Consider the following 144,179-nt stretch of genomic DNA (forward strand, 5'->3'; position numbering starts at 1 on the left):
TGTTTCCTATTATGATAATGTCGTCAATATATATTAGCAAAAATAAGGAAACATTAGATTGATGAAAGATGAACATGGAGTAGTCTACTTTGGACTCTTGAAAGCCAAGACCGAGTAGAGTGTTGGTGAGTTTGTTGAACCAGGCTCAAAGGGCCTGTTTAAGGCATAAATGTCCTTTTGAAGCTTACAAACATGGTTGGGATATATTGGATTGACAAAGCCAGAAAGTTGCTCCATGAAGACTTCTTCCTTAAGAGATCCATGGAGGAAGGCATTGGATACGTCCAATTGCCTTATGTGCCAATTTTAGTGAACTACAATAACTAAAATGGCATGGATGGTAGAGCATTTAACCATAGGACTGAAAGTTTCATTGTAATCTATCCCATTTTGTTGTTCAAAACTGTAAACCCAAGTTTTAAAGCGATCAAGAGAATCATATGCCTTTTGTGTAACTTTGAAGACCCATTTATTGGTTATAATGTTCTTATTATTGGGTCGTGGGTAGAGAAACCATGTCTGGTTAGACTTGAGAACATGAAAATCTTCTTACATGGCTTGGCGCCAATGAGGTGATGTGTTTGCTTGGGCAAATGTGTGTGGAGTGGCAGGAATAGTGGAGTGAAAGGCCATTGGATGCTTGGTGGAATGATAAAATTGATATTCAGGAAAGAATTTTACTTGTATGGTGCCAACTTGGGAGCATGTAGTCATGGGTGAGAAAAGGTTTGAGGCATGAGTGAGGTTTGTGGAGGATGGATGACTAGAGATGAGATCTGAGTTTTGAGTTATTGGATTGTTTTCGGGGGGGGGGAGATGAGATTTGAGGTGAGGTGGTGATGTTTGTGGTGGGAGGGGATTCTGTGGACAAAGCTATAGATTCAAAACTGTTATCAGCTAGAATAAAATATTATACCTGAGGTGAAGAATGAACAACTTGTGCACTTTGTGAGGGAGCAATTATAGGCAGAACAGACACTGGTGCAAGTGCATTTGGTAGAGATGAAGACCAATTCTTTGCTAGAAAGTTGGTTTCATCAAAGACCACATGTCTACTAATTATAACCCTTTTTGAGTGAGGTTCATAACATCTATAGCCACAGTGGTTAGAGTTGTAACCCAAAAAAACACATATTTTCGGCTGATACATCAGTTTGTGACTATTGTAAGGTCAATGCAAGGGATAACATGTACAACCAAATACACGTAATAAGGTGTAATTTAGTTATTTGTTAAGGATAGGGCTGAGAATAGGGTAGTTCGGACCCGAAAAATGGACCGGGCCTGCCAATTTGATCCTGACCGGACCAAACTGAGAGTGGTTTCGATCCGAATTTCGTAGGACCAAATGATTTCGGTCCGGTCCACGGTCCAGTGATTTTTTGGACCGGACCAAATCGAATTAAAATATATATATAATTTTTATATATTAAGTATATAATTTTTATTTGACCAATTAACCTAATCCTATCACTAACTCACCATTAAGTAATTAACTAATAGTAATATTTATAATTTTATACTGATAGTAATATTTATAATTTTATAGTAATACTAATATTTATACTAATACAAGTATTATATTAAATTATTAATAGTCTAGACTCTACTTTTAGCCTCTAATATGGTATTAAAAAAAATACTAATAGTCTAATATAGACTAAGACTATAGTTAATTGTTATAGTTATACTAATATAGTTATAACTTATACTAAATCACTATAACTAAGATTAGTATATTAATAACATATAACTATACTATATTACTAATGATCTAATACTAATACTATTAGTCTATTATATAGTTATAAGTTATATTAATCATAATTCATAATAACTAATCACTATAAGTTTATAGTATGAAATTATTAATATTAATGTATTAGTATGAATCATGAGTAATATTAATGTATAAGTCTATATTATTAAATTAGTATTATTAATATTAATGTATTAAATTATTAATGTATTAGTATCACTATTAAATTGGTATAATCTATAGTTATTAGTTATTTAGTATAAAGCAAATTAAGCGATTACAAATATTTGTAATCAAGCAATTATTAATATTAATGTATTAGTATGAATCATGAGTATTATTAATGTATTATTAATATTAATGTATTAAATTATTAATGTATTAGTATCACTATTAAATTGGTATAATCTATAGTTATTAGTTATTTAGTATAAAGCAAATTAAGCAATTACAAATATTTGTAATTAAGCAATTATTAATATTAATGTATTAGTATGAATCATAAGTATTATTAATGTATTACAAATATTTAGTATAAAGCAAATTTAGTATAAAATAATAAAACAATAATAAACACTAAAAACTAAGAAGCCAAGGTCCAAGAAGCCAAAACGGCGCCGTTTAGTATAAAACAGGACCTAAACAACGCCGTTTAAGTGCAGGAGGGAGAGAATTTTGAAACTGAGTTGCGTGAAACGGCGTCATTTCATGCAACTCAGTTTTTTTTTTAATAAACCGTCTGTTGAAACGGCATTGTTTAGGTCTAATTTGAATCCAAACGGTGCCATTTCAACATCAGTTTTGGACCTTTGGTCCCCCCTCACTTCCCCAGTTTGCGAAGTGGGAAACCCTAGCCCCTCTCCGTCGCATCCCCCACTCCTCCAGCCCATCGGACGCCTCCCTCCGTTGCATATCTTGGTACTCTCTCTCTCTCTCTCTGGTTTTTATTTTCAATTTTGATGGTGTAAATGTAATGTGTTGCTTGAGTGTTGATTGTCAGTGACTCAGTTTGTGGTTAGTGGTTACTAACCTACTCGTTTTGATGTATTTTGGAATTGGGATGTGGCCCAGTGTATTTTCGTTGTACAGTTACAGAGGAAAACATAGATTTTTTTATTTTGATGAAGATTTCTTGATCTTTTGTTTGAACATGGTAGTTGACGTTGACCATGGAGATTTCTTGATTTTTTGTTTGAACATGGTAGTGCACGTGTTACTATGACTGTGAGTGTGTATGTGCGCATGCTTTTACATGCACCAAGCTAATATTGTTTTCAACCAACAATGCTTTTAAAAGTAATATCCAGCATTATGGTTGGTTGAAGATGTTTTATGACTTGTTTTATGGTTGATATTGTGACTTTGTTGCATGGTTACTATTTTTGTTGGTTGAAGACTTGAACTAGTTGTATTTTATTCGAAGCACAATGGAAGTTTGCAATTTTCAATATGTCATTCATTCCATCTACAAATTTATTAATTAATTTTATAACTATGAAATCCTTTAAATTAATCTAGCTAGGATTTGTGTCCAAATGTTTAAATTAAATAAGTAATTATATATTGTAAATGATTCTATAGTTTATGGTGTAGTACTATACTCACGAATAACCCAAAAACTTAAAATTCGAGAGCCAGACTAATTTGAAAAAAAAAAAAAATCATTTCTCGGTTGAAAAAGTCTTGTAAATATATATATATATATATATATATGCACACATATATATAATAATAATGTAATATACTTATTTTATTTTACAAGGCTTTAACACTATATTTTAATGTTTGTTTTCTAATTCTTTTGTCTTTTTGTCCTATTTGTTCTGACTCCTTTCTATAGATGAAGTATTCTACAAATAATGTGCAAGAGTCAACACCAAACATGTCTCCACCCCCACCCCCATCCAATGTAAATGATCAATCAGTTGGTCGGTCACAAAGATGTAGAGTAAGGTCTTTTGTTTGGGATCACTTTACAAAAATTCTAAAGGTGATCCAAGTAAACCTAGGGCTGCATGTAATTATTATGGTGCTTCGTATGCATGTGATACGAAAACCAATGGTATGAAAAACATGAAGTATCACATTGAGCACCAATGTAAGAAATGTTCGTTTAAGAAGACGAAAAAATCTCAGACAACTCTAGGTTGGAAGGTGGAGGGAGGAAGTGGTAGTGGTAATGGGGGACTTGTGCCTATTGCATTTAGTGTTGAGGCTTGCCGACAAGCCTTAGCAGAGATGATTATTCTTTATGAGTTGCCCTTTAGGCATGCTGAAGTGGAGGGTTTCAGGAAGTTTATGCTTGTGGTTTGCCCTAAGTGGGTAGGGATTCCATCCCGTATGACGGTTGCCAATGATTACTTTAATTTGTTTTTAACAGAAAAATAAAAGTTGACAAATGCTCTTTGAGGGCAGCGAGTTTCTCTCACCATGGATACATGATTATCCGTGCAAAACTTAAATTATATGTGTCTCACAGCACATTTTATTGATGATGACTGGAAGTTACAAAAGAGGATTTTTTCCTTTTGTTTGATTGAAAATCACAAGGTTGATACCCTTGGTGAGAGCATAGAGATGTGTTTGCATGATTGGGGGCAACCAAAAATACTTGCACTCACACTTGATAATGTAAGTTCTAATAATGGAGCTGTTTCTTATTTGAAAAAAAAAACAAAGTATAGGAGAGACACGATCTTGGAACATGAATTCTTACATATTCGATGTTTTACCCACATTTTAAACTTAATCGTTCGTGAGGGGTTAAAAGAATATGATGAGTTTATTGCAAATGTGAGAGGTGTTGTGAAGTATGTTAAATCCTCCACTCAAAGGTGGAGTACATTTCATAAATGTGTGGGGTTGGAAGATATTCATTCTAAAAGTCAAGTTTGCCTAGATGTATCGACTAGGTGGAACTTCACCTATCTTATGTTGGAGAGGGCTTCAAAATTTAAAATGGCTTTTGATCAGTTGGAGGAAGAAGATCCGTGCTTCCTTAGTAGTATTAGAGATGATGATGATGACGATGTTGATGATGAAAATGTAGACCATGTGGTGAATACGAGAAAGTGAAAGAAGTTAAGGCCTCCCAATGCATCCAATTGGGCGAATGTATAGTTGTTTGTGAGGTTCCTTGCATTATTTTATGATGCAACTTTAAAATTCTCGGGGGGTGAATATGTAACTTCTAATGTTTTTTTCTCAGAGTTGGTTATTATTAAAGATGCCATTAACATGGAGTGTGAAGAATGAAACCCCGTGGTGGGATTAATGACCACAAATATGAAGATAAAGTTTGATAAGTATTGGGAGAATTTGAAAAATCATAATATGTTGCTCTATCTTGGTGTTATTCTTGATCCTCACTACAAAATGCAATACCTTGATTTTGGGTTGAGAAAAATATATGCACATGATCATGCAAAAAAAACTGATTTCAGTTGAAAGGTGCAAAATGCATTTATCCGCATATATAAGGCATACATGGAAAATGAAGAAGGGCATTCTCCTTAGTGCACAAGTTCCCAACATGAAGATGTAGCTCCTTCAGCTGACAAGGTGGCTAGTAGAAAGGCAAAAATGATAGATGAATTTAAGCAACAGTTGCAATCAGAAAATAATTTGGAAAGTAAGTTAGAACTTGATAGACATCTAACTGAAAGATGTGAGGATGAAGATGATAGTTTTGATCTTCTAATTTGGTGGAAGGTGAATTCAGTTAGATATCGCGTACTTTCAAAGGTTGCACGTGATGTACTTGCAATACCGGTATTTACTATGGCCTCTGAATTTACATTTAGCACTGTCCGTCGTGTACTTGACCCTTTCCGAAATAGTTTAAATCTAATGAGTATTGAGGGTCTTATATGTGCACAAAACTGGTTTCGTTCTTCTTCTACTCCAATAAGCCTTAGGACTTTAATGGATGAAGTGGAGGAATTTGAGAAGTAGCTGAATATGGGTATGTAATAATTTTACCTGTGATATCTTTTGTGGTTTATTTTGTTTTATCTTCTATTTTATGTAATTTTATTTAACTTATTTTATTTTAAATTTTTATTGATATAACTTGTTGGGGACTCAAACTTTGCTGAATCTGTGGAGGGGTCAAATTCAATGCCTACTAGCCCTACTCCCAATAATGATTAAAGACTGAAGAGATGGAAATATTGTTGGTAAGCTAGGCTCTGAAACTATGTCCTGATCTTCATGTGGTATTGCTGATTCTACATTAATGGATGTCTCAACTTCATGGCCTCTATCTTTTTGGGATCTACATCAAAGGTTATAAAATTAAAATTTATTTATAATGAAGTGACATGCAGCTTCCATATGTTGGCTGATTGTAAAATAGTCATAAGTGTATCATTAGTCTAGGTTCATATCATGATTCTAGCTAATTAATCATTTTGGTCCAAAAAATTAGTGAAGATAAATTACAAAAAATCTTATTATATATAAAAAAACACTTCTAGTTGTATGGTGGCTCTACTGCTTTTGGTTTCTCTCCTCACCTTCTCACCACAACAGTACTTGCATCCTTAGCCTTCCTTTTGCCGTTCTGCCTCTCTTTCTTGTGCTAGTTGCTTGGAAAGCAGCGAGTATCTGGATCCGTGTAGTCATGTTAGTGCTAATGTATTGGTTTTGGTGTATTGGATTCAGGTTTATGAAGGAATTAGTGAAGATAAATTACAAAAAATCTTATTATATATAAAAAAACACCCCTAGTTGTATGGTAAAAGAAATTAATTTACCTAAAATATAAGATCATATGTTTATGTATTGATTTTATAATTTCTAAATTCTACCAATGTTATTGATTATGCTAGTTAGTAGTTTGGATATAGCAGCCAGAATTTTGGTCCCTACTTAATACTTTTTTTTTTCCTTTTTTTGTCGCAGCCCTATTTGATATACTGCAGTGTCTTAATTTCATACATAAATATGGGCTAGTCCTGAGTTGAAGATTACTAGAAATTTCCATATTATGCAGTCAATCGGGATTAAAGCTCTGTAACCAGTTTTGTTGATGCGAACTTTCAAGCTTGTTCTAATATTTTGGTCATTCAAAACTCTGTAAATTACCCGTTATATGTTAAGTACTTAAGTTGTTAAGTTTTGGATTATAATTTGTAATTTGTAAGAACTTTTGTATTATTATTTTTTTTTTGGTTTTTTTTTTTGTTTTTTATATAGATTAGTTTTTTTTATCATTATATTTTTCAAGATCAAGTTTTTTTTAGTAGTTTTACCTAAAAAAATGTACAAAATTTGAAATGGGCCGAAAATAATTGAAATTGGAAAAAAAAAAAAACATCAGATTTTGATGGGCTGAATGACCCATCTTAAGTATGTCCAAACCGATTGGACCGACCCTAGATCAAAACGGACCGGTCCTATATGTGACTTGGTCCGGTCCAGGGTGGAGAATTCTTGGTCTGAATAGGTCCGGTCCAATCCACAAAATGGCCCAAGACCGGACCAGACCGGATTGAGATCACCCCTAGTTAAGGAGCTTAAAGAATGGTGACTGATTATGCAGAACTGTAGTAGGCATCCTATTAATTTGATAAATTGTTGTGTTAAAGGAGTCTACCCAAATTGAAAGAGGTAAGTGAGATTGTGCAAGCATGGCTAAACCTGTCTCGACTATGTGTCAATGTAATATATTCCATTTTGTTGAGGAGTGTGGGGATATGAGATTCTGTGAGTGATCCCATGGGAGATCAGAAATTGTTTGAAGCGATGAGAAGTGAATTCTCCACCTTTATCTGATTGAAAAGCTTTTATTTTGATGGGAAGAAGGTTCTCAGCTAGACATTTTAATTTTAGAAAGCAATCAAATGTATCAGATTTGGCATGTAGTGGAAATAACCAAGTTAAATCTCGAGAAATTAGTTATAAAATAACATAATACTTGCATCCACTGAGAGAAGGAACATGTGAGCTCTATAGATCTGAATGAATCAGTTCCAAGGCTGAGATGTTACATTATTTGACTTTGAAAAAAGTAAACATTTTGATTTGGCCAATTGGCAAGATTCACATAAGGAACTATGTTGATTAGATCTGGTGATAGGAAGATTCACAAGGTTCCTGACTTGGTTAAAGACTAGTGAAGTGGGATGTCCTAGTCTTTTATGCCAAGTAACCAATTTGCTGTGACCCCTATGAAGGTAGTGATTCTCCTTGATTTATTTATTGACCTTGACAGCATGATATGATAAAGTCCTTGCAAAAGTGTCTACCCCGTGTGAGTGTCCTTTAGAAAATAATGAGAGTCAGTCAAAATGAACCAATAGTGATTATCAACACAAAACCTTTGTATGGATAGTAAGTTTGCTGAAGTAGTGGGGAAGTGTAAAATATTTTTATTTGGAAAGAATTATTAGAATTGAAAAGAGTGTTGGAACTTGTATGGGCTATAGACAGACCATCACCATTATCTGCTGCCACTTCTTCATGACCTTTATAAGGGTCTTATATTGTCAGATTCTCAAGTATTAATGTAACATGGTTTGGCACCACTATCAGCATACCATGGTTGTTCATCTGATGAGTGTTGAGCAGCATTTGTTCTAACAGCCATTGATGCAAGTTATGTGGGTGGATGGCTCCCTTGATAGGCAAAGTTTATGTGATGGAAGCAATCAAGAGCTTGGTGTCCCATCTTTCCACAGATCTAACATGGTACTTAGGCAGCAGTTCTAGTAAAAGAGGTGTGGTTTTTGGAGTTGCCTTGGCCATCATTTCACCATTGATGTTCTTGATATGAGTTACTACTAGCTTTGTTGTTTTGCTGGTAGTTTTTGTTATGGCCAGAGTTCTTTCCCTTCTGATTATATTGCTTTGGCTTATGAGAATTTAAGGCAAAATTTCCTGATTCACCACTGCTTGCAGCAGAAGTATTTCCTAGCAAGATCTCATAATTAAGTAGTTCAGCCTGAAAATCTTCAAATGAAAAAGTTGCATCGTGAGATGCAAAGTTGAAGGAGGTGATAAATGCAGTGTATACTGGATTCAAACCTTCTAAGATGTATGATATGAGATCATCGTCTTCTACATTCTTTCCAATAGCTGTGAGTTGGTCATCCCAAGACTTGGGTTGACTGAGATACTCTGAGCAAGAGCGAGAGCCCTTCTAAAAGGATTGTAATTGACGTTTTAGATATGCAACTCGTGATTGAGATTGTGATGCAAATCTTGAAGTGAGTTCCACACTTGTCTTGATGTTCCAAGTCCATAAGGGAGGAAAGCACATTGTTAGACAATGTGGTTGTAAACCATCCAAGAAGGTATTGATCCTTCTTTTGCCATATAGAATAGCTAGGATTAATCACATCAGTGATATTTCCATTGTCATCAACTAGGAACTTGGGAGGGCATGACTCAGTGCTATCAACAATGCCCATAAGTTCATGACTTTTAAAGATAAGAATGAACTAAGAAACCCAGTTTAAATAATTTATACCATCTAATTTGGTAGAAATCTAGTGATTGATTGTTGGTAATACAAAGGAAGTTGTAGAGGAGGCCATAATGAATGGTAGGATTAAGGAGTTATCTGTTTGATGCTATGATACCATGACAGATTTAGAAATGAAATGGTTTTGATAAGAAATCAAGTCTGAGAACCTTTGCTATTCATACTTGAATGTATCATGTACACGTAAAATCGAATTAATACAAATTAGTATATAATCACAGCTGACCTTCCATCTATAATATGATACGCACTATGAGTTGCTGCTAGCTAGATTGCCTTTTATAGAATATTGGGCTTGTGACTCTTGTGGCATTGCTTGAATCTCAAGGAGGTGTGAATTTGATTCTTGAATCTCAGGAAGTTGTGCATCTGATATAAATCTAGTGGTTTGGTAAGTACTGTCTTGACATTGACTACAAAAGGTTGGCTACAAAAGGGCACTAGGAGGGTAAAATCTCATATGATCTTTTCTCTTGTGGGTAATAATGTCACTATTTTTTTTTTATCTTAAATTTTATAATCTTGAATTGCACAGGTTGACATAACACATTTTAATATATAATAACGGGTAATGTAAGGTACAAGTTCTAAATAGATAAGTTCTGTTCAAGTCTTTAATAAAAAAATAGATCCCACTAAAAAATAATTGTTTTTTTTATACTTTTTAAGGTGTGGTCTATTTTTTTAAAAAAGCATGCAGGAGATTTATATATTTGAGATTTATACAAATAATTTTTCTTAAAAAAAAATTCTGGGCTACTTCGATAATTCAATAGATGTCAAATCATACATATATATATATATATATATATATATATATATATATATATATATATATTGATCCCATAATTTGGAGTTGTAACAAGGAGTTTCCTTTTTCCCTGGCTTTGTCTGGCAAATCTTGTGCTGAACTTCGATTGGAAATTGCGTGGTGAAGCAGGAGGACAGGATCTGAACATGACTGAATCTATATATTAGCCTCACCATTCATTCATTGAAACTTTCCTCTTACAGCAGTTGCAACTCCACAATTTTGATTAATTAGTAAATATTCAATACGAATAGAAAAAAGAACACCAATTCTTGTTTGGATAGCAAGAATTAATGATCTACTACTTTCATGCAAGTAATTTCGTAGCTCCTTTTTTCAAGGTATACCTTCTAATGCTTTCTCTCGCTTCCAAGTATATGGAGAATAAAGGGCTTGTTTGGTTACTAATTTTTTTCGAAAATCTTAAAAGATTTCAAAAAATTCAAAAACTTTCAACAAAACATTTTCAAATCTAAAAAAAAAGAGAAAAAAATATCTCTCAAAATAGATCGACCCCTCCAAAATCTTGTTTGGCAGTTTAACTAAAATTTTTTCAAAATATTAATTTTTAAAATTAAACCAAACATCTTTAATTCCTTACAAAATTTCTATTTAACTTTTCATACAACTTTTCAACTATAATTATTCTCTTTTACAAACTCCAATTATTTTCAAAAAATAAATTTATTCAAAATATCTCTCTTTATAATTTCTAAAATCCATTATAAGAAAAACTCTCAAATATTCTCATAACCAAATATACGAGATTACGATTCACAAGTGTGTGGTTATTTATTCAATGACAAATGTTAGGTACTATAGAAAGAAAAATCATGAAAGTAAATTCACAAGTAGTGTATATATATATATATATATATATATATATATTTAATTTGTTATTGTTGAGTCATATGGTATACCTCATCCATTCATGTGTTAAATGATTATAAATCTCAAAAACATTACATCTCTTTTCATGTATAGCATCTTGTCGTCTTTCCTCTATCTATAGATTCTCATTGCAATTAGTGATCAAATAAAATGAAGTTCAGACAACTTCAAAGTAAACTTATAAACCAAATTAAAAGTAGAATAAAATTAAGAGAAATATAACATATATATATATAAAAAATTATATAAAAGTAAATTTATAACTTGATGCAGATTTATGAAATCTGTTAGATTTAATTTACATAAAAGTAACTTTACAATTGACATACTATATTAAATCATATCAATTTATAAGTTAATTTATATTTGTGTAATTTATTTATGATTAAAATATTTCTCTAAAATTAAATATTTATGTTTGTTTTGATTGCCATGCGATAAAGAGAGCTCCAACAGTTGAACAATGTACATTTGTTTGCCTGCCAATAGAGCATCGACTCATGCAGAGATACGTCCTTGCTATGAATCCCTTAGTTATCTATGGCGTTCCCTTTCTTCTATTTGTATTACTCTTTCTCCCCAAATGGCTCTCCATAACCCCTCCTAAAAACGTGCCGCCTTCACCGCCAAAGCTTCCACTCCTTGGGAACCTCCACCAACTAGGTTTGTATCCTCATCGCTCCCTTTCTGCACTGGCTCAACGCCATGGCCCGCTCATGCTGCTTCACATCGGCCGTCGGCGTGCGCTAATCGCGTCGTCTGCAGACACTGCTCGCGAGATCATGAAAACCCATGATTTCATCTTCTCCAACAGACCAAAACTAAGCATATCCGACAGACTTCTCTATGATGGTAAGGATGTGTCAACAGCTCCGTATGGGGAGTATTGGAGACAGCTGAGAAGCATTTGCGTGCTCCAGCTTTTAAGCAACAAGAGGGTTCAGTCTTTTCGAGCTGTAAGGGAAGAAGCAGTAGCCTTTTTCCTGGAGAAGATCAGAGATGATCAGTGCTGTTCGTTGTCATTGCCGGTAAATTTAGGCGAGATGTTTGCATCGCTAACCAATGATATCATTTGCAGAGTGGCTTTTGGGAAGAAGTATAATGCAGGTGATCAAGATGGGAAGAAGTTTGGAAAGTTGTTGGGAGAGCTTATGAAACTGTTGGGTACTTTCAATGTGGGGGACTACATTCCATGGCTTACATGGGTAAACCGCATCAATGGTATTGATGCTCGAGTGGAGAAAGTCTACAAAGAGTTTGATCAGTTTTTGGATGGCATACTTGAACAGCACAAAAGACAGAGCAGAAATGGGGACGGAAGTACTGTTCTAGGTGAAGATAGAAAAGATCTGGTGGACGTTTTGCTCGAGATTCAAAAGGACAACGCTGCTGGCCGTGCGCCCGCCTTGGACGAAGAAAGCATCAAAGCACTAATCTTGGTACTCTCTCTCTCTCTCTCTCTCTCTCTCTCTGAATTCAAAAAGAAGATTATTATATATGATTAATTTAACCCAAAAAGGGGGAAAAGATCCTCATTGCCGGTGTTGTCAAATTAACCAAAAATGATTTAAAAAGAGTAAAAAAAATGAAAAGATTATTATTGCAGTTGTGAAATGTTTCTTCCGGCGAACTAATTAATAAATTTATTATATAAAAAAAATATTTATTATAAAGTAGATCATTTAACATATTACATCAAATTACATTAATTTTTAAATTTATTTTTATAACGTTCACACGTGAATCTACCACTTCTCATTGTACTTATTTATTTATTTTTAAGGAAAAAGATGACCACACCTCTATTTATTAATAATAAAAACTCTCTTTCAAGCAGGAGGACGATGATGATTACAACAATAATCCCAACCAAAGTTTCAACCAAAACAAAAAAATATCACCTAACGTCTAACATAAAGAATATCCCATCTATATGTACGAATGAGACTCCTAAGTGTGTGTTTGGATATTGAAGTGAGTTAAGTTGAGTTAAGTTAAGATGATAAAATATTGTTAAAATATTATTTTTTAATATTATTATTATTTTAAAATTTAAAAAAGTAGAATTATTTATTATATTTTGTATTGAAATTTGAAAAAATTGTAATGATGAATTGAGATGAGTTTGGCAACCAAACTCACCCTAAGCCTCCCCGGACCAAACTACTCTCCAAAGAAATCCTAAGTTCCTCCATTAGTCCCATGTTTAGTTGAAAAATCCGCCTCCATGTTTGCTTCTCTAAACACATGCCTAAACTGAATATTAAGAGAAGAAATAATAGACTGAAGTTCTTTCTAAAAATCCCATAAATACCAATAATTACAAGTCCCGAGATAAACAACCCACCAAGACACTTCTCATTATGCTTAAAGTTCATTATTAGATAGATCTAATTGGATTAAAATCGTGGGTTGTGACGACATTTCCGTGAACATTTAATTAAGATAGATCATAAACTGTCCACAGTGCTACCTATATCCACCATGATTTTTCAGAATTCTCAATCTGCAAAGTGGTTCTGGTGTTGTGGTTGGTGTTATGAAAAGTCCGAGCTTGGGCTTCTACTGCATGTCGACAAAAAATAGGCAACCAGCTTTCTTAGTTCAGCCTGGCTTCAAAATGTGCGAGTATATAGGATTATTTTGACTTATGATAAATCATGCAAAAATAATGCTTCCTTCTCATATAAAATATATATATGGATTGATTTTGTTTCTCTGTGAATATCTGAATCGATTTCATGCCTAGCTTGGTGGCAATTTTTACATGTTTTCTGTTGCAAAAGTTTCCATCTTTTCCATATAAATTTAAGTCTAGTACCTTCGATTATTGCAGAATATGTTTGCTGCTGGAACTGATACTACTTACACAGTCCTAGAGTGGGCAATGTCAGAACTCTTAAGGCACCCTAGAGTCATGAAGAAACTGCAAGATGAGGTAAGGGGGATTTCCCAAGCAAAAACCAGCATAAACGAGAAAGACATAGAGAAAATGCAGTACTTGAAAGCAGTGACCAAAGAGACCCTTCGGTTATATCCTCCATTCCCATTATTAGTTCCCAGAGAATCAACCCAAGATGTTGAAGTAAAGGGCTATCACATTGCTGCTGGAACCATAGCTTTCATTAATGCATGGGCAATTGGAAGGGACCCTGCATTGTGGGAAGAACCTGAGGAGTTTCGACCCGAGAGGTTCTTGAATTCTTCTATAGATTTCAGAGGACATGATTTCCAACTGATCCCATTTGGAGCTGGAAGAAGGGGATGCCCAGGAATCACATTTGCCATGGCTACCAATGAGCTTGTGTTGGCCAATCTTGTGCACAAGTTTGATTGGGCATTGCCTGGTGATGCATGTGTGGAGGATTTGAACATGACCCAATGTATTGGTCTTACCGTCCATAGAAAAGTTCCCCTCCTTGCTGTTGCAAGTACTCCTACGTATAAGTCGGGGAAATAATTCTACTATTTATGGTGGTGGATAGCTATGTCAATGTGTTGCTTTGGAAATAATGAAATAATTTTACCATCTATAAGTCGGTTTAAAAACATATCATTTGTTGTAGAGAAGTGTTATTTATTATTCGTTTAATCATCATCCCCTGATATGGTATCAAATTAATGACCAATACCAAAGGTGTGTTCCGCCAACTCGATCTCCAATCGATTCAATCTCCAGCCCCTTAAGTTTCCACTTAAATGTATTATTCCTTCTGATCCGTTGCAGATGATTTGCAACAAAGAAATTCTGCTACGATACTAATGAGTAATCAAGCTTCAAGTTGATAAAGCTTGGATCGTCTATACAATGGAAAGCACCCTTCTTGAGCGATAAACCGCGTCTAGAAGACCACCGCTATTCAACCCATGCAATATTATTCTTTCAAACGCTAAGGTAATTACCATGACTCAAAGGCCACGATATTTTCATCCTTACGCTTATGACTTGTCTGATCTACAATGACAACTTCTTCCTTGAATAGCTCTCACTCAGCTTTATGAACACCATTGGGCTTTCTAGAATCAATCTCTCTTTCTGGGGGAGGAGGAGAGTGATGGAGGAGAAGCCAATTGCTAGGCTAGAGTCGGCGATGGCTCAACTGGAGGCACTATGTTATGATTTCAATTCAATTGTAATGAAATTTAATAGAAGGAATGGAGTGAAGATCGAATTATTTGGAAATTATGTAATATTATTGATAAGAGGGATTGTTCGAGGCAATCCTAGCCTCTAAGAACTTCAATGAGCATACATTTTTCAGATGATTTTTCCCTCATCCGGTTTCTTGCTCTAATACTGTTCCCAAGGCTAACAAAGTAAACAAATATATATACTCTTAACATGTGTAAAGCAAATAACGGAATTACAAAGAAATGCAAATGAAATAACATTAGTTTGAAGTGTGGAAATGACCCTAATAACTAAAAGGAAACACTATGTTTCAAGCTGGCAGTCTCTTGTGCTCCTTCTTCTCGCAAAATGTTGTATTCCATTGAATGCCAAAATGTTGTGTCCCACTTAGTGATACGATGCGTTTAAGTCCCCCTCCTTCTGCACGACAAAGACAACTCTAGTCTTGACTAAACTAACACTTATGCTACTCAATTCCAAGTTCCACTCTGTGAGGCTCATAACACTCTCTCCCACTTAATGAACCTTACCCACAAAGTGTGGGTAAAGTTCTTGAAGCTTCTAGAGGAGCTCCCAACTATTGTCTTCAGATGACGCCCCAACCCACTTGATTAATACTTTAGTGACAGAATGGTGGCCCTGGCGTTTGAGGAGTCTATCAAGAATGGCTTCAGGCTCGGGTTGTATCTCCCCACCTACGTTGATGGGGTGCAGGGAGGGAATGGATTGAATCTGGCTTCCAAGTTTCCATTTGAGGCAAGAAATGTGGAAAACATAGTTGATTCTTGAGGTGGCCAGTAGGTTGAGTCGATAGGCCACCTTCCCCAGTACTTGAATCACTTGGAAAGGCCCGTAGAATTTCGGTGACACTCAGGTTGTGTCGCACCATTAGAGAGTTTTGTCTGTAGGCTGCAATCAAAGGTAAACCTAGTCCCTTTTTCAAACTTCCTCTCAGTTCTCTTTTTATCCGCATAAAACTTCATTCAGTGCTGTGCAATTTCCATATTTTTCTTTCAATAGTCCCCTGATCTGTATCTTGGTGCCTAGTAGTTGGTCAATAGAGTCCTTAGATGCAGTCCCTAGTATGTAGGATGTGAGTTTAGGTGAAGGGTAGCCATACAAGGCCTCAAAATGGGAGATCTTGGTGCAGGTGTGTTATGAACTATCATACCACCATTTGCCCATAAGCGACCATTGAACCCAACCTTTCGGCTTAGATCCTGCATAACACCTTAAGTAACCCTCTAGGCACTAATTCAGGGCTTCAATTTGACCATTTATATCTGAATGGTAAGCTGAGCTATAGTTCAAGGACGAATCTTGCACGATAAACAAGCTCTTCCAAAAGCAACTTAAAACACTGGGTGTCTGTTTGAGATTGTGGTCTTCGGGAGGCCATGAAATTTAAAAACTTCATTTTGGAACATGGAGGCAACCCTAGAAGCTGTGTAGGGGTGGGATAGAGCTAGAAAGTGACCATACTTTGTTAACCAATCAACCACCACCAAAATGACACTAGCACCCTCTGATAAGGGCAATCCCTCAATAAACTCCAGGGAGATCTCCTCCCAGGCTTGCCCTGGAATGGAGAGAATTTGGAGGATACTCGTAGGGGAGATTGTTTGATGTTTGTTAATCTGGCTGACATCACACTCTCTAACCAATTTTCTTTATATCTTTCTCCATCCATTTCCAAAAAAGGCCCTTCTTTGCACTATGATAGATTTTAAGATATCCCGAATGCCCTGCCTATGGATTCACATGTATAAATTGAAGGACCTTCTCCTTAAAATGGGAATTAGGGTCTAGTACAAACCTCCCCTTTTTTAGTATGAGCCCTTGCTTGAAATGTAAAATCCTTGAGGGCTTCCTGATTATTCTGAAGTTTGGATAGAAGTTCCTTCAATTCAGGTGAGATAGAATAGCTAATTTTGAGCTCATCAATCTATTCATACTGGGGTCGGGAAGGAGATAATAGTCAACATCCCTTCTGATTTTTCTTCTTGCTCATGCTTTCTAAAAAGAGCATCCGCTATCTTATTCTCCATGCCCTTTTGTACTCAATTTGGAAGTTATAACTCATAAGCTTCGTAACTCATTTTTGTTGAACCACAATCCTCACCTTTTGCTCCAATAAAAATTTTAAAGCATGTTGATCTGTTTTTATAATGAAGGACTGGCCCAATAAGCAGGGCCGCCACTTTTGCAAAATTGTAACAAGGGCCAACATTTCATAGGTGGATAAAGCAATATTAGCCCTCCCTTCTAAAGCCTTGCTAAGATAGTCTATAGGCTGCCCCCTCTGCATTAGGGCAAACCCTATTCCACAACCACTTGGGTCACATTCTTTGGTGAAAGGATGAGAGAAATTAGGTAACTTTAGTACTAGGGGGTGTGTTACACTTGCCTTGAGCTCTTGAAAAGCCTTGGTAGTTAGTACTCTCATCCTATGTAAATGAATTCTTTCTTAAAATGATAGTCAAAGGGATAGCAATGAGGCCATAGTATTTGATAAACTTCCTGTAGTACCCCGTTAAACCCGAGAATCCCCTAAAGGATTTGGTGTTGGTTAGAATTGGCCAATCAAGCATAGAAGCCACCTTTTTGGGGTCAACTTTTACCCCTTTTGCCGATACCATATGCCCCAATGGTAGGGATTTTCATATATGAGAGATAAACCTTGAGAGATTTATATATGAGAGGGGTTCTACTTTTCATCACAATGGTAGCATAATTCCCTTTTCCTCTTTTCATCCATTTGTATTGAGGATATTTTCCCTGTAGTTGTGGAGTATTTATGCCCTTTATTATGTGTTTATGCTTGTGGAATCCACTGACTCAGGCTACTCCCTGACTAAGTGTTGCCATTATCTACCCAACCCTTTATTGATTTCTTGGCACTGGCGAAGTGTTCTTCCTAGATTTTAGCTAAACCAAATGTAGCACTGAGATTCACAGGATTGAGCATTCAGATTGGAAGCTAAATCTCATCCTTGAAGCCACTAAGGAAGCAGCTTAGCTTATGTGAGTCCAAGAGCCTCTTCAGCTGATTCGACATAGCTTCAAATTGGGCTTTGTAAGCAGCCACTTTTGAAATTTGTTCAAGTCTTGTAAGTGCCTCCATGGGCTTATCATAGGCAGTGGGTCCAAACCGGATTTGCAAGGCTCTAGTAAACATCTCCTAGGCACTGAATTGTCCACTCTCTATAGCATCTTGATGTGATATGAAGCCATAAGCAAATGATGAGCAGGTTGGGTTTGATGGAAGTTAAAGTAATATGTGGCCTTGAAAATCCAACTTGTTGGATTTTCTCCATAAAAATGGAGGAATTCCAGTCTCATAGCTCTATTAGAGCCTCTGCGATGATCCTGGATCTCAAGATCTTGTTCCAAGTGTGGATCTCAATCAACCATTTGAGTCTAGTTGGTGATAATGGCCTTCATCATTCGGTCAATTGAGCAAGTCTCTCCCTCATTTACTTACTCTCCTCTTGGGTTTCAACTTGCATTTGAAGTGCTTCCTGCTTTTGCTTAAATCAAGTGCCTTCTGCCATCAAGATCAGTGGCTTTAGATACCAATTGTAATGATTCCAATTCAATTCTAATAAAGTTTAATGGAAGGAATGTAATGAATATCGAATTCTCTGGAAATGATGTAATATTACTGATAAGAGGGATTGTTTGAGGCAACCCTAACCTCTAAGAACTTCAATGAGCATACATTTTTTAGATGATTTTTCCCTTATTTAGTCCCTCCCTCTTATACTGCCTCCATGGCTAACAAACTAAGTAAATAGACTCTTGACACATGTAAAAGCAAATAACAGAATTACAAAGAAATACAAATGAAATAACAACAGTCTAAAATGTGGAAATGACCGTAATAACTAAAAGGAAACACTGCATTTCAAGATGGCAGTCCCTCGTGCTCATTCTTCTCATTAAACGCCGAGTTCCACTAAATGTCAAAATGCTATGTCCCACCAAGTGATACTCTGCGTTTAAGTCCCCCTCCTTTCTGCACAACAAAGCCAATTCTAGTCTTGGTTGAACTAAACACTTCACCTATTCAATTCCTAATTCCACTCCGTGAGGCTGATAACACACTATCGATCAGGTTCGGTTTGGGAGGTGTACTTGGGATAAAAGGAGAAACGACATCAAATCCATTGATTGTGGCATTTGTTGATCTAATTGCGTAGTATTTAAGTAGGGTTTCCAGCGTCGCTAAGAAGATTGGGGGATTAGTATCGAAGGCCACTAAGACACTGCAAAAAGCCTTTAATGTTCGGAAGGATATTCTCATCAAGGCCAAACTAACTCAGGTTCGGTATTTTGTTAGTAAATAAGATAATTCTCGATGCATTTTAAGCTCTCTTGATATACAAAATTAGAAAAATTTCAATCTGTGTCGTCTGGCATTTGGTGCTTAAAACAATTTGAAACTGTGGATGCTCCTCCATAGATTAAACTGTAAATAAAATACATGAAATATAAATAAAAAAATAGACATCAAGATTTACATGAATCAACACTAAAGTCTAGAGAGATAGACGTCAAGATTTTGTAATTCAACACTAAGGTCTATGTCCACAAGTTTGAAATCCACTTTGTTCTCTATATAATGGTAAATATGCAGGTTTTGCAGGTTTGGGAGATGAGATAAGAATTTTGTGTTTTATTTGAAAGTTTAAAATATTATATTTTAATATTATTATTGTGTTGGGATTTGAAAAACTTGAATTGTTTATTATATTTTATATGGAGATTTGAAAAATATGTAATGATAAGATGAAATGAGATGAAAATTTTGTATTTCATCCCACCCCCAAACCTGCAAGATACTTAGAATATCTTAATATATCTGTGAATAGTAGTGAAATGGTTTGAATTAAGATGTTTTATTGAGTTTTGAAAAATGAGAGACAAAGTTGAGTAAAATATTATAAAATTAAAAAATTATTTGAAAATTATTTTTTAATATTATTTTTATTTTAAATTATTTTTTAAAATTTATTGTTTTTTGTGTTTTATTTGAGAGTTTGAAAAAGTTATAATAATTAGGTAATGATTAGATGAAAAAATTAAAAATTAAAAATTAAAAAATATTTTGTGTTTGAGTGATGTTTGATAATGAAATATCTAAGAATACTTGAGAATAATTATGTTGTCAAACGGATCCGAAGAGTGAATATAGACCCTAGGTTTGTAGAAGTCTCCTCCTATCTCTCTCATTTTTTCCCCTTTTAAGTTATCTCTTTTGTTTTATGTCTTATCCCACATTTTTAACCTCATTTCACTCGTCACTTTCCCCATTTTGCAAGTTATCAAATTATCAGCTTTATTCTTTATCTCTTAACAGGTTTCGTCTTCTATTTTCTTGCTTGGTTATGAACCTTTATCATCATCATCTCATGGGTTGGATCACATGTTTATCTTATCCCCAACACTAACGGAACTTGAAAGTAAAAGACCAAGAAGACTTGTATGGATATTTCTTTTTTAATGCAAATTTGTTTGATCTTTGCACTTGGTTTGCAAAAGTTATAAAATATTTAAATTATTATAAAATAAAATTAAAAATTATATATAATTAAATATTTATACTTTGATTGGTGGGTCTACGAGAAGTAATAATAAAGTTTAAACCAAAGTAATCACTATTATTTTAAATTAAACTTTGAATTGGTCATCAATGATACTTATGGTCTCAAACACGTGTAGTTCAAATTTTTGTCTATATCAGTTATCATTATCGATATAGCCATCTCACATTTTTATGTTTCAAACTCCACCAAACATGGATGTAGGTGTTAATTAGATATAACAAGTAAAACACAATTGAATTTGGCACGTTGTCAAACTACTACTTCTTCAAAGTTCAACCATTCTTGTAATTATTTCCTTTCATTTTCCATTTTATACTCAACTTGTAATAGTAGCTTTTATTTTATCATGTATTTTTGTCATTGTGTGGGTAAAATAAAAAAAATAAAAATAAAGACTCAAAAAAGAAGTGAAAATATATACCTCATTCTCGTGTGAGCTCACCCACATGGAAAATAGGTGAAGGGAGAACCTTCCATATTGCTCTTTTGGTAACAAAACGAGAGTCCGTCATGAGAGTCTATGTAAAGAGAAATGTTATATATACAATTTTTTTTTTCTTTTAATAGAATGTGAGAGTGTTTTTTATAAGATGTAAGGTGTGAGATAGTAAATAGTGACTGATGAGAAGAATTATTCCTATACAAAACATGACCTTTATGTCTTCTACCTTGTAGTAGTTGCCTGATGGGAGACACATCTCGACACATTTATTATTAAATGAGTAGTACTATATATATGTATGATTTTACGCATAATATTATACATATTGAATGTCAACTCCATTTTATCCGTTTTTCTTTTCTAATTTGAATTTAAAAATTTTCATCATTTCAATAGTACTAGACATGTTCGCACATATTGAATCTCTCTCCCCGTAAAAGAGTAGCAACCATCCCAATTTTATTGATTGCCCTTGCTTATGGTGGAGGAATACCGTGATAACAAGCAGGATACTTGGGACTTACAAAAATTTAATAAAACCATCCCAGACATAAAAAACCAATAAAATAAAAACAACCTATACAATAAACTAAATAAATAAAACAATAAAAACCAATCTAAACATGCCTATTTTTAAACCAAAACCAATAAAGCAAAACCCCAAAAAAATTTAAATCCTGAGGCCAGGAAAACCCAAATTTTCAAGACGAAGAATACCTTTCAAGATCCGTGGCAAATTCTGATGTCCTTCGTAAGTAAAATTCCATCAAAACTCGCCTTGCCGTGCTAGAAAATCCGCCGCTTGATTACCTTCCCGAAATTGATGTACTACCCTAAATTGAACCCCTTCAAGAGCAGTACTATAATTTAAAAATGAGAATAATACTTAAATATTAAATAATAAAATTTTATTGAAAAATTATGAGATGCAAAACAAATATTAATATTGTTTTGATTAATAATATCTATAAGTACTATAACAATTTGAAATAAAATCTAATTTTTCTGTAAATCGAGTATCATCCCTTATTCATATATATGCTTCTTTCAATACTCAATTTTGAAAGCAAATAATACCATCAATATCAAAATAAACATCATATTTTATAAATTAATATTCAAGAGTACTAATATATCATCATTTTGCTACTTCTATTCCAATTTCACTATTGTCTGAAAATTTTGTACATTTTGAGTAAGATTTTTTTTATTAAAACTTTTATATTTACTGGTTTTGTTTTTTTAACAAAATTTACCATTTAAGATTAATTTTATTTTAGCCAAAACTTTTTCCTTATTTTATGCTAACAAATATTTTTATGTAGTTTATTTTTAGGGTCATAATATTTTTTTTTTCTTTTTAGCGATGGCCTTAAGCAGTGGCCTTGGTTGCCTATCCCTTGAGCTAGGGCTACTTTAAGGGGATGTTTGGAAACAATTTTCATCTCATCTCATCTCATCTCATTTCTTTTCCAAACATTATTTAAGCACAAATACTTTCAAACTAATCATTACAACTTTTTCAAACTTTTAAACAAAAAATAATTCAACTTTTTTAAATCTTAAAACAAAAATTATATTAAAAAATTATATTCTGACAATATTTTAAATTTATAATATTTTTTGTTCAACTTTTTATTTCTCTTTTCTCAAAACTCAATAAATACTTAAGTACTCAAACTATCTCACTACTATTCACAAACCATTTTATTACTATTCATAAAATTTTCATCTTATCTCATTCTCCAAGCACCCCCTAAGCCTCTAAAAGTACTTGATCAACATTAACAATTCTTCTAAGAGTTCTTTATCATTGGTTTAGTTATAAAAGAAATTGGACTGAAGTTGGATCCTTTCATTTTATTTATGCATCATTTCATCCAACGTGACCAAAAAACAACAAGTTGCATCCATGTATTAATACCTAAAAAAATAATCTTTTTTATATATATATATATATATCATCTTAACTTTCATGGAAGATATGCAAAATGAAAATGATCATAGATCCATTGCCCTTGACCTTATGGAATGTTAGTTTGTTTGCTAGCTATTGGAGATCATGACCCCCGCGGCCGGGTGTTGCATGGCTGTCTGTTGATCAATATTTAACCAAAGATTGACTTAATTAATTAATGTACTCCATCAAAGTATATATATATTAATCATAGTTTACTTTGTGATGGATGTTAAATTATGCCGACCAAACCTCGTAGATCGAATATTGTAACATGCATGCATGAGACGTTGTAACACAAAGTAAATAGGCTTTAAGATCATCTTTGAAATAATATATATATACAGTTTTGTTCTTAATTGTTAAGTTATGCCATCTGTTCAAGTGCTAAATGACAATAAATTAAAGTAATTTTAGATATCATGAAATCTTAAATGCCAAGATTAATATTACGCTTTCTTTTATTTATAAGATTTTTGTCATATTTTCGATCTCTGTAATTAAGCAAATGATCTACAAATTAGTAACAAATAGACTAAAATTAGAAATTAATAATTTTTTTTTTCTGCACATGGTGCACGACTAGTAATTTAGATAAGGAAGAAAGGAAAACCAGAGTGACTTGTTCGTAACGCTAAGATACAACTTTTATTAAGTTTCTCTCATTCCATTTAAAAAAAAAAAAAAATGGGGTCTACAATGGAAATTTATGTGAATTCGAAGTGTAACATACTATTTTTTTTTTAAAAGAAATCATATTTGCAGATTTAAGATATGTAAATGATAATAATATTTAAATAATAAATAATAAATTTTTATTAAGAATTTCTGATATGCAAAACAAATATTAATATTGTTTTGATTAGTAATATCATTATAAGTACTATAAGAATGTGAAAGAGAATCTATTTTTTTCAGTAAATAAAGTATTATCCCTTATCTAGATATATATATATTTATATATATATATATATATATATATATATACTTCTTTTTACTACATGATTTTGAATACTTCTTTTTAATACATAATTTTGAAAAAAAAATAATGTCATCAATATCAAAATAAACATCATATTTTATAAAATATTTAAGAGTAATATATCATCATTTTGCTGTTTTATTCCAATTTTACTATTGTCCGAAAATTTTGCATATTTTCAGTAAGATTTTTTTTAGTAAAACTTCTATATTTAATGGTTTTTCTTTTTTACCAAATTTTACCATTTAAGATTGATTTTATTTTATGCAAAGGGGATGGCGGGGCCTTAGTAGCCTACTCTTGAGCCGGATGTTTGGAAACAATTTACATTTCATATCATCCCATCTCATTTCCTTTCCAAACATTATTAAAAAAATAAATACTTTCAAACTAATCATTACAACTTTTCCAAACTTTCAAACAAAAAACAATTCAACATTTTTAAATCTCAAAACAAAAATAATATTAAAAAATTATATTCTAACAATATTTTAAATTTATAATATTTTTTATTAACTTTTTATTTCTCCTTAAAATATTTTTTATTCAACATTTTATCTCTCCTTTCTTAAAACTCAATAAATATTTAACTTAAACTATCTCATTACTATTCACAAACTATCTTACTACTATTCATAAAATTCTCATCTTATCTCATTTTCTAAACATCCTCACCTCTAACAGTTGATCAACATTAAACAATTCTTCTAAGAGTTCTCTACCATATTTTCTCTTTCATGCATGTCTTTCAAATTAAATTAATTTCACAACATTGTCGTTTTTGTAAAAGTTAATCTTTAAATAAATGCAACTATACCGCTTTAATTATAACCTTCACTTTGCCCTATTGATGTGGTACCACCATATGGTATCACATGGTTTATTAAAAAAATAACATAAAGGGTAGAAGGAATATATATAGGATTTTAATCTTCTCTTTTTGTGTTTTGGGACCCAATTTTATTTTGAAGTGGTCGTACCACATGATCAATAGAATAAAATGAACGGTATAACTAAGGTGGCATAGTAGCAGTTCTCTAATCTTTATGGTTGGTTCAATTATAAAAAGTAATTGGACTGAAGTTGGATCCTTTCATTTTATTTATGCATCATTTCATCCAACGTGACCAAATAACAAAAAGTTGCATCCATGTATTAATACCTAAAAAATAATCTTATATATATATATATATCATCTTAGCTTTCATGGAAGATATGCAAAATCACAATGATAGACATTGCCCTTGACCTTCTGGAAATGTTAGTTTGTTTGCTAGCTATTGGGGATCACGACCCCCGGCCCGTGGGTGTTGCTGTCTGTTGATCAATTTACCAAAGATTGACTTAATTAATTAATGTACTCCATTTTAAAAAAAAAAAAGGGTCTACAATGGAAATTTATGTGAATTCTAAGTGTAATATACTATTTTTTTTTTTAAGAGAAATGATATTTATATATTTAAGGTACGTAAATCCTACACATTCAATTTGAAAAAAATGAATAAATATGATACGTGACTATACTTTTTAGTTTCAAAAAATCTTTACAACCTCCTAACATTCTACACTCTACATTATTTTTAATTTTTATTATTTTTTTCTTTTATCAAATATTTATTATATGAATAATGAATAGAAAATTTGAAATAATTTAAAAAAAATTTTAAAAAAAATATTAAAAATTTAAAAAAATTATGAAGTGTGGAGTGTGGTAGAGGTTGTGTAGCAAAGCTCTAATGAAATTTGATATATATATTAAAGGGCTATATTTTTTAGTTTTGATAATTTGATACATAAAAGATAAAACATTCCATAATTGGAGTATAAATGTATTGCCTAGCTAGCTTCACCTTAAAAGGAAGGTTTTGCGATACATAAGCTGGTCTATTAGCAAATTATGCATAACTTGCACACATAAGACTATTACTCATTTCTTAAAGAGACAACCCGGACTTGCAGATAAATCTAGCATTCTCCAATAAAAGGTGAAAGGAAGACCACAAAGAGAGCTCTAGCTAATAGTAGACAACTTCGTCCTGCTGCCAGAGCAGATGCAGATATACCTCCAATATATGCATCCCTTCGTTATCTATGGCTTTCCCTTTCTTTTCTTCGCGCTCTTTCTCCTCAAATGGCTCTCCATAACCCCTCCCAAAAACATGCCGCCTTCACCGCCAAAGCTTCCTTTCCTAGGGAACCTCCACCAACTCGGTTTGTATCCTCACCGCACCCTTTGTTCGTTAGCTCAACGCCATGGCCCGCTCATGCTGCTTCACTTCGGCAGTCGGCCTGCGCTAATCGCGTCGTCTGCAGACACTGCTCGAGAGATCATGAAAACCCATGATGTCATCTTCTCCAACAGACCAAAACTAAGCATTTCCGACAGACTTCTCTACGAGGGTAAGGATGTGTCGACAGCTCCCTATGGGGAGTACTGGAGGCAAATGAGAAGCATTTGCGTGCTCCAGCTTTTGAGTAACAAGAGGGTTCAGTCTTTTCGAGCTGTAAGGGAAGAAGAAGTAGCCTTGTTCATGGAGAAGATCAGAGACCAGTCTTGTTCGTTGTCGTTGCCAGTAAATTTAGGCGAGATGTTTGTCTCGCTGACCAACGATATCATTTGCAGAGTGGCTTTTGGGAGGAAGTACAGTACAGGTGAAGATGGGAAGAAGTTTGGACAGTTGTTGGGAGAGCTTATGAAACTGTTGGGTGCTTTCAATGTGGGGGACTTCATTCCATGGCTGACATGGGTAAATGGAATCAATGGTATTGATGCTCGAGTGGAGAAAGTCTATAAGGAGTTTGATCAGTTTTTAGATGGCATAGTAGAGCAGCACAAAAGAGAGAACAGAATTAATGGGAATCATGGAAGTACACTACTTCTGGGTGAAGATAAAAAAGATCTGGTGGACGTTTTGCTCGAGATCCAAAATGATAACGCTGCTGGAGTTGCCATGGACGAAACAAGCATTAAAGCACTAATCTTGGTACTCTTTCTCGATCACAATCTATTTGGATTAAATTGTGGGTTGTGTCCACATTTCTGTGAACTTTTAAGATGGATCATGAACTGTCTGTACATTTGATCTACGGATACCTACCATGATTTATTAGATGTTTTCACGAGTGATCTGCAAAATTCAGTTTGTGGTGCGCTGCTCAGAATATCTAAATAAAATATTTTGATCTTCAAGTGTTTTTCCTGTTAACATGAGTACTGTGATATCTGTGTTTGGTGGTGTGCCAATTCTCAGAACTTCGGTCTCCATATATATATATATTGGCAAATAGGCAACCCTCTTAGGATCATTTAGCTAGGGAGGGCGCTGGTTGAATTACAATATACCTGATTTATGATATTGTTGAGCATGCATATTCAATCATCCAAAATAATTCATGCTTCATGCTCATATAAAATAGGGAAATGATTTATATAGTCTAGATGTGCAAGTCTTATGCATATATACCCTTCAAAAGAAATAGTGAAAATCTGAGATTCATATAAAAAAACCAAGCATTTCATTGTGGATTCTATTTTTAAAAGGGAGTGCGCGGGAGTACTTGCACACTCTAAAACTGTATCTAGTATTATTCTATAAGGTATATGGATCAATCTCACTTTTGAGTTTGGATATTTGAATCAATTTTCTAACAATTAGTGCCATTTCATCATTGTTTTTCTGTTTTAAGGTACACATATAATTTATGATCTGCTAATTTCTTTGTCACTTTCTATTTATTTAGTTTCTAATTTCTAATCTTTTCCATATAAATTTAAGTCTATCCTCGATTATTGTAGGATATGTTTGCTGCTGGAACTGATACTACTTACACAGTTCTAGAATGGGCAATGTCAGAGCTCTTAAGGCACCCTAGAGTCATGAAGAAATTGCAAGATGAGGTAAGGGGGATTTCACAGGCCAAAACCAGCATAACTGAGAACCACTTAGAGAACATGCACTACTTGAAAGCAGTGATAAAAGAGACCTTTCGGCTATATCCTCCAATCCCATTATTAGTTCCCAGAGAATCAACCCAAGATGTTGAAATAAAGGGCTATCACATTCCTGCTGGAACCTTAACTTTCATTAATGCATGGGCAATTGGAAGGGACCCTGCATTGTGGGAAGAACCAGAAGAGTTTCGACCAGAGAGGTTCTTGACTTCTTCTGTAGATTTTAGAGGACATGATTTCCAGCTGATCCCATTTGGAGCTGGAAGGAGGGGATGCCCAGGAATCACATTTGCCATGGCTACCAATGAGCTTGTGTTGGCCAATCTTGTGCACGAGTTCGACTGGGCATTGCCTGGTGGTGCATGTTTGGAGGATTTGAACATGACCCAATGCACTGGTCTTACTATCCATAGAAAAGTTCCTCTCCTTGCTGTTGCAAGTACTCCTATATATATATATAAGTCGGGGAAATAATTCTACCATTTATATATATGGTGTTGCCTATATATAATTTATATATGTTGCTATCTATGGAAATAATTAATGAAATAATTTTACCATTTATAATTCGGTGTAAAAACATATAATTTATCATAGAGAAAGTGTTATTCATCTATCGTTCTTTTAACCATCATTATATATTCTCTAATATGACATTAAATGATTGAAGTATTAAATCTTATTTTTTTCTTCTAATGAGTTTTGCTACTCATCATTCCCACACACTACACTTATTTTTAATTTTTTTTTTTAATTTTATTTTATTTTATTCTTCTTAAACTAATTGATTTTTTCTACTCATCATCTATATACCACACATTTAGTAAGAAAAAAAAAATTATATATAGTGTGTGGTATAAATATGATGAATAGAATTTTTCAAAGTTTAAACCCGGCTGGCCAAGCAGTCCTTGTATGTGCTTTCAATTAAAACTTCTAACTTCCTAAATTTTGAAATCAATCAAATCGCTCCTTCAGCCAATCTCCCATATTAATTTTTGAAACAATTCATGGCCTGCTTGGTTTTGAATTTGAATCAATTAAATTTTTTTTTTTTTTTGGTTTCTCCACATAGGACTACAGAACTTAATTGGGTGCCTCCACGTCCCCTTTAAAAAGAAAAAAGGGCACTCTATTATATATCAAACCGGTATGATTTAATTTGTAAGATTCAAATTTTAAAATTTATTTTTTAAATTAAATGATGACATATACTCACTTTATTAGATCATGTGATCTACATATATACCGGCATAATCATATTAATATAATTTCAAAGAAAAAATTTATTTTTGTGTATCAACATAGTTGTTTGAGTAATTTTATATACAACCGTAAAGCGCGTAAACATCACATAACTGTTTTGAAAAAGAGTGAGATCTACTATTAAAAAATTAATTTTTTTATGTGGGTCTCATATTTTATTCACTCTTTTTAAAATGATTAAGCAGTGATTGCACAATTCACGGTTACAAATATCTTTTCTCTATTTAATTAGATGGATATTGCAAGCAAAGGCGACCAAGTAAATAAAAGGACCATATGAGTCTTAACTTGTTTCATTCAAGACGTTATCTCATGATCATCAACGTTACCGACAAATGAAAAATCACATTCATATAATATAGCCAAAAATAATTAGCAATATTCTAGTTGCGTATAGTCATGTCTATCAATCAATTTATATATATAGCCATTGCATTTATATATATACTAGGTCGGAACAACGTGCAAAGCACGTTTGTCTAGTTTGGTGAGATATCGATATTTATAATACATTAGTTTAGAATATAACATAATCCAACACATATTTATAATACATTTGGGTGCGATGAGGAACACAGTCAGGCCGATCAGAGGACAATTTAGTCAAACTTGGGTCACAAAATAATAATATTAATAATAAAGAAATTCAGGTTTTTGTTTTGGGCCCTAAACCTTTCCTTTGGACCAATGGTTCCTACTTTGATAATGGGCTCTAGGCAGGTCCAATAAAGCCCACTTTCCACTAATAAACATATGTATTCTTCATACTTTTTTAGGTTGAGAAAAAATTAAAGGATAATAATCTTGGCTCCAAATAGATAAGTTACACCTAAGTCATTTATAAAAAAAGTGAACCATATTAAAAATATATTTTTTTTAATATATACATTTTTTTATAAAAATTTAGACAAATTTATCTATTTGATACTCATATATAATTTATCAAAAACAAAACATGAAAGACCAAATTGAATTAAATAAAAGTAATGTTATATACCGTTATGAGTGTCTAAACGTAATGCAATTATTTTATAAAAGAGTAAGATTTATTATTAAAAACTTAATTTTTTTTATATAAATCTTGTAATCATTTATTATTTTTTTAAAAATTGCGAAGTGTTTGTTTACTTTACAATTATAAATATAATTTGTGATAGTCTTTTATATATTATTGGCTTTTATTTTGATTTAATTATTATTATTGTTGGTATTGTTTTTTTTTCTTTGAGTAGGTCCAATAAAGCTCACTTTCGACTAATAAAGATATGTACTCTTTGTATCTTTTTTAGGTTCAGGAAAAATTAAAGGATGATAATCTTGGCTCCAAATAGATAAGTTACACCTAAGTTATTTATAAAAAAAGTGGACCATATTAAAAATATAATTTTTTTAAAATATATATTTTTTTATAAAAATTTAGACAAATTTATCTATTTGATACTCATATATAATTTATCAAAAACAAAGCATGAAAGACCAAATCGAATTAAATAAAATTAATGTTATATATCGTTATGAGTGTCTAAACGTAATGTAATTATTTTACAAAAGACTAAGATCTGTCATTAAAAACTTAATTTTTTTTATGTAAATCTTGTAATTATTTATTATTTTTTTAAAAATTGTGAAGTGTTTGTTTACTTTACAATTATAAATATAATTTATGATAGTCTTTTAAATATTATTGGCTTTTATTTTGATTTAATTATTATTATTGTTGGTATTGTTTTTTTTCTGAGTTTGGGTTTTTTATAGTGGTTTTATAATTATCTATTTGAATTGGGCTTTGTGGGTATGATTTTAGGCCCAGCCCGTATGAGAGAAAGGGGAGCCTAGCCTTATAGTGGTTTTATTACTTGAATTGGGCTTTATGGGTATGATTTTAAGCCCAGCCCGTGAGAGAAAGGGTAGCCCAGCCCGTGAGAGAAGGGGGGAGCCCAGCTCGTCTAAAACGGTGTCGTTTTCGCTAGGGTAAAATGAAACCCTAGGTTTCGTGTTTCTCTCTTCCGGTTTGTAGTGTGCCGCACGAGCCCAACTCTCCCATTTCTTCTTCTTCTTCTTTGTTCTTCTTCTTCTTCATGTTTGCCGAAACCCTTCGGAAACGGCGCCGCACGAATCCTCCCCTCCCTTCTGCCATTTCTTCTTTCTTCTTCTTTCTTCTTCTTCTTCTTCTTCTTCTTCTTCTTCCGCACGAATCCAGTCCCTTCTCCCATCTTTTCTTCTTCTTCTTTCTTCTTTCTTCTCCTTCTCCTTCTTGTTGTTGTTGTTGACCCTTGCGCCGCCATTCACCCACCCTCGCGTGGACCATCGGCCTCACTTCACCCTTTCTCTCACGGTCTTCGATTCATGGTAAGTTTTTTTTTTTTTTTTTTTGTGTTTTTAAAATACTTGAAAATCTAAATGTGGTTGATGAAAAAACCCTAATTGTTTTATTAGGGTTGCGCCGCCATATCCATCTCCCGAAACTCACCCACCCTCGCGCGGACCGTGAGCCTCACCTCACTCTTTGTCTTCGATTCCCATAGTAAGTTTTTTTTTTTTTGTTTTTTTTGTGTTTTTAAAATACTTCAAAATCTAAATATGGTTGATGATATTATGTATTTGTTTTATTAGGATTTTTAATTTAAGATTTTTGTGATTGTGTTTGTGTTATTAGGGTTTTGTAATTAGGCGTGTCCTGTTAATTGGGGAAATCTGTATATATAGCCATTAATAGAAGAATATCCATGAACATACAAATACAGCAAAAGCAGCACCAATTTGTGTAATATCCTAACATTTAAAAACTGCACTTTGTAATTTTTTTCAAAACTTGGCAACAATTTGGTAGTTGTACAAATATAATAAAGTTCAGCAAACAATCTAGGTTGCTAAGTGAAGTGCATAGGAATTCATGATGATGAGGAGAGACAACTACAAATTCAAAAATATATAAGCAGCAACTACCAAAAAATAAAATGGAAAAAAAAAAAACTAATATTTAAATAAATTGTTTATAAACTGCATGAGAAATGAATTAAGTACAAAAAGAAAAGGCCTTATGAGAAGTCGCAAACTCACCTTTGCAGTACTGGCAGCTCACAATCTCCCTGCCAATATTAAAAACAAAAAATGGATGAATAAAATGAAACAAGAGGAAATGAAGTCAATAACGATAAAAAAAAAAATTAAAAAAAATTAAAAATGGCAAATTATGCTGGAAGTCTGGAAGTGATAAAATGTTTAATAAGATGACAGTATGCATGAACAAATAATTAGATGTATCTCTTCAGATTAGCCAAGCCATGTCAAGGCATCCTTTAGAAAGACTCGGCAGCAACTAAAACCTGGCTAAAGTTGTTCAATCCCACTGCTTTTGCTATGTGTTCATCATTTTCACTTATTTCTACTTGTTTACCCCAAGATAGCAAATTAGCAATGCGGTGGATTGAACAACCAACAAGTGAAATCTATTCCCTTTTTAAAAATTTTTTGACTGAAATACTTCTCCTAAATTAGTCTTTTCATAAGCAGTAAATATTTTTAAAATTACAAAAAGATGTATCCCAAATATATAGAAAGAAATAAATAATACCATACACTTACTAAGATAAGAGCTAGGAATGTGCAGTTGATCCTCACCCAAGAACACCTCAAAGAACTGGGAAATCAGCTGAAAACAAATCATCACAAGTAAAAACCAGCAGTAAACATAAAAAAACAGTAAAAGGGAAAAATGGAAGAGAAGAGAAGAACAGAATCTGCTTGATCCTTATTCACCTATGACAATTTGCTTGATCCTTAGTAAAGACCAGAATTTGTTTAGTTGGAAGTGAAGTTGTATGAGGAGCAAATATCAGAATTTGTTTAGTTGGAAGTGAGGCTGCATATATGTGGTTGGGTTTGGTTAAGTTTGGCCTGTCAAAAGACATTATGTTTATAAACTGCAATGCCTCGTCTCCTCCCATACGACCACTCCAAGACCAAGTAAAAACTGCAAAACCAACCAAGCCAGACACAAGGAAAAAAAAAACTCTCAAACCATATATGGAAAAAACTATCAAATATGCATGCATATGTTCTTTTGTTTTCAGCTAGAGTACAGTTTTTGTGTACATTTTTATTTTATCTTTCTTCTTAAAAATCTTTCTAACATGATTTTTTTTTTTTTTTAAGAAAGTATGGCTGCCTGATAACAGCCCAAAATCACAACGTGTAATTTTTTTTCTGTTGGCAGCGTTGTTTTTTGGCAGTTTTGTTTGGCAGCTCCTTTGTTATTTTGTTTTTTTGGCAGCTTTTGTTTTCTTATCCACTGAGTATTAGGTTATTTTAAGTTCATTATTTTTCACCTTTATGTTTTGACAGTAATGTCAGGCCACCACTTTCATGTTTTTCATATCCTTTAGTCAATTTTGCAGTTCTCCTTTAGGTTTTGACAGTTATACCAGTTGACTATTTTCATGTTTTTTCGTTGTATGTTTTTTATTTGGGTTTATTATTTTTATCCTTTATAATTTGGCAGATATGTCAGCACAACATTTTTATGTTTTATTGTGTACTTTTTCTGATCTGCAGGTTGAACCTGCTTTCTCAGTAAACAGGCAGAGGACAGGAAAGCAGCAAATTTGACAAGTCCCTTTCAAATGCATAGACTGCAGTGCAGTTGGGTTCCATGCATTTTTATCAAAGGCAAAGCATGATCATGAGGACACGACCTCAATACACACTTCAAGTAAATTATTTTTTAGGAATATTTTATGATATTTGTTAATAAGTGAGGTTGGTACCCTATTCATTTAGTCTTTAAGCAAGAATTGTTTATGATGGTTATTTGATTTAGATAAGCTTAGTTAGTTTAAAATATATTGATTATCTTCAAACTACTGTGACATATGAAAGTGGTGAAAGTGGTGCATATACTGTGACATAGGTAGTAAAGATTTAATTTAGATAAGCTTAGTTTCAAATATATATTATTTTTACTGTGACATAGAAACAACTCATATACTCATGTTAGCTAGGAAAAAGATTCCATATTAGTAATGTATTTGGCGTGCTACACTGCCAATAAACAGACTTCAAAGATGTGAAAGCTCAGTTTTGCAGCTTTTCACATTATCCATTGAGTATTAGATTATTTTGAGTTTATTATTTTTCTGCTTTCAGTTATGCAGTCCAGCACTTGCATGTATTTTGGTTGCATGCTTTTTAACACTGCCAATAAACAGACTTCAAAAGTGTGAAAGCTCAGTTTTGCAGTTTTTCACATTATCCATTGAGTATTATATTATTTTGAGTTATATTAATTTTCACTTTCTGTTTTCCTGTGTACTTTTTCTGCTCTGCAGGTTGATAACATGTGAAAGCTCGTGTAAAACAAAACTTTGTATGCTTTGTATCAGGAACAGAGACTTGTCAATTGATATTGTCAATTAATGTATTTATGTTTCACTCAACTAACGTTGATTTAACAGAGCACTAACGGAAAACAAGAATTTCCGTTAGGCTCCGTTAAATAGCCACTTATATATATAGAAGATATATATATATTAGTTTTCACGGAAGATATTAGGCAAAATCACATCAATAGAGCCAATGTCTTGATCTAATTTGGGGTTTCAACTTAATTTGTTTTCTATTGGAGATGATGACCCATTATATGGCTGTTTGCGCAACTAGTAAGCAAATTTCACACTAGGGCTGATATTCGTGTTCGTCGGTCAAATTTGTAAGTAAGGTTCGTGACGTTTTGATCAAACACGTACGACTCTTTGACTATATGGCTAAATTGTATTGCTCGATCTCTGTTTAATTAATCCAATCAAATTTCTCAGTTTTGACATAATTCATTAAATAAACAAGTAGTATCATTTCATCTAACATGTCTTGCATGTTCAATAAACTAATTATGCTTGATTGACTCGAATACGACCTATTTAACATAACTCTCAAAAGAGTGGGAAGTGATGCCCAGTGCCCACTATGAGTGCCTCTATCTTACAATATTATTTAATTATTAAATGATTATTAGTTTGAATATATAAGTTTAAAATAATTTGAGATATTATATTAATAAATGATAGACAATTTGGAATTTCCAAATTAATCATGTTCTAAAACTGAATTAAAGTCTAAAGTTTTTTCTTGCATTGCATGGGTGCGCAACTAGCTAGCTTATTTTCAAAAGGGAAATGATGCATCTATTGATGCATATATCTCTGATTCCCTTTTCTTTTTTTTTACTTTTTTTTTTTTTTCTAATCAAGCATATTATAAATAATAATAGAAAAACAAGAGTTTAAGGTGGATCTTTTCCACTGTCGATATACAAAAAACAGCTAGGAATAATATCTAAAGGTATGCTTCCAAATACAAGATTTGTAGCTGCCCATTGCGCCACCGAGTGTGCGCATCGATTTTGAAATCGATGTATCTTGGTAAATTTCCAGTCCTGGTGAAATTGGGAGATGTGAAGGATGTCGCCAATAATAGTTCAAATGTTCCAGAAAGGAGTCGAATCTGGATTCGCAATAGATGTAAATATTGACTGAGCATCCCCTTCTATTATTGCACTATTTTGATTGGAAGCCATTTTGGATGCTAACAAAGCTGCCAATGCTTCTGCGACAAGAGGATTAGTGGTTTGGAATTGTTCCGTTTTGATTCCCAGGATATCTCCTCTATGATTTCTTTGTATTACTGAGCCTACTGAGAAATGATCCCTCACTGCTGCATCAAACAAGAAGCTTTGATAATTTAATGGAGGGGATTTCCATTCTTCTTGTTTGCTTTGTTGACTCTTTTTTGTTTTCCAGGCTACTTTATAAACTTCAAAAGTGTGTTGAAGCTGGATCTTTGCATCTGGAAATGATAGAGAAGTGTGATTGTGGACTATATCATTTCTCTTTCTCCAAATAAAATCTAACATTATGACTACAAATAGCTGGAAATGATGCTTTTCTTCCGATATAAGGCCCAATTCTTTATCTGGGTAGATGATCATCTGAATCCAATCTGATATGGAATTTATAGGCAATCTAGCAAGATTTAAAGGCCAGTTGCTCTGTTGCCATAAGATTCTGATGACAGGACATTGTATAAAAAGATGCAGTAAAGTCTCTTTCTCTTGATTGCAAAGTGGACACTCTTCAGAATCTTGTTGAGTGATGAATTCACCAATTCGTGATTTGGTAGGGAGAATATTCCAGAGAAGTTTCCACAACATCAATTTATGGCGATCATGAATTTTAAGGCTCCACAAAGGCTTGAAGAGTGATATAGAGAAGCTAGGTTGAACTAAACCATGATTCTGCAAAGATGCATGATAAGCTGTTTTGACAGAGTATTTTCCATTGTGACTGAGAGCCCATACAGCTTTGTCTTGCTCAGACGATCTTACCGAAAGAGGGATTTTTATAATTTCTGATATGTTTTCTTGATCAAACAGGTTTTGTAATTTTGGTACATCCCAACTCCTAGGATTATTAATAATGAGATCTGAAACTGTAAAGTTTGGGTAATCAATAGACATACATTGTAATTGCTGTGGCTTGAAATTAGTCAGTGAAGGAATCCATGGATCTGACCAGATATTAATAGATTCTCCACTATAGATTTGGAAACAACGACCTTGATGAAGCAATTCTCTTGTTTTAAGTAATCCCTTCCACATGCATGAGTCAGTTGTTTTTTGTGTCGCCTCCCAGAAAGTAGTGTTCTTTAGATACTTAGCAGAAAGAATGGAATACCACAAACCATTTGAAGGGCCACTTAACTCCCAACCTGTTTTGGCAAGCATTGCTTGATTCATCCTTTCCATTAATCTGATACCCAGTCCACCTTCCTTTTTTGGTAAGCAGATAGATTTCCAGGACTTTAAGGTCATATGATGAGTTTTATCCTTTGAGAAACCCCACCAAAAGTTCTTAAATGATTGATCAAGTGATTTGCAGACTGATTTTGGTAACTGAAAGGAGGTCATGTGATATGTTGGTATCGAGCTTACAACAGACTTGATTAGCATTGTTCTACCTGCCTGAGCCAGTAGTTTGGATTTCCATCCTTCCAATTTTTCCCCCACTCTCGCTAGCATAACACTATAATTTTCTTTTTTGTTTCTATTGAAGGAAGTTGGCAATCCCAGATATTTCATTCTTGCCGATGCAGATTTAAAAGGTAACCATTGGGAAATAGTGGACTTTGTTGCTTGGCTTGTATTTCTGGTGATGAACATTGAAGACTTGCTCATGTTTATCTTCTGACCTGACCAACCTTGGTATTTTGTCAAACACTCTGATAAGTTTTTTGCATTTTTTTCCGTGGCTTTTGTGAAGATAATAGTATCATCTGCAAAAAGTAAATGAGATACAGCTGGACTGTTTCTACTGATTTGAACCCCTTCGAGTTTCTGTTGAGCTTCAGCCTTCAGTAAGATTCTTGAAAGAGCTTCTGTGACCAGAGTAAAAAGAAAAGGTGATAATGGATCTCCTTGCCTTATACTTCTTTGTGATTTGAAAAAACCTCTTGGTGAACCATTAATGAGAATGGAGAAAGATACTGTAGATATGCATGTCTTTATCAATTTTATCCACTTTTGACTGAATCCCAAATTCTTCATCACTGTGTAGAGAAATTCCCATTCAACTTGGTCAAATGCTTTTTCCATGTCCAGCTTAATAGCCATCAAACCTTTCTTCCCTGATTTTCTTTTGAGATGATGGAAAAGTTCATGAGCTATAATAGTATTTTCCTTGATGTTTCTGCCTGGAACAAATGCTGTTTGGAGTGGTGATATGATTTTTGGGAGTAGAACTTTGAGATGGTTTGCCAGAATTTTGGTTATGATCTTGTAGCTGACATTCGTAAGGCTAATGGGATGATATTGAGATGGACTATTTGGACTATAAGTCTTTGGGATAAGAGCAATGTTGGTATGGTTAATCTGCTTTAGAAGTTGACCACTACTAAAGAAATTCTGCACTGCTAGTATGACTTCTATTTTAACAATGTTCCAGTAGTGCTTGTAGAAAAGGGCTGTCATTCCATCTGGTCCTGGAGCTTTGTTACTAGGAATCTGCATTAAAGCTTCATATATTTCCTTTTCCTCTGGTATGGCAGTTAAGGAATCATTCTCTATGTCCGAGATTTGTTTGTCAAAGAGATTATCCAATTGTTCAGGGAATATTGGATTTGAAGAGGAATATATAGAGCTGAAATGATTAATAAAAGCAGATTCTATCACAAGAGGATCCATAGACCAAATACCTGGTCCCAGTTTGATTGTTTCAATTGCATTCCTTCTTCGACGAATTGTTGTTGTCAAGTGATAAAATTTGGTATTGAGATCCGTTGAAGTTAACCAAGTAAGTCTGGATTTTTGTTTCCATAAGATTTCTTCATATTCGCGTTGCTTGTGCAGTCTATGTTGCAAGAATCTTTCTTTTTCTTGGTTTGAAGGAGTCATAAGATTGCCTTGTATCTCGAGAAGTTCCGTTTCAATCTGAAGGATATTGTGATTGATCCTGCCGAAGTGACTTTTGTTCCACATTTTGAGTGCTTCTTTTGTAGATTTGATTTTCATGCATAAGATATAGGATGGATTGCCCAAGTGTGGTTTCTTCCATGCTTCACTGATTATTTGGTGGCTCAGAGGTTCATGTGTCCAGAATTCTTCAAACTTGAATGATGGAGCTTGACGAATGAGAGTTGTTGTTTGCAATAAGATTGGATGATGGTCCGATGCTGATGATGCCAAGTGCTGTAATGTTGCATCTGAGAAAAGTAATCTCCATTCTTGATTAGCAATGGATCTGTCTAATCTTTCTCTTATAAGTGCATTCCCTTGTCTATTATTGATCCAAGTAAATTTCGGACCCATATAACCAATATCAATCGGGCTATTTCTGTCCATAAAGGCTTTGAGACCCCGATTTGGGTTGAAAGGAACAGGTCTACCTCCATATTTCTCAGACTGATTGGTAATATCATTAAAATCACCCATACAAACCCAGGGCCCAGGGAAAGCTTGAGATAATGAATCTAAGTGATTCCAAAAATTAGCTTTGTTAATCCACTGGGCTGGAGCATAAACAAAAGTGAGTAACCAAGGTTGGTGTGGGGGATCAGAGTAAACTAAAACAGAAATTGCATTACTATTAATATTTACAGGCTCAATTTCTACACCCGGACGCCACAAAAGAAGAAGGCCCCCTTTTTTACAAACAGCAGGATTACAAACAAAATGATGGAAACCTAGACTATGAACAATATATATGGTGTTATCATCAACCACCAAAGTTTCCGACAAAAAAACTACATCCGGGTTATATATCCTAATATTGGCCCTGAGGTTTCTGATTGCTTTAGGGCGGGCTAATCCCCTACAATTCCAAACTAATGTCTTCACTTAGCTTGTGGAGGCATTTTTAAGCTTGCCTCAGAAGCTGTTTTGGATTTTCCTTGGGATGGTGGTCGGCTGTAGGAATTAAGTTTTGATTTCCCTTTATGCTTTTTCTCTTTACCAAAAATACCAGTATGCATATCTAAGAGTGCTTGAGCCATTGATGTATCTTCTGGATTCGAATGGGCTATCTGGTCTTTTTTCTCTATTTTGATGAGTCTTTGAGATTTCCTCTGAGGTGCTTCTGAAAGTTCAACCAACTGGTGCCTTTTGAGAGATGGAGTAATCAATTGAAAATCCATTGGAGAGATAGATTGGTCTTCAATAATCACTGGTTGATGGCTTGTCTCTATGGATTGATCGGAATTGCCTGGGCCATACGCAGCATCCGGAAGGCTTGTGTACTGGCTGTGTCTTGGTATAGGCTTGGCTGGCTTATTAGGCTTAAGAACATGCTTGACTGAAGACGAAAAGGGGCCAGCGGTTGCTGAAATTTCCTGAGCTTGAAAGTCTGACTTTTGCGTAATATGGGCGGTAAAATGGCCGATAGTCGAGGCTACAGATTTCTGCTGGATGGACTCATGGATTACGGTATTATATGGGCTTGCATTGGATGGATCCATGAATAATGGCCGGGTTTCAATATCTTTAAAATCAACACTGTGGGCTTGATGGATACCCAGCCCGATATCTGATCCAATCACTCCGGATGTCTGCTGATGCTGAAAAGTCTTCATTGCTTTATTAATTGTCTTCCATTGTGTCTTCCAGGGGCTGATTTGATCTGACGCCGCATTAAATGATGAGAAAACAAAATGAGGATCGGTTGGTGGAATTAAATCTTCTTGCTCAATCGGCGCTGCTGTACTTGAAGATAAGAGGGATATTTTACCGAGACTTGTATTGAAGCTGCAGGGTGCGATGGTTGGTCGAACAGTGATCACATTTAAATTTGTAGGTGAGAGTATTAATTGTGACTGATCACTGTAACTAAACAGTGCTTGAGGATCTGTTGGGGTTGTTCCTTTCTCAAGTTCATTTGGCCTTTGATGAGTTGAAGGAGAATGGAGGAACTGCATCTCATCCGATATTTTTTCTGCATTTTTCCAATATGAACACTGGTAATATTACTTTGCCCACCCAAAGTTATTTCATAATTTTTCCTTGGAGAAATAACTTGCTTTCCTTTACTGTAATCATCTGCACTTGAAACCGGAGTACGAAATTGTTCGAAGTGATCTGTTGCTTCCTGTTGCCCACTATCTGTTTGTTGGTTTAACTGAACACTTTCTGGGATGTTGTTGAACTCAGCTCGAAGCCAAGGGCCATATGATAGTCTTGTAGGAGGAGAGCTTAGATATCCACAAAATATTTGAGAATGTCCTAGTCTTCCACAAGCATAACAAATGTCTGATAATTTTTCATATTTAAATGCGACCCATACTTCATGGTTCTCAACTCTCGGCATCATGAAACCTTGCTTGAGTGGCTTAGTGATATCAATCTCCACTTTAATACGAATATATTTTCTGAAAGCTAATCCATAAAGAGGATCTACTTCCACTTTGATCAGAGAACCGAGAGCTTTTCCAATTTCAATTGCATTTTCAAGAGTTATATGATCTAGAGGTAAACCATGAATTTGCACATTGAAAATAGCAAAGTTTAAGCTGATTTCTTGAAGGGTAGCTCCTAATGGCCAAGGTTTCAGAATAAGCAAGTGCCCTTTAAAATTCCAAGGGACCTGATTTAGCACTCTAAGTTTATCTTGAATGGATCTAAAGGTGAAAATAAACTTGTTGATCTCCAAATCCTCAATGAGGAAATTTTTTATGAAGTTCCAGGAGGCCTTTATACTAGAATGTATTGCAAATTTATTCAGAGGCCGATCAGCTACTAACCTTCCTATCAGGATTTTGTCTGAATTTGCTTTTGCAGTTTCTGGAGCTGGATGAAGATTCATATCATTCCATGAGAGAGCTTCCGTTTGTGAGATTAGAGATTCCATGTCCATCATAAAACTTGCTTGGGATGAGAGATGCGATGAGTGTAAGGGAATGATAGTATGAGTATCTAAGCAACAATAAGTGCAGAAATATTATCCACCTCCTAGATAGAGAAGCTCTAACTTCTCTCTAGCCGGCCTTTTTGAATTTAAGAGAATGGCTTTTCTTTTTCTTTTTTTTTTCTTTTTTTTTTCTTTTTTTTTTTTTTACTTAATTGTTAAGAAAATATTTTTAAATATTTGGAGCTTTCCTCCTTTAGGTGACATCATCCGTGTCTCATTATACTATCATTAAATGAAAATTAATTCTTGAAAACCATATAATCAACTTTTCAATTTTATTAAATAATAATGAAACAATATAAGCCTTTAAGTGAAACTTATTGAATAAAATATATATGTATTTAAATTAGTAGTTTTATTTAAAACTAGACATGTTAAATATAAATAACATATTTAATTACACTAATCATTTTTTTTTCAAATTAGTAGTCTTTTAATTTTAATTTTTTTTGGTTTTATCAATCTTATGTATTTTTTTTAATAAAAAAAGAACTAGGTATTTTTAATTTTGTACCAAAAGAGTTGGCAAAATGTTGTTGAATTTTAAACGAAGTAAAAGAGAAAAATAGTGACAAAAGATTAACGGGGAAGACAACAAAACTCTCTTTTAATCGAAGATGGGGGTGGAACAGGCAAAAGAGAGAGCTAGCAATGGGGATGGAACTAGGAAGTGTTCTATGTTCAATATGAACATAAAAATAAAAAAGATTTGGTGCACATTATAATTATATATATATATATATATATGCTTGAGATTCAAAAGGATCACGTTGCTGGAATTGCCATGGAAAGATCAAATTAAGTGCTTTTACTATACTCTTGGTGGTCTCTCTCTTTCTCTGAAACAGTTGAGCAAGAAGATTCTTAGGCTTAATACAGCAAAGGACATGAAATAAATAGAGTCCTGCTACACCCACAGAGGGAGTAGCTCCGGCCATCGACAAATTCTTTTGAGAAGGCCATTTAGCTTTTGTTTCGTATAATTTTTTTATATCCTTAAATATTTAAAAAACAAATTCACTATATTTTTAAAAAATATTTTTTTAATCATTTAAGTAAAAAAATAAAAAACCTGTCAGGACCCACTGTTGGGACAAATCCTCGGTAGGTTTAGTGTTTTCCAAGGAAAAGTTAATTTTTGGGCAGTTTTGTGGTTAAATCTTACCAAGAAAACCACTGACATGTATGGCTGAGAACTATCTTCATTACTATCCTCTCACAGAAACAATCAATACCACAAAATAGAACACCGTAGACTCGGGGAAGTGAAAATATCACTAAGATCAGTGGGATATTTCTTTGAAATCAAGTGCAAGCCGCACAATCTGTCATGAAATACCACACGCAAGTCAGGATATATAAATATATATATATATATATATATATACACACACACACATATATATGGATGATAATTAATCCTACACTCACTCATCATAACTCCAATGGCTTCTCTTAAAGGCCGGCTAAAGGAAAACTTCCAACCCTTCTTACTCTTTGCTTCCATCCTTCTTGTGATGTTCTTGAAGGAAAAGTCCAGAAGAATGACTAAGAGTATTTCAGATGATTTGAAATTATCTGTGAATAGTAATGAGTTAAGATATTTAAGTGGATTTTGTGGCCGGTCCCATTAAAATATATTTGGATGTATGAAGTAGGTTGATATATGTTTTATTGAAGACCAACTCTTGCCAGATTCAAAGGATGCTGACTCACTTGCTAAAGTTGTTCCTATCACGTAGGAGTAGGACGTGAGATCCTGCGATCAAGTTATTGAACTTTAAATATTGTAGTTATCTCATATAAACAAATATTTGACTTTTGAATACTTGTTGAGAGCCTAACGGTAGCTATGAATAAGGCTCTCTGTTAACAAGTGATGTATAAAAACAAGCCTATGTACATGATCAAGGATATTGTAGAAAACACGTTTTACATATTGCCTCGATCATATTTCTCTATATGGTATCAGAGCAGGTTAACCTATGATCGATGATGGGCTCCTGCAACCTACCCACGATGATGGTACCGGGAATACTAGTCCACATGTGAGGGGACGTGTTGAGAAGTCCCACGCAGCTTAGAAACAAACTCATCTTGGTATTTATAAGTTGTTACCTCACTTCTTCTATTAGGCCTTTTATGAGGAGAAATGAGTGTCTCTACATGGTATCAGATATAGCCATTTGACCTATGTCCTTCCATGTCCTCTCCTTCCTCAACTATGTCAAACCACTCTTCCCCTGTTTCTTCCTCTCTTATAACCCCTCCAACCATTAATGTCACCAAACTTTCCCGTGATAATTACCATGTTTGAAAAACTCAACTCATTCCGTGGCCAAGGTCTTTTCGGTTATCTTGATGGCACCGCCACAATACCTCCTACGGAAATTGCTGTTACCAACTCCGAATCTCATACCACTTCATTTATCCCTAACACTCTCTATGATCACTGGCTAAGGCAAGACGCTATTGTTCTTGTTGTCCTTTTCTCTGCAATTACTGAAACAATCTTAGTTCAAGTTGTTTCCCACACAACCTCTGCTAAAGTTTGGCAAGCACTTGAAACATCCTTCTCTTCTCAGTCACGGGCCCGTATCATTTAGATGCGTACTGATCTTGCTAATGCTCGCAAATGTGCCCTTTCTGCTAGTGATTATTTTATGCAAATTAAATGCTACACTGATGAACTAGCCATTGCTGGGCACTCACTTAGATGTGACAAAATCATCACCTACCTTGTTGGTCTCGATCATGATTATGACCCCTTTGTTACTACTATTTCTGTGCGCAAAGACCCTGCTACGCTGGAGGAAGTTTACTTTCTTCTTCTCATTACAAAGTCCTGTCTGTCCCACAACAATCCACCAATGTCACAAGCATCTATCAATGTTGCTACACGATAGACTTCACAACATTTTTCCTGTGGTCGTGGTAGATATTGTGGCAGGGGGAGAGGTTTTCGTGGGGGTTCTCAGCATTTTTCATCTTCTGGTCGTGGTCCATCCACTCGAGATACTGTAATTTGTCAAGTATGTGGTAAACAGGGCCACACAGCGAATAAATATTTTCACAGGTTTGATATTACCTACTCTGCGAATTCTGACCAGCGCAATCCCTTGGCCTTCGTTGCCTCTAGCTCCTCACAATCTGAACTCAATTGGCACCTTGACACTGGTGCCACCCATCACCTAACCAACGATATCGCCACCTCAATCTAAGGAGTGAAGATTATGGTGATACTGATCGAATTCATGTAGGCAATGGTGAAAGTTTGCAAATCTCCCAAATTTGTTTTTCTTCCATTTCTAATTCTACCAAACCATTTATCTTAAATCAAGTTCTGTTTGTTCCTGAAATTCAAAAAAATCTAATTTTTGTCAAACAGTTTTGTAAAGACAATAATGTTTATTTTGTTGATGTCAAGGATTACTTGGGGAGACTCTTTCATCGCAGAATATTTAGAGATGGATTATATTCCTTCTCTAGCTCTGCCCAATCCATTCATCCTCGCTGTTTTTCTGCCGTTCGTGCTTCATACCAGCTGTGGCATCAACAACTCGGCCATGCGTCTACTCCCGTCGTCAACAAAGCTGTGTCTAATTTCACTCTTCCTCATTGCAATAAAATAATTCTAGTATGCTCCAACATGCGAAGAGTTGTTCTCTACCGCTTCGTTCAAATCATCATTCATCCAAGTTCCCTCTTGATTTAATTTATAGTGATGTATGGGGGCCATCATCAATTCTTTACAACTTTGGCTGCCGTTATTATGTCTCCTTTATAGATGATTGCACAAAATTTGTATGGCTCTTTCCACTCAAATTAAAATCCATTATAGAGAATATTTTTCTTCAGTTTCAGTCTTATGATGAACGCATGTTTGAGAGAAAAATCAAAATGTTTCAATCTGATTGGAGCGGTGAGTTCCGCAAATTAACAAATCACTTCAAAAACACTGGTATTCAACATCGTATCGCTTGTCCACATACTCATAAAAAAAATGGGTGCGATGGAACGGCGCCATAAACAAACTGTTGAGGTTGGTTTATCCCTACTCTCTCATTCACATCTACCCCAACAATTTTGGGAAGATGCATTTCTTACAGCCACTTACTTGATAAATAGGTTACATACGCTTATCTTACAAAATAAATCACCTTATCAATTTGTCTATCACAATAAACCCAACTGTCAATTTCTTAAAGCCTTCAGTGTCCAAGATCTTCCCCTGCAATTGAGGGGGCGTATTGAAAACCAACTCTTGCCAGATTCAAAGGATGCTGACTCACTTGCTGAAGTTGTTCCTATCACGTAGGAGTAAGATGTGGGATCCTGCGATCAAGTGATTGAACTTTAAATATTGTAGTTATCTCATGTAAACAAATATTTGATTTTTGAATACTTGTTGAGAGCCTAACGGTAGCTATGAATAAGGCTCTCTATTAACAAGTGATGTATAAAAACAAGCCTATGTACACGATCAAGGATATTGCAGAAAACACGTTTTACATATTGCCTCCATCATATTTCTCTATATGGTATCAGAGCAGGTTAATCTATGGTCGATGATGGGCTCATGCGACCTATCCAAGATGATAGTACCGAAAATATTGGCCCACACGTGAGGGGACGTGTTGAGAAGTCTCACGCAGCTTAGAAACAAACTCATCCTGGTATTTATAAGGAGTTACTTCACTCCTCCTATTAAGCCTTTTATGGGAAGAAATGAATGTCTTTATATGTTTAACTTCTTTTATGAGAAGTTAAAAAAGGTAGTGGACTCCATCAGTAAATGGTTTGTTGTTGTAGTGATGGAATAATACTAATAATAAAAGTCTCTTCAATGAATAATAGTGCTGAGTTAAGATGAGAAGTGAGATTATTTCAGATGAAATAAGTTGTGTGCGTTTGGATGGAGAGTATATCCATCCATACGAAACAATCTCAAATGATTTGAGATCACCTTAGAACTCAAACGGGCCCTCAATCTCCCTCCAAGCCCTTCATATCACTGATATTATTATGAAGATATTTGGGAGAAAATAACTGATACCCCATATCAATTTGGGTTTGCACCATTCTCACTGGGTTAGAGAGAATTCATCCTCGAATTCTAAAATTTCTTGCCTCGATCTTTTGGATATCCAATTAGACCAATCTTTCTTTCCTTTTGTTATATTGTCCCGATGATCATGGAAAAATTAAAATTGATTTGATCAGTCGAAGTAAAATAATATTGAATTTCTTATACTTCAAAAGTTTTTTCCCACATCTCGAATCCTAAAAAAATATTTTGCACAAGAGAAATTGAAAAAAAAATCCTCAATTCCAAGAAAATCAACATAGTTAATTATCTCAAAAGATGTTACATGATCCTCAAACTTCAAAACTTCGTCACTATTTTCTTTTTCCAAATTTTTTATTTTTTCAATAAAAATAGTTACCTCATCCACTAATCTTCATTAGGATATGTATCGTAGATTAGTTTAAAGTTACATCCTATGGAAGAATGTCCATCCTCAAACTTTTTTTTATCAGAGTAGTAAATTCACTCAAGCTCATGCAATAAATCAACAAAGCCTTTTGCCTGAAGGATACCAGAAAATTTTGATAAATCAACTTTGACACCAAGGTCCCCATGATGCTCCTCCCTACCACGGTGCTTTCATAATAGAGCCCGATTGTGATACGGGTTCTCAAAACTAGAATCAGAATTATGATCTTCCATCTCACGATCAATGATATCTTGCGCAGCTAGATGCTGGGTTAATTCTGAAATCTGTCTCTGCAAATCCTCAATCATCACATCCTGTACGCTACAATCACGGTGCGGAACTTCCTCGTTCGGAACCAGCCCACGACGACCACGACCACTAGCCATAGAAACTGATGAGATATAACGCTAGGAAAGATGCTTAAGCTCTGATGCCAACCGGCGTTGGACAGAATTTAGATTATTATGATGTCTAGTTTCAACAAATGATCAACACAAAGAAGACAAGATAAGTGCCTAAGAACACAGAGAAAACTTTGAAAATTATTGATTAATAGTAAAATTCAAAATTATTTTATGAAGCCCACAAGCCGAACTTAAATAGTGTTGCAAAATTCGAAATTATGATATTTTTTCAAAAATTTAAAAATCCAAATTATTGTATAAAAATGAAATACATAAATAAACAAGTAACCTACAAGAAATTTGGCCAAAATTGAAATCAGAATCACTTCCAAAACTTGAAACCAAATATTTATTAACAAGGCAAAAATGAGCGTAAATATATGATTTGAGGAAAAATAACTGATATCGTAAATATATGATTTGGGGAAAATAACTTATATTATTCTGAAGTGATTTGAGAAAAAATAACTGAAACCCCATATCAATTTGGGTTTGCACCAAGTCTTTCCAGCAAAACAATACCTCATGTATGGTTGCACAAATTTGACCTTTCTCCCCCTATGGCACAGAGCATTGGCATTGGACTCATCAAATAAGTGTCATCTTCAAAATCTGATGAATTTGTGTTCAAAATCATTGTATTGGATTCAACATACACTAAAATCTTTAACTTTGAGCTACAATACATTTAAGTTCATCTCCAAATTTGAAGACTAATTGTTCATACTTTATAACCTTTATTTTATTTACTTAAATTATTGTTTTCTAATTTTGAGCCACAATATATTTAAGTTGAAAAATAATATTTTAAGTATCAAATTAAATTATTAATTAATATATAGTTAGTGTAATTATAAAATATGAAAAAAAAATATTATATTATTATTTTGATTAATCCAATGGTTAATCCAATATGAGGTTATGGATAGGGAGATTTTAGATTTATAAAAAATATGTACTTTTCATCAAATTTTAGAAATAAATTTGATAAAACTAATGCCAATGCTCTAAATTGGAGAAATGTTAAAAAACTATGCATATTTGAACTTATACTTAGTGCCAAAAGAGTTCAATCATATAGCTTTGTTAGAGAAGAAGTACTACTTGGAGATTTCTTCCCCTCTATGGATTTTATAGACAGCTTAACAAGCATGAAATCAAGACTTCTGAAGACTTTTCTGGACTTTGATCAATGTTTGGACCAATTGCTGAGTGAACATCTCAAACCCGAGAGAATAACAAAGGAGCACAAGGACCTTGTGGATGTCTTACTGGATATGCAAGATAATGGGCCTCAGGAGAGACCTCTCACTGTCGATAATATTAAAGCGATCAATAAAATTATAATAGAAAAAAAAGGTGGAGAAAAGAGAATGAGGGAGAGGGAATTTGAAGGCTTTATCTTTATAACATCTGTCCCTAAGAAATAGTTGAATGAGACTAGAGAAAAAAATAAAAAAAATAATAAATCACTAATTTTAATTGATATTGATTGAGATTAAATCATAATGCCATTCATATGCTAAAATAATATGAATATATTCTATCGTGAATATGGTATAAATTAAAACTAAACGTATTATTAGGTATAATTATGGGTTGTATAAGCGGTGTGCATATTATTTTTTTTTAAAAAAGAGTGGAGCTACTATTAATTTTTTTATATGGGTTTCATATTTGCTCAATTATTTCAAAAGAAGTGCGCGGTGCTTGCGTATTCTGTGATTGTAAATATTATTTCTCATAAATTAATGTTAGATACAGTCATAAATTGTGTAAGCACTGTACATTCATTTGAAAACAAAAGGTGAATCTATCATTAAAAATTAATTTTTTTTATGTGAATTATATATTTACTTACTTTTTTTTAAAATAAATATGCAATGCTTACGTACTTATGACTATATCATTTGTCTTTGAGCTAATGCCCTTTGGAGCTAGAAGGAGAATCTGCCCAGCTATCACATTTGGAACAGCAAATATTGAGAGAATTAGGCAAAAGCACAAGACAAGGTGAGATAATTTGTTACAGGAAAAGCAAATGTGGAGGAAAGCGACCTTCTGACTCCTGAGACTCGTCTACCTAACTAAAGTCAATTGTAAATTGATGAGGGAGTTAGACTTCATCCTTCACTCCCACTCCCATAACAAGGGTTTTTCTCAATAAATCGATGGGATTGGATCCAAAATACTAGAAGAATCTGAATGAGTTTCGAGTTGAGAGATTGAATTTAAAGGACAACACACCAGGATCTGTTACCATTTGGAGTTGGCTGCATGTAGGGGTTATCCTAGTATGAAATTTGCTGATCAATTGTGAAATCACTACTTATTCCAAAAATATAAACTTATGAAAAAGAAAAATTTAATTATTTGTGGGAGGGGTATTTCCGATTCAACCCATCCTAATGGGGCCTTGGGCCCAATACCAGGTTCTGGGCCTGTCCGAGTCCCACTCTTTTGAGGCCTCGGAATCACTAAAAAGTCCAACCCCCAATATCACATTATAGGAAGAGAGGTGTCCAGCACCGGAAACAAAACGTAGGGGACTAATGGGACATGCTGACTCTGACATCTCTTATTACACCTAACATTACGGAACTGCGTCAACGGAAGACACGAATGACCCTCTATTCTCTTATGGAAAGGAACCAGAAGTGATTACGCCGCTTACCCACCGTCGAGATTGGCCCGGAAAGCCACGCCATATTAAATGCACCGTCTATAAAGCCACACTGTATTAAATGCCCAGATCAACATAGATGTGGGCCATCTTGACCCTGATACGGGGAAAAGAATGCCCCCCCTTCCCCCGCGGAGCTTCATATAAAAACTACATCTCAGGTACAAAGAATTCTCTCTGAATTCTAAGTATGAAAGCCATCAATATACTAAGGAGACTAATTTAGGCATGGCTTCTCGGACAACCCTGAGCCCACCCTTCTTCTTTTTGTTCGCAAGTGAAGATCTCGGCCCGAGTTACTAAAACTTTGCCTAGGCATACGAAATATTAATACCAATTGTTTACGCTTGCATTGTTAAAAGAAATAGCAGTTCTAGATATGAAATAGATAAATTATATTTGAAAATAATCGATATGGCACAATTTAATATGCAAGTAAAATTAATTTTAAAATTTTTATTCAAATCAAAGTCTGTATTATTTGCTGTGTAAGGTGGGCTTATCTCTAATTGACTTAAAAATTGAATGAGTGAAAAAATAACTCACTTTAGAATGGAAACAAATTAAGATTCCTTTTTGCTTCAAAGCTAAGCCATTGACTTTAATTATAAGATACTACGTACGCTACATTTGTGTTTGTGTGTAAGCAAAAGCTAGTACAATAAATAAGGACGAGCGGTTGAAATTGGGGTTCTACCCATTTAATTTTCTTATATTTCTTTGTGAATAATGATGCTACTTCACCATTTGAAATTTATCACTAGATGGCTTTCTTACGTGACACTATCATGTTATGCAACGTAATTTATTAAAAAATTAAAAATCACAAAAGGGATAGAGTGAACCTAAAATTTCAATCTTTCTCTTTTTATATTTTTAAACATTATTCTGGTTCAATATATTTTCTTTATTTTAATAAATTACGTGGTGGACACTACGTGATAATGTCACGTCAAGAAGGTCATCTAAACTCTAAGGTTGAGTTTGGATAAATAATTCAAATATGATAAAATGAAATGTTCTGAATAGTAATTAAATAAAATATTGTTAGAATATATTTTTTAATATTATTTTTATTTTGATATTTGAAAAATTGAATTGTTTATTATATTTTTATATGAAAATTTAAAAAAATTATAATAATAAGATGAGATGAGATGGTTTGTATATCTAAACTGATAATTTCAAATGATCCAATAACAATACTCTTCCTTTATTCAACGCAGCATATGGGAGACACTCTAGTCATCCTCCCCATGTTCTGAAACTTTTCCCCATTTGAGAATATGAGATGAAAATGCCCATCATTTTTTACTGCTCTATTTGACTGCTCGAGAAAAAAGATATATTTTTATTTAATAATTAAGAAAGTGATTTTAAATATATTGATATATTTTTTATTTTTTTAAAATATTTAAATATATTAAAAAATATAAATAAAAAAATTATAAAAATAACTTACCATAACAATCGCCTGAGTAGCACCGCTCATATGAGATTTTGTCACCGTTGGAAAGAACTAAGAAGAGAGAAATTTTACTGTTAAGATGATCGGATCTTGTCTAATATCTTATCATTTCAAAAGAGGCGATTTGAAGAAGAAAAAAAGAAAAACTGCCTTTGAAAAGAGAGATTTTTAAAATATTACCTTTAGCTAGAGATAAATAATTCAAAACAATTTTTGTTAAATAAAGTTAAAAAAAGTAAAAAAATTAAAATTAATATTTTAATTGAATAGAAAAATAATAGAGTGAGAAATGAGATATTTTGAGAATGTGTTAGTATATTCTCAAGTCGGTGTGTAAAGAATAATATCCACATCATTTAAATGGTAAAATTTAATTTGTAAGATTCAAATTTTAAATTTTATCTTTCAAATCAAATTATGTCATATAAATAATATATGGTGTAGAGATCTTAATTAAAATAGAGAAAATAAATAGTTAAAATATAGATTTTTTTTTTCCTTTTATTAAATTTTGCCGTATAAGATGGCCAATGTAAGTGCTCTTATACGGTTATACCATTGTATATGTGCAACAAACAAAAAAAAATCTGGATTATGAAATGAATTATAGAAAATCTATTTCCGACAATACTTTCTTTCTATCTAGCACTAGCATTGGATTAATCATTTCATTCTGTATAATAACACGTGACTTTTTGACTTTTGACTAATTATTCAAAATTTGAACTCCATAATGGATTAGTCATCGCATTCTTTATAATAATAAAATATTATTATTTTTAATCTATTTTTTAATACAATTTTTTATTTGTTTAAATATTTTTTTATTTTCATTTTCATAATCTCCAACTCCAACTCCAACAATTATTTTTATTTTTATTTTTACAATCTATAAAATTAGCATTTCTAATTGAGCAACAAATTGTGCTACTACTACTATCATTTTCACAATCTAACCATCTATAAATACATTTTATGCATTGCATTAATAGTTGCTGTGTAGCACCAGCGTTACATTAATGCAATTTTCCATCGATCAAACTTTAATGGATGCTGAACTGTACTTGGGAAGATAGAAGAAATGGCACAAATACTTGCTAAAATGTACGAGCCGCAGGAAGGAGAAGGAGGAGGTGCGGGATTGGGCTTGTTGGAAATAATAAAATATACATATGATTTTGCTAAAGTTCAAGCCATATATGAATTGTGGGATAGATTTATGACTTGTGAGATATATTTATTGTAGCTAATATTGTGGATGACTTTAGTTTTACTAATCCAATGTAGGTTAATTGAAACAAAAACTTCTATTGCATATGATTTTTCGAATTCATTTCTTTTCCCAGGCAAAAAAAAACCATTTCTCTCTACCTATCTTCGCAATTCCAGCCTGTCCACGGGGAGTCGTAGCTTACTATTTTCCTTTCCTATTTTTCTGTCAACTTTTTTTTGTTTTTAATTTTAGGGTTTTCTCCACAGTGTCGCAACAAGCTGAACTCCTACTTTCCCGCGTCCTCCGACCAACACGTGCTGCCTTTCTTGCATCTCCAGTCACCTATCTTCAAGTTCATGGAAGTATTCCGCTCATTTGCTCGGCGTGTTCCTCGCATGCACTACTTATGCCGTGCGCAACATCCACGCGCCACCGCATCCTGGAGCAGCTTTTGATGACACGTGCGGCACCCCCGGCATCAGAGGCATCGGATCCTCCAGATCTGACCCTCCATTTCATTCCTCTAGTGGCGCGTGACCTGCACGCGCCATCACAGCCTGTGTTTGTGTTTGTCCTTTGCTCGCGACTCAACTTTGTTTTGGACTACTATCCTATGTTCCCACATTTCCGAACTGAGGATCAAGTGAAAGTAGGCGTGACAGTCTCTTCCAGCCAGTCCAAACCAACAAGATGCAGCATACCCCCCTTTACTACAGCTTTAAGTCGCAGTAATATAGTCTATTTTATTAGAATATACAAAAACCACTTTAAGCAGCATCCCCTAGTGGGACACGGGTGGGATGTATTGGCTCCCAGGTCCCTCTTTTTTCTTTTTTTTTTTTCTTTTTTATGTGATGTATCTGTTGATTTTGGGATGATTGTAAGGGACTTCCACTCCACTGAAAACTTGTATCCTGTAATCCTTTAGTTTATCTATAAAATGTTAAACTTCCTTAGAAAAAAATAAAAATCCAATGTAGGCTAAATTTGAGTGGCATTAGCTAAATTATGATTTTTAGTGGCATTTGGCTAGTTAGCCAATGCCAATGCTCGTTTAACGGGCTATAATAGCATAAATCTAAATTTATTTTATGAAATTTTTTTTTAACAATGCTATTCTTCATTTTATATTTTATTATTACTATCACATATAATATAATAAAGTGGATTATTTATTTAAAGGATTGTTATAAATATATATATGAAAAATTACATTTATTATCTCTTACATCACACACCAACATGCGATTTGTCATTTTTATCCTTCTATTTAAATACATATATTGTTGTGTTTATCTAAATAAAAGAACAAAAATAATGAATTAGATGTTAGTATATGGTATGGAAATAATAAGTAGCATTTATATATATATATGAAAAATGCTAATCCTACCTACCAAAAAATATCCATTGAAAGTGGGTACCAATTATACTTTTTTTTTAAATTAATAGTTAAAAATATTAAAAATTTGGAAGATAAATTTAAGGAATTTAAACAATTGGTCGGTGAGAATTTAAGTGACTATTACACTGTGGGTACTTTCTTTAAATATTTAAGGAATTTAAAAAATATTTTAAAAAAAAGAAATTAATACGTGTAGGGGACATATAGACCCCTGGGCTGAGAGCCCGTCTAAGGCCAAACCCATATCTGAAGTCGAGTCCATCCACAAGTCTGGGGACTTGAAGACTTGTGGATGGCTTGAGGCTAAGAGCCCTATAGGTAAAGTATTTACAACCATAATTACGAATGAGATAATCCCGAAGAGTGCAAGATGAGGCTCAAGGTAGAGTACGAATATCTTGCATGAGATAACTCTTACAAAACAAGAGATATCATCTCCGTTTAAATGATGGATCACGAAGGAGAAGCACGAATGACTGGCGATAAAAGTTATTCGCCACCACGCCGCATCCTTCTATAAATAAGTCGGTGGAGGTAACATCTTTTATCATGATCTCTACTTTTATATACTTATTATTATATTATTACAGACTTAAGCATCAGAATTTACACAAGGCGATCAGCGCCATCTTTTTATTGCTGTAGGTGTCTTTCATGTGGTTAGTGGCATGAAACACGTCCTTAACAATACGTCTTGGTGAGAATTCTCGATGGACGTAACATTCTCCTGTATATATATCATCATATAGAGGAGTGAATGAGGAAAAATAAATGAAAAACCGACAGCATAAGATATTGATATTATATAGTCGCCATCACAATCAGTTCCACCAATAATAATAGAGTAGAAAGAGACATTCTTTTATAATAATATCATGTATCTTAGTATACACACTTGTTTCATCATCTTAAAGCTACCCTTTTCTTCCTCTATTATCTCAAATTATATTATGTCATATTCCGGGTATCGGAAAACGACAAGGGAACCCCAAAGGATAAGAACATGTGAAAAGCAAAGTATTGGACATGTTTTATCTTTTTACTCAAAACCAAATAAGGATTAAAAAATCAAAATTTCCTTAAAATCCATCAATTTTCTTCTTGATTTCAGTTAGAATTATCACTTTTAGTGGGGTTTAGTATGTAATTGCACTTCTAGTTTACTACAATTTTAAATTAGGCGTTAAAGGATATACGAATAAATAAATTAATTTCTTAACATTTTGCCACGAGGATATAGACACGAAGTTAGTCACGAGTAATATTAAGTACTATCTCTATATTTATCATCATTTCATCATTTTATGACGTGGTATTTCAAATCCTACACATTCACTATAAGATTTTTTGTAATTGTAGTAATTTTAAGATTAAATGAGTTATTTTATTGAAAAATGATACTATGTCGTCTGAATTTGATTTTTTAATTTAAACTGCTCATATATTTTATTTATTTTAATTTTTTTTTATGTAATGATTAAAAAAGTAATTATTAGTATATTGATTTTTTTATTTGTTTAAATGTTTAAAGAATATTAGAAAAAAAAAATAAAAAAATGTAATTTGTACAAGAGGCACACTCAGTGGTCAAATCTAAGCGGCATAGTAGTATTATAATATTTTATTTTCAAGTCGATGTGTAAATCACATAATCTACATAATTTAAATGGTAAAATTTAAATTTTATAATTTATCTTTTAAATTAAATTATATCATATAAATACTTTACTATATATGTTTTACATATCGGTTCGAGAAAAAAATTTGTAATATTAAATAATTTAAAAACTTAGAATAAGGAAGAAAATAGGGATAGATAACAATTTTTACTTGCTATCCTAACAATTATAGATTTTTGTCGGAATTCAAACGAAGTGAAAAAAGTTAATAAATAAAAAAGGATCACGAGTGGAGTCTGGCTGTCGCTCTCGGCAGAAACAAGAGCCACTTCAAAGCCTTTTACAGCAAAGGAAATTTCCTGGAACCAGTCCTAACCAATAACTGTTCACGTTACTTCATATTTCACAACAACCGTTACCGCTCCACACCCATGGTCTTCTCCGCCCACCGAGACCACCTTCATCTCATTCTACTTCATACCCAGTAATAGAATGTCGCTCTAGTTGACTGCCTCTCCTCAAGGTAAACAAGTCTGTGATGTTGACATCAATCTGCTTAGATTTTAACGAGCCTGCTTGTATTTTGCTCTCTAGATTTGTGTAGTTGTTGTTTACTTGACTTAGTTTTGATGGGGTAATATCTGATTTTGAGTCTTGGCCATTTGGATTTTCTTGGTACCTCTTTGGGTACAAAGTGAAAGGGTTATGGTGCTATACATGATTTTTGAATCAAACGTTTGTGATTTTGAGATTCAGCTTCAGAAAGTCTTGCTTGGTTTTTTTCCTTTGGGAATTTAAATTATGGGTTGGAACTAAGAAGACATATAGAAGTCTGTATTGTTGGGTTAGCATCTTGGATGCACATTTCTTGCTTTAGGGGGATAAAAGTTGCCTTAATTTTTCAGTTCTCAAGAGTAAAACAATTATTTTATGTTATAGTTCCTTTTAATGGTCGTATTTTCACCTTTGCAAAAAAAAAATCATGAAATGGAAATTGAAACATTTTTACGTAGTTCGTTGTTCTGGGAACATGAAAACCCCATTCCAAAGTAAAGAACGGAAAGCTGGTGTCAACTCTACAACCTGGAATATCTTTAAAGCATCTGTTGTGGATAAATTATTTCGCAACTCTATCGGACTAACTCCTCAGCCCTCTGCTCAAGAAAACCCACATTTGAAATCACATTGAAGATCAATTGTTTCTGAATGACAGCAGCTTTTCAATTAGTTGTCAGTTATAGGAACAAAATAAATATGCGTTGAAAAAGTGAATTCCTTGACTGTTAGGGTTCCAGGGTGTTGAATTTGCTCAAAGTTGGGCTGAATTTACTTCAAATGCTCGTATTTCATCTAGTAAGTTTTGTTCTCACATGTTAAATGTTGCAGAATTTCTGTAAGGTATAGTGTTGATGGGGGGAACTACTTCAAGACGTGCAAGTCCTAGACAGCCTTCATCTGTAGGATCTGATTCATACTCATGGAATCGTCAGTATCCGCAGTCACCTTACCAACAACCAAACCAAGATTATGGGCGACAACATAATTTTGCACCTCCAGTTCAAACCTCCAGTGGCAGTCAGGTCCCCGAGTCAAGAAGGAAGTTAGAGAGGAAGTATTCAAAGATTGACGATAATTATAATAGCCTGGAGCAGGTATGTAGTATTTTGTATTTCCAGTTGAACTCATAGCTTGCTTTTGCTTGGAATATGTTCAAGGATTTGCCACATTCTAAAACGTTGGTGCTTTTGTTCTTATTGATTTCTTTATCATGGGGGTTATCTTGATATCTTCAAAGAAACTATAAATTAATTATAGAGAAAAGATGAAGTTCAGATAGTTGAGCCCACTGATGGGCATACATGTATTGGTGATTTTAACTACTCACAAGTTTTATGAGATTGTGGATACTCTACTGGCCTCAGGTTACTGAAGCATTGTCACGTGCTGGCCTGGAGTCTTCCAATCTTATTGTTGGTATTGACTTCACAAAGAGCAACGAGTGGACTGGTTAGACCTCATATTGGTGCATTTAAACCTTTCTATCAAGCTTTAGTGAAATATTGATTAACTTGCTTTCATATTAGGCAAAAGGTCCTTCAACCGGAGAAGCTTGCATCACATTGGGGATGAACAAAATCCCTACGAGCAGGCAATATCTATTATTGGGAAAACATTGTCTACCTTTGATGAGGATAACTTAATTCCCTGTTTTGGATTTGGAGATGGTATTTCTTCTATAGAGGTGTTACATTGGTGTTTTCTCTTTTTCTGAATTCATACTCTAGAAAGCTAAGATTATATGTACTTTTCATCTTGGCAGCATCAACGCATGATCAAGAAGTTTTCAGTTTCTATTCAGAGGATAAATTTTGTAATGGGTTTGAAGAAGTATTGAGTCGATATAGGGAATTGGTCCCTCATCTACGACTTGCGGGTTTGGATCTGAACTATTATTGTTGTCTTTTAAAAAAAAAAAAAATGGTCTTTGCTTATGGTACTTTTGTCTCCCTTCACTTTGTCAGGGCCAACATCCTTTGCCCCTATCATTGAAATGGGCATCACCATTGTCGAGCAAAGTCGTGGCCAGTATCATGTGTTATTGATAATTGCTGATGGGCAGGTACTTCTCTCCGGTCTGTACCTTTAGCTGTTTACAAGACTCCTGATCTAGTTGAACACATTGACAAACTATATATGATTCTGAAATTTCTAGTGCCACTTAATAGATGCAAAAGAAAGATTTCTGCATTGAATTCTAAAAGTGCTAGATTTCAAGAAATTATCTATTTTACTTTTAATTCGAAGTCGTTTGAGCACTTATTTAAAGTATTCCAGATATAGAAATTAAATAATTATGTATAATTAGTGACCTGATTGCCAAGTAAACATGGAATATACAATTATATTTAAAAAGAGATTGTTATAGTTGCTCACCATTGTTAATAACAAGAACAAGTGCTGACACGCTGCCACTGAAATATATCAAATTGAGACCAAGCATGGTGAAAAGTATTAGTTCCTTGGGTTTCAAGAATATGGAGTTACCTAAGTTACAGGCTAATCAAATAGATTTCCCAGCCCTTCACTAATACTCGCTTCTTCTTTTATCTTGTTGAATTTCCTCGTTGAAGAAAGGACACTATTGAAACAGTGAGGGTTGACCTGCCCAGTCGCACCCTTGGGTTGCATCCATGACCTTGTCACGGCTCGGGAGGAAGCTTCCTTGAACCCCGTGGTCGAAACCCAGGTTATCGAAGCCTCTGCGGTTTTGTTGGAGATGGTAGCTGAGCCGCTGGCACCCTCTGGGTTGGTTGCTTCTTCGGATCAGGTTGTTTCTTCGGGACTGGAGATGGTAGAAGAGCCCTGTGTCCTCGAAAATGTTGGCTCTTTGGTTCTGTTTACTGCTAATAGGGATGGGGAGGATGAACCTACTCCACTCTACTCTTTTCATCCCAATGTGTCTGATTGGGTTATCCAGAGAGCGATGGACATTAAGCATATGGTAGGAATTTCTTATGGGGATTTTGAAGCTGAATTTATGGCCCTACTTACTGCTGTAGAGGTTGTGAATGCCCAATCCAACTCCGATCAATCCTTGGCTTCGGCTAAAAAAAGGGAAAGAGAACTCAAAAGGCTGGTTGGACAATGAAAGAGGATGGAGGTGAGAAGAGCTCTACTCGGGAGCGTGGTAAGGGGAGGGGTAAAATGATTGTCCCATGAAGCCAAAAATAATATCATGGAATGTGAGGGGGCTGCATGATCCTAATAAGTGGCTCCAAGTTAGAAACTTATTTCGCCAATGGAAAGGGGACATCATATGTTTACAAGAAATTAAGTTGGAAGTTATTACAAGACAAGTAGTTCGCAGCTTATGGAGAGGACAACATGTTGGGTGGTCTTACCTATCCTCAAAAGGAGCTTCCGGGGGAGTTCTAATTATGTTTGACACAAGGGTGGTGGAAAGGGTGGAGGAGTGTGTGGGTCATTTCTCGGTTGCATGCTCTTTTGTTAATCTAGAATATGGCTTCAAATGGGCTTTTGCTGGTGTTTACGGCCCAAATATTGATTCAGAGAGAAGATTTTTGTGGGAAGAATTGGCGGGAGTCATTAGTTGGTGGGAGCTTCCAAGTTGCATTGGGGGGGACTTTAATATATCTCGCTTTTCAAGCGAAAGGTCAGGAGCTCCTCACATCACTCTAGCCATGAGAGATTTTTCTAATTTCATTTCAGAACAGAAGCTCATGGACATTCCACTATCAGGAGGCACGTTTACCTGGTCCAACAACCGTGATTGTCCATCTTGGTCGAGGATCGATAGATTTTTGCTAACCCCCGATTGGGAGTCACACTTCCCGGATGGAGCTCAAAGAAGATTACCCCGCTTATGTTCTGATCACTTCCCCATCATTTTGGATTGTGAAGGCATCCAAGGGGGTAGAAGGTATTTTAAATTTGAGCATATGTGGCTTAAAACTGAAGGTTTTGTAGATAGGGTCAAACATTGGTGGACTTCCTATAGTTTCCAAGGCTCTCCCAGCTTCATTATGGCAAAAAAGTTGAAAGCGCTGAAATAGGACCTGAAGCAGTGGAATAAACAAGTTTTTAGCAATGTGTTTTAGCATAAGTGCTCTCTTATGGAGGAACTACAGGGTTTGGAAGGCAAGGAGGAGGCCAGAACCCTTTCTGAACTTGATAAAATTCGCAAGAGACGGGTAGTTGCTGATCTTGAAAGGGTTACTTTGATGGAGGAGATTTCATGGAGACAGAAATCAAGGGTACTCTGGCTTAAGAAGGGGGACAAATGCACGAGATTCTTCTATAGGATGGCTAACTCTCACAGGAGGAATAATGCTATTTTTTTTGATCGGTAAACAAATTTTTATTGATCAAAAGGGAGACAAAGAGTGTCCAAGTACACGGGACATATACATGAACACGATCACAATGTCTAGCTTAGAGATACAAGAAACTCATGAAAAGACCTGCCATGAAAATCAATTACAATCGACCAATGGAGTAAAGTATTGAAAAACAAAATTCTAAGCTCCTCCATTGATCTTTCTTGATCTTCAAAGCATCTTGCATTCCGCTCCCTCCAAATGCACCACCATAGACAAATAGGTAACATCTTCCATATGGATGCAATTTGAGTGTTTCCCCTAATACCTCTCCAAGAGGCTAAAAAATCACACACCTTTTCCGGCATCACCCACGCTAATCCCACCCGTGCTAAGACATCTGTCCATAAAGTCATGACAACCTCACAATGTAGTAATAGATGGTCAACGGACTCACTACTCTTCTTACACATGTAACACCAATTTATAGCGATAATGCCACGTTTCCTTAGGTTATCTATGGTAAGAATCTTCCCCAAAGATGCTGTCCATACAAAAAAAGCTGCCTTTAGAGGTGCCTTTGTCTTCCAAATGCTTTTCCATGGGAATGGAACTGAGTTGTGCAAGTTTAAGGAGTGGTAGAAAGAGCGAGCTGTGAACACTCCCTTCTTAGATGGACGCCAACATATCTTGTCTTCTCCTTCCCCCAACACACTAGTGGCATACACAAAATCAAAAAAGGCCGAAAGGTCGTCCATCTCCCAATCTTGTGCATCTCTATGAAAAGTGAGGTTCCATTGGGAAGAGCCATTGGAAGAGATAATCAGATCTGCGATAGAAGCTTCTTTCCTTCTTGCTAGGCTATAAACTTGTGGATAAACATCCTTGAGCGTCCGATCACCACACCATAAGTCATGCCAAAACTTTACCTTAGATCCGTTGCCGACTTTGAAGCAAGTAAGTGCTGCATATGTGTCCCACCCTCTTCTAATGTGTTTCCAAAGCCCAACTCCATGAGGTCCACTCACCTCATTAGAACACCACCCTCCCCAAGATTCCCCGTGCTTCAAAGCAATAACGGTTCGCCACAAGGCCTCCCGTTCTTGGTGATATCTCCATAACCATTTGCCAAGCAAGGCTTGATTGAAAGTTCTCAAATTCCGTATACCTAAACCTCCTTCTTTGATAGGGGAACAAATTGTGGCCCATTTCACCAAGTGAAATTTAAACTCATCTTTGATCCCTCCCCATAGGAAATCCCGTTGAATTTTCTCCAGGCGATGAGCCACCTTAACAGGGAGTGGAAATAAGGAAAGGAAATAAGTTGGTAAGTTAGACAGGGTACTTTTTATAGAGTCACCCGGCCCCCTTTAGATAAGTACATCCTCTTCCAACCAGCTAGTTTCCTCTCCATTTTTTCTATAACAACATCCCAAATAGATTTCGATTTGAACGCCGCACCTAATGGAAGGCCAAGATATATCATGGGCAGCTGAGTTATCTTACCTTCCAAGACGGATGCCAGACTCTCCACGTTGGGTACATGTCCCACTGGCACTACCTCTGATTTAGCCAAGTTCACCTTCAAACCTGACACGGCTTCAAAGCATAATAAAAGAGCTCTCAAAGCTTGAATTTGCTCCCGTCTGGTCTCACAAAAGATTAGTGTATCATCAGCAAACAAAAGGTGAGTGATGTTAAGCAACCCTGACCTTGCCTCTCCCACTGAGAATCCTGATATGAATCCTCCCTCTACCACCCCTGAAATCATCTTGCTGAAAGCTTCCATTACAAAAACAAAGAGAAGAGGAGAAAGAGGGTCTCCTTGTCGCAAACCTCGGGAGCTCTTAAAAAAATCTTTGGATGTGCCATTCACCAAAACAGAGAAACAAGGCGTGGAAATACAATGCAGGATCCAAGAACACCATTTAGAGCCAAAACCGCATCTTTCCAGCATATAAATTAAGAACCTCCAGTTGACGTGATCGTAAGCTTTCTCCATGTCCAACTTACAAAGGAGTCCCGGCTCACCCGATTTAATACGACTCTCCAGACATTCGTTGGCTATAAGCACCGAGTCAAGGATTTGCCTACCTTGAACAAATGCATTTTGAGGCTTCGAAATCAAGCCTTCCATCACCTTACTCAGTCTGTTCGCCAATACTTTGGATAAAATTTTGTATAGCCCACCCACCAAACTAATGGGACGAAAATCTTTCACTTCTACAGCACCGGGCTTTTTAGGAATGAGTGTTAAGAATGTACTATTAAGGCTTCTCTCAAACCGCCCGCTTCTGTGAAATTCATGAAAAACCTCCATAATGTCATCTTTAAGCACATCCCAACATGTCTGGAAGAAAGCCATGGAGAAGCCATCGGGCCCTGGGGCTTTATCACCCGCCATACCCTTAATCACCGCCCTGACCTCTACCTCATCAAATGGCCTCTCGAGCCGTTCCGCAACCTGCGGGTCAAGAACATCAAACACCAACCCGTCAAGTCTCGGTCTCCACTCAAATTGTTCCGAAAACAACTTATCATAGTAGTTGACAATGTGGTCTGAGATCTCGGTATGGTTGGAAGAGACCGCCCCATCTATCAGCAAAGTATCTATAGTATTGTACCGCCTATGTGAGTTGGCCACTTGGTGAAAAAACTTGGTACATCTATCCCCTTCCTTTAACCATAAAGCTCGAGATTTCTGACGCCACGATATTTCTTCCAAAAGAGACAACCGTTCAATGTCCGCAACCACTTGGGATTTGCGGGCCCGTTCGGTTTCAGTGCAAACCCTCTCCTCTTCCACACCCTCCATATTCTTAAGCTCCTCCATTAGAACAGATTTCTGACTGTCCACATTACCAAACTCTTGTATATTCCACTCCTTCAGGTCCTTTTTCAAAGACTTTAACTTGCAAGCCATCTTATGGCTAGCATTACCATTAAAATGGTAAGAGGACCACCATTGTCTTATTCTGTCCAGAAAACCCTCTGACTTCAACCACATGTTCTCAAATTTGAAATACCTTGGGCCTCTTCTGATGCCCCCACAGTTCACAAGAATGGGGAAATGATCTGAATACAACCTGGGAAGTCTCTTCTGAATGAGATTCGGATATTGTGCCTCCCATTCCGGAGAGATTAAAAATCTATCTATCCTCGACCAAGATGGGAGTTCTCGGTTGTTAGACCAAGTGAATGAACCACCTGCAAGAGGAATATCTAGTAAATTCTGTTCGGAAATGAAGTTAGAAAAATCTACCATTGGTGAGTTGAAACCCGATCCACCTGATCTCTCGCTCGGGAAACGGGTGACGTTAAAATCACCTCCAATACACCAAGGTAAGTCCCATAAACTGTAAATACCGGCCAACTCATCCCATAGTAGCCTTCGAGACCGGTCAAAATTAGGCCCATAGACGCCTGCAAAAGCCCACTGATAACCATCCCTTATGTTCTTAAAAGAGCATGCCACCACATAATCCCCCATGCAATCTTCCATTTTTTCCACCACCCTTTTGTTCCACATAACTAGTATGCCCCCGGAAGCTCCATTTGACGGTAAATACAGCCATCCCACATGCAAACCGCCCCACAAACTCCTAATAGTACGAAGAGAAATAAATGCTAGTTTAGTTTCTTGTAGGCAAACAATGTCTACTTTCCAACTACGGAGAAGGGACCTAATAAGTAGTCGTTTATTCACGTCATTGATCCCTCTCACGTTCCAAGATAAGATTTTAGGCTTCATTAACAAGAGAGACTTCCCTCCCTTTTGCTCTATCTCTCCCCGAGGTTCATTCCTTATTATCATAGTTTATGGAGCATTGTAATCTTTTCAATTCTCTCTCCTTTTTAGCTGCCGACTTCAGTACCGAGGAGCGACCAGCTTCCATGGCTACTAGGAGAGCCATGAATTGGTCTTCGTAACCTTCACAGGAAATCCCCACCCAACCATGAAGCTCCTCTACTTTTTTTAGTACCCAATCTGAAGCTCGATGTGCAATATGAGGTGGAAGCATCTGTAAGGGTATCGGGCTACTCATCTCCTCCTCTTCTCTGCCCCTAGAGTCCCCATAAATGCTCAGCTGACTGGTACCCATCTCCTTTCCACCGACAGAATCTGCTCCCACCAAGATAATGGGTCTTGACCCACCCATAACTGAGTCTGGTGCAACCACATCATCGGGGCTCACTGTGTCTGGTTCAGCATGCTCCAAACACATCTTCGGGGCTGTCTGTGTCTGATTCGAAGGCATAGGCTCGACTACAGTAGCCAGAGCAACTTCACGTATAAGTCCCGAACCTTCTATAACCTTGTCGCTGCTCGCCGACGGCTCCTCTGACATCGGCGACGAAGTCTGTGCGCCGATGCCCTTCATCGTGACAGTCTGTGCAGCTTTCGGTCCATCGTGAGTACAGAGGCCGTCGTAACTCTCTTCTACTTGCTCTGGTTCCGTACCCACCGGCGATGCAACGTCCATCGTTGCCTCTGCGACCTTCGTCGGAGTCGATTGTGTCGTTTCCGGCGACGGTGGCTCAGGCCCACTCGTCGACGGGCCACCTTCGGCCTGCTTCTTCTTCCTCCAGATGGCATCCCGTATCCCCAAGGCCCTTAAGCCCTTCCCTTGGCCCTTAAGCCCACCATCCGTGTCCCCAAGGCCCACTTGGCAACCCGAGCCCATTCCTTCCAGATTATTATAACTCTCAACGCACCGTATTAACTCCCCTACTCTATTAGTTAGCTCCCCCAACGATTCCTGCACTTCACGTAACTCCATCAGAATTATTTCTTCTTTCGGTCCCATCATCCCTCTGCCAATACCAACTCCACACTGAGTATCTGCCGAAAGAGGAGGTAATCCCTTTTGCAAGCCTCCTATCACAGTGCGCTGCACAGCTCGAGGCACCTCCAGAGCCTCCTTGTACGACTTGGATGGCCAAGTTTCCACCATCTCAGACGATGGGTTCCTCCCCTGGACAGCTCCTCTGCCCATATCCTTCAACACTGCCACCATCTTCCTCCACCCCATTCCTGCCTTGTCTTCAGGTATAAGGATGTAGCTCCTGCGCCCTCCCCCCCCATACACAGCCAAAGCCATATATGAGCCACGAGAGTTAGAGCAACGCTGGGCTGTAAGGCCTCTGTCACCTTCCCTCCGAGCTGAGTAGTAGCCTTTGTTCTCAGCCTTTAAACAAGCCTCCAGTGAGTTAGCCACCCAACTGATAGTCTCTAAACCCAACCATATGCAGCTCACTCCTTTCCATCCTTTCTCAGTAATGGATACCCTACCCCCAAGTCTTCTCACCTCAAAAACCTTAGACTCTATAGCTAAACAACTAAAAGAGTTCATTTTACTAACAGATAAACCCCGTCAACAACCTCCAAGCACCATTGACAACAAGAAAAGTCTAAAGCGTACGGAGAGAAAAAAACTAAGAAGGAAACAACTATATAATCAAAACATGCTATTGATACACTGATGGTAGATGGGGCAGCTTCTTCGGATTAGATGGTTATCAAAAATCACATTGAACAATATTATCAACAACTCTTATCTGAAGAGTATAATTAGAGACCGAGAGTGGATGGTTTGTCTTTTTCCACATTAGACCAGCTGAGTGCAAGGTGGTTAGAAAGGCCATTTATAGAAGAGGAAGTTGGCAATGTTAGTAGAGGTATGGCAATTGATAAGGCTTCCGGTCTGGATGGGTTTACTTTGGGTTTCTTTCAAGTTTGTTGGGAGGTGGTCAAGGAATATATTATGCAAGTTTTTCATGAATTTCATTCTAATACTAGATTTGAAAAGAGTCTCAATGCCACTTTTTTAGCACTTATTCCTAAAAAGGTGGGGTCTAGGGATGTGAGAGACTATCTCCCCATTAGTCTTGTGAATGAGATGTACAAGATTCTATCCAAAGTATTAGCTAATAGACTAAGCTCGGTGGTGGAAAAACTAATCTCGAAGCCTCAAAATGCTTTTGTCAAAGGTAGACAAATTCTTGACTCGATACTTATAGCAAATGAAGTCTTGGATGACCGATTGAAGTCTAGAGAACCCGGGCTACTTTGTAAGTTAGACATGGAGAAAGCATATGATTCTGTTAACTGGAAGTTCCTTCTTTACTTACTTGGAAGATGTGGTTTTGGAAGGAAATGGAAGAAATGGGTAGAATTTTGTATCTCTTCTGCGCGTTTCTCTATCTTGGTAAATGGATCACCAGTGGGTTTCTTCAACTCTTCTCGTGGCTTGACACAGGGAGATCCGCTTTCTCCCATCTTTTTCTTATTTGTCATGGAAGCTCTCAACAAGATGATTGAGGGCCTGGTGGATGGTGGGTTACTCCATGGTTTTTCGGTGGGGAATGGCGTTCTCAACATTTCTCACTTGTTATTTGCCGATGACACGCTTATCTTTTGTGGTGCACACCTTGGTCAAATCCAAGACTTGAGGCGCTACTCCTTTGTTTTGCTGTTGTGTCAAGTTTGAACATTAACCTTGCAAAGTCGGAAATAGTGCCAGTAGAGGCTGCCCCCAATGTGGAGATTTTAGCTACTACCTTGGGATGCAAGATATTTTCGTTTCCTATGAAGTATCTTGGCTTACCATTGGGGGTCTCTTTTAAATCTGAAAGGATTTGGAATGATGTAGTTGAAATGGTGGAGCGCAGATTGGCTGCTTGGAAGAGGCTATACTTGTCGAAAGGCTGTAGGTTGACTTTGATTAAAAGCACTCTTTCTGACCTACCCACCTATTTTTTGTCTTTGTTCCCGCTCCCCACAAAGGTGGTTAACTGCATTGAGAAGCTACAAAGGGATTTTTTATGGAGTGGATTGGGAGAAGAGTTCAAATTCCACCTGTTTAATTGGTCAACTGTTTGTACCTCAATCTCTGGGGGAGGGTTGGGGATTCGCCACTTGATGAAATTCAATCAAGCTCTTTTGGGTAAGTGGTTATGGAGGTACCAAAATGAAAGGGAGGCCTTATGGAAGTCTGTTATAGATTCTCAGTTTGGGGAAGGTTGGGGAGGATGGTACTCGAATGAGGTACGAGGCTCTTATGGAGTGGGTTTGTGGAAAAACATAAGGAGCCTTTGGGAGACCTTTCGAGGACATGAGCATCTTGTTGTAGGCGATGCTTCGCGTGTTCGTTTCTGGCTTGATATATGGTGTGGTAACCATTGTCTACGAGATTCCTTCCTTGCCATCTTTGTGCTTGCTAGAGCAAAGGAGGCATCGATTGCTGACCTTCTAGTCGTTTCAAACGACACCCCTCAATGGAATATAGGACAACCCATGTTTGGGAGTTGGAGTCTATTGTGGAGTTCTTTGCGGCATTATATTCCGCAAGTATTCCAGGGGGCTCTGGAGACAAGATGCATTAGAACCATTCTAAAAAAGGTATATTCTCTGTCAGTTCTTTTTATCAAAAGCTCACGAACTCAGGAATGTCTATGTTCCTCGTGGAAGAGCATATGGAAGACGAAAGCTCCTTCAAAAGCAGCTTTCTTTGTCTGGACAACATCTTTGGACAAGATTCTCACCACAGATAATTTGAGGAAATGACAAGTTATTGTCCTAGATTGGTGTTGTATGTATAAGAAGCATGGGGAGTCAGTTGATCATCTGATTTTACACTGTGAGGTGACCAAGGTTTTATGGAATGATTTTTTCACAAGAGTCGGATTGTCTTGGGTTATGCCTAGTAGATTGGTGGATTTCCTCTCAAGCTGGAGAGGACTTTACGGAGACTCTCAAGTAGCGGCAATTTGGAGATTGGTACCAATATGTATGTGTTGGTGCATTTGGCGGGAGAGAAATGCTAGATGTTTTGATTATCAAGAGACAACAATGGATGAGTTTAAAGTTTTCTTTTTTAAGTCATTGTTCCTATGGGCGGGGGCTTTAGTTGGTAACGGACTTAGTGTCCATGATCTTCTTCTTTCTATTGTAACCTCTAGCTAGGTGTTTTTTCATGTATATTTCATGTGTACCTGGGTTTTGCCTATTTCTATGAATACAATATCTTTGATTACCTATAAAAAATAAACAGAATCTTAGATCAAAGTAATATCTCATTTGATTGGTAACCATGCTTTAGAAGAAGCTAGAGAAAAAGGCTTACATGTTTGGATTGGAAAGAATTTTCAGTTTTACTTCGTTGAGATTTTATGTTGTGAAGGTGCTGGCCTCTGTAGAAATATGTTCTCGAAGAGAGTTTTTTTGGTGTTAGTGAAAGTTGTGTAAGGTCCTCTGGAAAATATGTTTTGGAAGAAAACTTTTGTGAGTGGTTTTGGTTTTTTGAAAAAAAAAAAGAAAAAGGAAAATGATTAGTTATATTAAGATTAAAATCTATTTTGATGTTTGAAATATTTTTGGATTGAAAGTGAAAAAAAAAAATTCTGAAAAATAGAAAATTTTTTTGAATCCAAACATGGCCAGAGTTTTTTCTTGTTATAGCCAATGTTTGCTACTACAGGTTGTTTATATTGCATCCTTGAGACTGTGAGTTGTCACAGGTAACAAGAAGTGTTGATACTGAACGTGGTCAGCTAAGCCCGCAGGAAAAGAAAACTGTTGATGCGATTGTGAAAGCGAGGTATTGCTTTAGATAGCTGCTTTGTGGTCATATTCTTTGTGCTGAAAACACTTTTTAATCTGCTTAACAATTTGCAGTGAGTATCCCTTGTCAATTGTGTTAGTTGGTGTTGGAGATGGGCCATGGGAAATGATGAGAGAATTTGATGATAACATCCCTGCTCGTTCCTTTGATAATTTCCAGGTAAGTATTCCTAGGTAAATGGAAATCATTTTTGCGCCATTTTATATATTCTTGCTCAATGTTTGATTGAGAAATAGAATATTGTTTTGGCTTTTGTAGTTCGTGAATTTTACAGAAATAATGTCAAAGAACATGGACCGATCAAGAAAAGAAGCCGAATTTTCTCTTGCAGCCCTGATGGAAATACCATCCCAGTATAAAGCAACACTGGAGCTTCATTTATTGGGGTAAAGAATATGCGACTTCTCTATTGTAGGGTCTTGATGGTTCTGCTCTTGCAACCACTAACAAAATTCATTCGCAATTAATTATTTATTTTTCCATTGCTAAATTAGTTCTACTAGGGGGAAGGCTATAGACAGGATTCCTCTTCCCCCACCGATGTATGGTGCAGCTTCATTCAGTGGCGGAAAACCTTCACATTCAAGCAGTTTTCGACCAAGTGCACCCTCTTCTGTGGGACAGAATACAGTTCGTAGCTCAGCTCCTCCTCCTCCTCCAAGTTTTGCTGCTGATAATCATGTAATGCACAGTTCTACCCCTTGGATTGACAATATGCATCTGATAATTATTTCATGACATGAGCCTCATGATGGCAGCCTTAAAATAGTGATGGCAATGTCACGCTGAGTAGACTTTTCTAAGTTCATGATCACAAGGCAATGTGAGGATTTTTTGTAACTTTTCATTTTTGAGATCCTGACAGGTTTGTCCCATTTGCCTTACCAATCCGAAGGACATGGCCTTTGGTTGTGGACATCAGGTAATGCAGTTGGGGTTTTTCTCAGTTCTTTCTTGGAGCTTTAGATGAAATAGTGCACGTGTGACCTAAATTCTATTAATTCGCAGACATGTTGTGAATGCGGAGAGGATCTTCAGTTGTGCCCCATTTGCCGGAGCACCATCCAAACCAGAATAAAGCTCTATTAACTGGTGCCGCCTTCGTTTTCAGCTCTCAGTCTCTGCCAGTCCCTTTCCTGGTTGGGAGTTTGGTGCTGGATTTCGCCGGTCATGGTATCTGGTCTCTTAAGAGTCAGAGGCAAGTGCTGTACTCATCAGATCTCGTTTCTTGTACATATTTCATGTCTTTATCGATTCATAACCATGTTTCCAATACATCTTATGTCCACGTGATTATGGGGAATTTGACTTGGATGAAGTTGGTCAAGATTTCCATTCTCAACCTTTCATTTTTTTCCTTTTGTTGTATTAAAAAAATAAAACTTTTTTCCACATTCAGTTAAATGGTTGGACGTGTCATGTATGCAAGATATGTATACATGAAGATGCACCCTGTCACTGGATGGACGGCTCATGCAGTTTTCCATACATGAAGTTTATATCATCTTTAGTGCGTGTTAATGTTTCTCAATATGCTGCACTTTTATCGTGATTGTTCGTACAAACACCAGAAGAATTAAAAGAAAATCATGTTGGTTCAACTCAATGATTTAAATTTATCTTCTGGGCTTTTTTTTTTGTTTTTTGTTTTGTTTTTTTTTTTGTTTTAAAAAAAAAGACCATTTGGTTCAACACAATGTTCTTCTTTGCCCCCTTTTAAAAGGGGCACTCCTTATCTTCTGGCCTTGGTGCCATATCATGGTGCCTTACTCAGTTTGTGGCCTAAGAGGAATGGGAATACGTTCCTCTCTATTTCATTTGAACTTGATAAAACTCAGTAGGTTAGTATATATGGTATATTTTAGTCATTTCACTTTGTACATATGAAGATGATATTTTTCCGGAAAAAATCTATTCATCATCCATTTTCTCATCATCCCATGATGTGGCATGAGATGAGAGGTTCACAAGTGAAATATGATGAGGGTAGCATTACTCCTTTTTCCGTATCTTACTAAGTTGCTTGATCTGTCAAACTCTCGCCCTAGCTGAAGGCTGTAAGTACGTGAGAATTGAACCCCCCAGTTGGTTCAGAGTTTGTTAAAAGCTGTTCCATCAGCCAAAGAAGCACTCGCGAAATTTCAGAGGACGCGTCCAGATTACCAAATTTAGTTTCAGTGTGCATGGTAGCATGACTGTCGAATAAGTTGGGTTGCACCAAGACCCTCCTAATACTAAAATAATCCCCACACTCTGTCACAACAAGATTGATTTACGTAAAAAATGCACAATATTTTGGGATGAAGAGACTGAAATTTAGCAGGCTTCTTTCGTTCCAGATGCATGACACTTACCTAGAGTATAGTCCCATTTCTTGAATTGTTTTTGTCTATTTAAGCTGCTCGAAGTGAACCACACAGCCATGGATATATAGACATATTCATTAATAAAACAGCTTTATTACACAACATTGGACACTCTCTCTCAAATATGGCTGCCCAAAAACACCATTCCCTTGCTTTCAAATCTTTGATTATAGCAGCGTTTTTGTTATTTCATTGTGTTGGATTTATTAGTGGTGCTGTGGCTACTACAGAGCTCCAGCTCTCGCAACACAATCAAGGGCAATGGCTGCTCCTCCTAAACAACACTGGTGTGGTGGCCATGCACATGGCATTGACAAACCGCAACACTGTCTTGATGTTTGATCAAACGGGATCAGGCCCATCTGCGTATCGGCTTCAGCATCGTTTCAATGGAAGAAGGTGCACTGGATCCAGGGATGATTTGCAAGACTCCTCATGCTATGCTCACTCAGTTGAGTATGATATTTCTAGCAACAAAATTAGGCCTCTAAGGCTCTATACTGATCCTTGGTGTTCCTCAGGCTCTTTCTTGAGCAATGGAACACTCCTACAAGTTGGTGGATATGGCAGGGGTTCTCGAAGTATCCGATACTTTAGGCCATGTGGGGATCATTTATGTGATTGGAGGCAATCGGGGAGATTATTGAGAAGTGATCGTTGGTATGCTTCCAATCAGCTACTCCCTGGCAATGACCGGGTGATTGTTGTGGGTGGAAGAAGGGCTTTTACCTATGAATTTGTACCTAAAAGGTCCCCTAATGAAGGTGCTTTTGATCTTCCATTCTTGCACCGAACCTATGATCGGAATGCAGGAGGGAACAACCTCTATCCCTTCCTTCACCTTTCTTCTGATGGAAATTTGTTCATTTTTGCAAATCGAGATTCTATCCTTTTCAATCCTAGACAGAATAGGGTGGTCAAGACCTACCCTCGGATTCCCAAGGTTGGGGCAAGGAACTACCCGAGCTCTGGCTCCTCAGTAATTCTTCCACTAGACTACAAAAACAAGTTCCAAAAGGTGGAAGTCATGGTGTGTGGAGGTTCAACTCCTGGAGCTTTTAGGGCCGCCAATGAAGGGAGATTCTTGAAGGGCTTGAGTTCTTGTGGAAGAATGGTGATCACAGGTAATAAACACAAGTGGAATATGGAAAACATGCCCGGACCTCGTCTCCTAAACGACATGCTAGTCCTCCCAACAGGCCATGTCTTGATCATCAATGGTGCAAAACATGGTTGTGCTGGATGGAATAATGCAAGGAATGCTTCCCTCCAACCTTACCTATACACACCTCACCAAAAACTTGGGAGAAGATTCTCAGTGCTGAGAGCCACTAGAATACCTAGAATGTATCATTCATCAGCCATTCTTTTACCTGATGGGAGGGTCTTAGTTGCAGGTAGTAACCCTAACAATAGGTACACTTTCAGAAACGTGGCCTACCCAACTGAACTTAGGCTACAAGCATTTGTTCCACACTACATGGACCGGCGATTTCACCATTACCGGCCACAAAACGTGACGGTACACTATGCTTCCGGTGAGAATTTTGGGGTCAAACATGGCGAGGAGTTTGGTGTAGGGTTTTGGTTGGATAGGAAGCCAAGCAAGGATTTGGAGTTTAACATTTATGCACCACCATTCACTACACATTCCATATCTATGAACCAAAGGATGCTAAAGCTGAGGTGCAGAACCATGGCGACGGCTGGGGGTGGAAGGATAAATGCACTGGTGGAGGCCCCTCCATCTCCTGATGTTGCTCCCTCAGGTTATTACATGCTCACAGTTGTGAATGATGGAATTCCAAGCTTTTCTCAATGGGTGAGGTTTATAGATGCTTGAGATCCCTCCCTAATTGGGAAATCCTAAGCTGGGGAGTGGAGGGTAATTGTGTAGACAATACACTAATCAGTAAGAGAGTAGGGTCACTTTAATATGCATAAATATTAATTAGGCATTGCATAAATTTCCAGGAGTGACCTGGTAATGCCATGACTAGCTTCTGCTGTCATAATTATGATTATTATTTCTAAACAACTGAACTAGCATTGTCATTTTATTTTGTTTCTTTTATATGAGAATTTCTATTCTTAGGCCAGTGTATAGAGTACACCTAATAAAATGTTTACATGGCATAATTTGTTTTGATTTGAATCTTACAAATCAAATCTTACCATTTAAGTAATACAAATTGTGTGCTCTATACACCGACTTGATAATAGACTTTTTTTTATAGTCTCATTCTACGTTTTTGCATTTTTTTTTTTTTTAAAAAAAAACTCTATTTCTCAAGTAAAATAAATCTATTTTACTTTATTGGCTAGTTTGTTTCCCTTGAGCACCAAATGAACGGTCGTTAATATGATATACTTTATATGAAATAGATTCAAAGTAAAACAAATTTATTTCACTTTATTTGAAAAGAGAAAATAAATTTATAACCGTGAATTGTAAAACTGCGGTGCAATTACTTTGAAAAAAGTGAATAAAACATGAGACTCACATGAAAAAAGTTAATTTTTTAGTAGTAGACTCTACTCTTTTTTAAAGCGATTACGCGACATTTACGCATTTCATGTTTGCATATAAAATTACTTATTTGAAAAAGAGATAATCCTATTTACTTTCGTTAGAGATTCTCATTAGTTTAAGCAAAATTTTAGACAAATTTGACTAATATGTCACTTTTTACTTTTGATTAATCACTCAAAACTTAAACTACACGTTAGATTAGCATCTCACTTTCTATAATAATTAAAAAAATATTATTTTTTTATCTACTTATTTAATACATTATTTATTTTTTAAATACTTTTTATTTTTATTTTTCATAATTTTCAACATTATATATATATTAAAATACATAAAAATCCATCTATCAACCTAAACTAACTTATTTTCAAATTCAAAATATATACAAAGTTTATACACAAATGAGTGAGAAATAATATAAAATTCTCGCTAAGCTACTTTAATTAGCTTTTAATCAAATTTACATTCTTTTAAAGGGTATATTAGCTAAATTTAGCTAAAGTTGGAATATGGCTAAGCCAATGAAAATGCTCTTACGGCATAGTAAAAGTGGCATTCCGCCAAAGTGGCGGGCCAGTAATTGGGCTGTTGGCTTATCCAATACTGCTTCATTGTGAAAACGACAAACCAAATGCAGGCCTGATGCGAGAATGAAAAGCAGAGGCCTTGATGGGGCCCATAGATCCGGACCATCCTTGGCCATGGGCTTGCCCTTCAAAGCCCTTTCTTATAACTAAGAACTGAATTAAGTGGGCCAGCTCTCAATCGTACTCTAAGGAAGAGTCTGCACTGCACAATAATCAGGACAATGATCTTTCAAAACTGGCAAGTTTATTTCAATTTAATTATAATGATGCAGGAATTTTATGACAACATTAATTTGTATGAAGAAAACCCATGGTGGCTTTCCCCTTGTGAAGTAGTTTTTCTTTCTTTTCTTTTTTTTTTTTATAATAAAATTTCTGTTTTTCTGTTTTTAACGTGTTTTTTAAAATAAAAAAGATAAAATAATAATTTAAAAAGAGCCAAAAATACTAGACATAAAAAAGTCACATAAAATGTCTCAAAAAACCCACATAAAAAAAACCTATAAGCATACATGCCCAAAACTGGGTAGAGAAGATCTCAATTGGTCATATAGATTCTCATATTTTACGCTAAAATGATATTAGTCATTAATCATCCATTTTTTTTTTTCCGACAAAAACAAGAATTGATATAAATGTCACGTATAATACAACATCAACACAATTAAATAGAAGTAAGATGATAGTATAATAATTATATATACAAGCCACAAATGAATAAATAGGGTTGTAAATGAATAAGTTTATTCGACTCGTGAAAAAAAAAACTCGTCCATGAAAGTAGATATTCGCTCGATTAGTAAATGACATATATGATAAAACTCGACTCAACTCGACTCAGCTAAGACCCGCTCATTTATGCTCGAGTCGACTTGCTAGTTGGACTCGATTAAAGCTCATTCATATATTGATAAATATATATATACACCTATGTATATATACATATATATATATGTATTGGCTAATAATATAAGCATAGAATTTTTATAATTAAATATATAATATGTAACCTAATTACTTATGTCTATATATTGAATATACTTCATAGCTATATTTTATAATTTGTACAATAATTAGTCGATAAGATTTAATAATTTCATATATTAGTATGTGAGAACCATATATGAAATAGATATATGCTATCATATTATGTGTATGTATTAATATTTTTTGTAGACATATAATATATTGTTATTATGAATAAATATCAACTAGTTATATATTAATTATTTATAAATTTTTAAAATCTTATAATTCAATAGAAATTCTATTTGTTAGTTGTACAAATTTAATATTAGATTTTTTTTTATCTTTTTATGTATCTAATTTATTATTTATAAACTCTTATTAAAAAAATAAACAATTCAAGCCCAGCTCAAGTTGGGAATTTAATTTACCGAGTCGAACTTAAACAAAAAAAAATCTCAATCTCTGGCTCAAGCTTGGCAAGCCAAAGACTGGCTTAGCTCGGCTCGATTAGAGCCTTATGTACAAGTCTTGCGCAAATTTTTTTATAAAAAAGTAGACTCTAACATGAAAAGTACAAAAAACTAACCTTTTCTTTGCAAGGTCCACTTTTTTAGAAAAAGCTTGTATAAGGCTTCTTCATTTGGAGTTTGTCTAAAGTATTACTCATTTTCAATAGGGAGTTCCCTTTCACAAGGCCTAGTATTTAAAAATCCGATTTCTATACTATAATAATAATAAGGTATTTTGTAGTGCTTTCGAGGTTTTATAAAGTAAGGCTAAAAAAAATCGAAGTCAGGTTTGAAATTCATTAAAATTTTGAATAGATTATTTCAATGTTGATAAAAAGTATTAAAAAATATATACAATGCAATTGAAACATTTATATCATGTACAAACAAGTATAAAATATAATTCTATTGACTAGTTTCAATAAAAATATAATATAAATGTAAAAAGTTTCAATAAATATAAATAACTTCAGTTGTCCATTTTTTTTTGCGTCATATACGAAGAAGATAAAGATCATTAAGTTATAAGCACATGACAAATGTAGTATTTTATGTATAATAACAAGTTTAATGTAAAATACTCATTCATCTCTTAAGTCTTAATTATTTTGTTCAATTAAAGAAAATAAAAAACTACATGTTTTATCTTTCAATTTTTTTGTAATTTTTATTGAATACAATGATGTAAAAGTTAATATATGTTTAGTTCAATCATATTTTTGTACTAATTAAAAAATTAGATGTAAGATAACATAAAAATAAATATAGTTTTGAATTCGTTAGAAACGGTCTGAATAGGCCTCAATCGGACGATTGAAGTAGTTCAATAAATGATTCAAAACATTTACTAAAACCGGTTCGGTATCTTACCGATTCAATTTGAATTGACATAAATCGAACAAAAGTATTTACAAATAAATTCAAAATAAAAAAAAGGGTAGTTTATTAGTACATGTTGATTTATAGATCTAAAATTTTCTAGTCAAATTGATTGATCCAATTAAAAGAGAAATATAGATGGAAAGTAATTAAAATAAGAATCGAGCACCAAACACGCCCTTAATTCCAAACAAGTTGAAGGAAACCCCGGGAAAGACAACAGTTGAACCAACGAACTGTCAAAATCCCGAGCCTTGGAAAAATGCAACAAACGATGGCTCTCAAAAATCACCCAAACAACAAAGCCGACGTAGCTGCTTCTCTGCTAAAAACATGCTCATCCCTCTCTCAGCTCAAGCAAATCCACGCCCACATCTTCCGCTTTGATCTCCACAGAAACGCTTCCTTAGCTTCCACTCTCGTTTCTCTCTATGCCTCTCTCTACTCCCCTCTGTACTCCCGTCTCGTCTTCTCTTCTTTCTCTCACCCAAATCTCTCTCTCTTCAACCACGCCATTAGAGCTTTCTCCAAGATTCCGTCGCTTTGTTCTGAATCACTGAATTTGTATGCCCAGATGATTCTTTTTGGGATTAGACCAGACAATTTTACATACCCGTTTTTGCTTAACTCTTGCGCCTGTCTTAATGATCTTTGTCGTGGAACTGAAATCCATGGACACGTTGTGAAAACGGGTTTTGGTGTGTGTGTTCCAGTCTCGAATGCTTTGATTGATATGTATGGTAAATGTGGTTCGTTGGAGAAGGCACGTCAGCTGTTTGATGAATTGGGTGCAAAAGGAGATGTTGTGTCCTATAATTCTCTTCTAGGGGCTCATGCCAGAGTTGGGGAGGATATGGTAAATGCCCAAGAAGTGTTTGATGGGATGCAGGTCAGAAATGTGATATCCTGGAATGCAATGATTGTGGGTTATGTAAATAGTGGAGATCTAGATTCGGCCCGTGCTATTTTTGATAGGATGCCTCAGAGAAATTCCGTTTCTTGGACTGCGATGTTGGTGGGTTATACTAAAAATGGGCTCATTGATGCGGCTAAAGCTCTCTTTGATGAAATGCCGGAAAAGAGTTTGGTTTGTTGGACAGCAATGATTTCTGGGTGTGCACAAAATGGGAGACCAAGTGAAGCACTGGAACTTTTCCGGAGGATGGAGAAAGCACATGTAAGACCAGATGCTTATACTATAACTGCAGTAATATCTGCATCGGCACAATTAGGCCGAGCAGATATTGCAAATTGGATTGCATCTTATGTGGAACAAGAAGGCATTGAGCAGAATGATCTGGTATTAACTGCCCTAGTAGATATGCATGCAAAGTGCGGTAACATGGAAGAGGCATGCAGCGTGTTTGACCAGATCCACCAGCAGGATGTCTTCTCGTATAGTGCACTAATCACAGGTCTAGCTTCACATGGTCATGGGGTTAAAGCTCTGGAAATATTTCACAGAATGCTAGCAGAAAATGTTGAACCCGATCAAATCACATTTGTTGGAGTACTGACTGCCTGTAGCCATGCAGGGCTCTTCGAAGATGGAATGAGATATTGGGAAAGCATAATAAAAGATCACAAGATTGTGCCTGATGCTAATCTCTTCTCTTGCATGGTTGATATGCTGGGACGCGCTGGAAAACTTAATGAGGCTTACAAATTAGTGGAAAGCATGCCCATGGGGCCACAGCCTGGAGCGTTGGGTGCTTTGCTTGCAGCATGCAGAACATATGGCAATGTTGAGATTGCGGAAATTGTTGCTAAGCAACTATTCAAATTAGAACCTGAAAATACTGGGAATTACATGCTTCTTTCCAGTATCTATGCCTCAAGGGAAAGGTGGGACGAGGCCAGAAGGATTCGGGAAGCAATGAAGGAGAGAATTAAAATTAAGCTTCCTGGTTGCAGTTGGGTTGAGATCAATTGCTGTGATCATGGAATTCAAGCGAATAACTGAACATTTATGTATTTAAAGCAAAACCCTGGTAAGCTTTCATCATTGGACTGAAATATAAGAAATGCACACTTTCTGCTCTGAATGACATTTTTAACCCTCAGCTTTGACAATTTATATAAAGACTGGATTCAAGTCCTGAAATAGCATGGTTAATCTCCTATGAAATTCCTTAATAAAACTTTGTCTGCTAACTTGTTGAAAAATCAGCAAGTAGTTTCTCAAGATAATCACAGATTCCATGCCCCTGTTGGCCCGCATGACTTGAAGGCAGTCAACCGATACATTTGGCACCACATGCTGCAAGTTGCCAATAATGTGTGCCAATAAAACCTTTTTGTTTAAAAACTCATGGTGGGTTAAGTTCTCTCCATTTGTACTTAAACTTCCATTACGAGATGCATTGGGTTCTGTTCTCGCTTATACTACTTTCTTTTACTGGTCCCTAGAAGGTATGTTTACCCAGGAAGCAGGAAAGATGGCAAGGAAAACTATTTCTATTGTTTCTGTGAGCTGACGGCTTACATGTTGTTAGGTCCATCTGAGCTAGATAAAAGCAAACGGGAATCTGAATTGTGGCTAGTTTGCTTGGAGTATCAAGAAAACGTTGGTGACACATCCCATGTAGTGACATGCTCTCTTTTTCTGATGTTTACAGGTCTGTTAAGGTCTAAGTTAATACTTTTAAGCAATATTATTATAGGCATATTGAGGCCCTTAACAGAAAATTTTGTGTCCTTAACTGCTGGGATATAGGAAAGCTATGTTGTTCTGCAAAGAGATAATGATTGCTGTCTCGATGTTCAACAGAACTGCACACTGCAATAACGATGAATGAGAGAGAGCTGTGATAGTTCTTCAAAAGAAAAATATTGCAGCGATCAGTTCTGTATATGATAACTCCAAAGGGCCATTACCCACTGTTTCTCTGTCAAAACAGCGTCCATTTGGCTGATGCCTGGGGTAACGATTTCAATATGGTCAAAACCTTCAGAATTTTCCATTTCTGTGACTTTCATTTGTGGCTCAAGTCACTAAAACTACTAGATGCTTCTGACCTTAGTACTTGAAACTTTTTGTGGTGAGATGCTTGTTTTAGCTTTCAACCTGTGGAAAGCTTCTAATATTACATCCCTTTAATTGAGCGGGTTTTATATTTGGAAATGGCCTTAACATTATCAGTTTAGCAAATTATTTGATGTTCTTATCCTGTTGTTTCTAGCATGATGAAGTCTTGCCTAGTGATTGGTCCTCTCCAGAACAAACCCACTACCAAGTCCTAAACTGTTGTAGTTTAGCGGGAAATGTGAAGTCATCAACATCCTTTTGGTTTTAACATTATATGCATATAGTTTATAACATTTCTACTACACTTGTGACTTTAAAAGGGATCATTTCCTGCACATTTTTTCTTCATATAAGCTATCTTGCTGCTGTGAATTATAATATGTAGTATACCGTAACGATTAACGCATTTATGTATTTGCAAAGAAATTATATTCCTCTGAATATTGATAATAATGAGTCGAACTGCAGAAATCGTGGTTGCTGCCACTGCCGCAAGGAGAGAAGAGAACAATGTTCAACAAGTGCCACACCTTTTCTAGTCAGGCTGTCTTTCCCTTCACCTGCCAAAATGATCAAGCAAGCCTAATTTACTTCAAGTTTATTTTCGACTTCTTCAGCTTGTCATGTAAAGCAGCACAGGACAGTTAAGTTACCTTCATGAAAATCATGCTTGGGAACACAAAGGTTAGAGGCATGAGTGTAAATGATCCAAACAAGTTAACAAAATAATTACATGAACAATTAGCATGTGCAATGAATTCCTATTATGAGTAAAATAAATTTATTTTTTTTAAAAAAAATTGAAGAATGGACTCTATCATTTGAAAATTTCTTAAAAATTTAACTATGAAATGGTTTTGTTTGAACAACTTAATCTCTAAACCCCAAAATTTTCTCACTAATGCTATCACTCACCTTTATTACTAGAAATTTAGAACCTAATTATGAAATTTAACAGCATTCTGCAAAAAATCGACTATGGAATACAAAAATACAGTATTATTTTCTCCCTCATGCCCACTTCAATTGATTTTGAGACGTTTGGATTCGAAAATGACTTGAGATGAGTTGAGATGGATTGTGAATAGTAATGAGATGAGTTGTGAATAGTAGTGAGATTTGTGAGTTAAAGTTGTTGAATAGTAATGAATAGTAGTGAGATGAGTTGAGATGAACTAAGATGTCCTGCGAATCCAAACGTCTCCAGCAATCAACTTAATCTGGTGGTTGTCTTCTTGTTCTTGCAGGAGGTACTCTACACCAACCCAAACTATTCACTGCTTGATGACGTCAGTTATTTTCCGCCATCATCAATCATGATCCATGTAAATCGTTATTGGAATCTCCATTATTACACCAAAAATAGTTTTTGACACTTGATGTAGCTTTGCTATCACTACTATTATATCGTGTAGGATAGAACTCTTACAGCTCCTTGGTTTTTGGATTTTATCTGTATCCATATAGGAGTTTAGGTATGTAAACACGATGCTTCTATGTCGTTAATGAAGCCTCTTTTAAGATTTAAGAGCTTTGTATTGAGATAGGGATAGAAAATGTTATCTTTGAAGGGGATGCTCTTGCAGTGGTTAAAGCTGTCCAGATGAATGAAGAGGATTGCTCATGGTAAGGTCACAGATTATAGAAGATATTAAGGCTCTTTTCCATGGGAAAGAGATGTGGAGAATCCAACATGTTCAAAGAGAGGGTAATCAAGCTGCACATCATCAACTATCAAAGTTAGCCATATCTTGTGAACATGAGATTGTGCGGATTGAAGAAGGTCCTGAGTTGATTATGCATTGTATTAATTTCAAAAAACATTGTAACGCATAAGTTATGAATGAGAAAAAGTGTTTTTTTCTTTGAGAAAGAGTCATATCCACGTCGATTAAACCCCAAGTCTTATCCATTCCGAACTCTCCAGATTAGCGCCTCTCGTGCTTTGAAAAGCCGACATAAAGATGTAATAATAATTATTTTTAATATAAAATAATCAAATAAGAAATATAGGGATCTGTATAAAGAGCTGAAACTGCATGGGGATGATCGACAAGACCCCGGAAGTCCAAGTCTTTGAACATTCCAAAGTAAATATAAGATATAAAATAAAATAGCCACCACCTCTCTCTATCCATTGCATCTTCCTTTCCTGAGAACCAAACAGGTCACTCAGACGTGCGCACACGCATCTTTCATGCTTTAAGTTGTCGTGCACGTAATCTTTATTCGAACCAACGTGTTAAATTTCTTCTTCTATGACTTTGATTCAAATCTCAATCTCTTTCCCAAGTTTTAACCTTTTTTAATAATTCACATCCTTACTATAAAAGCAAGCTGTGAGTGGTAGTGTTGTTTGGAGCTAAAAATGACGATCACAGCCACGCCGAGCGTCGAGGATGGATGTTTCATGGTCGGGGGAAGGGTGGTGCTGACAGGGGTGCCGGATAATGTTATCGTTTCTCCGGTTAGCTCCGGGCGTGCGGCTTTCATTGGTGCAACTTCATCTACTCCAAGTTCGCGTCATGTTTTCAGTCTTGGTGTTCTTGAGTGAGTTTCTTAACTCTCTGCCTCCCCATTTCCTTTGTTTTTTCAATGCATTTCTCTGTTTTCAGCTCTCTGAGCTGGTTGCACCAAAGACTACATCTACCTTTGTCCCATAAAAGCAAAAACCTATGTTGCAGAGAAATGTAGACCTGATTACTGCATACTGTTTCATATAATTCAATGTGAAGAATGTATGCACCAATGGCACTTGTCTTCTTTATTTTTCCCCTTATGGTTTAACTTGAAAATTGTGAGGTCCTTACAGGCGTGGATTTAAGTTCTTGTCTCTCTTTAGAGTAAAACTCTGGTGGATGATACCACGAGTTGGAAAATCTGGTTGTGAAATTCCCATGGAAACGCAAATGCTTCTCTTGGAAGCAAGACAAGTATCTGTTCTGAACAATGAGACTTCTTCTGATCTAAATACCGAAAACACCTACATTCTCTTCTTGCCTGTTTTGGATGGTCAATTTAGGACAAGTTTGCAAGGGACTCCTGAAAATGAGCTCCAATTCTGCATTGAAAGTGGTCAGTTGGCTCTTCTATTAACCACCTTTAGTTTCATGTGCTGAACTAGATCTCATTTTTTATCTGGTTTGTTATTTTGCTTTTCTTCAAAAATCAGGAGATGCTAATGTTCTAACCTCCCAATCACTGGAAGCAGTATTCATAAATTCTGGGAATAACCCATTTGAACTTATCACAAATTCTGTCAAGTATGTTTACTACTTACATTGCCTCTTCATATTGATTTCAACATAAAGTAGCCATTTTCGCATATTCTTACACTTAAACATGTATACTGATGTAGGACACTAGAGAAGCACAAATGTACTTTTAGCCACATCGAAAACAAAAAGGTAACCAAGATCTGAATACTTAACCAGTTTGACAGTGTGGGTTCATTTCAATGCAATTGATATACTTATTGTGCTTGGATTCATAGATACCAGCGCATCTGGACTGGTTTGGATGGTGCACTTGGGATGCTTTTTACACTGAAGTCAGTCCTCAGCGGATCAAAGAGGGTCTCCAAAAGTACAAATAACAAACTCACAAGTTCTTCTGTCAATTACTTGAATAATAGCTGCACCCAATCTGAAACTTATTTATTAATTGAATGACAGTTCTCTTGTGTTCTGTTGTCCTGAAGTTTCTTGGAAGGAGGATGTTCACCTAAATTCCTGATCATTGACGATGGATGGCAAGAGACAGTAAATGAGTTCCAAAAAGAAGGTGAACCAATTATTGAAGGGATACAGTAAGACTTCCATTCTTTTTATAAGAATATATCCCTTCCATAAACTAGGAGTAATCTGTATCAGTCAGCTAATTATCCATTTTGCCCTTTGGTTATGAATAGGTTTGCCGCCAGATTGGTAGATATCAAAGAAAACAGTAAGTTCAAGAGTCCAGGTTCAGATGATTCATGCATTGATCTACATGATTTTATTGATGACATCAAAGGCAAATTTGGGTTAAAGTCAGTTTCCAAATCTGGATATGGGAATTCTTTTCTGTTTAACTTATTGAAAACTTCATTAATTCTGACCATGGGACTTAAATATCCATGCAGATTTGTTTATGTGTGGCACGCTTTAGCTGGTTATTGGGGAGGCGTGCTTCCCTTGTCAAAAACATTGAAAAAGTACAACCCAAAGATTGCCTATCCAATTCAATCACCTGGTAACACAGGGAACCTCAGAGACATTGTCATGGACATCTTGGAAAAGTATGGAGTTGGGTTTATAGATCCCGAAAACATCTTTGAGTTTTATAATGATCTTCACGGCTATCTTGCAAGCAGTGGTGTGGATGGAGTCAAAGTTGATGTTCAGAATTTGATAGAAAAATTAGGTTCTGGGTATGGCGGACGGGTGTCATTGACAAAACGCTATCAAGAGGCACTTGAGCAATCTATTGCAAGGAACTTTAAAGACAACAACCTAATTTGCAGCATGAGTCTCAACTCAGACACAATCTACAGGTGTGCCCACTTTTTTAGTTTCAGAAACATGACTAAATTATGTTGACAAGTTAGAATCTAGTTTCTGATGAGTTTGTGTGCTTTCAGCTCAAAGAAGAGTGCGGTTGCGAGAGCATCAGAGGATTTCATGCCAAGAGAACCAACATTACAGACATTGCATGTTGCATCTGTGGCTTTTAATAGTCTTCTTCTAGGGGAGATTGTGGTGCCAGACTGGGACATGTTTCAGGTAAGACATCCTAGATATTTTATTCCCTTTTCACATGGAACTACCAGAACTAGTTTGCATAAACTTTTCTAAATTATTTGATCTCTAGTGACTCATAACATAATATTTATAACGGGATAATTACTACTTGAAAACCAGCACAGAGAATTAGAACCCATACAATCATCCAATTCTAGTCTCTTGCACTATGTAGTGGAAGCTTAAAACCATATAGATTACATAATCTAAGAGTTTTTCCATCTTCGTTCAGAGCAAACATGAAACAGCTGAATTTCATGCTGCAGCAAGAGCCATTGGTGGGTGTGCGGTATATGTAAGGTGATACACAAAAGTCTGAGACTGTTGATTTTTTTTTTCACTTATTTCGAAGAGGATATAACATTTTATGTTAAAACTTTTATTTTCCAATTTGAAGAAGAAAAACCTTATGTGGTATTAAATTTCATTGCAGTGATAAGCCTGGCAATCATGATTTCAAAATCCTCAGAAAGCTAGTTTTGCCTGATGGTTCAGTCTTAAGAGCTAGACATGCAGGCCGGCCTACTCGAGATTGTTTATTTGAAGACCCAGTTATGGATAGAAAAAGGTATATTAATTTCTTACATTCATCTTCTCTTGGTTTGCAGACTGAATCATTGTTTCTATTCAATTGCCACAATCCCAAAAGCAAATTACCACTTGTCTCAAAACTTCAAACTTGTAACAAAATGTGAATTATAATCACTTAGTTATCAGTTTCAATTTAAAATCAGTGTGTTCTAATCACTAGTGTGCATTGACTCTTTGCAGTTTGTTGAAAATATGGAACTTGAATAAGTTATCAGGGGTCATTGGTGTTTTCAATTGCCAAGGAGCAGGTAATTGGCCACTGAAAGAAGTAGCTCAAGAGACATCTAGTGTGGAATCTACTTCTATATCCATCTCATGTCAAGTTAGTCCCCAAGATGTTGAATTTCTTGAAGAGATAGCAGGTGAAGGGTGGAATGGAGATTACGCTATATATGCCTTTAATTCAGGTTAACTCTCTACTCCATCTTTCATTTGACCACAAACTATGCCTAATATCAACTTGACCAGAATATCATTATGTTCCTTATATTTCAGGATCCCTTTCTACCATGCCAAAGAAAGGAAAATTTGAGGTGTCCTTGCGAACTCTTAAATGTGAAATATATACCATCTCACCAATCAGAGTAAGTAGTCTGAGAAACATTTATTTGTAATGAAGCATCTTTCTATTTAGTCTGACACAAATCATGTCACTTTGGTGTAAACAGGGTTTTGGAAATGGTCTTCTTTTCACTCCACTAGGATTGCTTGACATGTACAACTCAGGAGGGGCAGTAGAAGCTCTGAACTGCACCATGGATCTTTTGGAATGCACAATTAAAGTCAAAGGACGAGGCTGTGGCCGGTTTGGAGCCTATTCAAGCACTAAACCGAGGTGTTGTGTGGTGGACATGAAAGAAGAGCAATTCACATACAACGCTGATGATGGATTATTGACAGTTAAACTTCTAGGTGAATGCAAATTAAGAGAGATTGAGTTTGACTACAGAGGCATCTGTGTCTGAGAAATTATGCAATAGATGTGGAACTTTGGAGTACTGGATGGGATCAACATCTTCTGGTTCATGTGAATCATACAAATAGTCTTGGTAGAAAGTATAATGCAAACTTGTTTGCTTGAATATTTTACTGTGTATCACAAATATTATCCATTTTTTTCCCAAAAACAAAAATTGATCTGGATATTTTCAAATGAGTAGCAGTGTGAGTTGCTTCTACAGTCTTTTACAGGAAAGCATCATAGAAAAGCATTCTTTTTTCATTTCTGGAGAAATTCTAAGTATTGTAAGTACATTAAACTATGCAAAATGAAAAAGATGTTTTTTTCTTCATCTTCTGGTATTGACCATCATGACATTGGGGCCCAAGATAAGATTATCTGGTTGACTCCCATAAGTTATATTGCCATTTGGGCGAGTATCATCAGATAACCAAAAGGATTTGTTTCTGTGAAGGCTACCCCTCCAATACCAATAATCCAATTTCACTTGATACACATCTAATGTGAAACTTACTTAGCCAATCTATTATATTTTAGGTTATTTTTTCTTATAAATTTATAACTAGTCGATCCACACAAGGGGCTGAAATAATTAAAGTAGAGTAGTTAAGAGATAAGGAAGCTAAAATGGTAAATTAAAAAAAACAAGGCAAGGATGTGCTGAATTATTTCTCTCACGATTGGTAATTAAACTTAAGCTATTGACGTCAATGGTCAGATTTATACAAGAGTAAAAAGGAAATAAAACACCCATTGGTGATATATATGTAAGGTGGGATTGGCCATATAAGTTGTAGAATTCTAAATAGACGTAGATACTGATCTTGATTGAATCAATTGTTGCTGGAGGCAATATTTGTTGCCCTGAAGTTAGGGGTTGGTATCTTATCATGTTCCCTCAAACTTTGCCGACTTGTGAGGCCAAGTTTGGTATAAGCGCTGAAGATGATCCTGAAGAAGAGGCTTGGTAAACATGTCGGCGATTTACTTGTCTGTTAGAACATGAATGGTTCGAAGTCTGCCACTAGCCATCTGCTCCCGTACATAATGGATAGCAATATGTTTGCCACGACTATGGAAAACTGGGTTGATGGTCATGTAAAGGGAGCTCAAATTGTCACAGAAGATCGCTGAAGGTTGCTCAAGCGGGATGCGAAAATCATCTAGGATAAATGTCCACCATGTGAGCTCGGCTGCAGTATGGGCCATGGCCCTGTATTTAGCTTCTGTGTTGGAGCGGGCAACAGTTGGTTGTTTCTTAGCACACCAACTAATGCAATTTGGTCCAAGAAAAGTCCAATAACCTGTGGTTGAGGGACGGGTCTGTTTGCTGCCAACTCAATCAACATATGAGAATGCATAGAGGCTGAGTTTGACAGATCGTTGGAGACGTAAACCATGTGGCAATGTACCATGGATGTAGCGGAAAATTTGTTTCACCATCTGGAAGTTGGAGACGTATGGATTTTGCATGAATTGCAACACAAAATTGACACTATAGGATATGTTAGGTTTGGCAAGCGTGAGATACTAAAGTGCACCCACTAGACTTCTATAATTGGAAGGGTCATCTAGGGGGGTCAGATGGGGGAGCTTGATGTTTTGTGCTCATTAGTGTGATAGCTGGCTTACAATCCATCATAGTCGCACGAGTTAAAATGTCAGTTGCATACTTCTCTTGAGACAATAACAAACCATTAGTAGTAAGGGTCACTTGAATCCCCAAAAGATAATGCAACGGACCGAGGTCCTTCATGGCAAATGTAGAATGAAGCAAGAAAATGTAATGATTTAAGAGAGAGATGTTGGAACCAGTAAAGATAATGTCGTCAACATAGAGAAGTAAAGCAAGTGTTTCATTATTTTCATGAAGAATGAATAAAGAGGGATCAGAGAGGCTATAGAAAAAGCCATTGGCAAGAAGAAATTGACTAAACTTATCAAACCAAGTTTGAGGAGCTTGTTTTAAGTCGTATTAAACTTTGGAAAATTTACAGACATGATTTGGGAGATTTTCATTGAAAAAACCAGGTGGTTGTTCCATAAAAACAGTTTCACGCAAAGTACCATGTAAAAAGGTATTTTTCACATCGAATTGACGAATCGGCCAGTTCTTAGATAAAACAATCGTAAGAACTGTACGGATGGTTCTAGGTTTGATAATTGAGAGAAGGTCTTAGAGAAATCGACACCATCAATTTGGTGGAACCCCTTTGTGATTAGACGTGCTTTCAATTGGTCTAAAGTACCATCTGAGGTAAATTCTAGTTTAAAAACCCATTTGCAATCTATGACATGCATTGAAGGAGTCCTTGGAACTAAAGTCCAAGTGTCATTTTTTTCAAGAGCAGCAATTTCATCAAGCATAGCTTGCTTCCAGCCAGCATGTTTAAGGGTACGTTTGGGTAGTGAGAATACTTGAAAAATGTTGAGAATGTTTGTGAATAGTTATGAGTAGAGATTGGAGTGAGTTTGTGGGTCCCATTGAGAGTATTTTGAGTTGTTTGGATGTGTGAAATATGTTGAGTTATTGACTTTTGGATAGGTAGTTGAAAAATGTGTGGGTTCTATAAATATTATAGTGATTTTATTATAATAATTTTTTAATATTAATAAATATTGTAGTGATTTTATTTTATTTTTATATATAATAATGATAAATATTATAATGATATTATTTTTAATTTATATATAATAGTGATAAATATTATAATAATTTTATTTTCATATATATAATAGTGATAAATATTATAATAATTTTATTTTCATATATATAATAGTGATAAATATTATAGTAATGTTATTTTTTATTTATATATTATAGTGATTTTATTTCTTATTTATATATAATAGTGATAAATATTATAGTGATTTTATTTTTTATTTATATATTATAGTGATTTTATTTTTTATTTATATATTATAGTGATTTTATTTTTTTATTTATATATAATAGTGATTTTATTTTTTATTTATATATAATAGTGATTTTATTTTTTATTTATATGTTATAGTGATTTTATGTTTTATTTATATATTATAGTGATTTTATTTTTTTATTTATATATTATAGTGATTTTATTTTTTATTTATATATTATAGTGATTTTATTTTTTATTTATATATTATAGTGATTTTATTTTTTTTATTTATATATAATAGTGATTTTATTTTTTATTTATATATAGTAGTGATAAATATTATAATGTTTTATTTTTTATTATATATTATAGTGATTTTATTTTTTATTTATATATAATAGTGATAAATATTATAGTGATTTTATTTTTTATTATATATTATAGTGATTTTATTTTTTATTTATATATTATATTGATTTTATTTTTTATTTATATATAATAGTGATTTTACTTTTTATTTATATATTATAGTGATTTTACTTTTTATTTATATATTATAGTGATTTTATTTTTTATTTATATATAATAGTGATAAATATTATCGTGATTTCATTTTTTATTTATATATAATAGTGATAAATATTATAATGATTTCATTTTTTATTTATATATAATAGTGATAAATATTATAGTGATTTTAATTGTTATTTATATTTAATAGCAATAAATATTATTGATTTTATTATTTCTTTTTATTTAATAGTGATAAATATTATTGATTTTATTTTTTATTTATATTTAATAGTGATAAATATTATAGTGATTTTATTTTTATTTATATATAATAATAATAAATATTATAGAATGTTTGTGAATAGTTATGAGTAGAGATTGAAGTGAGTTTGTGAGTCCCATTGAGAGTATTTTAAGTTGTTTGGCATGTGGAGTATTTCTAATAGTACGAGAATACTTGAAAAGCGCTGAGGTATTTTCATTATCCAAACATAGCCTAAGGGTTGTTTTAATAGTTTTAGGTTCCTTAGGAATGGTTGAAAGCTCATGTAAATTTGAATACTTTGGATTTGGTTTACATATACCTGCTTGAGACCTAGTAGTAATTGTATGAGAGCGAGACTCACTTTGCACAGATTGATGGTTGGGTGAAAAGGAGTCCTCATTTGAGCTTGTACGGCTGGAGTTGAAGAGAGGTCATGAGTATTTGCAGATGTTGGAAGAGATGTGTTCCCTGAATCCTGAGGATGTCTTGGAAAAGTATCTTGTTGAACTAGGATACGTAACTGCATATGATATGAATTAGTGGAACCATAGTAAATAGGAGTGATAAGAGATGTACCTGAAGGAGGGTCAGTGTTGAGCCATTGGTGATAGTCCGAGACCTAGGTTGGTGAGGACGAAGCATGCAAGGAACCTGGATCCTTGAAGGGATAATAGTTTTCATCAAAGGCAACACTCCTAGAAATATAGACTTTAGCTGTAGGAGGGTATACACAGCGATATCCCTTGTATTTTTCACTATAGCCTAAGAAGACACACGACAATGATTTGCAATCAAACTTAGTTTTGGAATTATTCCACACATAAGGGAACCATTTAGACCTAAAAACACGTAATGAAGCATAATCAGGATAAGCATTGTATAATCGAAAGAATGGAGAATCATAATTTAATGTAGTAGAAGGCATCCTATTGATGAGAAACACTGTTGTTCGGAAGGCATCAACCCAAAATCGCTTGGGAACTCCTGCATGAAAGAGCATAAATATTTCGGTGTCTTCTTTCAGCCATGCCATTCTGCTGTGGCATGTGGGGGCACAAAATCTGATGTTTAATACCATGTTCTTGTAGAGAGTGTTAATTTCTGAGTTGACAAATTCACCGCCTCCATCAATTTATAAAATCTTGATTTTGCGATTAAACTAGGTAGTAACATACTTAACAAATAGATAGAAAGTACGAAAGAAATCTGACTTTCATTTTAAAGGAACAAACCAAATAAATTTACTGCATTCAACCACAAAACATGCATAATAGGAAAAGCCATTGATAAGTTTACTAGGGTAGGGCCCTAAAGATCACAACTAATTTTATCAAATAAACCATAAGTTTTGGTTGCAGTAGCAGTAAATGGGAAGCGACTAAGCTTGGTTTTGGTTGTAGTAGCAGTAAATGGGAAGCGACTAAGCTTTTCCATTTGGCAGCTATTGCACAAAGAATGGTCCTTTAAATAGTTTGAAACATAAATAAAACCAAGAGAATGAAGTTTTTGGAACACGTCATGATGAGGATAACCTAAACGGTTGTACCACACGTTATTGGTTTCTGATTGAAAGCGAATTGAAAATAATGCCGATTTGGATGTGCTAACAGTATAGAGGTTGGCGTATTTATTGCCCTGGAGGATTATGCTGTTTGTCTTCAGATCCTTCACACAAAATTCCACATCAGTAAATTCACAAGCAACAGGATAATTGTTAGTTAATTGTCCTACAGAGAGCAAATTCCATGCAAGGTCTGAAACAAGAAGAACATCATGGAGTTCTAATTTATTTGGACCACTGCCAACTATAGCCATGCCTCTGTGTGATGTTCATTAAATGGCCATTGCCAACCATGACCCTATCATTACCAAAGTAAGGTTTGAGATTATGAAGCAAACCTTCATTCGAGATCATGTGAGTAGTAGCTCCAGTATCTGTTGTCCAATCATGTTCCTCAACACCATTGTCAAGAGTAAGGGCAACAAGAGCTTGATTGACATCACGTCGCTGGAAATTTCGATTGAAACGGTACCAACATGACCATATGTCATGACCAACACGATCACACAGTTGGCATCTCAAATCATTTCGACGAGGGGTAGTTGTAAAATTGAAGTAGAGGAAGCTGTAAAATTGTTAGAATTATTTTTCTGGGCATGCTAAACAAAACCTTTACCTTGAGAATTAAAATTCTGGTGGCCATTGCTTACTCCTTTGTTGTTCTATTGGCCATGATTTTTCTGACCATAAAAGGTAACATGAGAAGTATTTTCTTTGTCTCTATTGCGAGCAGCAACGCAAGTTTCATAAGACTGAAGTAGAGGAAGAATCTCTCTGTAAGAGGGAGTAGGGGGCTTCAATATTGAGGTGACAGAAGTATCATATTTTTCACTGAGGCCATTGAGAAGAGAGAACACTTTGGATCTGTCACTAACATGTTTGCTAATGGCAACAAAGCTGTCACAGGCACTCTGGAATTTACAAAGGTACTCCTGTAGATTACCAATATTCTTTTGTTTCATATGAGTAAGTTGTTGCTAAATATGAAACTCTTGTTCTTCTGAGCACTAGGCATACGCTTCCTTGAGAGCATGCCAGACTTGGGCAGAAGATTCAAGGCCAATAATGAGGCCCATGGCTTCATCAGAGAGGGTGGCATTTATCCAACCTCGTAGCTGAATATCAGCTTTCTTCCATTTACTGTACTCAAAATTCTAAGTCTTTTGATCATGAGACAAAGAGACAAATAATCATTAAAGATGGAGAGGAAAATATTGAATTAGTAATCAATCATTTTCTTTTAATTTTAATGTCAAAAAATGGAGTAAGTTTGTTGTGGTAATAAAGATAATAAGATGAAAGGTCGTTTTAGATGTGAAGAATTGCAATAAGTCAAATAAAGTAAAATAAGAAATAAAATAAAATGATGGGTTAGTTGTATCTATTAATAATCTATTACACTAACTTTTTTAGTTAGGTGTGTGTGACAATGTAGTTGGGTCTTGTATTGCAATTTGTCATTTTTTTAAGATTCTAATTGGTTCAAGACGTAATGGGACGAAAATATCTTGATTCTATTTTCCATTTGGCTTTTTATTTGAATAATGATTTATGTAAGTTTCAAATAAATATATAGGTTTGGCATATGCTTTTTTGTAAAAAAGTGAACCTCGCTATTAAAAATCATAAAAAAATCACTTTTTTTTTTAATTTCTTTTTGAGACCTAATATATTTATTGGAGTTACATTTTTTTTTTATTTGAATAATGTTAAATACAGTTTTAAGGTATGCAACAATGATAAACTCTGTACATTTTCTTTTAAAAAAAAAAAATAAGGTACATTATTAAAAAAAACCTTTTCATGTAGGTTTTAGATTTAATCACTTTTCTAAAGTGAGTTGCAAATCTTAAAACTGTAAATATCATTCATCTTATTTTATTTTTGGTTTATTAAAAAAATTTTAAAAATAAATATTCAAAACAAAATGACACAGAAAATACAAAAAGATGATGAAAACCTTAGATTCTCTCTACCTATTTATGTTTATATTTTTAATTTTTTTAATAAATTACGTGGCAAGTGGTGCCATATCAATAGATAAATTAAGACTTCTTTTGGTTACTTAATTCCTCTTAACTCATCTCAATTCATCATTATAATTTTTTTAAATTTTAACACAAAATATAACAAACAATTCAATTTTTTTAAATCTTAAAATAATATTAATATTAAAAAATAATATTTTAATAATAATTTATTATTTTAACTCAACTTAACTCGATTCATTTCAACATTTAAATACAACCTAAATAGTATAAATTAGGGAGCATAGCCAAACTATCGTATTATATCTTTTTCATTCAAACAATGTCCACTCAACGAGATCTGTACTTGAGATATTTTTCGGTGTCCTTTTGTCGCGCTGAACGACATACATCAACTTGTAAACGAAATCCTCTTTGAACGACACATTTTATAGTGTCGTTGTAACCAGAGTACCAGTGAGAAACCTACTAACCAGACGGCTTTCGACTGGTCCTCTGTAACCCCTTATCCAGATCCTCATCCCTCCTCTAAACCCTGCCCCTCTCTCTCTCTCTCTCTCTCTCTCTCTCTGATTGTGTAGAAATGGCTTCTGCAGCTACAAAGGCATTTTCAGTGGCCGAATCATCATGCGTATTCACTTTGTCCTCACTCTTAAGCACCACCACAAAAAACCCATATCGAATTATCCCTGTCCCATTCAAACCCACCAACCTCCACCTCTCTTGCTCTCGCTCTTCTTCACTCTTTTCTCCACCTCTCTCCCTCAGAAACAAGACCCACTTTTCCTCTATAGTCACCTTTGTAGCACAGACCTCAGACTGGGCTCAACAAGAAGAAGACAACAACACCATCACCATTGACCATGAAAAGAAAGAAACTACTGAACAGGAAGAGAAGACCGTTTGGGAAAATGAATGGGAAGTTGAGCCCAAGGGTTCGGTCGTTGAGGGCGTCGAAGCAGAGGGCGTCGAAGCAGAGGGAGAGAGTGGTGAGGATGGGGACTTTAAGGAGAGAGAAGAAGAGGACGAACAGTTTGTAGAGCCTCCAGAAGATGCAAAACTTTTTGTTGGAAATTTGCCTTATGACGTTGATAGTGAGAAATTGGCTATGCTTTTCGAGCAGGCCGGGACCGTGGAGATTGCTGAGGTGAGGTTTATGGCTTTTGGTTTTTGCAAAGTTGCTGGTTTTGGGGTTTACGAATTTGTGGAGGTTATGATACATGGGTGTAGCTTATTTGGTTTACGTATTATTGTTTTGTTTGTGGTTATAGGTTATATACAATAGGGAGACTGATCAGAGTCGTGGGTTCGGTTTTGTGACTATGAGTACTGTTGAAGAAGCTGAGAAGGCTGTAGGGACGTTCAACCGCTATGTAAGTTGCTTCTTCTTCTTCTCTCTCTCTCTTTCTCTTTTGAGAGAATTTTTATTCAGTTTTTTCTTAGCGATATCACTAATTATAGCATGTGTATACACGAAGCAATAAAGCTGAATAGGAATTCAAGAAATTAAGAATGGATATGAAAAAATACAGTGTGATACAATTTAAGAAGGGAAAATTGTTTATAAAAATATCTGCAAGGGTGCCAACCCGAGAGCAAGTTAGTCATAACATTTTTTTTATTGGCACCGGGTGTTCAAAAACAACGTCCCGACTAATCCTGGGTGTACAGGCCCTTGGCATTGAGTTTCTCATAAGTGCACATCGGGTAATTTAAGAGGAAAATCTCTCAGTCTGATGGCCCCTAGAGATTGTTTGCACACAGTGGGTTTCGAACCTTAGACCCGGATGGAGCATACCTCCAAGACCAAGGCCTTTACCACTTAAGCCAACCCCTAGGGGGTAAGTTAGTCATAACATAACCATGAGGATAACTTTGATGTGCAACTTTGACAAGTTAAGACTTGCAAAGCCAAATAGCAAACTAGCCGAAAGTTATGTTTTATAGACAGTTTGGATGGGCTCCTGCCAAATCCATGAGTGTCAATCCTTAAACATGGAACTGAAGAGAGGGGTTGCAATGACAGCAGCAACTGGAATGAGAAGAAGGATCCATACATTGAAAGCATTTATGAGCCAATGCATTTGAATCCTTATTATTGATCTCTGACTCACTCGGTTCTAGGTTTAATTCCAAATTTTTTTTTTGTCCTTGGTGAAACTTGAGATTAGAAGACAAAGTGGTAGACTAATGGACATCCAGCAGAGCTACCCTCAATGAGGACCCTACCCCCCTCTCTGTCTTCATGTGAGTTGCTTGTACAGTCCCAAATAGATGAGGAACAAGCTGAACGAAAGAGAGACTTGATACTCAAGTCACCTCCCCTCTCCCATAATTAGGTGAGGGCCAGGCGCTTACCTTCACCATCTCCCCATGTTCTACTGATCAAATGATGCAAGGGTGGACTTGGATAAGAGCGGAGAAGATACATTTTTCCCCAGCTTTAGATTTTGAATTGAAGGTTGCGGTCTCCAGTATGCATCTAAATGAGCAGAAGTACCCATGGATCTTATGCTGCTTTGGAATGATTCACAGGTTGCCTTGACCATCTAATTGAACAGACCAGGGGCTCACCTTCACCATCTCCCAAAGTACTCATTGATCTTATGCTGCAAATATTTGATGGGTTTGTGTCACAAGTAAATGAAGGTTCTAGTGCCATGACAGTATGTGTCTCATATGCGGCCAAGTTTCAGTAACCAGCATTGGGAGCTTATGAGTGGAATTGCTAGATGTTTACCAGAGATACAGGTTTTATGATTCTACTGTTGACTTGCTAATAGCAATAAGTAGGGACGGAAACTACTTTTGTCGGTGAGTAATAGCAAGTTGAAACCCACGGTTGTACTTTTGGCTTTTGTATTTCCTGACTTACGTTGAAACTTGTAACATCAAGTCATATGATTGCTTAAGGAATTTGCTCATTTGGTCAAGGACTTCTTTGGAGGAACTTCAACCTAAGGTGTTCCGCTATGAGGTTAGTAGGAAATGCAAAGCTGGTGCCAGAATGTTGTAGACAACAAAATAGAGGTTGCATCGCTGTGGTGATGTATGGAAGGATGAGGTTTATTTATGTCCTTCTAAGAGCAATATACACGAGGTTAGGGTTCTAATATGAAAAAAAAGGTGCAGAATGACAATTTGACTAAATAAAAAAAAAAAAAGAAAAAATCTGTGCAAAAACATAGTTTCACCTCTAATCCGATTGTTTCTGTAAAAAATGTTAAAAAGAAAAAATAAACGCATTCAGTGCAGACTTGTAAAGTACATTGTCAGGTCAGAGTGATCTTAATTTATGGCATATGAGGATCGAACCTTGTTAGTAGGTGAATTGCCTATTGAGGAAAGGTGCTTCAAGGTTAAAATGTGTCGTGTATAGTTTATGTAGCTATCATACTATTTATAAGGTAATGTAGTTTTGTTGGTCATTAATGCAGCCTTTCTTGTACTTCTTTTTCACCCTTTTTTCAGTATTCTAGAATATCTGACCTAATCTATTACAATATATAATTTTGGAAGCATTAGTCTTATCCTGTTCACACCTTACCCACATGACCATCTCCAAATGATATTTTTTACTGTGCTTCCATCACATGTACACAACAAACACATGTTTTTTCCTGTCAATATATCTTGATGGATGTGTTGTCTCTGAGTTTATCTTTATCTTTTTCCTTTGAATAGGATTTAGATGGAAGGCCATTGACTGTTAACAAGGCTGCTCCAAGAGGAATTCGACCAGAACGCCCCCCTCGCACATTTGAACCCTCCTTCAGAATTTATGTTGGTAACCTACCATGGGATGTGGACAATGGTCGCCTGGAACAGCTTTTCAGTGAGCATGGTAAGGTGGTAGATGCTCGGGTAGTTTATGACAGAGAGAGTGGCCGTTCACGTGGTTTTGGCTTTGTAACAATGTCAAGTGAGACTGAAAGGAATGATGCCATTGCTGCTCTTGATGGACAGGTATTCACCTTCCTTCTTTCTTTCTTTCTTTCTTTAATGAAAAGTTCTGTTTCGTCCCATAATGCATATTCTGTAATATTACTTCATCAAATTATCATATTCTGTAAGTTGCATCTTGCTAGTCCTGATGGCTGATAAAAGGCCAAAAGCATATAGGGTTCCTGAGGACTTGTTCTGAGGACTAGTTATGTCTATGTCGGATGTATCCAAAATCTATACCTCATATCACCTTTGGGTGTCTTGGTGCTGCAGAGTTTGGATGGGAGGGCAATTAGAGTGAATGTTGCCGAAGACAGACCAAGGCGGAGTTTCTGACTTGGGCTAATATGAAGAATCCAAAGCTTTGCTGGTGCTAGTGTCTTTTACCATGGTGAAAATTTTCTTGTCAAGTTGTTTTAGTTTTTAATTTGATGGTCTCATTTTATTTTATCCATTCCCAGTTTAAATTATGCAAAAATCACAATTGACTTCAGAAATTTGTCTGATTTATTTGTTGTCTCTATAGTCTTATGTTCTGTGGAAAACAAGAGCTATAGGTGGAGTCCTCAACGTGTATTTTCATAGAATTTTAGTCATTATTGGCGTTTGGGGGTGTGAGGAGAGGAGCATGTGCAATTACTCAAAGGTAGTAATGCCAGGAAGCATGGAATTGTGTTCAAGTTTTATGCATATTTTTCAATGTATTTTATTAACCAAAAAATTGTAAGCATGCACATTTTGCAGGTAATAGGCGAGAATGATTAATGCCCATAACTTGGTATTACTCTCCCCAAAATCGACTTTCTTTATCACTGATAATTAAAAAATAACATTTAAAAATTCGAAAAAAATTAAATAAAAGGGCTGAGAGGGGGTAGTTGGCATGGATAGATGGCGTTCGCCCAGCAACGTGAATCAAGTCCGCACGAGGGTGGATAGAGGTCTCCGGTGGCCTAATTCGACGCCCCTCCTATATAATTCAACGCCCACGTATTCTGAATTCCGTAGACTTTTGTTAAAGAAAAATGATATTTGCAGTTCTATTTGGCACATTATTTTGAATGGACTCGAATTCCGACCGAACCATAAAGTCTAAAATGAAATAGAAATATACACATGAAGTGAATCCAACGATATCTATAATTATCCGAATGAATTTGTCGGGTAACGTTAAATGTTTAGTACATGTTATAAAACCTACTTCATATGTTTATCTCTCTTCCACCCTGATCCTAGAATACAGTTAAACACTGTATTCTAATTCATTGGGCATGCAGTGATTCTAATTCATTTCAATGAAATCAGAAGCAATTGAAGAATTTCACCTTCCGATACTATGTTGCTCATAATGTAACATTGCAATAGCACTTTATTTTACTCGTACAACTACAAATGCATTGGTGAATATGTCCATGGGTGTAAGCTACCAACAAAGGAATAATTTATTTAGACCAACTATTCCGGATCCGTTTTTTATTTATTTATTTATTTAAAACTAATTCCAGAACCAAGTAATATTGTGACGGTGTTTGAATTCTTCAAAAGTTTTGATCACTTCAGATTTTCCTACAGATGGATTTGGACGAGGAAAATAATCACATAAAGACTCATATTCGCATGCACAAAAGAAACTTATCTACAACCACAGACCTCCAGAAAACTCCAGGTAAGAAACTTATCGGACCCTCAGACACCTTGCAACTGAACATCTCGACTAGTGAGAGGTACATAACGAACCGAGATCTCATCCCGGATGCTCAAAGAACCATCCAGGTTCTTGTCGATGACCTTCAATTCTTGGAATATAGTTCCAACGGGAATCACCATTCTTCCTCCAAGCTTCAACTGGTCAACAAGTGCCTGTGGGATTTCCGGAGCTGCTGCCCCAACATGAATCGCGTCATAAGGTGCATGTTCTGGCCAACCAAGCCTTCCATCTGTCATTAATTTGATGTCATGTGAATATACAACACAACAATGTATTAGAGATTTGACACAAATACAACATCTCAAGCAACATTCTTGTGGGTCTGCAGCTTTATGACATTTAACATGCTATTCTCTCTTCTTCATAAGCTACATCATCAATATGTCTAATTATGTGGGACTTTGAAAAACATACCGCCAACGTGCACTGAAAGGGAACCTTCCTTCAATAATGGAGCTGCTGCACCTTTTTGAATATTCTGGATTGAGGAAGAAACCAACTCGGGAATGTGTTCCACGCCCACAACACAACCTTGTGGTCCAACCATCAATGCAAAACAAGCTGTCAAATACCCAGTCCCTATAAAAAGGAATCATGGTAAGTCCAAGAAAAAGAAAAAATTATATAAAATCTCCAAACTGCAGTTAAGTTAGGTAATGATGAATTGGCTTTAAAATGGAAAATCTTCTATGTAATTGGATTTAAAATGCAACTACTTGATATTAACCTCAAACATTGGGATTAAAAAAATCACTTGAAACATATCGACAAAATACAATTATGGGAATCATTATTATATAACAGTTGAATCATTAAGAAATACATCGGTAGTCAGCTTCTCTTCCCCCTTTAAGGGGCAAGCTGTCCAACTGGAGATGGGGAAAGAGTGAAAATGGAAAGGGGGTGGAATGCAATTGACTGCTGTAAAGGTGGAGTTGGAAGTAAAAATAGAATAAAACTAGCACATCAAAAAACTTAGTCCTCGTAGCATAACATGTAGGTATCCAAGCATATCTTCACCTATCAATTTTATTTCAGAAAATCCCAAAAAAGTAAATGATTAAATGTGGTATTGCAATGAGAATAATCTATTGATGGCAACATTTTGGGGCATTAGGGCATGAATATTATTATACTATAAAATAGATGGTGTACAAAGAATACCTGAACCAACATCCAGAGCATGCATTCCAGGCTGCAAATTCTCCTCCAATAATTGAAGGCATGTGGCATGCATATGAGGGGCAGAAATAGTGACATTGTAACCAATTGGCATGGGACTGTCATAGTATGGCACATTCCCATCGGGTACAAATAAAGCCCTATCAATACTCTCGATTACATCAGCTACCTTCTCTGATGTGATCACTCCATAAGTCTTCAATTGCTCCACCATTGCCTTGTTCTTATTAATGTCACTTCCTGCCCGGGAGCGCTGCATATTTCCCCCGGAACAAAAGTAGCCTTAGTTCAATGTTCTTTATCGTTTATTGAGAAGAGCAAATCGATTCCCATGAAGGCAGGCATAAAACCAGCAACAAAATAAAGTATATGGGATGCAGCAACAAACCCTTTGAACCCACCATATACTAAACGACAGACAGAGGAACGGAGCTACAAATACCACTTCTTTCAAACACACATATAATCACTAGCAATTACTTCACTCTCAAGTCACTACAAAATAAGTATCAACCTTGGTTAGAATACATGAACCCAATCTCATTGATCTAGATACCTCAAAAAGTTGACCGGCCTCCACACCAGTGGCAGTTATTGGCTGAGTTTGAGAGTCCAAGGCTTTCGGACATGTATACAGTTGGATATCATTACAAAGGTTGCAATGAGCCCCAGTAAAAGTTATCAGTATAACATTAGTCCACACTCGGAAGAATATTCCCTGAAAATCCACGTGGGAAACAGTCCTACCAGAACCATAGTCACCAAGTATCTCAAGCAAAACTTCTTTGCACCAATACGTGGAAAGTTACAACCCCATATAAGAATAAACATATTCACAATCATAAGAACAAGAGTAAGAATGAACAACCACCGCCACAAATCCCTCGTAATTCTCCAGATACATTATAATAACAAACAGCATCAAATGCTATTAGGCACGATTTCAACACCCACGTTTTGCTTTGAGCAATGAAACTCAATTCTTCAAGGACGAACAATCTTTAAGTAATCACTAGGATTAATACTAACACGAGTTCTAAAAAATCAACTCATAATTTCTATTAACATTTTTCAGAACCCCCCCAAAAAAAAAAAAAACAGCTTTCTCTTCCAATATTTCTCAGAAATCAAGAAGTAAAAACACGATGAAACACTACCCACAGACCACAATCGAAAATCCAAAGTTCGTCATGAAATTAATGTATTTCGGAATCATTTCATCAAACGCACTCCCGAAGCATACAATTAATTAAATCACTAACACACGTCTATACATTTTATTGAACAGAAGGATAGATAGAAGAAAAGCAGTACCTCCATTTGAAAGAAGAGAGAATTGACGGTGCGGAAAATAGGGTTTGGGAATGGAGAAGAGAGCCTGTTATGGGCTCGGATCGGAAGGGAGATGATGGAAGGTGGTCTGAGCAAATGGTGAAGGGAGGGGTTTCGTGTCTGAGCAAACAAGGATGAAGAGAACTGAAGTCTGAAAGTTCGTGCCTTGCAAGGACTAGATTTGCTGAACTTGAAACGGTGTCGTTGGGATCTGGGAGCTTACGGCGTCGTTTCCATAAGGAGTCAAGTGCTGCGTTTTGGGAAGTTAAGTGAAGTGCTGCGTTTAAGTGAATTGGACAAGTAGTGATACGATGTCGTTTTATCAGGAAGGGGGCATTGCTGTGATGTTGATCCGTTACACACACACCTATTTGTCTTTTAGCTAAAAGGGAATAAAAACCGCTATAAGACTCCATCCTATATTCTCTGACATCCACAACTATAAGGATGAAAGAGAGATGGTATTTTTCTTTCTTAGAAAAGTTATTTATCTAAATTTGTTATTTCTAAAGGTTAGGGACCCTCAAAGATCCAGTAGCAATCCAAAATCTAGTCTATTTCCATTTCCAGTACTCTGTTATTATAATATACAAACACCATTACAACAACACATTACATTTTCACCATTCCCTTACATCCAAAACCCTAACATTTGGTATCCAGAGATATCGATCCTACCCATCCCAGAAATACATCCTACCCCATTACCAGCCAAACAACTTCATACACTACCATGGCAGAAAACACCTGATCCAAACACCAACAACAAGAAGCATTACAACATCAAATCGACCATCACCAACAAGAGCTCATTGATTTAAGAACGAATGTCCAAGAAATGAAAGATATGTTGCGCACATTTTTCAACCAACAACACAATCCTCCACTCATAAACAGAGAAAACCCGCAAGAACTGGAAAATCTAAACCCGAGAAGGTTCAACCCCAGGTGGGGTCAAACTCGACTTCCCTCAATTCCAAGGCATTAATCCTACTGCTTGGCTTTTCAAAGCCAACCATTACTTCGAATTCCACCAAACACCATTGCCTTAGAGGTTGTTGATGGTCTCTTACCACATGGAAGAAGATGCCCTCATATGGATCCAAAATGCTGCAGATGGAGGGTTCTACCGTGATTGGGAAGCTTTTTCCAAATCATTGCTCCTTCGTTTCGGTTTGACAGCATATGACAATCCCATGGAGGCGTTGACGAGGCTCAAACAGACCAGCGAGGTGGCTGGATATATGGCATAATTTGAAACATTATCCAACCGCTTGAAGGGGCTCTCAGATGTACATAAGCTGAGTTGTTTCCTCAGATTTGCATCCCAGTCCGCATGTTGAATCTTGTAAATTTAAATGCAACATATGTGTTAGAAAAAATGCAAGAGGAATATCACAACAGTACAAAGAAATTCAGCAAACCAATGGGGGAAAATATCACTACAACAATGGAGGGAAATTCTTATTCCAATGATAGTTATAACATATGGAAGAAACCAATGGGGTTTACTAAGTTTGTGACCTCAACGCATATGAGTGAGATTGAAAGGGGTTGTGCTACCATTGTGATGAAAAATGGAACCCAACACATACTTGCAAAAATCCAAGAATTTATTTTTTGCAAGTGGATGAAGAAGTAACAAAAGAGGAAGAGCAGGAACCTTGTGGAAAGGAGGAAGAAAACAAGTAAATAGAAATTTACCCAGCAGCAAGGAAGAAATTGAGATTTCCTTGGCTGCCATAGCTAGAACTCGTATTAAGGAAGAACAAGTGGTGATTCTAATAGACTTGGGCAGCTCACACAACTTTATAGGTACTACTTTGATCTCAAAGTTATAGCTACCAATGGATTACTCAGTAAATTTAAAGGTGCGGGTAGTTAATGGTCAAGGCCTAAGCAGTGAAGGGTTGTGCAGAATGCAGTCGAAGGTACAAGGTAATTTACTACAACCTCCTCTTGATTTATTAGACCTAGCTGATTGTGATATTGTACTAGGAGTTCAATGGTTAGAGACCTTGGGCCCTATCACTTGGGATTTTTCAAAGTTACTCATGAACTTTGCGTGGGAAGGGAAGACCATAGAATTGAGAGGGCTGAAACTGAATCCTTCAGTGGTGGAGGACAGTGAGAAAACACTCAAGACCATTATGACAAAAGGGAAGTGAATTCTCTTACAAATTGTGTGTGATTGGTGTGAAGAACTCGAGTATGGGAATGTGGATGAGTAGATTTCAGAACTATAGGGGGATTTTAAAGAGGTTTTCAATGAACCTCAAGGGTTACCACCACCTCGTACCCATGACCATCAAATAATCCTCAAAGAGGGCACCCAACCCATCACAAATAGACCCTATTAATATCCTTACTACCAGAAAATAGAAATTGAAAAGATTGTGGCTGAGTTGTTGAAATCGGGAGTAATTAGACCTAGTTTTAGTCATTTTTCCTCCATTGTTTTGCTAGTCGTAAAGCTGATGGCAGTTGGTGGCTTTGCGTGGACTATAGGGCACTAATTAAGGAAATGGTAAAGACAAAGTTTCTAATTCCAGTTATAGATGAATTGCTGGATGAACGCTTTGAAGTGGTGATCTTTTCTAAGCTTGATTTACGATTGGGCTATCACCAAGTGAGAGTGGTGCCTAGTGACATTCCTAAAATGACTTTTCGTACCCATGACGGACAATATGAGTTTTTGGTGATGCCTTTTGGCCTCACCAACGCTCTAGCTAAATTTCAACGGTTAATGAATGACATATTCAAACCCTTTTTTAGGAAATTTGTGCTTGTATTTTTTGACAACATTTTGGTATATAATAAATCTCGAGAGGAGCATTTGGATCATTTGAATGAGGCTTTAAACATGCTGAAACAACATTGCTTATATGCAAAAAAATCCAAGTGTCGGTTTGCCGTGAATGAAATTAATTATTTGGGCCATATCATTAACTCAAAGGGTGTAATGACAGATTCTTCAAAGATTAATGCTATGTTAGAATGGCCCGAGCCTAAGAATGTAAAGGCCTTACGAGGATTCCTAAGGCTCCGGGTTATTACTAGAAATTCACCCGGAATTATGGGTTTATTGCTGCCCCTCTCACCTCCTTACTTAAAAAAACTCTTTTTCTTGGAACTTGGAGGCCAGCAAGGCTTTTGCAGCCTTAAAGCAAGTTGTTTCTCATCCACCAGTTCTAAAACTACCTTATTTCAGTAAATCATTTGTGATTGAGTATAATGTCAGAGGGAAGGGCATTAGGGCTGTGTTAATGCAAGAGGGTAGGCCTTTGGCTTATATGAGTAAGGCCTTAAAAGGGGAAGCATTGCTGCTGTCCACTTACGAAAAAGAGTTGTTTACCTTAGTCATAGCAGTGCAGCGTTGGAGACTTTATTTATTGGGTCATTCTTTTGTTGTTAAGACTGGACATCAGGCTTTAAAGTTCTTGCTAGAACAGAAGGTGGGTACAGTTAGGGGTGTAAATTTAAACCGGAAAACCGGACCAGACCGGTTGGTCCAGTTTTGAACCGGTCCGGTCCGGAACTGGTCCCTATATTATGAAAACCGGTCGGAACCGGTCCGGTTTCGGTTTTGTAGTTTCTGGAACCAGACTGGACCGAACCGGACAGGTTGGAAAAAATATATATATAAAAATTAATTTTATATGTTATACAAAATATTTATATATATAAGTTTTATATATAATATATAATAATATATTAAATTTTTATATATAATATATAATTATATATCATATATGAAATAATTTAATATTATAATTTATAAATTATAACATAAAATGTTAATCTTAAATATGAACATTTGTAATTTGTTTGATCATATGTTATTAATATAATTATATATAAGATAATGTTATTATAATTTGTAAAATAAAAATTTAATCTTAAAAATAAAAATTTAATTAATCATATACTTTAAACATAATATATATATTAAATTATTAATAATATTTTATCATAAGAAGTAACATTTTATTATATGTTTTATACATTTTAAAAAAATCGGAAAATCGGATCGGACCGAACCTGAAACCGGTAAAACCGGATGTACCGGTTTAGGAGAGTAACCGGGGCGTAATCGGTTTTGAAAAATGAAAAACCGGTACATACTGGTTCGGTCCTAGATTTTATCCAAAACCGGACCGGACCGGACAGGTTACACCCCTAAGTACAGTTGCACAACAGAAATAGATTACGAAGCTTATGGGGTTTGATTTCTCGATTGAATATAAAAAGAGCAAAGAAAACAAAGTCGATGATGCTCTTTCTAGAAAGATGGAAGGGAATGAAGTAGGGGGGGGTTGTTTAGCCTTAATATCCTTTCCCACAGCTAAATGGATTGGGGATTTGAAAAATAGTTATAAGGCTTCAGCTGAGATGGCAGATTTGTTAGATAAATTGCATAACAACATTTCAGTCCCTCCTGGTTACACTTTCAAGCAAGACTTATTCTAAAGAAAGGCAGGATTGTGTTTGTGCCGGATTCAATACTTAAAAAGAAAGTGTTGGATTATTTGCATGTGGACCCGGAGGCTGGTCATAAAGGGTTCTTAAAAACCTATCAACGGGCTAAGCGAGAATTTTTCTGGAAGGGGATGAAACGTGACATCAAAAGGGAGTGTGATGTTTGTCAGGTGAACAAGAGTGAGATAGTGGCCCCACATGGTCTACTACAACCCCTACCAATTCCTAACCAAGCTGGGACAGATATTTCATTAGATTTTATCGAAGGGCTGCCATTATCAAATGGTGTTAGTGTCATATTAGTGGTAGTGGATCGCTACACTAAGTATGGCCATTTTCTCACTTTATCACACCCTTACACTGCCCAAGGAGTTGCTCAGATTTTTCCAGATCATGTGTTCAAGCTACATGGACTTTCTAATTCTATAGTTTCAGATCGTGATCCAGTGTTTTTTAGTTCTTTCTGGAAGAACTTTCTTGAGTTGCAGGGGTCTACACTGAGTTTTAGCTTAGCATACCATCTCAGTCTGATGGATAGACTGAGGCTCTTAACAAATGTCTAGAAACTTATCTACGTTGCTACACAGGCACCAAACAGAAACAATGGAGTAAATGGCTTCATTTGGTAGAGTATAGCTACAACAATCCTTATCATACTTCAAGAAAAATCTCACCTTTTGAAGCACTGTATGGGTATCCTCCCCCTCGTCTCTTGTTTTATATACCAGTTACTTCATCTACAGAGGCAGCGGATCAACTCCTTGGAACAAGAGAACAGATCAAGACCAAATGAAATTCTTTTCAGATCAAAGGATGACAACACATGGGAGTTGCTTTGGAAGCTTCAAGAGCGTTGCCCACACATTGTGGGCAAGGTTCTTTAAGCAGGGGGGATTGTTATGAGCTCAGATCGAAAGGGAGATGATGGAAGGTGGTCTGAGCAGATGGTGAAGGGAGGGCTTTCGTGTTTGAGCAAACATGAGGATGAAGAGATTTGAAGTTTGAAGTTCTTGTCTTGCAAGAAGTAGATTTGCTGAACTTGAAACGGTGTCGTTGGGACTAGGGAGCTTACTGCGTCGTTTCCATAAGGAGTCAAGTGCTGCGTTTTTGGAAGTTAAGTGAAGTGTTGCATTTAAGTGAATTAGACAAGTAGTGATACAATGTCATTTTATTAGGAAGGGGCATTGCTGTGATGTTGATTCGTTACACACACATGTTTGTCTTTTAGCTAAAAGGGAATAAAAATAGTTATAAGATTCCATCTTGTATTCTCTGACATCCACAACTATAAGGATGAAAGAGAGCTGGTATTTTCTATCTTTGAAAAGTTATTTGTCTGAACTTGTTATTTCTGGAGGTTTGGGACCCTCGAAGATCCAATAGCAATACAAAATCTAGTCTATGTCCATTTCCAGTACTTTGTTATTATAATATACAAACACCATTACAACAGCCCATTATATTTTCACCATTCCCTTAAATCCAGAACCCTAACAGAGTCAGAGATATTAAGGGACTTGAGACTGTGAAACGATGTGTCAGGGCTCAACCAATAACTCAAGAGAACTAAGAAACAATATGGGAAAATAGAAAAATGAAGAACAAGAATTCAAGAATCCAAGAACTGAAATCTTGGAGAGAAAATTGGATTTATTTGAAGTAAATCCCACCTCCAAAGGGATCAACAATCAAGCCAATTCGATGCCTTCGTCCTTCAGCCTTTGCACCTTTATACTACAACATGTTAACTAGTTTTACACATAAAACACCCCATATCTATCAACGTTCGAATTACTCTAAAACTCACTTTTTCACTTGTAAAGTTGTTAAACTCAGCGTTTCGTGTATTATTATTACATCAGACTCACAAATCGCTGCGCACCGTTTAACTAAACACAACGCACCGTTTATTACTCTTTAAAATTATGTTATTTCACCCGCACCCCATGACACGATGATAATAACGACAACGACGAAAGTGCACAATAGCGGCAACCTTACGCCATAAAGCCCAAAGGATGGAGATAGACGGAAACGTATCTCACGTGACTTTCTTCTTGTACTTACGCTCCCACTCGCCGCCCATATAACTCCCCACGTGTGAAACTCTGCTCCCTATCTTTAACAATAGGGCAAGTTTGGGACACAAGACAAAACACAAAATTCTCATATTATCTCATCTTATCGTTACACATTTTTCAAATCTCCATACAAAATATAATAAACAATTCAACTTTTTCAAATCTCAATACACATTTTTCAAATCCCAAAACAATAATAATATTAAAACATAATATTTTAAACTTCAAAACAAAACACAAAATTCTTATCCCACCCCCCAAACCTACCCTAAATTTTTACAATTTTCTCACACTCCACACTCCACTTTTTTTTTTTAAAATTTTTATTATTTTGTATTTTATCAAATATTTATTATATAAATAATAAATAGAAAATTTGAAATAATTTAAAAAGAATAAACTCAACAAAAATTAAAAAAAAAAATATTAAAAATTTTTAAAATATGTGAAGTGTGGTGAAAGTTTAAAATTTAGGCTTATTTTAACTAATACGTCACTTTTTACATTTTGTTTACTCACTCGAATGTTAAACATTAATTATTTCAATTTTTAAAATAATAAAATATTATTATTATTATTTGTTTATTTTTATCTACTTTTTTAATGCACTTTTTTAAAATATATTATTGCTTGCTAGATCAGAATCATCAGATGCGATGCCACTACTCTTAGATTCCCTATACTTATTGTTCAAGAGTTATCGTGATTTAAACTCTAAAGTTTAGAATGTAAGAAATATATATACATAACTGATGGTACAATTTATTTAATAACATAACGATATTTAGGTAAGTTAGAATAAAGTCTATAACTATCTAGACCATCAATCTTCACTTAGTAAATCTCCTTGCCCAACATTCGATAACTCCGTATTACTCACAAACCTCAAGTAGATGGATTCTCTTTAAGAGTAAAAAATATAAGGAGTGAGCCACCACACGCTCAGTAAGTAACATAATTAATCAACCACAAAAATAGAAGTGAGCCAAAATATATTATCCATACCACATGACAAGGGGAAAATCATCAATAGATGTACGAGGACATCCAAAATACCACACAGATATCACAATACTTTATACCACACATGTTTTGGATGTGTTTCACCCGCCAACCGATCTCGACCGCTAACCTGTGATAAGAAAAATGGTGGCCTGGTGTGCCTAGTGCACATCTAATGCCTAAGTTAGAAATATGTATACGTTGCCTTTTTATGATAGATCAGCAAAGTTACCTTGGGTTGTTAGTGTTGTCTCTTTATATAGGCGTAGATTACTACTAATAATGATAGTTTAATCCTTTTCCCAAATCTCGGGGATTTGATTATCGCGTTTCCAGGAAAGTTGAAGAAGGAAGGGATTGCCATATTGCGGGTGACTATCTTGTTGTTTCCTTAGGAGGGAATATCTTTAGTTATTGATAACGGTTACCATATTGACTCCATTAGGTGGTGCAATTTCATGGTGGCATGCGTATGGTACCAGCCTCATTCAATATTGTTGGGCTCATATGGTGAAGATAAAAAGAGCCTCTCAAGTTACCCCTCAAATTCCTATCATGTTGGTGTGGTAGAAATTTAATAATTATGGACAATTTTTGTCTATCGCATCGTTGGTTATGATCTATTCTGTGCTCGTGTCGTGGGGGGTTGTAATGGCTCTGTGTTTGTACCTAGTCATGTCACTAGATCATGGGATCTATCCACCGTGATCACAATGTTCGTCCATTCATATTCCTCCTGGGGTCCCTCAACTGTCGCATCTCCTTTTTTAAATAGACTTTGGCTGCGTTTGGTTAGTAAACTACTCTCAACTCATCTCAACTCATCATTACAACTTTTTCAAATTCCAATACAAAATATAATAAACAATTCAACTTTTTCAAATCTCAAAATAATAATAATATTAAAAAATAATATTTTATCAATATTTTATCATCTCAACTCAACTCAACTCAACTCATTTCAACATCCAAACTCACCCTTTCTCTTCCCTCTTGTAGCCTCTTTCACTCTTGCTTGCTCGCCTTCCTCATTGTCTGTGTTCATTTTCGAAACCCTAGCTTTTCGTCCTTCGTATCACTTGTTTGTGTCAATGGCTTGCCGGAATGTTTCTCAACTTCCTTTTCGTGGATCTCCTCCTCCCCTGCCGACGGGGTCATCAACGACACCAAAGGCTTCCTTTGTCTGCGATGTGCCTTATTACAAAGGTTATGACTGGTCATCTGTCTTCACGATAGCCGATCTTGGGAAGTTGAGGAATTCATATGAATTCCTTGATTCAACGATTCTTCAGGTTCCCCAATGGGGTCGTCAACTCAAACGGTTTCGCTGAAAAGGTGGCCCTCACTGCCTATGCATTTTCTCATGGGTTACGGCTCCCTTTTTGTCGGTTAGTGCATGACATTCTTGACTACATGAAGCTAGCGCCGACTTAGCTCCACTCCAATATCTGGAGAATTATAATGTGCTGTTGTGTGGCATGGAGAATAGTCTTGGTGCCATCTCGAGAGGAGTTTCTTGACTTGACTGCTTGAGAGTTCCTCACATCCACATGGTTAGAGCGTTGGAAGATAACATTTGTAGCTTCTATTCTCGCCCTCGATATTGTCTCGTGCGATTCAAAGGTCATCATTCCAATGCCAAGCAGTGGCAGAAAAAGTTCTTTTTTTTTTTTTTTTTTTATCTCTGGCCAAGGTGGGAGTTCCTTGGTAAGGAAGGCAACAGGGCTGACTTCCCAATCCATGCCATATGGGGAAAGTCCCCACGACAAAGTAATAGCCGTTACGCTCTCTCAACGAGAGCAAGCCCGTGTTGATAGGGCTTATTCCTAGGTTGAGCAAAGCCAGGAACTCTTTGGATAGAGGCCTTGTTAATGAGAGCCCATATTGACAGATTTTTAGTTATGCCCGATCGGTCTCATGCAAGTGGTAGTTGCCTTCAGAGGGAATCGACCTCTTCCCATGACAAGAAAAGACCCGCCACAACCCCACTAGAGAAGGAGAGGAAGTAGTCTCGACATGAGGCTAAGGTGGTGCATGAGCCTTATGTGCCATGACATGCTCTAGAACAAATTTGGAGCCTACTCGCTCGACAGACAGTTGTTCTGGATCTGCTCAAATTCTCATTTGGGGAGGGGGTGGGGGGGAGTCTCTAGTCAGAGACAATTCTCTTGACTCGGACAGCCTAGGCAATTTGATGGGGCAAGCACTCACGGATTTGGCCACGACCTTCGACTTCTAATTCCCCTCTCAGGAATTCAAATCCGCCCAATCGCTAGTCTACCAAGAGTTGGTCTATGAGGAGAAGGATGCGGACATAGACGCAGCTTTCTCCCGTGGTCTTTTAAATCGATATTCCCTGTTATGTGACCTCAACTAGGGGTGTCAAGCCTGGGTCTCGACTGATGAGCCAGGGAGGTAGGGGAAGGGGAGCCCACCCCAGGCTCCATTCCCTCTACTGTCTCTAGTGGTGAAACTCTCGTACTCACCCACGACTTGGAGTCGAGCGATGGCAAAGTTTCGATTCCCTCTTCGCCATTCAATACCTCTTTGGGGAGCGAGGAGGGGCCTTCTTTGCCCCTATAGCCAAGGAGGTGGTGTCGTCCCTCTCCCGTCAATGAGCATAAAGCAGACCCCATCCATGTCAAAGTAACAGGCGGAGGGCAAAACTTACTGGTCGACCCCACTGCAATAGGCTCCTCTCAGCCTACCTCTGACCCTCTCTGCTTGGGTTTCTCTGCAGGTCGAGGCCCTCTCCTGAGGGCGAGGATTGCCCAGGTCCATCCCAACCCTCGTATGTTGAGGGAACCTCGAGGCAGCACCAGGCCAGGGATGACTCTGTTCGTGATATGGCGAATAGGTTGAGAGACTTCTTTTCCTCGGTAGGTTGTTTATCTTGCTTTGTTACTATCCTTCTTTCTCGAGTTTGGGTCCTTATATTGTTGCATGTGGCTTGGCCAGGGTGAGCTTGACCAGGAGAGGGGGGAAGTTGCTCGTGATCACTTTGAGCTAAGAGTGCTTTAGGAGTAAATATTTCATGGTAGGAACAGTTGTCCTGTCTTCAGGTAGAATTGGAGGAGAATAGAAGATGATGCCATGAACTAGCTGAGGTCACGGCGAAAACAGAGGAGGCCCATTGTCGCATGAGGCTTGACTTGAATGAAGTGAAGGGGGAATTGGAGGAGTTGTCTAAGCGACATTCAGTGATGAAGAAGGATCGCGAGTGGATGGATAAGGGCTAAAGCTCGCGATCAACAGATCAATGACTTAGAGTCTAAGATGGCTACTTCTGACGAGGAAGTCATTCAAATTTCCCCTCAACTCCTAGCGGCCAAGTATATTCACAACAAGGCCTTTGGCTATGGCTATGGGGCTGGCTTAGAGCATCCTCATTGGCTTGGCCAAATACATCTTCAAAATTTAGCTAATATCATATGAATTTGCATTTGCTAATTCGAGTTAATTCAATCCCTATATTTGATTATCCATTTACAATCTATATAATAATAAAATATTATTAATTTTATAATTTTTTATTTAATTTATTTTCATAACATTTTATAATTCTACCAATTAAATGTTAATAATAATTATATTTTAATTAAATTAATATTAAGAAATTATATTTTAAAATGTCATTTAATGCTAATAACTAAAAACTTTGATTAAACTCATCTAAAATTCTATATAAATTTCTTAACTACTAACCAAATATCTAGCAACATACTCATGTATCACATCAATAAGAAATTTGCACATACATTCACACCTACAATATATCTGCACCTACACCTTAATTAAAAAAAGAAAAATAATTTACAAAACATTTTTCACAACACTTTACACAACTATGTTTTAAATGAAGGGTATTTTTGTAAAACATCTTATGAAGGTAACATCATTTTACAAAAATACCCTCATTTTATAACATTGTTGTGCAATGGTTGTGCAATATGTTGTGTGTATATCATTACTCTTACAAAAAACACCTGCACCGATAGAAATTAGCATGTCTGCACTTCCAACACCATGTCTAGCAACGACAGACCATGTCTAACAGTAGCACAAAAAGAAACCCCCAGATTAAAACACATAACAGCAGTTACAAAAATATCAAAAGCATCCACATGAGTTGTTACTATCATAGTAAGTTACAAAAAACATCCACATGAGTTGTTACAAAAACATCCACATAATTGTTCTGAGTATTCAAAGAGCTTCAGCAGCAAAAAAAGTTCTGAGTAGTACCTGCAAAACCAGAATTTGTTCTGTGTAGACCTTAATAGTTTTCTACTATTAATTTGTTTATAGCCACATATATAAATTGTGCAAAACAAAATTACAAAACAGAATTTGTTTATAACCACATAATTAATAGTTTTCTACTATTAATTACAAAACTGTGCAATATAGTGTTGACAAAAAACCACATTTACAAAATTGCCCAAAACTATGCAAGACACTGTCAAAAACATAATTCCAAAATTGTACAAACTCTGCACCTACATACAGTGTTGATTTTTTTTACAAATTTGCAACAAATGATGTTTAGCATGTTAGATTACACAAATAACACAAAAGAATCAAGGGATTACCAGGTTCTACCAGTTATGATACTCTTCAGTGCACTTCTCCCTCCTCTAGCTACTACATCTGAAGTGATTCATTCATATGTTTCTCTAGGATTTTCATTTGAAGTAGCCTGAAGTATTCTCGCTACACCGCTTTCATGTTATCAACATTCAAACTCATGATTTCCATCTCCAACTTTTCTTCTTAAGTTCTATCATCTCAATCTTGTCCCTATCAGCTTACCGCTTCCCGTCGCTCAATCATCATTATCTTTCTATCACTTTCCATCTGACTTAACCTTTCGTCAAACTCAGTAGGTGAAGATTCTTTGCATTTCCTTTTTCTTTTTCTTTCCCTTTCGTTTTTAGCTTTCTTGCCTAGTGGCCTCTTCGCATTGACAGACATACTCTCATAAATGTTGTCAACGTTGGCATTGGCAGCTGGAACAATAGAGTAGCCTCCCTTTCTCTTTGTTGGCAAATTATCCATATGTACTTGCCACTTTGGTTGGTGCCTCAATAGGTTCCAACAATGGTCCAAATTATAGGTGATTTTTTGTGTCGATCGGTACCTTACCTTTGCCTTCTCAATCTAAACAACAATCATAAAAATATTAATATATATTTTAATAAAAATTCATAACCAAACTGAAACATACCTTGTCTTGTTCATTGGTATCGCTTGGATGCATTGATTCGACTTGGGCCAAGCAACCACAAAACTTGTTTGTGACTTTTTGAATGGTTGACCATTGATTAGTCAACGAGCCCACAGAACACTCGGGCCAGTTAGATTTTTTAAAGGTATTGAAGTAATCATGGATTCTTATCCACAATTGGGTGGACTTTTGGTCCGTCCCTTTGATAGCGTCTATGCTAATGTTGAGCCACCCTGATATAAGGAGAAGGTGAAGGACACACCCCATTGAGATTTCTTAGTTTGTGCTCTTACTTCCCATTTGGGTTGTGTCACTTTAACCTCGACCTCAACATTATCGCACAAGATACTAGCCATGGGGGGTTGTTAATACCTTCTCCACCACTTTGCAAGAGTGTGGTGAAAAAGAGATCGTCCATTATTTGTGAATCTATCCTTCATAAAACAATAACCATGCAACAAAGTCACAAACCCCAAACCAACTTCATACAATAGCAACCATTAAAAACTTTACTGAACCATAAGATCAGCATGCTAAATCAGAAACCATAAAACACTTTATTGGTACTATAAAGCATAGAAATAAAACAACAACCATAAAACATAGAAATATAACCAAGCCAATTATTTGATATGTCCATGAGCATCCATTGATTATAAAGCATGGTAAAATCAGTAGATATTAACTAAAACCACAAACCATCAACATCCATTGACTAAAACACCAATTAATTACTATAGGTCCATTGAAAATTACATAGTAGTTCATACTTAACAAAACAAAAGTCACCAAGCCAATTATGCGATCTGTCCATGAGCATACATATTAACTAAAATACAAACCAGCAACAAATGGACTATTGTAACTTTATTGAGTGATATTGGACACATGGGGACGGGCAGGGGAAGATTCCAACCAATAACCCCACTTTAAGAAGGAAGTCTTTCGTTTTTAAAAAATAATTCATTGTATAGTGAGTGTGTGTGGGTTTTCGTATGGTTACCCAAATGTGATGTCACACGGTGAGCTGTTAATGCGAGGCCCACCACTTGTTTTTCCTTTGTCTAAATTCACTAGTTTTACGCAGAAGATCATCATGATTCATGGCTTTTGTGCAATAGTTTTGCTTTTCTAAATCCCTGATTTTCTTTATCACCATCTCATATTCTCATTAGAGAGAGAGAGAGAGAGAGAGAGAGAGAGAGATCAACTACTTTTTCTCACTAATCTGAAGGGTGGGAGTATCAACTTTTACATGTATCTCTTCCTACTTTATGTCTGTTTACGGTTGCTTTCTTTTCGTGATTTTATTTTGGAAGTACTAATATTACTGCCCATTTGAGACAAAACGAAAGAAACCTACAAGTACTTTTAATATGAAAGAAACCGAGGAGATTCAGGAAAGAACATACCTTTACACTCTAAATTTCTTTTTCGGAGAATTCGAATCAATCTGCGAGAAGATGTAGATGTCCGCCTGATGTCAGTAGAACCGGAGGTGAGGGAGGAGCGAGGAAGCGTGGCAATGGTGTGAGAGGAAACCCTAGGCACAGAGAGAGAGAGAGAGAGAGAGAGAGAGAGAGAGAGAGAGAGAGCAGAGTAGAGCTTTCGTGTTGAACCAAAAGAACGAGGATGAGTTTGGTTTATGGAGTGAGAGAACGAGGATGGGTTTCGGGAGTGAGGGAGAGAATGTGCAGACAGGGTTTCGGGAGTGAGAATGTGCAATGAGGGAGAGAATGTGCAGAAAAAGGGGATGGGTTTCGAGAGTGATGGGGAGGATTTCACCAAAATGAGATTTCAGCAGGAGGGATTCCAGTAATTTTAATTGGAGTGAGAAAACATTATTTTAATGTTTGACTAAGTTACTGTTGTCCCACAAATTTGGAAAATCAATATAGTTGAAGTCTAAAATTTTATAGAAATGCTTAATCCAATGTGGTGGTTTTTGTCACATATTAGCAAAAGTTTTGCTATCATTGGATTTTGATCAAGCCAATGAGGATGCTCTTAAAAAGGTTGAGGGTCTTCTTGTTGGCGACCTCTCAGACCGATTTAAGGACATTGAACCTTGAGTCCTTCAAGCTTGATTGCGCTTCCTGCCAGTATGTTGATTCTCTAGGAAGGGACTCAATGCCTGATGCGTTTTCGTCTCCAACTCCTCCACCTCTTCCAGCTCCCACAACTTGAACAAGGCACCTTTCTTTCTTTTCCTTTTGTGTAGATTGATATTTTTCTTTGGATATTTTGTATCTCAAACAATTGGTTTTCTTAATATTTTTTTGAGTTCCGTTAATGCTTGTGTTATAGGCGTTGTGATTGCTAGGGTCATGCAGTCTAGAGTCATGTGCGCTCGTATCATTACCGCAAGTCTAAGGACTCGACCTTGGCGCACAAGGGTCCCCCAATCTATGGACTTGCACGCCTGTATCATCATAGCGAGTCTAAGGACTCGACCTTGGTGGGTGAGGGGCGTGCAGTCTAGGGGCTTGTGTGCCCGTATCATCACCATGAGTATAAGGACTCGACCTTGGTTGGCAAAGGTCACGCAGTCTGAGAACTTGCTTGCCCGTATAATCATCACGAGTCTAAGGACTCGACCTTAGTGGATGAAGGTCGTGAAGTTTGAGGACTTGCATGCCCGTATCATCATCGGGATTGTAAGGACTCGACCTCGGTCGACGATGGTTGCAAAGTCTGAGGACTCGACCTTGGTGGGCATTATCGTTCGAGATAGGAGATACATGAGGAGAAATTGACAATTTTATTCACTGTTCTTTGCTGGATAGTGGTACAAGATCAGGCATAGCACTTTTTTAGATGTTCAGCGTTCTATTAGTGTAGTAATTCTTTCCCCCGAGCGTCTTTTAGGCAATATGTACCCAGTTTATTGTTGGCAACTACAACATAAGGTCCCTCCCAACAGGGGCTGAGTTTTCCTTCCTCTTATGTGGTTGCTCTGGTTTCTCTTAAGGCCAGGCTGCCTACTTTGAAGGTCCTAGGCTTGACTCTCCCGTTGAAGTAGCGCTTTATTCTCCTTTTGTTGATGATCACTTGGGCCTCGGCTTCTTCCCATTTTTCGTCGAGTAGGTTGAGGTGCTCTTCTATTGCTCTGTTGTTCTGCCTTTGATCGAAATGCTAGATCTAGTAGCTAGGCATTTCGATTTCTATAGGGGCCACTGCTTCGCTCTCGTAGGCTAGGGCGAACAGGGTTTCTCCTGTCAAAGTTTTGACTGTGGTTCTAGATGCCACAGAACTCCTAGGAATTCTTCTGCCCATTCTTTTTTTTTTCTGTAAGTTTCCTTTTTATGATTCCGAGCAGGGATTTGTTGGTCACCTCTACTTGTCTGTTGGCTTGAGGGTGTCTTGGGACGAGTATTTGAACTGAATTCCTAGTCCAGTGCACCACTCTCAGTAATGTTCTGAGTCGAATTGTCTTCCCTCTTCCGAAATGATGCTCTGAGGAATTCTGAATCGGCAAACGATTGTTTACATAGGAACTTGGTTATGCTTCGTATCGTTATTGGGTTTTGCTTCTTCCCACTTGTTGAAATAGTTTATGGCCAAGTCAACTCCCCACTGTGGGAACGACCAAGGGGACATTATAGACGTTAGTTCCTCTAGCAGGCAGTGTGTTATTGGGATGAATACTTGGCACATCACGTACTTCTTGACAAATTCTTTTGCGTCCCAAAGGGCACGAGGCCAATAATCACCCGCTTTTACAGCCTTTCTCGCCAAGGTTTTCCCTCTAGAGTGATTCCTGCACACTCCTTCAAGTATCTCTACTAAGACGTATTCGGCTTTCTTTGGAGACATGCACCTCTATCAGGGGGTCGAGAAGCTCGGCTTATAAAGGACTCTGTCGATCTTGCTGAATTGCACGACCCTTCTTTTGATCTTCCTCGCCTCTTTTTTCTTTGCTAGAAGCTCCCTGGTATTTAGGTGTTTTACCATGTCTTGAGCCCACTCCGGTTCTCCTCGTTTTACTTCAGCGACCTCGATCCTAATAGCCAGAACTTCCATCACTCTACTGACCACTTCTCATGGCTGGGTGGACTCCTCTATTCCCAAGGCTGTTTGTGCTAGTTTGTCTGCTACATTGTTATCTACCCCTAGTATTTGCTCTATGCTAAAATAGGAACACCAGTCACATTTCTCCCATACCAGCTGCAAGTACTTTTCAGCTTCTCTCCTCTCGCCGTGTATTCTCCCAATACCTGGTTAACTACCATTTGGGAGACTGCTTTTACTTCGACCCCACTAGCCCCTAGCCCCTAGCCCCTCAGTTATTGAGAGTCTCGCCACCAATGCTTTGTACTCGACATCATGTTGGTGGTTTTGAAGGCGAGCTTTGTCATATAATGGTGTTTTTGTCCTGAGTTACTCACTATGTGCACTCCTACCCCCCCCCCCCCTCGGGAGCTCGGCAAGACGAACCATTAATGAAGACTTGCCAGGGCTTTTCCGACTGATATGGTCGGCACTGCTTTCGAGAAATTGGTAAATTCGACGACAAAGTCTGCTAAAGCCTAGCCCTTCATTGGGTGTCTTGGTAGGCACTCGATGTCGAATTTGCTTAAACTGATTGACCATCCCACCAGGCATCCAGAAGCATTCGACAACTGCAGCACTTTCTTTAGGGGATTTTTCTTCAATTCTCTGATGGGATTTGCTTGGAAGTACGGCCGTAATCGTCTGGCGACTGTTACTAGTGTGAAGGCCAACATCTCGATTCGAGGATACCTCGTCTTCACCCTTAGAGAGCCCAACTCATGTAGTAGACTAGTTTCTGAACGTTTCCTTCTTCTTTGACAAAAGCCACTGACACGACGTGGGGCGATACCGTCAGGTACACATGAAGGATGTCCCCTTGCTCGTGTTTACTTAGTAGAGGTGGGCTAGCCAGACATTGCTTTAGTGCTCGGAATGCCTAATCACATTCATTGTTCCAAGGGTGTATCTTGCTCAAGACTCTAAAAAGGAACAAACATTTATCAGTTGATCGGGATACAAACATGTTCAAAGCTACAATTCTGCCAGTTAATCACTATTTCTAGCCAATGGTTTGGAAAAGGGCCTCATTTCCATGACTACCTTAATTTTTTCCATGTTAGCTTCTATCTCTCTCTCAGACACAATGAAACCCAAGAATCTTCCCTAGTCGACACCAAAGGCACTCTTAGCTAGGTTCAACTTCATTTTGTATTGGTGTAGCATGACGAAGGCCTCCCTCAAACCCTCCAAGTGCTGGAATGGCTCTATGCTTTTAACCAGTAGGTCTTCGATGTAAACCTCCATACTTCACTCTATCTGCTTTTTGAACATTCGATTTATGAGTCTTCGATACGTTGCAGGCGTTCTTCAGCCACAGGGCATGACTTGATAGAAGTACAACCCTCGATCTGCTATGAATGAGGTCTTATCCTCATATTCATGGTTCATCTGGACCTAATTGCACCCTGAGTATGCGTCCATGAAACTCAGCATCTGATGTCTTGCAGTAGAGTCGACAATCAAATCGATCCACAGCAATGAGAAACTATCCTTTGGGCACACCTTGTTGAGGTCGATAAAGTCTACACACATCCTCCATTTTCCGTTGGAGTTTTTTACTAGTACAACGTTAGACAACCACTTAGGGTAGTGAGCCTCTCTGATGAATCATGTACCAAGCAGTCGATCAACTTCCTTGGCTATAGTCACATACTTTTTTTAACTGAACGATCTTTTCTTCTGACGGACCATCATACTCTCGAGGTAGATACAGAGGTGGTGCTCGATGATTAGTTCTATGTTCCGGGCATATCTTAATGGTTTCATGCGAACACGTCTCTGTGCTCGATTAGGAGCTACTTTAGTTCCTCTCGAATTTTAGGCTGCAGCTTGGTTCCAATTCTTGTCGAGGCCTCTTGGCGCATTGGGTTCAATGTTGCCAGTTCTAGAGGCTTGTTTGCTTCCGCTTATTGTAGGTTGCCTTTGTCTCATGCCTCCACATCTTGGTTGAGTAGAACAAGCGGTGGGGGCAGATCCTCACCCTAACTTTGTTTCTCCAATGATCGAATGCCCATTCCCCTTATTTTGAGTTCTTGCACATAGCACTCTTGTGCTAATGCTTGCTCGCCTCATACTTCCCATACTCCTGCTTCCATCGAAAAATTCATCTTCAAATTATAGGTAGTGACAGCTCTAAGACTGTTCAAGATTGGGCACCCTATTATGGCGTTATAGGATGATGGGGCTATGACTACTAGGAAGTCGGTCATGGTGGTAGCAGTGTATGCTCCTTACCTAGCTATGATAGGTAGGGTTATGAAGCCCACGGGTTGTACCGCATCCCGCATCCCAGGAGAACCCTTTCAGGGGCATGGGTGATGGTTGCAGTTTACTAGGATCAATACCCATTTTGGTAAAGGCATCCGAGAATAGGATGTCAACCGAGTTTCCATTATCGATCAGAATTCGCCTAGTAGTGTAGCTGGCAACCAACAATGTTACTACTAGTGCGTCATCATGGTGGTACAGGACCCCCTCACAGTCCTCCTCCCCAAAATAAATGTTTGCCAGGCTCTTGTGTCTCAGCTGTTTAGGAGGCCTCTCTACTGTGTAAACCTCATCTTATCTCGCCTTGCGGGTGTGTGCTTTTCAACTGGATGCGGTGGCCCTTCTCTCCACTTGAAAACCCTCCTGCTATTGTACGGATCTCGCCTAGGGGTGCATCACTTTGATTCTGGCTCTGCTGAGGGGCATCCCGATCGTACCGCCCGATTGTCTGTCTCCTCTTCGGGCTTCTGCTTCAACAATTGCCTCGATCTCGCGCTGTTCTCTGTGCTGACACTTGCTTTGGGGCCTTCAAATGTTCCGCGACCAGCCGTTCCAACTCGCCACTCCCTTTCAACTCTTTGACTCTCATTTTCATTATGTAGCAATCTTCTGTCCAGTGACTATCTGACTGGTGGTAAGTACAAAAATGTTGTCCCGTTCTTGTCGTCACCTTCTTAGGCCTGTGGTTTCCCTTCTACCCGTACATTCATATTACTGCGAACGAACCTTGAACTACGTTCCCTGTGGGGCACTCATGTTTCCCACTTAATGCTTTGCCCACCTTTCTCTAGTGCTCTTCTTTTGCTTGACCTTTAAGGGTCCTTTCTAGTGTCTTTCATTTCAACTTTACGCGATGCAACCAATGCCTAAAGTGTCTTCGGCATTGACAAAGTCGTCTTCTCTGTCCATGAACTCTCTCAACATTGACAGAGTTCTCCTCACTAATTTTGCCATGAATGGAATTCGAGGCCATATGCCCCCCAGCAAGGCTACTAACGTGATTTTTTTGTCTTGGTTGTCAGTGGTTAACAGTTCCTTGCTAAACTGGGTGAGGTATGTTTTTAAGCTTTTGCCCTTCTTCTACTTGGTTGTCAAGATGTACGCTGCTAGTCCCCTCCACCTCCTGCTAGCCATAAACTGGGTCTCGAGATCCAACGTATAATTCTATTTGTGGGACCTTAAACCTTGGAGGAAGTGGGCATCCATCACTTCCGTGCTATAAGCCAAATCCATGCGGTTGAGCAGCTAATCAACCAAGGATGACCCCCCATTTTTTTGGCCATCTCCTCATACTTCTCGACAAGACTACACAATTCGTCATGCAGTTTCTTCTTCTCCATATCTTCAGCATTCGTTCTGCCAGCACTCTGTGCCTCCCCGTCTGGTTGTTCCAACGTCACTTTCTTTAATCACTCCTCCATTTGATCTACAAGTTGCACTTCCATATTCATCGATGTGTCTTCTTGATCACAGGTTGCATGAGAAAGTGTCGTAGTAGGCATGCGAAGATCAAGTTGATACGTTGCAGAAAAACGATCCCACAACTAGCGCAACTATTTTGGACGTGTTTCACCGCCAACTGATCTTGACGGCTAACCTGTGACAAGAAAAGATGGTGGCTCGATGTGACTAGTGCACCTTCGATACCTAAGTTAGAAATATATTTACACTACATTTTTCCAAATCTCGGGGACTCGATTATCACATTCTCAAGATAGTTGAAGAAGGAAGGGATTACCATATCATGGGCGAATACCTCGCTCTTTTCTTAGGAGGGGATATCTTTAGTTATCGATGACGATTTCTATAGTGATGCAATTTCATGATGGCGTGCATATTTTCAACCCATTGGGCCTCCCGTACGGGCCTCATTCAGTATTGCTAGGCTCATATGGTGAAGATAGAAGAGCCTCTCCAACACAGATATTAATATGCCACACAGACATCATGAATACCATAAAGGCATTGATGTACCACACAGATATAACCATCATGGATAGATACATAAAAGTATAACCAAAAATTCTGGACAACCTTATTATTATAGGTTTCCTTGCAAAATGCTCACTTCTCCATATAATAATTACTACAACTACTAGAGTCTCCTTTATAGCCATTTCTCAAAATAACTCATCTAATATTTTCAGTCTAGAATATTTCTTTCTACTACTGTCTGCGTAAAGAATATTTCTAAAAAATGAGTGAAATCATCACTTACCTTGATTTTCTCACAGCCCAACACGTAGTGAATCTGCTGTGTAATCCTTTCAACCTTTCGGAGATAACAATGGTTGACGTATAAATCACGTACGAAGCTTTTTTTGTTGATTTCTTTCTACTCGGTCGATTATTTTTTTGCTGATTTAAAAAATGAAGAGAGAGAGTGTAATGGGCCTCTTCAGTGACTTATTCGAGATGTCAATCTCCAAGAATGAGAAGAGAAGAGAAAGAGAATAGAAAGAAGAAGAATCAAATAAAAGGAATGATCAATAAACTTTTCATGCATTTCTCTTTATTCATACGGTATTTATATTCATCATTGTGTTACACGACACCGTTTCACTACCACTTAAGGCCTTTACTTACAACTTAAACGACACCACTTTATTACATTGTTCTCAACGACAGACGTTTAGTTGATTAGTAATTCAACTAATTTAACTGTATTACAAAATGTCGTTTAACACTACAAGTCTTCATAATAGCAGCCCGAACTCCGCATAACAGCAGCCTTCCTAACAGCAGCTCCTTACACACTCCTCTCCTTCAAAGCACCCTGCCCACAAGGTGGGGAAATTTCTCCCTAAGCTTCCAGTATGACTCCCATGTGGCATCCTCTGGTGCAACCCCTTGCCATTGAACTAGAACTTCCACCAAAGCTTTATTGTTCACCTTCCTACTTCTCCTCTACAGAACTAGTTGTGGCTCAGGCTGTATTTCTCCCTCTTCATCAACTGGTGGCAAGGTTGACAATGGGGAAATATGTTGGCCTAACTTCTTCTTTAAAGAAGAAACATGAAAAATAGGATGTAAACGAGATTGAGATGGCAGATCCAATTTATAAGCAACCTTTCCAATCCTATGTAATATCTGAAATGGGCCATAAAACTTAGGTGACAGCTTCATATTTCTTCTAACTGCAAGGGAACTTTGTCTATAAGGTTGAAGCTTTAAGAATACCCAATCTCCCACTGAAAACTCCCTCTCAGTGTGACTTTTATCAAAAAATAGTTTCATTCTCTCCTGAGCTAGTATCAAATTATTCTTCAAAACTGCCCAAAATTTCTTCTCTGGTTCTGAGTAACTCTTCCACAGCCTGATTTTGAGATAAACCAGGAATATACTGCTGTAATTTCACGGGAGGAACACCATACACTGCCTCATATGGTGTCATTTTTGTTGAAGCATGACAGGTGGTATTATACCACCATTCTGCAAGTGGTAGCCACTCAAACCAGCCCTTAGGCTTGTCACCTGACAAGCACCTTAAAAAATGTTCAAACACTTGTTTACTGCCTCAGTTTGTGGATGGTAAACTGAAGAGTAAGACAAGTTAACTCCCTGCAATTTAAAGAACTCCTTCCAGAATGAACTTGTGAAAGTTGCCCCTCGATCAGAAACAATGCTGCTGCGCATCCCATGCAGTTTGAAAATATTATTTAGAAACAATGCAGCAACCGTGGCTGCTGTAAAAGGATGTTTTAAGGCTAAAAAATGTGCATACTTTGATACCCTATCCACCACCACCATCACTACAGAAAATCCTTTTGATACTGGCAGTCCTTCAACAAAATCCATAGACACATCAGTCCATATTTGTTGAGGAATGGGCAAGGGCTGTAACAAACCAGCGGGCAAAATATTCTCACTCTTGTTTCTTTGACAAACTTCACATTCACAAATAAACTTCTTCACTTCTATCTTCAAACCAGGCCAATAAAAGTTTATTCTTGCCCTATGCAAGGATTTGTGAAATCCTGAATGTCCAGCCAATGGGCTTGCATGAACGTAGTGTAAAACTTTCAGCTTCAATTCTGAACAATTGGGAATGTAAATCCTCCATTTCCTAAAAAGAATGCCTTGTTTAAGAGTCAAGTTTGAAGGAGATTGACCTTGTTGAAATTCATTCAGCAGCTGCTTAATAACTGGATCTTTGTCATAAGCCTTTCGAATTTCCTCAAGCCATGTTGGATTAGGAATAGAAATAGCATTCAATGACATAAGGTCTTCACACTCATTCTTTCTGGACAAGGCATCTGCTACTTTATTGTCCACCCCTTTCTTGTATTCAATGGTAAACTCATAGCCCAAAAGTTTTGCAAGCCATTTTTGTTGAGCTGCTATGCCCACTTTCTGCTCAAGCAGATACTTCAAACTATGGTGGTCTGTTCTCACCACAAAGGTACCACCAAGAAGGTAAGGTCTCCATTTTTTTACTGCAAGCACCAATGCCAAAAACTCATTTTCATATGTTGACAGCAATAAGTTCTTCCCTTTCAAAGCTTGGCTCAAGAAGGCTAAAGGCCTTTGGTCTTGCATCAACACAGCCCCTACTCCATTTGCACAAGCATCACATTCAATAATAAAGCCCTTTGTAAAATCTGGCAATGCTAAAACTGGTGGGCTGGTAACAGCAGCCTTTAATTCCCCAAATGCTTTTGTAGCTTCTGAGTTCCACACAAAAGCATCTTTCTTCAATAAAGCTGTCAATGGTGCAGCTATAAGCCCATAGCATTTAATGAACTTTCTGTAGTAACCTGTCAAACCAAGAAAGCCCCTCAGACCTTTCACGTTCTTTGGCAGAGGCCAACTGATCATGGCTTCTAACTTCTTTGGATCTGCTTTAACTCCTCCCTTTGAAATCAAATGGCCAAGATAATCTCCTCACTAGCAAAATGACACTTTGACCTCTTGGCATACAACTTCTGCATCTCCAAGATTTCCAACACAGCAGATAAATGTTGACAATGAGACTCTATATCCTTACTATACACAAGGATATCATAAAAAAAAACAATTACAAATTTCCTTAAAAATGGCCTAAATACATCATTCATGAGACCTTGGAATGTTGAAGGTGCATTTGTGAGACCAAATGGCATTACAAGAAATTCATAATGCCCTTCATATGTTCTAAATGCAGTTTTAGGAATATTATCATCCCTCATTCATATTTGATGATAGCCTGATCTCAGATCAAGCTTAGAAAAAATTGCTGCTCCAAACAACTCATCAATTAATTCATCTACAACAGGTATGGGGTACTTATCTTTTATTGTAGCCTCATTGAGAACCTTGTAATCGATGCACATCCTCCAAGAGCCATCTGCTTTCTTTACTAGTAGAACAAGAGATGAAAAAGGGGACTGGCTTGGCCTTATAACACCAAATAGTAGCAATTCTTTGACTATCTTCTCAAGTTCAGCCTTCTAGTAATAAGGATATCTGTATGGCCTTACACTTACAGGTACAGATCCTTGCTTCAGATTGATTTGGTGATCATGTGATCTTTGAGGAGGCAAGCCACTTGGTTCCTCAAAAACCTTGCTGAACCTACTCAGCAACTGTGTTATCATCTCAGGTTCTTGAACAAAATCTTCTTGGGAATTTACTGAAATCATATGCAAGAACATACTTCGATGTTCCAGTCCAGTAATACTAGAGATGTCAGCATCTTTAATAACAAGGTTACAAGGAAAAGATAAGCCTTGCCAAGATATAGCTCTTCCTTCAACTTGAAATTGCATTTGCAGCTTCTGAAAATCCCAAAGAATAGGCCCTAGGGACAATAACCATTGCACCCCTAAAACAACATCACAACTCCCTAACTCCAATGTACAAAAATCTGATACAATTGTTGTGCCTTGAATCTGAATTTCCACTGCACTACACACTCCTTCACTACTAACCACATCTCCATTGGCAATTTTAACTTGCATAGGGTTGGCTTTGTGTAAACATAATCCTGAGTTAACAGCCACCATAGTATCCACAAAGTTGTGGGTACTATCACTGTCAATAAGTATTAATACTTCTTTCTTCTTTAACTGTCCAATAACCTTCATGGTTTTAGGACTTGGTGTTCCCATCATTGCTTGAATTGAAATGGAAGCAATCTGAGCAGGTCCAGGCAATTGATCCTGCTCCTCTTCAATACTCTGATTAGGTTCCAATTCTGCCAAACCATCCACCCCTTCTAAAAAATCCATACCCTCCATCACATACAACTTAGGTCTAGCACATTTGTGGCCCGGATGCCACTTGTCCTCACAGAAATAACACAGGCCCTTCTTCCTTCGATCTTGCATCTGAGCTTCAGAAATCCTCTGATATGGCATTCTTGAAATGGGCTGGCCCTTAGGAGCACCCAAGATTGAGTTGGAAGGACCAGACTTATTGGTATTTCCATTCCATAACTGTTGGTGGCCTTCAAAAGAATTACTTTTCCAAGACTTTTTAGTGCTCCACACATACTGTTCTTGGATTTTAGCTAGGCCAAATGCATCATTCAAGTTAGACGGCTTCAACATTCTGACTGGCAACCTTATTTCATCTCTCAACCCACTAAGAAAACAACTTAGTTTGTTTTTCTCAAAAATGCCTTTTATTCTGTTGGAAAGCAATTCAAATTCAATTTTATAAGTGGTAACAGAACTCACTTGCTTCAATCTTGTCAAAGATTCCATAGGATCATCATATGGGGATGACCCAAACCTTACTTGCAAGGCTTGAACAAACTCATCCCACGAATGGAAAACACCTGCTTCACTCGCATCCTGGAACCAAATTAAAGCTTCATCATCCAAATGAAAAGAAGCTATAAAGATTCTTTGACCTGGGGGAATTTGATGGAAGAGGAAATACTGATTCACTCTATACACCCAAGCCAACGAATTATGCCCAGAAAATCTTGGAATCTCCAACCTAACACGCTTAGGTAACCCTCTATCACCCAGTTCCTTATAATGAGTCTCACCAACACCTTCAAGAGTCGTATCATGTCCATTTATATTCCCAGCAAAATCATCATTACCTCTTGCATTGTTCACTGACAGTCTTGTAAGCTACTGCAAGATTTCAGCCATTCTTTGATCTTGAGCTTCCCGATCACTTATTGCGGTTTCTTGTTGTTGCACCAGAATTGAAATAGTATCTTCAAGTTGTTCCTGCTGTCTATCCTATTGTTGCCTTAATTGAACCAACGCTTCATTCAACTGAGAAAAAGATCGAGTCCCTTCTGCCATGGCTTTGGATACCAACTGTAATGGGCCTCTTCAGTGACTTATTTGAGATGTCAATCTCCAAGAATGAGAAGAGAAGAGAAAGAGAATAGAAAGAAGAAGAATCAGATAGAATGAATGATCAATAAACTTTTCATGCCTTTCTCTTTATTCATACGGTATTTATATTCATCATTGTGTTACACGACACCGTTTCACTACCACTTAAGGCCTCTACTTACAACTTAAACGACACCACTTTATTACATTGTTCTCAACGACAGACGTTTAGTTGATTAGTAATTCAACTAATTTAACTGTATTACAAAATGTCGTTTAACACTACAGGTCTTCATAACAGCAGCACGAACTCCTCATAACAGCAGCCTTCCTAACAGCAGCTCCTTACAGAAAGAGAGAGATTCCTAGTAAAAGGTCTCAATTTGAGAGATTTTGATAAGGGGTTGAAGGAGAGAGAAAATTCGTGTGTCCGTGAAATTTGGGTGGAGAAGAGAGAGAATGAGAGAGATGTGTCTGTGGAGAGAGGCCCCAAATGGGGCTGGAGGAGTTACGAGAAAAAGAAAGAAAAATGGTGAGAGAGGAATAGAAAAGTGGGGAATGGGGAGTTAAGTGGGAAATTTGGCTGTCATTTCTTCCTCATACTCCGAACATCTTCTCTTAGTGCTTGATTTTTCCAAAGAACTTTAACAAAAGGTATTACCTTAGAGCGTAACACTTGCTTTTTGCGATCTAAAATTCTGATTGGGGTTTCCTCACATAACAAAATCTCCTCCAAGTTGCAATGGCCCATAATCTAATATGTGAGAGGGCTTAGATATGTATTTCCTAAGCATCGATATATGAAAGACGTTATGTATCTTGGACAAGGTGGGTGGTAATGCAAGTCGATTGCAATTGGACCAACTCTTTCTAAAATCTCAAATGGTCCTACATAACGGGATCTCAATTTTCCGTTTTTACCAAATCTCATAACACCTTTCATTGGTGCAACTCGCAAAAATACTTTTTCTCCAATTTAAAACTCCAAATTTTTTCTTCACTTATCCACGTAACTCTTTTGTCTGCTTTGAGCTATTTACAGTCTCCTTCGAATTACTTCAACTTTTTCACAGGTTCTTTCAACAATTTCAGGTCCTAAATGTTTCCTCTCTCCAACTTCATCCCAACAGAGTGGAGATCTACACATTCTCTCATATAAAGCCTCATAAGGTGTCATCTCAATGCTTGCCTAATAGCTATTATTATATGCAAATTCCACTAAAGGTCAGTGATCAATCCAACTACCTTTAAAACCCATGTTACAAGCTCTCAATATATCCTCAAGAGTTTGGATGGTTCTTCAGATTGTCCATCCATCTAGGGATGGAATTCGACGATAAAATTCAATTTTGTGCCTAAAGTCCTTTATAATTTATCTCAAAATTGGGAGGTAAACCGGCGATCTCTATCTAAAATGATAGTAACTGGTACACCATGTAACCTCACAATTTCTTCTATATAGAGTTGGGCAAATTTGTCAAGGAAATAATTTATTTTAATTGGAAGAAAGTTTGCTGACTTTGTCAATCTATCAACCACTACCCAAATTGCGTCTTGACCTTTTATTGACCTTGGTAACCCTGATACAAAATCCATACATATATGATGCCACTTCCATTCTGGAATAGGAAGTGATTGTAATAATCCTGAAGGTCGTTGGTGTTCCACTTTCACCTATTGTCAAGTCAAGCATTACTCTACAAATTTGGCAATTTCTCGTATCATTCCACCAATAGGTTTCCCGAATATCTTGGTACATTTTTGTACTCCTAGGGCGTACTATGTAACTAGAGTTATGGGTTTTCTTGAAAAGTTGTCTTTTTATTTCTGCATCATTTGGCACACAAAATTGGCCTCTAAACCTCAAAACTCCATCTTTTGATACGTTCAAATCTTATTTCTCCCCTTTACGTACTTCTCCCAAAAACCTTAATAATTTCACATCATTACCTTGATAGTTGATTATTTAATCATAATCCTTAATTAGCCCCGACCATCTCCGTTGTCTCATATTTAATTCTTTTTGGGTGAAGAAGTATTTTAGACTTTTGTGATCAGTATAAATTTCACATTTCTCATCGTATAAATAGTGCCTCCAAATTTTTAGTGCAAAAACCATGGCAGCTAGTTCTAAGTCATGAGTTGAACAATTTAGCTCACAAATCTTCAATTTGTGGGTGGAATAAGCAATCACCTTTTCATGTTGCATCAACACACAACCCAATTCTTTTTTTGAAGCATCATTATAAATAAAGAAGCCACCAGAATCTAAATGTATAGTTAGCACTGGTGCAGTAACTAACCTTTGTTTAAGCTCTTGGAAACTGCTCTCAAATTCATTAGTCCATTCGAGTTTGGTATTTTTCTTAGTCCGCTGAGTCAAAGGTACTGCTATACGAGAAAATCACTCTACGAACCTCCTATAATACCCAAGAAGGCCTAAGAAACTCCTAACCTCACTCACATTAGTCGTCCTAATCGAAGTAGTCACAGACTCAATTTTACTAGGGTCTATCATAATTCCATCTTTGATACGACATGTCCTAGAAAACCAATTTGATTGAGCTCAAACTCGCATTTCTTCAATTTTTCATATAATTCTTTTCCTTCAAAACTTGTAATACAAATTTTAAATGTTCCTCCCAACTACTGGATTAAACCAAAATGTCGTTAATAAACACAATCACAAATTGATCTAGGTACTCCCGAAAAGCTCTATTCATTAAATGCATGAAGGTAGCCAGGGCATTGGTTAATCCAAAAGGCATAATCAAAAACTCATAATGCCCATATCTAGTTCTAAAAGCGGTCATTGGCACATCTTCATTTCATACCCTTAGCTGATGATTTCCCGAATGTAGGTCAATCTTAGAAAATACTTGTGCTCCTTGTAATTGGTCAAACAAGACATCAATGCGGGGAAAAGGGTACTTATTCCGTATATTAACCTATTCAACTCAGCATAATCTAGGCATAGTCTCATACTCCCATTCTTTTTCCTTACAAATAACATGGGGGCTCCCCAAGGAGATATGTTGAGTCATATAAATCTTTTATCTAACAATTCTTGCAATTTTTCCTTAAGCTCATTTAACTCCATTGGCATCATGCTATAAGGTGCCCTAAAAATAGGATTAGTATTAGGGACAAGATCAATAGAAAACGCTATCTCTCGATTCGAGGGCAGTCCAAGTAACTCATCAGAAAACACTTCAAGAAAATCTCTAACTATGGGTATACCGTATATCCTCAAGTTTCGACTCTTTCTTTCAAACATCTATTATGCTAGCCAAGAACCCATAACCTGCTTTCCTAAGTAATCGATTGGCTTTTAAAGTTGACACTATGCATAATGGGGACTTGATAGATGAACCTTTAAATTTAAAATCTGTCTCTCCTAGAGGCTTAAATGCTACTTCCTTTTCAAAGCACTGAATGCTAGCATGATAAGTAGCTAACCAATTCATTCCTAAAATTATATCAAAGTCATCATGTCCAACAATATCAAGTCCGCTAAAAAATCCCTACCCTCAATGTTAAGCTCACATGAGTATGAAGTCCGCTAAAAATTCTCTACCCTCAATGTTAAGCTCACATGACCTAAGTACAAGATTGGTCACCATAGTATCTCCCATTGGAGTCAAGATTGATAACACATGGTCAAGTTGTTCAGGCTTTCTATTACAATTGTTAGCAAGTTTAAAAAAAATATATCAATGTGTTGATCCTGAATCGAAAAGTACTCTAGAATATGTTGAGAACAAAGCGAGCATACAGGGTCTGTAGCTTGAGCATCCTCAATAGTCATAGCATACACATGTCCTTGTACTCTGTTTGCGCTCCTATAGTTTAGGCATTCATGCACGAGATGTCCATGTTGCTTGCACGAGTAACATATAATGGCCCTAGAGCTGCAAGGTTGTCCTATGTGACTTTTTCCACAACGTTGACATGACCTCCCATTAGTAGGTTGAGAGGATTGTCTTTCTTGCTCATCCTTGTTAAATAACTTCTTCTTGAAGTGTTGTCCATGATCCTTATCTTGTTGGCCACCAGATTGCCATTATCTTTTCTTGTTTTCATTAGTAGCATTACGACACTTGAAATCTTCCTCAAATGCGATTGCCTTGTTCTCTGTTTCAATATGCATGTTGACTTCTGCAGCCATTATGAGATGGTGAATCTTGTCACTGAGTGGCCTAAGTGTCGACTACAATATCCAAAAATTTGGCATTTCGCTTGCTTCCTCTTGTTCGTGCTGTGGAATAAGGGACATTGAGACTCTTGATCACGTGTTTGGATCGATGCAGTTTGCTCTAGACATTTGGAAGCATTACTCTCATAAGATTGGTGTCCAATTTAATCCTCAAAGCTCTTGAAAAGATAGATTTTTTGCTTGGATTGGCAAAGCAAAAATGAACTCTCAGGTGGGAGCCATCATCGACGTTTTGCCTTCCATTATCATTTGGGCCCTATGGTATAGACATTGTAAAATACGTATGGAGGGGGCAGAATCTTCTTATGAAAGCTGCATTTTTCAAATTAATTTCTGGTTGAAAGAAATTGCAAGCAGGTTGCAGCATTTTAAGAACTTTTCTGAGGGTGACAAGTTTATTCTTAACAGTTTAAATATCCCCTTTAAATGTGTGCAAAACCGTGGCTTCATTTGGGTTGCATGGAGGTCGCCGGTCACTAAGAGATGGAAGCTGAACATAGATGGGAGCAGTCTCGACAATCCAGGAGCAAGCAGCGGAGGGGGTATCTTGAGGAACCATACGGGTGACTTTGTGTTTGCTTTTGCTCACTATATGGGTACAGGCACTAATACACGAGCATAGTTGTTGGCGGTCTAAGATGGTTTAAGCATGTGTGAGAGATTGGGTTTTTTCAACCTAGACCTCGAAAGTGATTCAAGAGTAATTTTGGGTTGGTTGAAGAATTGTACTTGCACTCTTTGGTACCTATGGGATTTCTGGGAGGAAATTCAATCTCTTCTACAACGTTTCAACATAACTTTTTGCTTTATTCCTAGAGAAGGAAAAATGGTGGCAGACGACCTTTCAAAACTGGGAGCTATAGGCAATAAAAAAAAAAATTCACTCTTCGGCTGGTTTGGATAAGGAGGCTTATGGTCATTTTCGCATGAACAAATGAGGTTTTCCTATGCTGCGATCTTGTTAACATCTTGGTGCTTTTTTTGTTCTGTTTTGCTATTGGTTGTAGTTTTGTATTTCTTATCCTTGGTTGTTGCTTATGGTTTTATCTTTGTAATCACGGTTTTCCTTCACCTGAAGTGAAGGTTTACTAATATACATACGAGGCTTGGCCTCTTACTAAAAAAAAGAAAAAAAAAAAAAAGAATCTTGTCACTGAGGCCCCTCTGGATTTTTCAAACTCTCCTTACTTCATTTGGAATCAGATGAGGTGCAAAATGAGAGCTCCACAAATTTCAGGGCATATTGTTCAACTATCATTGACCCTTGGACTCTATCATGAATTCCCTTTCCCTTCTATCTTTTTCTACTTCTGGGTAGTAATTCTCATTGAAGGCTTCCTTAAATTTATCCCAAGAAATAGGAGTATCATCCCCAAGTTCCTCCCCTAGTAGTATCTATGTACCATCCCACCACCTTTCTGCAGTCTTCCAAGGTGAAGGTGGCAGGTTTGACTTTCTGAGTGTCAGTGCAGTCCAAGACCCTCAGTAATTTCTCCAACCTTGTCAACCAATTTCACCGCTGCAATTGGGTTAGATTCCCTTCTAAAAGTAGGCGGATTATGCTTCCTGAATTCTCTAAAAGTACAACCTTCTTGTTTCTATGTTCTATCGGCAGCCCATGCAATTCTGGATTAATATAACTTATCTGCTACTTGGTCAATTTCGTTGATTCCAGAACTATTTAACAATTCTTCCTTAGGGCAACCTTCTTCTTTTGCTTTGGTGGCATTTTCAACCTATTTTAATTCAACACAAGATAAGTGGAGCACCGTTTAACTCTCACCAATTAATAAATAGTTATTATTACATTTGTAAACAGGCCCCTGGCAACTTTAATATAATATATATATATATATATATATAATATAACCTAGTAGAACCTAGTGACTAAATAGAATTTAAGACTATATCTTAAAAAAATATACTCCTCTAAAAAAAATCTTAAGTCGTTCTTATAATTAAATATTGAAACCTAATATCTCATAATCATATCTTAGAGTTTTGTAATATTATAACCTATGCTCCGACATTAATCAAAGCCACTCCTATGTGTCAACAGAATCATAGCATATCTCTAATGATTGAGAAGAAGTACAGAAAAGAAGCTGGTCATATCAGTACTAGAGTGTAGGAGAGTTTTTCCTCTTTTCACAAGTTATTTAGTGTTTTGCTAGAGTTTTGGCTAAATCGTTTAGGCTATTGTTTAGTGTGTCCTAGCTAGGAGAGGAGATCAAAGTAATTCTTGTATGAGTAGGGCAATATGTACTTACAATTTTACATACAAGATTCATTTTATCAATTTTATTTTTTTAATTCAAGTTCTGAATTTCAGCTTTCATAACTTTTAGCATATTAATAATTGTCACGTCAACACATATTATTTTGTAAGTAAAATTGTAAGTACAAATAGTATTTTCCTTCTTGTATTTGATCAAACTACAAGAAGGAAAATACTCTCTTTAAAGAGAGTATTGATATGTTCTTAAACCACAAGTCTCTCAAAGTTAAAGATCTAATTAGAATTTTCATTAGAGTTCTTGGAGATCAGGAATCCATATAGAAGATCAGTTGGCCATAGGTTTTGGAGTTGTTGCAACAAAAGGCAAGTGGTCACTTCTCGATCGATCTGGTACAAAGCAAATTTGTCACTAAATTTTTCAAAAGTTTTCTACTTTTTCACTAAATTTATGTATCTTATTAATTTGTTCCTTTCCTTTTTTATATAATAATTTTGTGATCATGTTGTGTGGTTGCTTATTTTTAAATTGGTGTTAATTATTCAAAAATATTGACAAAAACACCTTATATATAATCACCCAGCTTTTGGTGTTTATAATCAGAGAGTCTCTATCATGATAATTTTCATAATTTAACAATTTTTCATCTTGTTTTTTATAAATTTATTGCCATTATTTTGTTCACCTTTATTCAACCCTTTGTGGGAGTTGGGGGAGGATACCCTCCTTCTTTGGGTGGTGTGGCCATCCAAGGAGCCACGCACTACAAGAAAAATTATTATTTGTAACAAGTTATTTGTCATAACTATATGGGACGAGAATAAACTTATTTTAATAGAAAAATGATCACTATCGTAACAAATAACTGATTACAAATAAATTTTTTTCTTGTAGTGAGTCACCACCACCTAAAAGAGAGAAGATCAACTCCCCAAATTTGCTGCCTTGGAGGGGATAAGTACTCCTTCTATGGCTTCTCCTCTTACCATCTCAAAAGACGATAGAGGGCAGGACTATGCTCTTTTTTTTCTGTCTCTCTTTTTGTCAGTTTTTAATATATTTTGTCTTTTAATTTTAGTTATTTGAAAAATATGTTTTCATTATTTTCAAATTATTATTTTTTACATCTCGCGCACATGTGATCAATCTATGAGATCATAAAATGTGTCAAAAGACTTAATTAATGGCTTTTATTCATTGAAAAGTATGATCAAGTAATTTAGTGAGTATAATTGATTTTTTTTTAACATATTAACTTCAAATTTCAAATTAACCATTAATTTTCATGTACTTTAGGTTATATGATAATTTTTTTTCACAATTAATGTTATAAAAAATATACATATTTATTTTTATAGCAACTTAAACATTCAATCATAAATTAATTGTTATAAAAAGTATTTTTAGATCTTAGTAATTGACCATTTTTATGTGTTTTAAGTTATATGATAATTTTTGGACAAAAGTAATATCAAACAAAATATGCATATTTTTGTACATTTGCCCCAAACTTGTATTAATTTATTGCTTTCTCACTAATGATAGACAAATTTATTTGATCAATATCAGTAATGCTTGATAATTCATGAGTCGTGCAAGCCTCCTTTTGAAAGAGAATGGGGTCAGTACCATTAAAAATTAATTTTTTATGTGGATCTCATATATATACATATATATATACACTTATTTTTTAAAAAAAGAATACGATGCACTTGCGCATTCTATGATTGCAAATATCATTTTTCTTAAAAATATTATATTAATATGAAATATTAATGATACTTACTAAAAAGTTTGGCAACTACTTTGTCACATGGCTGATGATCTCGCTTTAAACGAAAGAAAAGGAGGGAAAAGAAAAAAAGCAGAGACATATATATTCTGTATTGCTTTATTCATGAAAGTAGCCGGTAAAGAACCTAGAAATTATATTAATATTTATATCATTCCCTTTCTTTGTGATCCTTTAGGATAATTTGTCGGTGAAATTTGCCTGCTTTCTGAATTAAGATCGAGAATTGCACGTTGAGCTAGCATTCCTTCAAAGTTGGAAGGGTAATTAAAGATCATTGATATTGATCCCCAAAGGCTAATTACATGCAGATCATGGATTAAATGCTGATGCTATATACATCCAATGAACTATTTTTTATAAGAAAATTCTACTCAACAACTTTACAACACACACTTATTTTAATATTTAATTTTTTATTTCAAAAGATGTATGATATAGAGCTGCATATTAATAGCTTATATATATATATATATATATATATATATATATATTTACTATACCTAATAATTTTCTTAGCGAGTAAATCATGAATTTCATTTTTGTAAAATTTTAAAATTTTGTTATTTATTTGAATAGATGGAGCTTTAGTTCATGAAATGTTCTTTCATAACCAAGTCGTTGTCTTGCATGCTGCAAAGTGCATGAATGCCAAAATCTGAGCATCCAAGAAAAAAGGAAAAGCTAGGCGGAAAAAAGAGAGGATTATGAAAGAAACTAAACAGATTTGTACGTGCAATTATTAAAGTTAGTTCTGCATGATGATATATGGGAGGGACCAAAGAAAAGAATTCCATGCATGATCGATGTAAGAACTAAAGCAACATTCAGCTTTATTGTTTCCTTTTTACATTTATTTCTATCTGTCTCATGTATATATCATGTGCATAAATATATAATATATTATAATAATGTCAATCACATGATATATAGGAAATTCTTTCAATTTTGGTAAGATGGTACAAGCAAAACCCTTTTCTACTGCTTTAATAATATTGCTGGCACAGTACTTAAGGAATGGTTTAGAGATGAGTTGAGATGGGTTGAGATGGTTTGCAAATAGTAGAATAAAAGTTGAATTATTTATTATATTTTGTGTGGAAATTTGAAAAAGTTATTTTGAAATTTAAAAAAGTTAAATTGTTTATTATATTTTGTGTAGGAATTTAAAAAAAATTGTAATGATGAGATGAGATGGGTTACGAATACAAACGAGGCCGTTTTAACTCCTCTGAATATTATATTAAACGGTAAAAGAGAATATGAGATAGAAAGTGGTACAGTAAATGTAATGATAATTATAATTGTGAATGTACAAGTGTCGTGTAACTATTTAAAAAAAATGAATATATACGTGTGAGATTTATATAAAAAAAAATTAATTTTTTAATAATAAATTCTACTCTTTTTTAAAATAACTGTACAACATTTACGTACCCTACAACTTCATGTAACATTACTTTTATACAAAATCAAGCATACATATAGCTCAAAATGATTGGCATATGATGCTGTCAAGAGACAAAATGTGCAATATGCAGGCATGCAACTATCTTCTTCTAGATAGACATATATGGCTAACTCATGTACGTGGGTATATATATCGATCGATAGCTAATTCCCTTTTGATTGGAAATTCTGGAGACTATTTCCTTTTGTGCTAAATGGGGGCCACATTATAATTAGATATATCTTTATCTTTGGCTTTATTTAGACCCTCTCTCAAGCAAGGTATATGCAATCCCTTTTCTTCCTATATATAAGGCCAAGACTGTGTAGTTGAAAAACCACACGAACCCTAACCACCAAATCGTCGACCCCCGATCTCCTGCATGCCCTATTGAAATCCCAAACTAGTTACAATGGCCGGCGTTATCACTACTACTACAAAACAAGCTCCTAAGACAGATTATCAACGTCATTGGATGTTCGCAGAATCCGATGATAAAGCAATGTTGAAGCAAATTGAGGAAACCCATTTTCCTGATAATCGTGAGTTTGATGTCAAGCCCATTATCCAAATCATCGAGGACATCTTGCGCCGTGCCACTTCTAGTTTTGATGGCGTTCCAAAAGTATTGTTTCGATTAAGATCGATTTTTAAGTTCTTTTATGAATTTTACGTTAGAGCTTAAAATGCTAAATAAATGTTATAAAGTTGTTTATCTTTCTTCCAGTAGTACTTTAAGCTCCAAGACAGTATCATGATCAGCTAGCTCATGCATGCTATAAATATATATATATATATATATATATATATTATATATATAGTATACTCATGATATGTTGTCATGCTATATAGTTTTTACTTGCACTTGTATTTATATATTGCGTAGCCAAAAAAAAGTATAAAAGCAAACAAGTTGAATAACTATTTATGGTAATTAGTGATATGTATCTTGTAATATCCTCTTGTAGGGCACACAAGAACATGTCGATACGGTCGAGGACAAGACTCTTCTGGTTGAGTTTGATCTCCTTTTTGAACAAACGGCACATCTTTTACATAAGATTTCCTGCGAGGTAATTTTCTATACTTGATGTATCATATTCCATTAATCTATAGCATGCTGCATTAACCGTTTGCAGGGAAAAAATTGTGTAGTGCATCGAATATATAACTACATCTACAGAAGCAAAAACTAAACAAAAACAAAAAGGAAAAATAAAATGTTGCATGTTTGCAGGGGATAAGGGCTAGCTTCTCCCTCAGGCTCAGCATTCTAAAGTTTTTGCATAATATATATATATATATATATATATATATATATATATATATAGCACTTGTTTGCAACTTGAAACTGATACTGATATATATTCATGCATGTCTGTACGTGTTTATTGCTAGATATCATGCAAGTTCTCAGGTCGTGGAGATGCACATGCAACAATCATGACGTTACTCCGCACCCTTTCGATCTATTCATGGGATGCAAAACTGGTTCTAACCATAGCGGCTTTTGCTGTAAATTATGGGGAATTCTCGCTCATTTCTCAACTTCGCCCCACAAATTCACTTGCCAAGTCCGTGGCTTTCCTTAAGCAACTGCCAGACATCGAAGAGCATTCAAAGTCCCTAAAACCACAGTTTGAGGCACTTAGTAAACTCATCGAGGTCATAATTGATGTAACTAAGTGCATTGTCGAGATCAAGGAACTCCCATCTCAGTATATCTCAGATGAAAAGCCACCTTTATTGAGTGCCAAGTCTTATATCCCTACTACTACCTATTGGACAATTCGTGGCATTCTTGCTTGCTCCACACAGATTGCAAGCCTCATAGGCCGTACTTTGGGGCATGAGTGAGTCTACTTCTATGATCCGAAAATAAAGCTCATTCAGTTTTTTTTTTTTTTTTTCACATATTTGCATAGAGATCTTCCTATAAACCTCAATTAAAAAACTGATCCCGCGGTTAGATGTGATTTATTAGATCTATTTACGTATATTAATATGGTGTCTGTGAACTTTACTTTTGCGAACAAAATATCTCTTTTTTTTTTTTTATATATATATGCATGCATACCATGTCATGATTCCAAACGTATATGACATATATACTCTCTGCAACTGAATGTTTTAGGTACACTGTATCAAGCACAGAGGCATGGGAACTATCAAGCTTGGTGCATCAGATCAACATTAGACACCAGCATCTCACGGCCCTACTCACTCTCTGCCATCAACAAATAGGTTGGCCATTGATGCTTGATATTCCATTTCTTTTGTTTACATCATGATGGCCGGGTAGATTAAAATAAACAAATTGGTAGCTATCTAATAGAGATTTGAGTTGATATGAATTTGTCATTGTCATCTTGTTTGATAAATATATATATATATATATATATATATGCTTAATTCTTTTTATTAAGTAAATAACTCCTATATATATATATATATATTAAGGCATATAACTTACAAAGTGCGCCTTGGGATGCATGCAGATGAAAAAATGCGACAGGAAAAAATAGAAATTCTCATACGCATTACTAGAACTCCACAGCTGGACAACATGAAGCTTCTCAAGGAATTGCTGTACCCCGGTGAAGAGCTGGTGATTGGCACGACGAAGAAAAAGGTTAATTTTCTTTCAAATTACACTCCATTGATCCGTTACCTAATTAAGCTCAAAATCTAACGTACTTATAAATATTATGAAACCCAAATTGAGTGGTACTTGATGATCTGTACGTACGTACTTTGGCATGCATGCAAATACAGATAAATATTGAAGTACTAAGGAGAAAGCACGTGATACTGCTCATATCCGGTCTTGATATCCACCAGGATGAAATTATAATTCTCAATCATTATCAAGCTGACCCGTTGGTAAAGCAAGGTCAGAAGATGCATTACGAAATGGTGTGGTTCCCAATTGTGGATAATGTTGCAATGGCCCAATATTCCCTTGAGGAGAATCGTCGTGATTTTGAGCGTTTGCAGTCAATGATCATATGGAATACAGTGCTCGATCCTTTTGCCATCGAACCAGCAGTCATTGAGTTTGTCAAGAACATCTGGCATTTTGAGAAAAGGACAATTGCAGTTTCTTTGGATCCACAAGGAAAGGTGGCCTCCGAGAATGCACTTCCCATGATGTGGATTTGGGCGAATCTTTCCTTCCCTTTCAGTAAGGAGACAGAGGAAGCTTTATGGAAGTCGGCTGAGTATGCTGCTTGGAGACTTGAGCTACTTGCTGATTCCGTTGATCCAAGGATAATAGACTGGGTATATATCTCTCATGTCTTACCAACCTTAATTACGCACGATATATCATGTGCACAACCACATGCACACATGACTCCGTATATATTTTTATAGAAATCTTTGGTTTACAAAAAAAATATCATAAAAATAAATTTATAAACGTTACTTCTTGCGAGTACATTAGATTACAAAACTATTTTTTCTATAAAATAGATCTAACATATCGCATCTAATAATATATATCAGTTTGTAAACCTTAACATGCACTTCTTATATTTCTAAGTACGCAGCCTGCTTATAGTTGACTGGCTTGTTAATTTCTTTATCAGATGACAAAAGAGAATACTTTCATATGCTTGTATGGAGGTGATGACATTGAGTGGATCCGGAAATTCACAACAGAAGCAAAAGCTGTTGCCAAGAATGCAAAAATCACTCTAGAACTGTTTTATGTGGGAAAGAACAATGTAGCAAGGGAGAGGATGAGGAAAATCACTGAAATAATCGCCAAAGAAGAGCTTAGTGATTGCTGGACAGGAACAGAGCTGAAATATATGTGGTACTTTTGGGTAAGGCTGGAGAGCATGTTGTACTCAAAAATGCAGAGTAAAAAGACAGCTGAGAATGATGCGTTAATGAAGGAGCTCATGACTGTGCATAGCTTCAATGGTGGGGAGCAAGGATGGGCAGTAGTGTGCAGATCATTAACTGATGAAATGGCGAGAGGGAATGGAGAGATTGTTCTGAAAAGCCTGCAAGAGTTCGAAAAATGGAAAGAAGAGGCTGCGAATAATCAGTTTGTGCTAGCACTCAGAGATCATATGGAGAAGCTTCACACACCAGAACACTGCACCCGCCTCATCCTTCCTGGGACGACAAGTACTGGGGGCATCCCTCCAGATCAGAAGGTCGTTTGTGCAGTTTGTTACCGTCCTATGGAGAGGTACTTGTTGTACCGCTGCTGTACCGATTAAGTCGCGTACGTGCATATATATATGCATGCATGGTTGACTTCATCATGACCATGCAGTTCATACGTACGTACGTAAGATGACTGACTACCTCTACGTACAACAAATAAAATAAACCTAGTATTTTATATATGGTTTTCGTGTAAGGATTGATATATATGTCTCGTGTGTGTGCGCGCGCGCGCTGTGTATGTCCGTACTCCTGATCTATGATAGGGGCAGTACGTTTGAGTCTGTCGCTTGTTATAATAAAGTGTTTGCTTTTTAGGAGTTTGTACCAATGTGACTCCCTCTCTCTCTCTCTCTCTGTGTAAATAATTGGTCATCTTTAAAATGAATCGGTACTCGATCGGGCGCCCGTGTCTCCATGCTTAAATTTTTTTCGAAACAAAAATGAAGGCGGTAATAAATAATTATAATAAAACAGTAAATTTCTGAAGGTAATTGTCCAAGTTCCTTACTAGGATTTCCGATGGATATATATCCAAAGTTTTTCTTCAAATGATGTAGGAAGAGAATTCTCATGAATCGGTATGTACGTATTCAAACCATCACAAATTTATGATATTAATCTGATCCCGTTAATCATATTAAAATAGAGTATTGATACACACAACACATTTTCACAACATATTTCATAATAATATTGTAAATTAAGAATATTTTTATAAAGTAATGTTACTTTTTATAAAAGGTTTTACAAAATTATCACTCATTTAACACATTATTGTGAAATATATTATGGAAAATGTTGTGTATAAATCCATTAAAATTTATTGTTTTTTCATATATTCAAATGACGCATGATCATAATTTATATATATATATATATATATATATATTATATAACGAAGAAACACATAAATAGTATCACTCCGGTTGGCTAGTGTGATAGTCACCGGCAGCCAATAGAGCTAGGCTCTACTAAGTAAAGAATCACTCATCGTATTTTCTTTCGCGAGTAACATGTACGTGTAAGTAGAAATAGAATATGGTATGAAAATATTATTATTCCACTCTGCCAGTAGCTTTTCAGAGAATACAATATATATATATATATATATATATATATATATACTGTTGCCAATAAATGGTAACCATGATTACATGGATATGATTGACAAAAGCTAGAGTACATTTGACAATTGTTGGAGTTAAGAGAGCTAGCTGGCTGTCATGCACAATTGGGAAATGATTTGTTGCCTTGTATGTGAGACGTGATATTCGGCAGAGGAATGCTTCTCATGATTTTCGGTGGTGACAGGTTGTGCATTAACATGCCCCCACAAGTTCAACGGGAGGAAGCGAATGTTGAGCTTGTCTCGTAAGAATGAGAATTTTGTTGTGAGTAATGATTTGGTAAGGACATCTGTTGGTTGATCTTTGCCAGAAATAAAAAGGACAATAAGTTGTCGTCGGGCAACACGTTCACGAATAAAACTGGACTGACTGAGACATAAGTGGCACTAATGTTATCGCACCACAAGGTAGCTTGTTGATGAAGAAAAATGCCAAGATCTTTGAGAAGACTTTGTAATCATATGAGTTCTACTGTGGAATTTGCTAGTACTTTGTATTCAACTTCAGTGCTTGAGCGAGCAACATTTTGTTATTTTGTGGAACTCTAGGAAATAAGATTTGACCTGAAATAGATAAGATATCCCCTAGTAGCCAGCGGATCATCAGAGCACCTTACCCAATCGACATCAAAGAAAGCCTATAACTGAAAAGATGAGTTACGATTGATGAACAACCCATGAGTTTGGGTGGATTTGAGATAGTGAAGAATTCACTTGACGACGGTCCAATGGTGGA

The 144,179-nt window shown here is 36.3% G+C and overlaps 10 protein-coding genes and 1 long non-coding RNA gene across 21 annotated transcripts; 9 read left to right on the top strand and 2 right to left on the bottom strand.

The window, feature by feature from the left end:
• The first annotated feature begins 11,450 nt into the window (after nucleotides 1–11,450).
• Nucleotides 11,451–14,410, top strand: LOC108986713 (cytochrome P450 71A6-like). The gene is made up of 2 exons (XM_018959421.2): nucleotides 11,451–12,389; nucleotides 13,787–14,410. Exons 1-2 carry the CDS (start codon nucleotides 11,451–11,453, stop codon nucleotides 14,408–14,410), a joined length of 1,563 nt encoding a protein of 520 aa, XP_018814966.2.
• An 11,594-nt stretch (nucleotides 14,411–26,004) lies between these two features.
• LOC108986701 (cytochrome P450 71A26-like) lies at nucleotides 26,005–28,532 on the top strand. Its single transcript, XM_018959410.2, has 2 exons — nucleotides 26,005–27,056; nucleotides 27,869–28,532. Exons 1-2 carry the CDS (start codon nucleotides 26,124–26,126, stop codon nucleotides 28,496–28,498), a joined length of 1,563 nt encoding a protein of 520 aa, XP_018814955.2. The 5' UTR covers nucleotides 26,005–26,123; the 3' UTR covers nucleotides 28,499–28,532.
• Nucleotides 28,533–31,325: 2,793 nt separating this feature from the next.
• On the top strand, nucleotides 31,326–34,808 carry LOC108982267. The gene is made up of 4 exons (XR_004802382.1): nucleotides 31,326–31,639; nucleotides 31,727–31,814; nucleotides 33,845–34,001; nucleotides 34,618–34,808. It is a non-coding gene; the product is annotated as an uncharacterized LOC108982267 (long non-coding RNA).
• Nucleotides 34,809–56,342: 21,534 nt separating this feature from the next.
• LOC108986721 (E3 ubiquitin-protein ligase RGLG2-like) lies at nucleotides 56,343–71,019 on the top strand. Its single transcript, XM_018959430.2, has 12 exons — nucleotides 56,343–56,549; nucleotides 57,413–57,678; nucleotides 57,949–58,033; nucleotides 58,111–58,251; nucleotides 58,347–58,460; nucleotides 58,549–58,646; nucleotides 69,385–69,464; nucleotides 69,542–69,647; nucleotides 69,747–69,874; nucleotides 69,983–70,169; nucleotides 70,354–70,410; nucleotides 70,497–71,019. The coding sequence occupies exons 2-12, from the start codon at nucleotides 57,436–57,438 to the stop codon at nucleotides 70,575–70,577; spliced, it is 1,320 nt and encodes a 439-aa protein (XP_018814975.2). The 5' UTR covers nucleotides 56,343–56,549; nucleotides 57,413–57,435; the 3' UTR covers nucleotides 70,578–71,019.
• Nucleotides 71,020–71,910: 891 nt separating this feature from the next.
• On the top strand, nucleotides 71,911–74,031 carry LOC108986707 (aldehyde oxidase GLOX-like). Its single transcript, XM_018959417.2, has one exon. The coding sequence runs from the start codon at nucleotides 71,979–71,981 to the stop codon at nucleotides 73,695–73,697; it is 1,719 nt and encodes a 572-aa protein (XP_018814962.1). The 5' UTR covers nucleotides 71,911–71,978; the 3' UTR covers nucleotides 73,698–74,031.
• A 3,515-nt stretch (nucleotides 74,032–77,546) lies between these two features.
• LOC108986727 (putative pentatricopeptide repeat-containing protein At5g37570) lies at nucleotides 77,547–82,206 on the top strand. Of its 10 annotated transcripts, none has more exons than XR_004802353.1 (3): nucleotides 77,547–79,949; nucleotides 80,048–81,043; nucleotides 81,607–82,206. XR_004802353.1 is itself a non-coding variant. In XM_035693697.1 (2 exons), the coding sequence occupies exon 1, from the start codon at nucleotides 77,594–77,596 to the stop codon at nucleotides 79,292–79,294; it is 1,701 nt and encodes a 566-aa protein (XP_035549590.1). In that variant the 5' UTR covers nucleotides 77,547–77,593; the 3' UTR covers nucleotides 79,295–79,322; nucleotides 80,828–81,444. The 10 variants fall into 10 exon arrangements, 1 of the variants encoding a protein (XP_035549590.1); XR_004802356.1 differs by having other exon boundaries at nucleotides 80,048–81,002; XR_004802358.1 differs by lacking the exon at nucleotides 81,607–82,206 and having other exon boundaries at nucleotides 80,048–80,254; nucleotides 80,828–81,444.
• Nucleotides 82,207–82,497: 291 nt separating this feature from the next.
• LOC108986725 (probable galactinol--sucrose galactosyltransferase 2) lies at nucleotides 82,498–87,018 on the top strand. Its single transcript, XM_018959435.2, has 14 exons — nucleotides 82,498–82,909; nucleotides 83,172–83,434; nucleotides 83,532–83,622; nucleotides 83,718–83,766; nucleotides 83,853–83,944; nucleotides 84,060–84,167; nucleotides 84,270–84,389; nucleotides 84,483–84,893; nucleotides 84,981–85,122; nucleotides 85,373–85,440; nucleotides 85,574–85,708; nucleotides 85,912–86,138; nucleotides 86,227–86,315; nucleotides 86,400–87,018. Exons 1-14 carry the CDS (start codon nucleotides 82,728–82,730, stop codon nucleotides 86,694–86,696), a joined length of 2,274 nt encoding a protein of 757 aa, XP_018814980.1. The 5' UTR covers nucleotides 82,498–82,727; the 3' UTR covers nucleotides 86,697–87,018.
• Nucleotides 87,019–94,343: 7,325 nt separating this feature from the next.
• LOC108986717 (28 kDa ribonucleoprotein, chloroplastic-like) lies at nucleotides 94,344–98,505 on the top strand. Its single transcript, XM_018959424.2, has 4 exons — nucleotides 94,344–95,027; nucleotides 95,152–95,253; nucleotides 97,565–97,846; nucleotides 98,099–98,505. Exons 1-4 carry the CDS (start codon nucleotides 94,464–94,466, stop codon nucleotides 98,159–98,161), a joined length of 1,011 nt encoding a protein of 336 aa, XP_018814969.2. The 5' UTR covers nucleotides 94,344–94,463; the 3' UTR covers nucleotides 98,162–98,505.
• A 776-nt stretch (nucleotides 98,506–99,281) lies between these two features.
• Nucleotides 99,282–102,248, bottom strand: LOC108986718 (protein-L-isoaspartate O-methyltransferase-like). Of its 2 annotated transcripts, none has more exons than XM_018959426.2 (4): nucleotides 102,030–102,248; nucleotides 100,698–100,968; nucleotides 99,948–100,112; nucleotides 99,282–99,762 (listed from the first exon to the last, which is right to left on the bottom strand). In XM_018959426.2, exons 1-4 carry the CDS (start codon nucleotides 102,033–102,035, stop codon nucleotides 99,512–99,514), a joined length of 693 nt encoding a protein of 230 aa, XP_018814971.1. In that variant the 5' UTR covers nucleotides 102,036–102,248; the 3' UTR covers nucleotides 99,282–99,511. The 2 variants fall into 2 exon arrangements, with proteins under 2 accessions (XP_018814971.1, XP_035549675.1); XM_035693782.1 differs by lacking the exon at nucleotides 102,030–102,248 and adding an exon at nucleotides 101,272–101,757.
• A 22,168-nt stretch (nucleotides 102,249–124,416) lies between these two features.
• LOC118349426 lies at nucleotides 124,417–128,401 on the bottom strand. Its single transcript, XM_035693846.1, has 4 exons — nucleotides 128,357–128,401; nucleotides 126,623–128,221; nucleotides 124,751–126,011; nucleotides 124,417–124,631 (listed from the first exon to the last, which is right to left on the bottom strand). The coding sequence occupies exons 1-4, from the start codon at nucleotides 128,399–128,401 to the stop codon at nucleotides 124,417–124,419; spliced, it is 3,120 nt and encodes a 1,039-aa protein (XP_035549739.1).
• Nucleotides 128,402–138,471: 10,070 nt separating this feature from the next.
• On the top strand, nucleotides 138,472–142,637 carry LOC109007646 (protein SIEVE ELEMENT OCCLUSION B-like). Its single transcript, XM_035693898.1, has 7 exons — nucleotides 138,472–138,757; nucleotides 139,101–139,205; nucleotides 139,531–139,985; nucleotides 140,267–140,376; nucleotides 140,631–140,764; nucleotides 140,908–141,414; nucleotides 141,723–142,637. The coding sequence occupies exons 1-7, from the start codon at nucleotides 138,545–138,547 to the stop codon at nucleotides 142,365–142,367; spliced, it is 2,169 nt and encodes a 722-aa protein (XP_035549791.1). The 5' UTR covers nucleotides 138,472–138,544; the 3' UTR covers nucleotides 142,368–142,637.
• Nucleotides 142,638–144,179: the final 1,542 nt, after the last annotated feature.

This window comes from Juglans regia, chromosome 9, assembly GCF_001411555.2.
Source record: "Juglans regia cultivar Chandler chromosome 9, Walnut 2.0, whole genome shotgun sequence".
In the NCBI taxonomy this organism is placed as follows: Eukaryota; Viridiplantae; Streptophyta; class Magnoliopsida; order Fagales; family Juglandaceae; genus Juglans; species Juglans regia.

What these genes read in the sequence shown, in the direction of transcription:
- LOC108986713 (XM_018959421.2), top strand. Translation starts at nt 11,451, where the DNA reads ATGCAGAGATACGTCCTTGCTATGAATCCCTTAGTTATCTATGGCGTT. An exon ending in GCATCAAAGCACTAATCTTG is followed by an intron (nt 12,390 to 13,786) that starts GTACTCTCTCTC and finishes CGATTATTGCAG; the next exon opens with AATATGTTTGCTGCTGGAAC.
- LOC108986701 (XM_018959410.2), top strand. Translation starts at nt 26,124, where the DNA reads ATGCAGATATACCTCCAATATATGCATCCCTTCGTTATCTATGGCTTT. An exon ending in GCATTAAAGCACTAATCTTG is followed by an intron (nt 27,057 to 27,868) that starts GTACTCTTTCTC and finishes CGATTATTGTAG; the next exon opens with GATATGTTTGCTGCTGGAAC.
- LOC108986721 (XM_018959430.2), top strand. Translation starts at nt 57,436, where the DNA reads ATGGGGGGAACTACTTCAAGACGTGCAAGTCCTAGACAGCCTTCATCT. An exon ending in AAAGAGCAACGAGTGGACTG is followed by an intron (nt 58,034 to 58,110) that starts GTTAGACCTCAT and finishes CTTTCATATTAG; the next exon opens with GCAAAAGGTCCTTCAACCGG. An exon ending in TGATAATTGCTGATGGGCAG is followed by an intron (nt 58,647 to 69,384) that starts GTACTTCTCTCC and finishes GAGTTGTCACAG; the next exon opens with GTAACAAGAAGTGTTGATAC.
- LOC108986707 (XM_018959417.2), top strand. Translation starts at nt 71,979, where the DNA reads ATGGCTGCCCAAAAACACCATTCCCTTGCTTTCAAATCTTTGATTATA.
- LOC108986727 (XM_035693697.1), top strand. Translation starts at nt 77,594, where the DNA reads ATGCAACAAACGATGGCTCTCAAAAATCACCCAAACAACAAAGCCGAC.
- LOC108986725 (XM_018959435.2), top strand. Translation starts at nt 82,728, where the DNA reads ATGACGATCACAGCCACGCCGAGCGTCGAGGATGGATGTTTCATGGTC. An exon ending in CTTATCACAAATTCTGTCAA is followed by an intron (nt 83,623 to 83,717) that starts GTATGTTTACTA and finishes ATACTGATGTAG; the next exon opens with GACACTAGAGAAGCACAAAT. An exon ending in TATATATGCCTTTAATTCAG is followed by an intron (nt 86,139 to 86,226) that starts GTTAACTCTCTA and finishes CTTATATTTCAG; the next exon opens with GATCCCTTTCTACCATGCCA.
- LOC108986717 (XM_018959424.2), top strand. Translation starts at nt 94,464, where the DNA reads ATGGCTTCTGCAGCTACAAAGGCATTTTCAGTGGCCGAATCATCATGC. An exon ending in TAGGGACGTTCAACCGCTAT is followed by an intron (nt 95,254 to 97,564) that starts GTAAGTTGCTTC and finishes TCCTTTGAATAG; the next exon opens with GATTTAGATGGAAGGCCATT. An exon ending in TTGCTGCTCTTGATGGACAG is followed by an intron (nt 97,847 to 98,098) that starts GTATTCACCTTC and finishes TTGGTGCTGCAG; the next exon opens with AGTTTGGATGGGAGGGCAAT.
- LOC108986718 (XM_018959426.2), bottom strand. An exon ending in TGCTCTGGATGTTGGTTCAG is followed by an intron (nt 100,113 to 100,697) that starts GTATTCTTTGTA and finishes TCCTTTTTATAG; the next exon opens with GGACTGGGTATTTGACAGCT. An exon ending in CCTTTCAGTGCACGTTGGCG is followed by an intron (nt 99,763 to 99,947) that starts GTATGTTTTTCA and finishes AATTAATGACAG; the next exon opens with ATGGAAGGCTTGGTTGGCCA.
- LOC118349426 (XM_035693846.1), bottom strand. Translation starts at nt 128,401, where the DNA reads ATGGCAGAAGGGACTCGATCTTTTTCTCAGTTGAATGAAGCGTTG. An exon ending in CTCAGTTGAATGAAGCGTTG is followed by an intron (nt 128,222 to 128,356) that starts GTTCAATTAAGG and finishes ATCTTGCAGTAG; the next exon opens with CTTACAAGACTGTCAGTGAA. An exon ending in TCGAGGGGCAACTTTCACAA is followed by an intron (nt 124,632 to 124,750) that starts GTTCATTCTGGA and finishes GGTGCTTGTCAG; the next exon opens with GTGACAAGCCTAAGGGCTGG.
- LOC109007646 (XM_035693898.1), top strand. Translation starts at nt 138,545, where the DNA reads ATGGCCGGCGTTATCACTACTACTACAAAACAAGCTCCTAAGACAGAT. An exon ending in GTTTTGATGGCGTTCCAAAA is followed by an intron (nt 138,758 to 139,100) that starts GTATTGTTTCGA and finishes ATCCTCTTGTAG; the next exon opens with GGCACACAAGAACATGTCGA. An exon ending in ATCCAAGGATAATAGACTGG is followed by an intron (nt 141,415 to 141,722) that starts GTATATATCTCT and finishes TTTCTTTATCAG; the next exon opens with ATGACAAAAGAGAATACTTT.